Source organism: Oncorhynchus gorbuscha, linkage group LG07 (genome assembly GCF_021184085.1).
Source record: "Oncorhynchus gorbuscha isolate QuinsamMale2020 ecotype Even-year linkage group LG07, OgorEven_v1.0, whole genome shotgun sequence".
NCBI classification, from domain to species: domain Eukaryota; kingdom Metazoa; phylum Chordata; class Actinopteri; order Salmoniformes; family Salmonidae; genus Oncorhynchus; species Oncorhynchus gorbuscha.
Genome location: NC_060179.1, coordinates 55868902 through 56004945, shown reverse-complemented (window position 1 = coordinate 56004945; position 136044 = coordinate 55868902). Strand labels below are relative to the sequence as shown.

Sequence of the window (136044 nt, the reverse complement as noted above, 5' to 3'; positions counted from 1 at the left end):
TATTTATACACTATTAAAATGCTCAGAATTAAAGAAATGTTATATTTTCTCTCATCTCAAACTATCAGGAGCCTGAAAGAACAGGCTGAGTGGGCGAGGAGCTTATATTCATGAGTTCACCTTGACCGACAGTACTTTGAAACGCAATTGGGGTTGTTGCCATGTAACAAGGTAAACAATGAGCCAGATGTCATTCCGAGCCTAAATAGTATGCATCAACCCATTTTCTCAGCTAAATTCTCTCAGGCCGATTCCGACTTTTTACCTCTTTCTTAGGGCCCATTCCAAAAATGACCCTTTTTACGCACTCCTTTCCTACGCACTACTCAGTAGTTGATATTCATACTTACCTTATAAAGTTGCACAACTGGCTTTGCTGGTGTGGTTCCCCTGCACGCACTGAAAAAATATAATTAAACCGCTGAAAACCTCCTACTTCCTGGCTAACAGATTTTCTCCAGAGTTTTCATACGGTGTACGGTTAATTTTGTCAACAGACTAGACTACATTGAGAGAACGGTTTCAGAAAATAGGGATCAATGAAAGAATGGCATCTATGCATCTCCGTTTCAGCACCAACTGGTAGATTTTAAAAAGTTTCATCTTGTAGATTATTTAGGAAGATTTTAGGGTTAGGAAAGTATTATGAATCATTAAAAAGCATTTACGCAGTAAATATATTGAGGAATAAAAATACAATGGTTTGATTCATCCTGAACATTTTCATATTCAAGTGAAATCCATGAAATATACAGTAGTCCTATTAATCTAATAATAGTAGTAATTCTCACTAATCATGGAACTGTATGACAACGGTCCAGTCATCGTGAACCGTGCGCCAGACTCCAGGATTAACTTGCTACGAGTGGCCTGAATTCCACAAAGATACAAATAGGCTACACGTCCCAAATGATTCCACAACGTTAGCCTAATATGATGATCGCCTAATGCAAGCGACCTCAGGAACAATTTACCCGTACGTGACAGAGGAAAGAAAGGTCAAACGAATGGAATGGAATGATGCAAAATGGAAGCTACAAAATGAAGGAAGCAAACACTGAAGTGACTGTTATAAATGTATGTGGGTATTACTGATGGTGGCTCCCAATGATTGCTATTCATATTTAACATGATAGAAATTATTAAATAAAACGTTAAAAATCCCAGGCATAGGCTATAATTAAAACATCCGAAAGCGAAAATATAAACTCGGCAGGATCAACCCTACAGAAGCCTATAGCTTGGGTGTCCAAATTTCATCCACGCAAATTATGAGGGCTCACAATAATAATTCGGAATAACGGCACAGCTATTTATAGCCTTTTTCACAATGGAAAAGGGGCCTCAATACACGTCATGTTGATATGATATTCAGTTTGCTTCCATATGACTGGTTTCACATTAGTCTCAAGGGAGCATAAGAAAAAATAATCTAAAACAATTGCTATGTGTATTTACAATCCCCTTGTCCAAGCGAATTACTAAGTGTCCTAGCTCTTATCAATAGCTCTTATCCATTTATAAATGACAGTGCATGGTGAATGCTGTTTTTCTACCGGAGAAAATAAAGTAGATGCTTTTTCCACTTGGAACCCGCAGGTTTACTCAACCTTATTCATGGTTTCCTTGCGCGTAACGGTGGTGGAATTATTAGGGAATTAAATCAAGGTCAGAATACAACGTATCTGTAAACACCTCGGCCACACATTCATTTCTTAGATTTCCACTCCGAACGAATGGCGGAAGAATAGCATGCTAATTATCATGTTTTAATTCCAGGTCAGAATACGCACAGAGAGAAAAGGGCATAAACAGGGAATAACGTTCCATGTAAGTGCTTTTAACTCGTGGATTGTTGGATATGAGACAAACAGCAGCAATACACAATAGCATTTATGTTATTTTGTAACTAGTTACAGAATACAGTTCACTGGTATACAGAGTCACCTTAGACATGAAAACTGCATACAATCAGTGTTTTTTTTATGTTATCTTAATTTTACCCGGCAAGTCATTTAAGAACAAATTCTTATTTTCAATGACGGCCTAGGAACAGTGGGTTAATTGCCTGTTCAGGGGCAGAACGACAGATTTTGATTAGGCCAGCATAGCCAAAATGTTGATCAACATGAACACTCATGAGAAATAAAGGTGAGAAATAATGGTGAGATATCTTTAGACATAAAATATATATATATTACAGGCATAAGCCTAATACAGTGTGCAGGACCCCGTTGATTCCTACAATTTGGAACACTCATCTCTCTTCTGAATTCTTGAAGAAAAAAACTATACAAAGTAACAAAATGTGATATCATATCATGCAAAAGTGAATTACTTAGGCTTTAGGAAATGCAACCAACTACAGTGATTGATGGGGGGGGGGAGTGGGAGAGGGGGGGGGGACCCATGTACCCTCCTTCAATCAAGCATTCCTTCAATCAAGCAGGCTTCAGTCACCCACTTGGCTTCAGTCACCCCCAAGATTGAAGTGGGAGACAAATCCAGCTATGGCCTCCTCCTTGTAAGGCCTCTCACACTGGGACAAAGGGGGTTCCGGGCTGGACAGCTCGCACATCTTTCCCACATACAGCGTTGGATCAAGGGCGACCTCATTGAAGAGGATATGCAGGAGCCTGTAATGTTTTGGAAAGTTAAAAGGGTACTGAATTGAATTTCCTTTTATTTGTTGTTTATTTATTGAGTTATGATGCTATCAATTTGTTGATGTTGTGATCTACTCATTCTACAATGTGTTTTCTGGTGTTTTTGAAGTACTCCGTTTGAAATATGCAATATTTTGCCGTGCACGTTTTTGTGAAAATTTTCAATGTTTGTATTTGTAATTTTGATAAGTTGATTTTGTATCACAGAATTCCTTCTGTGGTCGTCGCCTGGGAAGCTGTGCAGACAGAGTAGATGTTGAATTTTCAAAAACATCTGTCATTATAGCTTGGGAAAACAAAAAGAGATGGAAAGTAGTACAACTTAAGTAGTGTTCTTGGGTATCTGTATTTTATTTTGACAACATTTACTTTTACTCCACCACATTCCAATAGAAAATATGTACTTTTTACTCCATTGTATATTCCCTGACACCCAATAGTACTTGTTACATTTCGAATGCTCAGGCAATATGGTCCAATTCTCACACCTATCAATATAACGCGTTGTCATCCCTACTGCCTCTGATACTGTGTTTTCTAAATTATGTCTGAGTGTGGGAGTGTGTCCTTGGCTGCCCGTAAAATCAAATAAATATAAAATATATTAAAATTGTGCTGTCTGGTTTGCTTAATATAATGAATTTGATGCATAGCATTTACTTTAACTTTTTTATTTTACTCAAGTATGAAAATTGAATAATTTTTGCACCACTGTACATTTAAATCCAGATACACAACCTGACCAAAAGTATGTGGACAGCTGCTCGTCGAACATCTCATACCAAAATCATGGGCATTAATATGGAGTTGGTCCCCCCTTTGCTGCTATAATTGCCTACACTCTTCTGAGAAGGCTTTGCACTAGATGTTTTAACATTGCTGCGGGGACTTGCTTCCTTTCAGCCACAAGAGCATTAGTGAAGGCGGGCACGGATATTGGGCGACTGCAGTCGGCATTCCAATTCATCCCAAAGAAGGTTGAAGTCAGGATTGAAGTCAGGGCTCTGTGCAGTCAAGTTCTTCCACACCAATGTAGGGGGCTTAGGGATGGAGGAAAACAAATTATACAGAAAATATATGATTCACAAGTCAAAGCAGCCACAGCCACAGCCACAGTTGCAGTATCTAACGTTAGCCCCCCGATTCCCCCAAAATATTGTCTACCAGATTCATCAAACTCTGATACTTACATTATGGTCAGCACTTGCAAGATCCACTGATCCACTGTCAATGATGGTACAGCATCCGTTTTCAGGATTAGCTTCCTGGCAAAACCAGTCGAATGTTCTCCCCAATTGATAAAGCAACTTCGCTCTAAATGTGCACTGCACACGCATTACATAATAATAATTTTCAGTGCAGCCTGTCCACCAGAAAAGATTAAAAGCGGCCACTGCTGTCTGATTCTTCATTCTTCAGAAAGTAGAGTGATGTTAAATGTACACTATGGCATCCAGTCACAACACAATGTGCTTTTGCCGGCTTAGCTTGTTTGCTAACAGTCATGCCACAGTTGAAAGATTGTCTTTGGTTGTACATTCTGCTTATGGTTTGTGAACAAAGCCAAAGCAGTTGTGTAAAGTACTTAAAACCTCTTGAAACTAGGGGGCACTATTTTCATTTTTGGAAAAATAACGTTCCCAAAATAAACGGCCTATTTCTCAGGACCAGATGCTAGAATATGCATATAATTGACGGCTTAGGATAGAAACCACTCTAAAGTTTCCAAAACTATAAAAATATTGTCTGTGAGTATAACAGAACTGATATTGTAGGCAAAAATCCAATCAGGAAGTGACTCTTATTTTGAAACCCCTGTGTTCCTATGCATCCCTATTGTCCATTGAAAGGGATATCAACCAGATTCCTTTTTCTATGGCTTCCTTAATGTGTCTACGGCCACTAGACATAGTTTCAGGCTTTTATTTTGAACAATGAGCGTGAACGACAACATTGCGTCAGTGGTCAGGTGGTGGCTCTCAGAAGTGATTTGTGCGTAATAGACAAAGGCGGCCATTGTTCCTCTCGCTCCTACTGAAAAGCTAATTGTCCCGGTTGATATATTATCGTATAGATATTTGAAAAACACCTTGAGGATTGATTATAAAAAAACGTTTGCCATGTTTCTGTCGATATTATAGATCTAATTTGGTGTTTTTTTCGGCGTTGTCGTGACCGCAATTTCCGGTGGATTTCTCAACAAAACGTGGACAAGAAACGGAGGTATTTCGGCTATAAAAATCATCTTTATGGAACAAAAGGAACATTTGCTGTCTACCTGGGAGTCTCGTGAGTGAAAACATCTGAAGCTCATCAAAGGTAAACGATTTAATTTGATTGCTTTTCTGATTTTCGTGACCAAGCTTCCTGCTGCTAGCTGGACATAATGCTATGCTAGGCTATCGATAAACTTACACAAACGCTTGTCTTGCTTTGGCTGTAAAGCATAATTTCAAAATCTGAGAAGACAGGGTGATTAACAAAAGGCTAAGCTGTGTTTCACTATATTTCACTTGAGATTTCATGAATATGAATATTTTCTAGTAAATTTTTTGACAGTTGCGCTATGCTAATTAGTGTAGTTGATGACAATTCTCCCGGATACGGGATGGGTAGTTCTAAGAGGATACAAATATTTAAAGTACTACTTATGTCATTTCTGGGGGTAACTGTTCTTTACTATTTATATTTTGACAATTTTTATTTTTTCACTACATTCCTTAAGAAAATAATTTACTTTTAACTTCATATATTTTCTGTGACACCCAAAAGTACTCCTTACATTTTCAATGCTTAGCAGGATAGGAAAATAGTTCAATTCCCACGACTATCAAGAGAACCTCCCCGGTCATCCCTACTGCCTCTGATCTGGCAAACTCACTAAACCCATATGCTTCATTTGTACATTTTGTGTGTTGAAGTGTGCCCCTGGCTATCCGTAAATGAAATAAAAACAAGAAAATGGTGCCATTTGGTTTGCTTAATATAAGGAATTTGAAATGGTTTATACTTTTACTTTTGATTATTAAGTATATTTAAAAACAAATACTTTTAGACTTTTTCTCATATAGGAATTTTCTGGGTGACTTTCATTCGAGTCATTTTCTATTGAGGTATCTTTACTTTTACTCAAGTGCACTCTTAGAAATAAAAGGTGCTATCTACAACCTAAAAGGGTTCTTCGGCTGTCCCAATAGGATAACCATTTGAAAACCCCTTTTTGGTTCCAGGTAGAACCTCTATTTAGAGCCCTTTCTACAAAGGGTTCTGCCTGGAAACAAAAAGGGTTCTCCCAGGGGGACAACCCAATAACTATTTTGGAACCTTTTTTTCTAAGAGTGTATTGGGTTCTTTTTCCACCACGGAGCCAAAGAAAGCGGCAGGGTAGCCTCGTGGTTAGAGTGTTGGACTAGGAATCAGAAGGTTGCAAATTCAAATCCCTGAATCCCTTCAAATCTGTCGTTCTGCCCCTGAACAGGCAGTAAACCTAGGCCGTCATTGAAAATAAAAATGTGTTCTTAACTGACTTGCCTAGTTAAATAAAGGTCAAATAAAAAAAAGGAATAGGCACACATGTGGTAACGGTTTATTAAATGTCTGGCTTTATGTAACGTTGAATAAAGCCGGAAGTAAATCCTTGGTTTGCCTGCCTCCTGTTTGACCTGGGGGGAGGGGACCGTGAGATCTTCGAATAGAAAAAGGGGTCAACTATCCAGAGGAGGAAGAGAGTAAGATTACCTGAAAGGAACTGTTCCTGTTGATTTTTTATTTAACTAGGCAAGTCAGTTAAGAACTAATTCTTATTTATAATCAGAGCCTAGGAACAGCTGGTTAATTGCCTTTTTCAGTGGCAGAATGACAGATCGTTACCTTGCCAGCTTGGGGATTCGATCTAACAACCTGTCGGTTACTGGCCCAATGCTCTAACCACTAGGATACCTGCCACCCCATGTCAAGGTCATAGTCTCGGTTACTATGATGAAATAACAGGCACGTACTCCAGTGGTTTCTAGCTCTCGCCTCTTCTCCCTGTTTCATCTTGTAAATCAATGATTATATGTCCCTGTCGCCCCTAGAGACTGGGATTAGGATCTTGACACACACACCTGCACACACACACATACATATACAGGGCATTCGGAAAGTATTCAGACACCTTTACTTTTTCCACATTTTCTTACGTTACAGCCTTATTCTAAAATGTATTCATATTAATTCTCATCAATCTACACACAATACCCCATAATGACTAAGTGAAAAACAGTTTTTTCAAAATGTTTGCAAATCTATTAAAAATAAAAACAAAAATAGCTTATTTACTTAAGTATTCAGACCCTTTGCTATGAAATTTCAATTGATCATCCTTGAGATGTTTCTATAACTTAGAGCCCACCTGTGGTAAATTCAATTGATTGGACATGATTTGAGAAGGCACACGCTTGTCTTAATAAGGCTCCACAGTTCACAGTGCATGTCAGAGCAAAAATCAAGCCATGAGGTCGAAGGAATTGTCCGTAGAGCTCCAAGACAGGATTGTGTCGAGGCACAGATCTTGGGAAGGTACTAAAAAATGTTTGCAGCATTGAAGGTCCCCAAGAATACAATGGCCATTCTTAAATGGAAGAAGTTTGGAACCACCAAGACTCTTCCTAGAGCTCTAGTGTCACATCTGGAGGAAGCCTGGCTCCATCCCTAAAGCGAAGCATGATGCTGTGGGGATGTTTTTCAGCGGCAGAGAATGGGAGACGGGAAAGATGAATGGAGCAAAGTATTGAGAGATCCTTGATGAAAATCTGGACCTCAGACTGGGTAAAGGTTCACCTTCCAACAGGACAACGACCCTAAGCACAAAGCCAAGACAATACAGCAGTGTCTTCGGGAAAAGTCTCTGAATGTCCTTGAGTGGCCCAGCCAGAACCCGGACTTGAACCTGATCAAACATCTCTGTAGAGACCTGAAAATAGCTGTGCAGCGACGCTCCCCATCCGAACCTGGCAGAGCTTGAGAGGATCTGCAGATAAGAATGGAAGAAAATCAAATCAAATGTATTTATAAAGCCCTTCTTACATCAGCTGATATCTCAAAGTGCTGTACAGAAACCCAGCCTAAAACCCAAACAGCAAGCAATGCAGGTGTAGAAGCACAGTGGCTAGGAAAAACTCCCTAGAAAGGCCAGGAACTCCCCAAATACAGATGTGCCAAGCTTGTAGCGTCGTACTCAAGAAGACTCGAGGCTGTAATCGAAAGTACTGAGTAAAGTGTCTGAATAATTATGTAAATATGATATTCAGTTTTGAAAACATTTGCAAAAAATCTAAAAACCTGTTTCTGCTTTGCATTATGTGGTATTTGTGTATAGATTGATGGAAAAAATATATTTATAAACCGTAAACCATAAACCCTTTTTTCACAGCAGACAAGAAAACAAAAGACTTTGCATCAAATACTCCTCCACGATAATGTCATGTATTATAATATACACTATGCATCATCTGACGAGATGCAAACAGCCTAAACAAGTCATGTTGACTAAATTAATGACTGGATGATTGGTGGATGTAGCTCCCGTTGTGGAGTAGCTTGTGTGTGTATAAAGTCTTTGAGTGTGCGTGAGTGTGGATCCCTCTTTTTATCTGTGGGTGTTTGAATACAGGTTCTCCTGTGGAGTAGCGCGTGTTACAGGGGAAGGTGTGAGACTGGTTCCTCTCAAGGTGTCCAACTCCGTGTTTAGTTTTTCTGCTGCGCTGCCTGACTGCACTGTCCACTTTGCTATTTGCTTGGTTGTTCACCTTCAACATTATTCTCATAAAGTCACCAGTGGGGGTTTAGACATGGGCTGCCACTTGTGTGAAATACATTAGTGAAAATATGTCCACAAAAAAACATAGCCATTCAATGGGACCTGTAGTATTAGCTTGTCTTCAGCCATGAAAGGTGCGGAGAACTCCACCCAGTGGTGGTTGAGCATAATCACTGCCCAGAAGACAGATACAGTATAATGCCATACATTAACCAGGTTTCCATTTCATGCGGATTAATTACCTGAACCATGAAAAAGTCTAGACCGCACTGATGAAAACAGGAAATGGCATTACAATTTTATTAATGTCCACAGACAATGTGTTTGTTAGATGTGGTGGGATTTTTTTTGTTTTGTCTGTAAAATAAATGATGTGAGAAATGAAGTTGTAAATGCCTTTATGCGCAAATATTGATACAATAACAAATCATATCGAAGTAAACTTGGCAGTCACCGACGATATGTTGTGTGGTCCTCCCACTACGAGTTGTGAAAGCATGCAGTTTATTAGGCTGCAGTTTAAATAAATTAAAGTGAACTTCACAGGTTGGTGAAAGTGCACGGTTATGAGATTGATGCTCCTTCCCAATAAATATTGAGGGTCTTATTCTGGTGACATGATGATCGATGCTTGGCTGCCATTTGACAAATAAAAATTCTCGCTCTTATCCATAATAATCCCATTATGTAGTAAATTTACCAGCACAGTATAGATTTAGACTCTTAATTTGAGCCAGTTTGCTACAGCAGTAAAATAAAATCATGCAGCAACAGGAAATGTGAATTAATATATGTATTATAATTCATGCACATTTTTTGTAGGGGTTGATACATTTTTTGTTAGGGCAAATCAAGTTTGTTACTACATGATTTCATATGTGTTATTTCATAGTTTTGATGTCTTTACTATTATTCTACAATGTAGAAAATAGCAACAAAAAAATAAAAACCCTTGAATGAGTAGGTGTTGGTCGGATTCGCGTTTATCGTCGAAGGAATGAGCATTACACCGAGGCCTGTACTCTGCAGCTGGATCAATTTGGAGGTGGGGGGTCCGTCATGGTCTGGGGCAGTGTGTCACAGCATCATCGGACTGAGCTTGTTGTCATTGCAGGCAATCTCAATGCTGTGCATTACAGGGAAGACATCCTCCTCCCTCAAGTGGTACCTTCCTGCAGGCTCATCCTGACATGATCCTTCAGCATGACAATGCCACCAGCCATGCTGCTCATTCTGTGTGTGATTTCCTGCAAGACAGGAATGTCAATGTTCTGCCATGGCCATCGAAGAGCCCGGATCTCAATCCCATTGAGCAGGTCTGGGACCTGTTGGATTGGAGGGTGAGGACTAAGGCCATTCCCCACAGAAATGTCCGTGAACTTGCAGGTGCCTTGGTGGAAGAGTGGGGTAACATCTCACAGCAAGAACGGGAAAATCTGGTGCAGTCCATAAGGAAGAGATGCACTGCAGTACTTAACGCAGCTGGTGGCAACACCAGATACTGACTGTTACTTTTGATTTTGACCCCCCGTTTATTCAGGGACACATTATTCCAATTATGTTAGTCACATGTCTATGGAACTTGTTCAGTTTATGTTTCAGTTGTTGAATCGTATGTTCATACAAATATTTACACATGTTAAGTTTGCTGAAAATAAACACAGTTGACAGTGAGAGGACGCTTCTTTTTTTGCTAAGTTTATATATAATATTCTATTGGTTGCAAGAATTTTGTATAGTAATTTAAATGTAAAAACTTAAACCATGTGCCATGAAATCGGTACATCGAAAATCTCTTCCCAACTATTTTGCAATCAATATATCACAGCTGTCAATTCTTTGGTCCTTAAATTAAACTGATATACTTTTTTATTTATCACAATTTTCTTTAACTGATTTTGGTGCTTAATGCAGGTCCAACAGACAAGTTCCTGACTTTCTACCCAACACAATTGTCTCTTCCATTTTTGCGGTAATGCTGCAATTAGATGCTTGTAATTTTGGGTAGCATATATTTCCATCTATTTTTGTTAGCTGAATGTGTGACATAACTCCACCAGTCCTATTTACATTTACATTTACATTTAAGTCATTTAGCAGACGCTCTTATCCAGAGCGACTTACAAATTGGTGCATTCACCTTATGACATCCAGTGGAACAACCACTTTACAATAGTGCATCTAAATATTTTAAGGGGGGGGGGGGTGAGAAGGATTACTTTATCCTATCCTAGGTATTCCTTAAAGAGGTGGGGTTTCAGGTGTCTCCGGAAGGTGGTGATTGACTCCGCTGTCCTGGCGTCGTGAGGGAGTTTGTTCCACCATTGGGGAGCCAGAGCAGCGAACAGTTTTGACTGGGCTGAGCGGGAACTGTACTTCCTCAGTGGTAGGGAGGCGAGCAGGCCAGAGGTGGATGAACGCAGTGCCCTTATTTGGGTGTAGGGCCTGATCAGAGCCTGGAGGTACTGAGGTGCCGTTCCCCTCACAGCTCCGTAGGCAAGCACCATGGTCTTGTAGCAGATGCGAGCTTCAACTGGAAGCCAGTGGAGAGAGCGGAGGAGCGGGGTGACGTGAGAGAACTTGGGAAGGTTGAACACTAGACGGGCTGCGGCGTTCTGGATGAGTTGTAGGGGTTTAATGGCACAGGCAGGGAGCCCAGCCAACAGCGAGTTGCAGTAATCCAGACGGGAGATGACAAGTGCCTGGATTAGGACCTGCGCCGCTTCCTGTGTGAGGCAGGGTCGTACTCTGCGGATGTTGTAGAGCATGAACCTACAGGAACGGACCACCGCCTTGATGTTAGTTGAGAACGACAGGGTGTTGTCCAGGATCATGCCAAGGTTCTTAGCGCTCTGGGAGGAGGACACAATGGAGTTGTCAACCGTGATGGCGAGATCATGGAACGGGCAGTCCTTCCCCGGGAGGAAGAGCAGCTCCGTCTTGCCGAAGTTCAGCTTGAGGTGGTGATCCGTCATCCACACTGATATGTCTGCCAGACATGCAGAGATGCGATTCGCCACCTGGTCATCAGAAGGGGGAAAGGAGAAGATTAATTGTGTGTCGTCTGCATAGCAATGATAGGAGAGACCATGTGAGGTTATGACAGAGCCAAGTGACTTGGTGTATAGCGAGAATAGGAGAGGGCCTAGAACAGAGCCCTGGGGGACACCAGTGGTGAGAGCGTGAGGTGAGGAGACAGATTCTCGCCACGCCACCTGGTAGGAGCGACCTGTCAGGAAGGACGCAATCCAAGCGTGGGCCACGCCGGAGATGCCCAACTCGGAGAGGGTGGAGAGGAGGATCTTATGGTTCACAGTATCGAAGGCAGCCGATAGGTCTAGAAGGATGAGAGCAGAGGAGAGAGAGTTAGCTTTAGCGGTGCGGAGCGCCTCCGTGATACAGAGAAGAGCAGTCTCAGTTGAATGACTAGTCTTGAAACCTGACTGATTTGGATCAAGAAGATCATTCTGAGAGAGATAGCGGGAGAGCTGACCAAGGACAGCACGTTCAAGAGTTTTGGAGAGAAAATAAAGAAGGGATACTGGTCTGTAGTTGTTGACATCGGAGGGATCGAGTGTAGGTTTTTTCAGAAGGGGTGCAACTCTCGCTCTCTTGAAGACGGAAGGGACGTAGCCAGCGGTCAGGGATAAGTTGATGAGCGAGGTGAGGTAAGGGAGAAGGTCTCCGGAAATGGTCTGGAGAAGAGAGGAGGGGATAGGGTCGAGCGGGTAGGTTGTTGGGCGGCCGGCCGTCACAAGACGCGAGATTTCATCTGGAGAGAGAGGGGAGAAAGAGGTCAGAGCACAGGGTAGGGCAGTGTGAGCAGAACCAGCGGTGTCGTTAGCCTTAGCAAACGAGGATCGGATGTCGTCGACCTTCTTTTCAAAATGGTTGACGAAGTCATCTGCAGAGAGGGAGGAGTGGGGGGGAGGGGGAGGAGGATTCAGGAGGGAGGAGAAGGTGGCAAAGAGCTTCCTAAGGTTAGAGGCAGATGCTTGGAATTTAGAGTGGTAGAAAGTGGCTTTAGCAGCAGAGACAGAGGAGGAAAATGTAGAGAGGAGGGAGTGAAAGGATGCCAGGTCCGCAGGGAGGCGAGTTTTCCTCCATTTCCGCTCGGCTGCCCGGAGCCCTGTTCTGTGAGCTCGCAATGAGTCGTCAAGCCACGGAGCGGGAGGGGAGGACCGAGCCGGCCTGGAAGATAGGGGACATAGAGAGTCAAAGGATGCAGAAAGGGAGGAGAGGAGGGTTGAGGAGGCAGAATCAAGAGATAGGTTGGAAAAGGTTTGAGCAGAGGGAAGAGATGATAGGATGGAAGAGGAGAGAGTAGCGGGGGAGAGAGAGCGAAGGTTGGGACGGCGCGATACCATCCGAGTAGGGGCAGTGTGGGAAGTGTTGGATGAGAGCGAGAGGGAAAAGGATACAAGGTAGTGGTCGGAGACTTGGAGGGGAGTTGCAATGAGGTTAGTGGAAGAACAGTATCTAGTAAAGATGAGGTTGAGCGTATTGCCTGCCTTGTGAGTAGGGGGGGAAGGTGAGAGGGTGAGGTCAAAAGAGGAGAGGAGTGGAAAGGAGGCAGAGAGGAATGAGTCAAAGGTAGACGTGGGGAGGTTAAAGTCGCCCAGAACTGTGAGAGATGAGCCGTCCTCAGGAAAGGAGCTTATCAAGGCATCAAGCTCATTGATGAACTCTCCGAGGGGACCTGGAGGGCGATAAATGATAAGGATGTTAAGCTTGAAAGGGCTGGTAACTGTGACAGCATGAAATTCAAAGGAGGCGATAGACAGATGGGTAAGGGGAGAAAGAGAGAATGACCACTTGGGAGAGATAAGGATCCCGATGCCACCACCCCGCTGACCAGAACCTCTCGGGGTGTGCGAGAACACGTGGGCGGACGAAGAGAGAGCAGTAGGAGTAGCAGTGTTATCTGTGGTGATCCATGTTTCTGTCAGTGCCAAGAAGTCGAGGGACTGGAGGGAGGGAGGCATAGGCTGAGATGAACTCTGCCTTGTTGGCTGCAGATCGGCAGTTCCAGAGGCTACCGGAGACCTGGAACTCCACGTGGGTCGTGCGCGCTGGGACCACCAGATTAGGGTGGCAGCGGCCACGCGGTGTGGAGCGTTTGTATGGTCTGTGCAGAGAGGAGAGAACAGGGATAGACAGACACATAGTTGACAGGCTACAGAAGAGGCTACGCTAATGCAAGGAGATTGGAATGACAAGTGGACTACACGTCTCGAATGTTCAGAAAGTTAAGCTTACGTAGCAAGAATCTTATTGACTAAAATGATTAAAATGATACAGTACTGCTGAAGTAGGCTAGCTGGTAGTGGCTGCGTTGTTGACTTTGTAGGCTAGCTGGCAGTGGCTGCGTTGTTGACACTACACTAATCAAGTCGTTCCGTTGAGTGTAATAGTTTCTACAGTGCTGCTATTATTTATGATATAAATTACAAAGCTTATACTTTTTTTGCCACAAATAGTGTTTTTTTATCAATTTGTATAATTGAGTTGAACCATAATATGTTGTAATATTTGTTCTGCCTTTTCTGGTGGATTAAACTGAAATTGCAACCATCTTTCTATGGCTTGTTTTAAAAATAGAGACCTTTTGGTAATTATTTAATTTTCAAATAACCGAAAGTGAGAGTATGTAATCTGAATAAAGTGAAAAAGGCCATTCTTTAACATATGGTGAGACAGATTTACTAATCTGCTGTTTTCAAATAACCGAAAGTGAGAGGTTGTAATCTGAGTAAAGTGAAAAAGGCCATTCTTGAACATGGGGTGAGACATATTTACTAATGTGCTGGAGAACCAGTTTGGATTTAAGTATAAGTTTTGTATGATTGAAGCATTTAGTTAGAGGTTTAATGCTTTAATATTTAATCATTTCTGCCTTCTGAATTCATATTTATTATATAAATAGGCCCGATTAATTTTGTCTGGCTTACCGTTACAAATAAAATGTCATATTTTTTTCTAAAAAACAACAACAAAACAAGTCGCTAGGTGTAGGCAAGGCCATAAGCAAATAGGTAAACTGGGATATGACTAAAGAGTTAATCAGGTAGATTTATCCACAAATAGACGTCTTATCTATTTTTGATAACTCTCTATGAACATTTATTGCAGTGAGATCATTTCTTTCTTTAGGGATATTAATACAGAGTATGTATATATCACCATCAGACCATTTGATTGGTAAACTACACGGTAATGTAAAAGTTATTTTTTATTGATCCAATACGTAACATTTATCAGTGCGCTACTTTTGTGAGAGGGTTGTGGCAGCACCCTCAGCACCCCTACTTCCTGTGGCTATGCCTATTGGTGGGTAAAAATACAATTAAAAGCAGATACTGAATATTCCTTTGAGCATGGTGAAGTTATTAATTGCACTTTGGATGGTGTATCAATACACCCAGTCAGCATAAAGATACAGGCGTCCTAACTAACTCAGTTGCCGGAGAGGAAGGAATCTGTATGGCTATAACAGGAAAAAACTAAGGATGGATCACCAACATTGTAGTTACTCCACAATATTAATCTAATTAACAGAATTAACAGAGTGAACAGAAGGAACCCTGTAGAGAAAAAAAAATTCTTCCAAAACATGAATCCTGTTTGCAACAAGGCACTAAAGTAATACTGCAAAAAATGTGGCAAACCAACTAACTTTTTGTCCTGAATACAAAGTCTTATGTTTGGGGCAAATCCAACACAACACATTACTGAGTACCACTCTCTATATTTTCAAGCATAGTGGTGGCTGCATCATGCTTGGGTATGCTTGTAATCATTAAGGACTGGAGAGTTTTGCTTTCCTGGGAGATTAATTCACCTTTCAGCAGGACAATAACCTAAAACACAAGGCCTAATCCAGTAAATCTATCTATCTATCTACCTATCTCTCTGATTTGGTCCTGCCGTACATACCTACACGTACGCTACGGTCACAAGACGCAGGCCTCCTAATTGTCCCTAGAATTTCTAAGCAAACAGCTGGAGGCAGGGCTTTCTCCTATAGAGCTCCATTTTTATGGAACGGTCTGCCTACCCATGTCAGAGACGCAAACTCTGTCTCAACCTGCGTCTTGTGACCGTAGCGTACGTGTAGGTATGTACGGCAGGACCAAATCAGAGAGATAGGTAGGAGCAAGCCCATGTAATGCTTTGTAGGTTAGCAGTAAAACCTTGAAATCAGCCCTTGCTTTGACAGGAAGCCAGTGTAGAGAGGCTAGCACTGGAGTAAAATGATCAAATTTTTTGGTTCTAGTCAGGATTCTAGCAGCCGTATTTAGCACTAACTGAAGTTTATTTAGTGCTTTATCCGGGTAGCCGGAAAATAGAGCATTGCAGTAGTCTAACCTAGAAGTGACAAAAGCATGGATTAATTCTTCTGCATCATTTTTGGACCGAAAGTTTCTGATTTTTGCAATGTTACGTAGATGGAAAAAAGCTGTCCTCGAAATGGTCTTGATATGTTCTTCAAAAGAGAGATCAGGGTCCAGAGTAACGCCGAGGTCCTTCACAGTTTTATTTGAGACGACTGTACAACCATTAAGATTAATTGTCAGATTCAACAGAAGATCTCTTTGTTTCTTGGGACCTAGAACAAGCATCTCTGTTTTGTCCGAGTTTAATAGTATAAATTTTGCAGCCATCCACTTCCTTATGTCTGAAACACATGCTTCTAGTGAGGGCAATTTTGGGGCTTCACCATGTTTCATTGAAATGTACAGAAATGTGTCATCCGCATAGCAGTGAAAGTTTACATTATGTTTTCGAATAACATCCCCAAGAGGTAAAATATATAGTGAAAACAATAGTGGTCCTAAAACAGAACCTGATCAATGATGTTGCTCTTACTGCTGGTGATTCTCTGATTCACCTCTATGCAGACGACACCATTCTGTATACTTCTGGCCCTTCTTTGGACACTGTGTTAACTAACCTCCAGACGAGCTTCAATGCCATTACAACTCTCCTTCCGTGGCCTCCAACTGCTCTTAAATGCAAATAAAACTAAATGCATGCTATTCAACTGATTATTGCCCGCACCTGCCCGCCCATCCAGCAACACTACTCTGGACGGCTCTGACTTAGAATACGTGGATAACTACAAATACCTAGGTGTCTGGCTAGACTGTCTACTCTCCTTCCAGACTCACAGTAAGCATCTCCAATCAAAAATTAAATCTAGAATCGGCTTCCTATTTGGCAACAAAGCTTCCTTCACTCATGCTGCCAAACATACCCTCGTAAAACTGACCATCCTACCGATCCTTGACTTCGGCGATGTCATCTATAAAATAGCCTCCAACACTCTACTCAGCAAACTGGATGTAGTCTATCACAGTGCCATCCGTTTTGCCACCAAAGCCCCATATACTACTCACCACTGCGACCTATACGCTCTAGTTGGTTGGCCCTCGCTTCATACTCGTCGCCAAACCCACTGGCTACAGGTCATCTACAAGTCTCTGCTAGGTAAAGCACCACCCTATTTCAGCTCCCTGGTCACCATATCAGCACCCACTCGTAGCACGCGCTCCAGCAGGTATATCTCACTGGTCACCCCCAAAGCCAATTCTTCCTTTGGTCGCCTTTCCTTCCAGTTCTCTGCTGCCACTGACTGGAATGAACAGCAAAAATCACAGAAGCTGGAGATTCCCATCTCCCTAACTAGCTTTAAGAACCATCTGTCAGAGCAGCTCACAGATCACTGCACCTGTTCATAGCCCATCTGTATACAGCCCATCTATCTACCTCATCCCCATACTGTATTATATTATATTATTATTTATTTTTCTCCTTTTGCACCACAGTATCTCTACTTGCACATCCATATTTTGCACATCTACCATTCCAGTGTTTAATTGCGATATTGTAATTACTTCCCACCATGGCCTATTTATTGCCTTAACTCCCTTATTTGACCTAATTTGCACTCACTGTATATAGACTTTTTTTCCTTTTTTTTCCTACTGTATTATTGACTGTATGTTTTGTTAATTCCAGGTGTAACTCTGTGTTTTTGTATGTGTCGAACTGCTATGCTTTATCTTGGCCAGGTTGCAGTTGCAAATGAGAACTTGTTCTCAACTGGCTTACCTGGTTAAATAAAGGTGAAATAAAAAATAAAATAAAAAAACTGCCCTCCGAATTCATTTTTATTATATCAATAGGCCCGTGAGAGTTGTAGGGTCATGTCTATCAGAGCAGAGAAGGAGAGAGATCATAGAAAGTGAATCTCATTCTAGTTATGTGAGCGATAGCTACTGGCTCTTCTCACATAGCCACGGCCACGTGTTGACCAGCCCAACCCAAATCTCTCAAATCTCTCAACTCTTAGAATATTAGGCCCAGGCTGAAAAACAACTTTTTCACATAGTTGTTTTGTGTAGGCAGGAGAATGAACGAATAGGCAACTTGAATGAACTTTGATCGCTTTTGTAAAAATTTGTACATTGCAAAAAGTAAAAATAATTTTTCATGCCACCAGAGGTACCGGATCCGTTCTTTTGCCGAAAATCTCCCCCCGGCCAGAATCCCCCCCCTCTTCACGTTCTTCATTGCCGCGCCCGTCCGCACCCGGTGAGATGTCGCCCGTACCTAAATCCGCTACTGAATTTTGTATTAGTCTATAAATAAATCTCTTTTCCAAAATTTGTCTTCCCTCGCATGTCTTATTCGACTAGTAATTTTGAAAGTGTAAGGATAATAATTCAGCCATAGTTGTTCTGAAATGTTTATTGCTTGCCAACATTTTACTCCCTCCTCTATGTTTAATATAACACACATACATGAATTATTCATTTCAGTTGCCTATCCTGATGTGAAGTTTGTTCTATAGAAAGTATTTGACTGATGTGTACCTCAGAAAGTATTTGACTCTAGCCACAAAATTAAGGAAATTAATTCGGCACAAAACCGGCCAAATAGGTTCTAGAATAAATGTCCAAAATGGCAAGGTGCAGGATCATGTTCCGGATTGATCTGTCTCAAATGAAGCACTGCTTATCTACATTGGATTTGCTTACCAAGAATACAGTGAATGTTCCTGAGCGGCTGAGTTCGTTTTTTTCCTACTTGAAAATCTGTGGCAAGACCTGAAAATTATTGTCTGTCAATGATCAACAACTAATTTGACAGAGCTTGAAGATCTTTAAAATGGGCAAGTGTTGCACAATTCAGGTGTGGAAAGCACTTAGAAACGTTCTCAGAAAGACGCACAGCTGTAATCGCTGCCAAAGGTGCTTCTACAAAGTATTGACTCAGAGGTGTGGAATACTTATGTAAATTTGATATTTCTGTATTTCACTTTAAATACATTTGCAGATCTGCAGATGACTTCGTCAACCATTTTGAAAAGAAGGTCGACGACATCCGATCCTCGTTTGCTAAGTCAAACGACACCGCTGGTTCTGCTCACACTGCCCTACCCTGTGCTCTGACCTCTTTCTCCCCTCTCTCTCCAGATGAAATCTCGCGTCTTGTGACGGCCGGCCGCCCAACAACCTGCCCGCTTGACCCTATCCCCTCCTCTCTTCTCCAGACCATTTCCGGAGACCTTCTCCCTTACCTCACCTCGCTCATCAACTCATCCCTGACCGTTGGCTACGTCCCTTCCGTCTTCAAGAGAGCGAGAGTTGCACCCCTTCTGAAAAAACCTACACTCGATCCCTCCGATGTCAACAATTACAGACCAGTATCCCTTCTTTCTTTTCTCTCCAAAACTCTTGAACGTGCCGTCCTTGGCCAGCTCTCCCGCTATCTCTCTCTGAATGACCTTCTTGATCCAAATCAGTCAGGTTTCAAGACTAGTCATTCAACTGAGACTGCTCTCCTCTGTATCACGGAGGCGCTCCGCACTGCTAAAGCTAACTCTCTCTCCTCTGCTCTCATCCTTCTAGATCTATCGGCTGCCTTCGATACTGTGAACCATCAGATCCTCCTCTCCACCCTCTCCGAGTTGGGCATCTCCGGCGCGGCCCACGCTTGGATTGCGTCCTACCTGACAGGTCGCTCCTACCAGGTGGCGTGGCGAGAATCTGTCTCCTCACCACGCGCTCTCACCACTGGTGTCCCCCAGGGCTCTGTTCTTGGCCCTCTCCTATTCTCGCTATACACCAAGTCACTTGGCTCTGTCATAACCTCACATGGTCTCTCTTATCATTGCTATGCAGACAACACACAATTAATCTTCTCCTTTCCCCCTTCTGATGACCAGGTGGCGAATCGCATCTCTGCATGTCTGGCAGACATATCAGTGTGGATGACGGATCACCACCTCAAGCTGAACCTCGGCAAGACGGAGCTGCTCTTCCTCCCGGGGAAGGACTGCCCGTTCCATGATCTCGCCATCACGGTTGACAACTCCATTGTGTCCTCCTCCCAGAGTGCCAAGAACCTTGGCGTGATCCTGGACAACACCCTGTCGTTCTCAACTAACATCAAGGCGGTGGCCCGTTCCTGTAGGTTCATGCTCTACAACATCCGCAGAGTACGACCCTGCCTCACACAGGAAGCGGCGCAGGTCCTAATCCAGGCACTTGTCATCTCCCGTCTGGATTACTGCAACTCGCTGTTGGCTGGGCTCCCTGCCTGTGCCATTAAACCCCTTCAACTCATCCAGAACGCCGCAGCCCGTCTGGTGTTCAACCTTCCCAAGTTCTCTCACGTCACCCCGCTCCTCCGTTCTCTCCACTGGCTTCCAGTTGAAGCTCGCATCCGCTACAAGACCATGGTGCTTGCCTACGGAGCTGTGAGGGGAACGGCACCTCAGTACCTCCAGGCTCTGATCAGGCCCTACACCCAAACAAGGGCACTGCGTTCATCCACCTCTGGCCTGCTCGCCTCCCTACCACTGAGGAAGTACAGCTCCCGCTCAGCCCAGTCAAAACTGTTCGCTGCCCTGGCCCCCCAATGGTGGAACAAACTCCCTCACGACGCCAGGACAGCGGAGTCAATCACCACCTTCCGGAGACACCTGAAACCCCACCTCTTTAAGGAATACCTAGGATAGGTTAAGTAATCCCTCTCACCCCACCCCCCTAAGTTTTAGATGCACTATTGTTAAGTGACTGTCCCACTGGATGTCATAAGGTGAATGCACCAATTTGTAAGTCGCTCTGGATAAGAGCGTCTGCTAAATGACTTAAATGTAAATGTATGTAAATGCATTTCTAAAAACATGTTTTCACTTGTCATTATAGGTTGTGTGTAGATGGATGAGGAAAAAAAACATATTTAATCCATATTGAATTCAGGCTGTGACACAACCAAATGTGGAATAAGTCAAGGGGTCTGAATACTTTCTGAAGGGACTGTATGAATGTTCAGAGCTGAGCCACTCTTGATGTATGAATTGAATGACTCATCGCAGAGGTGCGAGAGAGTATCCGTTTGGTTAAAGTAAGGATTAATGGTAAGGATTCAGGTGTGTCCGTGGATTTATGTATGTATGTATGTATGTATGTATGTATGTATGTATGTATGTATGTATGTATGTATGTATGTATGTATGTATGTATGTATGTATGTATGTATGTATGCATGTATGTATTGTTACAAACCAGGGGGTTTGGTCAAGATGTTTACATAGATCAGACACGGACAGAGTATGATTAGCTCAGTTTCAAGGGTGTTTATTAAATAATAAATAAAGAAAAGAACAGATCTCCCTCATGAGACCCTCTGCGGGATACCTTCTCCTGGGCTCCAAGTCATCCTGTCGGGCACACAAACTCAACTTCCTCAGGTAACCCGTATCCAACCACATGGAAGTCACCTCGCTTCCCCTCGTCCTCTCCATGTGTGCTGCCCTTCTGGCAGCTTTATGGGCCTCGCACAGCTGGTGAGCAATCCGCCCTTGATTACTCACCAGCTCCCAATCAGCCCCAATTAGTCCTGTCCGGAGAGCCCGTCGAGACCTGGCACGTCCAGCAGATGGAGCCCCCGCCTCGTGATGTATACTCCATCTGTTACCAGGCCTCGACGAGTCTCCCCTGGTGGCTGACCTGCTGTACGCCACAGTATGTATGTATGTATGTATGTATGTATGTATGTATGTATGTATGTATGTATGTATGTATGTATGTATGTATGTATGTATGTATGTATGTATGTATGTATGTATGTGTGTGTGAGAGAGAGAGAGAGTGTGTGTGTCTGTATCTGTGTACATTAACAGGGTTGGGGAGTAACCTGTTTACAAAAAAAATAACTTTAATCAGTTATGTTTCCAGCTAAAATATTGTAATCAGATTACAGATACTTTTGAAAAACTAGATGATTACTTGTTGGATTACTTTTTAAATGAAAAGACATTCTGACACCTTTCTGTTTTCTCAGTGATATTCTATTCAGCATTGAACAACTTTTCTACTTTCAGATTGTTCCACCTGAGCGAGTCCGACAAGTCAGAGACCACTATGAAGACACACGTCTTCTAACGCTTCTGAAGTGGAAAGTATTCCCAAAATAACTACGTAATCAGATTACATTACTGAGTTTGAGTAATCCAAATCCTACGTTACTGATTTTGGACAGGTAACTAGTAACTGTAACGGATTATACTTTGGAAATGTCGGCATTAATGTAAGTGTGTGTGTGCGCATGCACGTTAATGTGTGTGTGTTTGCGCATGCACGCTAATGTGTGTGTGTGTGTGCGCGCATGCACGTTAATGTGTGTGTGTGTGTGTGAGCATGCACGTTAATGTGTGTGTGTGCGCATGCACGTTAATGTGTGTGTGTGTGCGCATGCACGTTAATGTGTGTGTGTGTGTGTGTGTGTGTGTGTGTGTGTGTGTGTGTGTGTGTGTGTGTGTGTGTGTGTGTGTGTGTGTGTGTGTGTGTGTGTGTGTGTGTGTGTGTGTGTGTGTGCGCATGCACATTAATGTGTGTGTGTGCGCATGCACGTTAATGTGTGTGTGTGTGTGTGCGCATGCACGTTAATGTGTGTGTGTGTGCGTTATCCGGCCCCATCATAAGGTGTTAGACTTTCCCAGGGACAGATGATCTCCTTCACCTGTCCTCCCCCACTCAATGCCCCCTTCTCTCCACCTCATCCTCGGAGTCAACGGGGGTAGATACTACACTCTGGAGGGATGTCCACCTTGATCTGGAAAAAACTGAAGGAAAGTGGAGAGGAAAGAGGGATGAGGGACTGTAGGGATGAGGATCTATAAAGGTGTGTGGGAGCCTACTCTTCTGTGACTCACTTGGCAATGCGCCTGGGCGGGGCTTGGCTGGGCTGCTCCATGTTGATAGGCTGAACGCGGCTGCTTGTCCCGGCGGGGGCAGGACATTTTGGCATTATGCTGGGGAATACTGTGGAGGGAGTACAGACCCCTCTCAACAGACGGCCCAATGAGAGAGCCATACGTGAACGAGAAGAGACAGCAGTCCCCCGGCTCTCAATGTCGGCCTCTCCCCCCTCCACCCCACCTCCACCCTTCCCTCCCACCTACGTTCTGAGGCGGGGGTGCTATCTATGGTTACGCTGATGGGTGAAGAGCAGGTGGGGGTGTTGGGGAGGCAGAGAGGGAAAGGGGGTGAGGTGGAGGAAGAAGGGGGGCCAGAGTAGACCGCCAGGTGGGGTATGGGTGCCGTGAAGTGACACAGATGTAGGGGTTAAAGGTCAGAGTTCAGACATAAGGTCAAGGGGGAAAGATCACTGATAGGTCATACTAATACACCACACACTGAACACTGGTATAAATGAAGGCAGCATGGACTGGTCTGGCCCTCGGACAGAAAATACTGTGAGTTATCTGTGAGTTCTGTTATGGCATTATGGACTAATTGACAGAGATAGGCACAGTGACTGGATGACACAGTGAAGATGAGATGACAGACTGATGTCCCGGGCATAGACTCTTTATTGGATGGATGGTGCAGAAATGTAAGTTACAATAATGACATACAACATACAGTATGTGTCATTCCACAAATAGGGCACCTTTAGGGTAGTGTAATTGTTTCCCCATCTTAAGAGGTCAAATTAAGAAAAATGACTAGAAAAGTGAAAATTGACAAGGTTGACCGTGACAGGTTTGTCGATTTCATCTTAAATCATCCATAGCTCCCCTTGTGACAGTGTGTAACTGAAAGTAATCAGAAGTTTGTTGTGGTGAGGATCAATTAAATACAAGCTTAAAGGTCCTATGCAGCCATTTTTAACTCATTATCAAATCACTCTTATTATGGTGGTGATTTGACAAAATTACAATCATGGTCTTGAATTGGACTCGCCGCCCATCCAGTCTTGGTCTTGAATCGTTCTCGCTTTAAGTGGTCTCGAACACAACACTGCTATATTTACAAAAGTATGGACAGCTCTTCAAATTTGTGGATTCGGCTATTTCAGCCACAGCCGTTGGTGAAAAGTGTACAAAACCGAGCACACAGCCATGCAATCTCCATAGACAAACTTTGGCAGTAGAATGGCCTTACTGAAGAGCTCAGTGACTTTCAAAGTGGCACCATCATAGGATGCCACCTTTCCGAAAGTCAATTCGTCAAATTTCTGGCCTGCTTGAGCTGCCCAGGTCAACTGTAAGTGCTGTTATTGTGACGTGGAAACATCTAGGAGCAACAACGGCTAAGCCGCAAAGTGGTAGGTCACACAAGCTAGAACGGGACTGCCCCTGTGCTGAGGTACGTGGCGCGTAAATAAAATCACTCACTATCGAGTTCCAAACTGCCTCTGGAAGCAACGTCAGCAACTGTTTGTCTGGAAATGGGTTTATGGCCGAGCAGCCGCACACAAGCCTAAGATCACCATGCGCAATGCCAAGTGTCGGCTGGAGTGGAGTAAAGCTCCCCGCCATTGGACTCTGGAGCAGTGGAAACAGGTTCTCTGGAGTGATGAATCACACTTCACCATCTGGTAGTCCGACAAACTAATTTGGGTTTGGCGGATGCCAGGAGAACACTATCTGCGCCAATGCATAGTGCAAACTGTACAGTTTGGTGGATGAGGAATAATGGTCTGGGGCTGTTTTTCATGGTTCAGGCTAGGCCCCATAGTTGCAGTGAAGATAAATCGTAATGCTACAGAATACAATGACATTCTAGATAATTCTGTGCTTCCAACTTTGTGGCAACAGTTTGGGGAAGGCCCTTTCCTGTTTCAGCATGACAATGCCCTGGTGCACAAAGTGAGGTCCAAACAGAAATGGTTTGTTGAGATCGGTGTGGAAGAACTTGACTGGCCTGCACAGAGCCCTGACCTCAACCCCACCGAACACCTTTGGGATGAATTGGAACGCAGACTGCGATTCAGGCCACTTTAGGTCATGTCGTGTAAGTCAGAACGTAGATGTATGTGATCCAACTGTTAAATGGAATGTTTTATCACAATGTACACACATAATGTATGAGGGATATAAAAGGCACTCTATTGGTGGAACGACACAGATGTGTCCCTATAGGTAGAACATGCTGATGACAGGTGAGAGAAAATGAGATACAGGTGAGACAGGTGATACTGCTCAGTGAGTGAGGCATACCATCAGGACTAAAACACTTAATAACTTGAAACATTCAATGGTTTTAAACCTTTGTGTCTGTGGTAGTATTGCATTCTAATGACAGTCAGACTGATAGACATAACTGCTCTTCCAGCTGTTTTGTCTGAAGCATGTATGGTACACTGGCCATGGCAGCATACAGCATACAAATTCAAAATAGTACATTTTATTTCAAATGCTCACTATTTGTCAACTTTGCTGTACTCCAAACTATATGTAAAAGGTAGCAACTACATTGCTTAGCTTTCAGCTGGTGTGTGTGTGTGTGTGTGTGTGTGTGTGTGTGTGTGTGTGTGTGTGTGTGTGTGTGTGTGTGTGTGTGTGTGTGTGTGTGTGTGTGTGTGTGTGTGTGTGTGTGTGTGTGTGTGTGTGTGCTTATAGAAGTGTGTGTATTCATGTCTATGCATGTGAGTGTGTCTATGGTCTATTTCTTGGACGGGGGCACCTCCTTGCCCTTGTTGCTGAGTTTGCTCATGACCTGTGTGATGTCCACAGGGCCACTGGTGGCCATCCTGGCTCTCTCCTCCTGCTCCAGCTGGCGGACGATGATGGGACTGATGCTGGGTCGACGCTTCCTCGCATTGGCCTCCAACTGGGGCACACTGGAAAAGGGATGGGGGAGGGAGAGAGTTGAGGAGGGGGAGAGAGAGTTGTACATGTCCTTACAATTACACACAAATTATCTCTTAGAGATAGAGGGGAAAGAGGTGTTGAGGGAGATACCGTAAAACTTTAGTTAATAGCCTGTGAGTTTATTTGTAACACGTGCCTCGAGGCAGGCTTCAATTTGAGCCAGGCATCTATTTCCTTAATGCACACAGTTTTTGCTCATTTGCATATTTAATTGTTTAATTTCAGCATTTCAATCAATTTCTTCATTTCCTGCACTAATGTATTATCGTTTACACACCGTGTCACATTTCTTTTGTCTTAGTATGCCTCAAATAAAAAATAATAACTTTTCCTTGACAGAATAATTATTCTCATTTTTGACTGCGCATTTTCGACAGTTATTACTTTTCACCACTAGAGGGTGATCGGCCAATATCTGGGGTAAGGAATCCAGAAGTTGTTGACTGTTTTTGTGCTTTCCAGTTAGCAAGCAGATCTCAGCTGTTAGCAGCCAATGGCTAGTATTTTCTTACTGGCAATAAAAACAGTTTACATAATTGTCATTACTGAATTATTTAATGTAACAAATGAAACATTAAGCCTCGTAAACAATTCATGGTAATTAATGGAAACGTTAAACAATTCATTTAGACCCAGCGTTTATTTGAAACTGCGTTTGATTGAAGTTTTACAGTACTCACACCAGTGCAGACAATATGTTCCACTGTACTGATCACACTCTCTCACACACACATAGCACTGACCTGAACATGTGTTGGTCAGGACAGATGGCCCTCTTCTGAGTGTCCTTAAACACTGGAGACTTCAGGTACCGCCCAAAAGAGTCCTATAACACACACACACACACACACACACACACTTAGATACCTCCTGTACAAGTATTGAAAGTTTTACTCCAAAATAAGTCACATCATGGCAGCCATTTTGTGTATGATTTTCCAGTTACAGCAGACAGAGGGCCTGTAGAATTAGTGTGGTGAAACTGACCTTCTTCATCAGCATGAAGATGTGTGTCTGAGCTGCATCCAGTACGTATCTGTGAGGGTGTTTCAACCCTTTAACTGTCACCTCCATGGTCTTCCCATCAATGTTGATCCACCGGGGGGCGCCACGCGTCAGGAAAGTCCTAACCAGAGACATGGTTAATGTGTGTGTGTTGGTATTACGGTTGCTGTCCTTTCAGACACTGAAGGCACTGAAGGCCTATAGGTTCAACACTGTACTAACATGTCACACACTGAAGACCTATAGGTTCACCACTGTACTAACCTGTCACACTGAAGGCCTATAGGTTCACCACTGTACTAACCTGTCACACACTGAAGGTCTATAGGTTCACCACTGTACTAACCTGTCACACGCTGAAGACCTATAGGTTCACACACTGAAGACCTATAGGTTCACCACTGTACTAACCTGTCACACTGAAGACCTATAGGTTCACCACTATACTAACCTGTCACACGCTGAAGACCTATACGTTCACCACTGTACTAACCTGTCACACACTGAAGACCTATAGGTTCACCACTGTACTAACCTGTCACACACTGAAGACCTATAGGTTCACCACTGTACTAACCTGTCACACGCTGAAGGTCCTATACGTTCACCACTGTACTAACCTGTCACACGCTGAAGACCTATAGGTTCACCACTGTACTAACCTGTCACACACTGAAGACCTATAGGTTCACCACTGTACTAACCTGTCACACTGAAGACCTATAGGTTCACCACTGTACTAACCTGTCACACACTGAAGACCTATACGTTCACCACTGTACTAACCTGTCACACGCTGAAGACCTATAGGTTCACCACTGTACTAACCTGTCACACACTGAAGACCTATAGGTTCACCACTATACTAACCTGTCACACACTGAAGACCTATAGGTTCACCACTATACTAACCTGTCACACACTGAAGACCTATAGGTTCATCACTGTACTAACCTGTCACACTGAAGACCTATAGGTTTACCACTGTACTAACCTGTCACACGCTGAAGACCTATAGGTTCACCACTGTACTAACCTGTCACACGCTGAAGACCTATAGGTTCACCACTGTACTAACCTGTCACACACTGAAGACCTATAGGTTCACCACTGTACTAACCTGTCACACGCTGAAGACCTATAGGTTCACCACTGTACTAACCTGTCACACACTGAAGACCTATAGGTTCACCACTGTACTAACCTGTCACACGCTGAAGACCTATAGGTTCACCACTGTACTAACCTGTCACACACTGAAGACCTATAGGTTCACCACTGTACTAACCTGTCACACGCTGAAGACCTATAGGTTCACCACTATACTAACCTGTCACACGCTGAAGACCTATAGGTTCACCACTATACTAACCTGTCACACGCTGAAGACCTATAGGTTCACCACTGTACTAACCTGTCACACGCTGAAGACCTATAGGTTCACCACTGTACTAACCTGTCACACGCTGAAGACCTATAGGTTCACCACTATACTAACCTGTCACACACTGAAGACATATAGGTTCACTGTACTAACCTGTCACACGCTGAAGACCTATAGGTTCACTGTACTAACCTGTCACACGCTGAAGACCTATAGGTTCACCACTATACTAACCTGTCACACACTGAAGACATATAGGTTCACTGTACTAACCTGTCACACACTGAAGACCTATAGGTTCACTGTACTAACCTGTCACACGCTGAAGACCTATAGGTTCATCACTGTACTAACCTGTCACACACTGAAGACCTATAGGTTCACCACTATACTAACCTGTCACATACTGAAGACCTATAGGTTCACCACTATACTAACCTGTCACACACTGAAGACATATAGGTTCACTGTACTAACCTGTCACACGCTGAAGACCTATAGGTTCACCACTATACTAACCTGTCACACGCTGAAGACCTATAGGTTCACCACTATACTAACCTGTCACATACTGAAGATCTATAGGTTCACCACTATACTAACCTGTCACACACTGAAGACCTATAGGTTCACCACTATACTAACCTGTCACACACTGAAGACCTATAGGTCCACCACTATACTAACCTGTCACACACTGAAGACATATAGGTTCACTGTACTAACCTGTCACACGCTGAAGACCTATAGGTCCACCACTGTACTAACCTGTCACACACTGAAGACATATAGGTTCACTGTACTAACCTGTCACACGCTGAAGACCTATAGGTCCACCACTATACTAACCTGTCACACACTGAAGACCTATAGGTTCACCACTGTACTAACCTGTCACACACTGAAGACCTATAGGTTCACCACTGTACTAACCTGTCACACACTGAAGACCTATAGGTTCACCACTGTACTAACCTGTCACACACTGAAGGCCTATAGGTTCACCACTGTACTAACCTGTCACACACTGAAGACCTATAGGTTCACCACTGTACTAACCTGTCACACACTGAAGGCCTATAGGTTCACCACTGTACTAACCTGTCACACACTGAAGACCTATAGGTTCACCACTGTACTAACCTGTCACACACTGAAGGCCTATAGGTTCACCACTGTACTAACCTGTCACACACTGAAGGTCCTATAGGTTCACCACTGTACTAACCTGTCACACACTGAAGACCTATAGGTTCACCACTGTACTAACCTGTCACACACTGAAGGCCTATAGGTTCACCACTGTACTAACCTGTCACACACTGAAGGTCCTATAGGTTCACCACTGTACTAACCTGTCACACACTGAAGGCCTATAGGTTCACCACTGTACTAACCTGTCACACACTGAAGACCTATAGGTTCACCACTGTACTAACCTGTCACACACTGAAGGCCTATAGGTTCACCACTGTACTAACCTGTCACACACTGAAGGTCCTATAGGTTCACCACTGTACTAACCTGTCACACACTGAAGGCCTATAGGTTCACCACTGTACTAACCTGTCACACACTGAAGGTCCTATAGGTTCACCACTGTACTAACCTGTCACACACTGAAGGTCCTATAGGTTCACCACTGTACTAACCTGTCACACACTGAAGACCTATAGGTTCACCACTGTACTAACCTGTCACACACTGAAGGCCTATAGGTTCACCACTGTACTAACCTGTCACACACTGAAGACCTATAGGTTCACCACTGTACTAACCTGTCACACACTGAAGACCTATAGGTTCACCACTGTACTAACCTGTCACACACTGAAGGCCTATAGGTTCACCACTGTACTAACCTGTCACACACTGAAGACCTATAGGTTCACCACTGTACTAACCTGTCACACACTGAAGGCCTATAGGTTCACCACTGTACTAACCTGTCACACACTGAAGACCTATAGGTTCACCACTGTACTAACCTGTCACACACTGAAGGCCTATAGGTTCACCACTGTACTAACCTGTCACACACTGAAGGTCCTATAGGTTCACCACTGTACTAACCTGTCACACACTGAAGGCCTATAGGTTCACCACTGTACTAACCTGTCACACACTGAAGGCCTATAGGTTCACCACTGTACTAACCTGTCACACACTGAAGACCTATAGGTTCACCACTGTACTAACCTGTCACACACTGAAGGCCTATAGGTTCACCACTGTACTAACCTGTCACACACTGAAGGTCCTATAGGTTCACCACTGTACTAACCTGTCACACACTGAAGGCCTATAGGTTCACCACTGTACTAACCTGTCACACACTGAAGGTCCTATAGGTTCACCACTGTACTAACCTGTCACACACTGAAGGTCCTATAGGTTCACCACTGTACTAACCTGTCACACACTGAAGGCCTATAGGTTCACCACTGTACTAACCTGTCACACACTGAAGGTCCTATAGGTTCACCACTGTACTAACCTGTCACACACTGAAGGTCCTATAGGGTCACCACTGAGCAAACTTGTCTATAATAGATTTAAAGACGGTTCGGATAATGTATTAATGTCTCAAATAAGGAGTATATTCTGTATATTTGGCCTGGCGAAGTGGTTTTATGCGCTGACTGAATGGAAGCTGATAAGTTTTAATCCGCTGGTCTCAGCTGGTCTCGGGAAGAAATGACGAGTCCTCACTGTCCGAGACCGAGTCAAGACCGAGCCCAAATGTATCCGACACGGAGACAAGACCGAGACACTCAATATGTGGTCTCGAGACCTGACTCAAGACCAGTCACGAGTACTACAACACTGCTGTGTTGTATGTTCATCCTGTCTGCAAACTGAACCTATGGGGGCGATAAAACTTGTACTTGAACTTGCGTTGCACATAGACAGATATATTATCAGAAACACTATTCCTGTACTGTGACTGCTGACAAGTGAATATATCTCCAGGTGAGATGATGTGTTTCTCTGCAGGGAGGAGCTCTGGCCTTTCACTCCGACTGGACAGACAGGCTACTAAACGAAGCATCATGGGTAGAGAGTGATGCATCCTGGGTAGTCTCATGGGGGGCAGTGGGGTTGGGGGACTAGCTTATTCCTGTCTTATACCAATCACAAACCAAAACAACATGACCTCAAATCATATCAAATCATACCGTGCACATGACTTAATGTTTTGTCTGTCCGTAGCCAGGGACCGTCAGTGCAATGGATTACATATGGTAGACCCAAACACAGATGTGGTAACAGCTCGGTCCCAAGTGTGTGGGGTTATGGTTCTCTTTACTTGTAGACCTGCTGGGCCTTGTCATTCATGGTAGCGGCTGTTCCCCACTTCAGATCCTCACACGCCTCCCAGAACGCCAGGTTCTCACCTGTCAATGAATCAATCCATTAACTAATCAATCAACCAGCCAGTCAAATGTTTGTTGTATAATGTCAAATCCTCTAAAAGAACAAGCAGAGGCACCTTGAAAAGACCCAGACTGTTGGGTGTAAAATGGGACAGGTACATGCCTGCCTAAAATCATGTCAAACATTTTTTATTGTTTTTTATTTATTTAACCATGTTAGTCTCGTTGAGTCAGGAATCAATTTCTCCAGAAATGGACGAAGACATAATATCATACCACCATTGTTGCAATGTTTCCCCAATGTTGCCGTAACGCTGTAGCAACGTACCGCTGAACTCCTTCTTGAGGAAGAGTCTGAAGTCATCTCTGCCTCGAGGGTCAGAGAGCAGCTCCCCAAAACTGAAGGTCCACCTCTCCACACGCATCTTAGTAGGAATTCCCACACTGACACACACACATATGAACGTCCATGTTTTGATATCAGTTCAAATAATACATTCTACAACGACAGGTAGGACAGGGATAGTAAGCTGAACAGTTAGGGATCAGACTCACTTCGCCATGTTGAGAAACCAGTAGGTGACATCATCAGTTACCCAGGGGTTGCTAGGGAGACAGGGGGCTAGGAAAGGGTCGTGCTTATTATAGGTGACAGAGTACTTCACAAGACTGGAGAAAAGAGAAAACAAACACAAAAAAAACAACTGCTATGTTGGAGAGAATGGAGAATTATGCTTTTTAGCACCTAGTTGATCACCATTAATCGCATGGTGATCGTATAGGATTTCAGCTTTTAACCCTGGGTGTGATGGATTGTCAAACGTGGTGACATCTAAACTATAGTGACATACGCTCCGATAGACACTGATGACTTGACCCTCGGCCTCATGATGGACTGCTGCGTAAAAATCATCTACAGGAAACAGGGGAAAGGGAATATTCATCAACATAGCCAAAAGGAAGGAGGAATTGTTCATATGTACATTTAGGGTAAATGTTATATGCTAATTATTTTAGGATGTTAAAAGTTGTTTCTCACAATTCTTCTGAAGAAGTCTGAAGTTTGTTTCTGGGAAATAAAGCAATGATTTGGTAATATATAACAGCAGAATGGACAGCTGCAGTAAACTTTGCATTTATTGTGCGCGTCTGTCTGTGTGTATAGAAGTATTCTTCAAAGTTACGACTGTAAGAGAGGCATTGAAGAAAACCTACAGACAGAAAAAGAGAGGGGGAAAAATAATATTGATGAATTCAAACAGAAATAAAACTAAATCTGTGATGTGATTGGCTAACAGAGGGAACAGGTGTGATGTGATTGGTTAACAGAGACTACAGTAATGGGAAAGGGGGGGGTCAGGAAGAGGGGTATGTACCTGTATTTAGTGTCAGATTACCAAGGTAGAAATCCTCTTATCAAATATAAGCAGATTGAATACCACCTTGTCCTTGCTAGGTCACACAGACAATGATACTGTGGCTACAATATACCCCCACATCAGCAGGCTAATCCATACACACAAACAGCGGGACTAACCTGTTACCTCCTCTGTGTTGGGGTCTACCATGCGTTCAAGTCCGTAGTCCATTGCACTGACGGTCCCTGGCTACAGACAGACAGACAAAACATTAAGTAATGTGCACGGTATGATTCGATATTCTCATGTTTTGGTTTGTGATTGATATCAGACAGAAGAATAAGCTAGGCCCCCAACACCCCCCCCCCCCCCATGAGACTACCCAGGATGCATCACTCTCTACCCATGATGCTTCGTTAGTAGCCTGTCTGTCCAGTCGTGAAAGGCCAGAGCTCCTCCCTGCAGAGAAACACATCATCTCACCTGGAGATATATTCACCTGTCAGCAGGCACAGTACAGGAATAGTGTTTCTGATAATATATCTGTCTACATGGAAGGCAGGTTCAATTTATCGCCCCATAGTGACCTTGCGTGTAATTAAACACATGCAGCTTTTCTTCTGTCATTACTTGTTGCCCTAGAAGACTAAATATTCCCTTGCTCATCAGAAAATGGCCTACATCGATAAGAGTTAATACTTCAAATCGATCTTTAAAGTTCTCTCTTTCATCTCTGCTTCTCTTGCATAGCAAAGACGTTAAGGGACCCAGAAGAAAATGCAAGAACTCAACCATTTTTTGGGGACCAAACAACATCAGTTTTACTGGTTTTAAGGGAATTAAAACAACTTCGGCTTGGATGCATATTTTATGCGTTTGTAATACTATTTGCCTTTATGACGCTGATAAAGATAGCGCCTTTACAGACGGTCCCTATCGCGCACTTACATTCTCTCAAGATGCTGAAAGAAAGAAATCCTATTTCTCAACTCCTGTTCCCGAGTCAAAATGTACATTTGGTGTATCATTTTACTGCGAGAAATGCTTCATTCTGCAGGAGTTAATATTACATTAGAGGTTATAGAACTACAGTCAGCGTCCAGATTTCAGTTACTATTCCATTTAACCCATCTGAACACCACATTTACCTTGACGTGCCCCATCTTGTGACTGTCAAATTTGTACAGCACCTCACAATCGTCACACATAACATATTGAAGGGCCCTCCCTTCTCTTTATTTTCCGCTCTCCATTTCAAAGCATTTTTCTTATTGAATTAAACTCTGGCGTGTATTTGTTGCACTACAGATAAGACCTAAAGCTTAGGCTTATACACTAATGTCAGATAAATTTTAAAAATTAAAGAAAAACCTCAATGTAGCCTATAGATATTAATTGCAAAATAATGATATATTTATTACATTTTAAAGCAGCGTTTTCTCTTTATTCAACCTGCCCGCCACCCTCCCGCACTTAATCCACACAATATTTCATGACCCTAAACCTGCAGATATAAACGCGGAGGCATTGGGTTATGAGTCAACACACACATCACTAGTGTGTGTGTCTCACCGGAGGTCTGTGTACCACCCAGTAGGCTCTCTCCTGGCAGTCAAACACCATGCGATCCGGCTTTTTCCTCTCCTTCCCCGCCCTGCACACATACACACACAAAACAGTCAAATCCAAGTACACAGTCCGTCTGTGGATGAATGTTCCTAGGCCGTCATTGAAAATAAGAATTTGTTCTTAACTGACTTGCCTAGTTAAATAAAGGTTAAGTAAAAAAATAAAAAATACATGACAGTGTAGTCTATTTCAGCCAGACTAACCTGTACTGTTCTTTAGCCTGCATCACAATGAAGTCCCACTTATGATTCATCCACTTGTGAAGACTGTTATACTGCACCTGAAGACAACAGAGTAGTGTGTTACCACTTCCACATTAGATAGATGTGTGTGCCTGCGTGCACGTGTGAATGTCTCTCACCTGTTCATACAGCGCCAGTATTCCTTTCTTGCGGATGTTTCTCTTAGCCAGGTATATTGCTGTGAAATAAACATGATTTTCATTTTATTTTGTAATTTAGATGTTAGGTCATCAATGTAGATGACCTAACAATAAAGAAAACTTTAACTCTGTTTTGTCTTGTTCTGTGTGCATTTCACCATAGTCTGTGTCCTCTACAGGCCACTGCTGGGCTGGCCAGAAGTATGGTGTCTGAGAAAAGACAAAAAGCACAGAGGTTTGGCATAGAGTTAGGCGTAAGGGGGTTGGTTAAGCTTAAGATTCATGAGGTGTTGTCATTGTTACCTGAAAGCGGTAGAGAGACGCGTCTGGTTTGATGACTAGTCGCTTATGATCCTGGAGGGGGTAGATGTACCCAAATGCCACCAACATGGTGCCCAGAGCCCCCGCCTCTACACAGACAGAGAGAGGGGGAAGAAGAAGAGAAAGGGAGAGAAATAGAGAAAAGGGTTGGTGTTCAGGAACCATAATACTAGACAGCTCTCTCTCTCTCTGTGTGTGTGTGTGTGTGTGTGTGTGTGTGTGTGTGTGTGTGTGTGTGTGTGTGTGTGTGTGTGTGTGTGTGTGTGTGTGTGTGTGTGTGTGTGTGTGTGTGTGTGTGTGTGTGTGTGTGTGTGTGTGTGTGTGTGTGTGTGTGTGTGTGTGTGTGTGTGTGTGTGTGTGTGTTTTTGAGATGAAAGCTCTTTTACCTTCTGACTCTATACTGTAGCAGTTGGTCAGCCATGCCACAATGTCCTCACCTGGAGAAGGTGACAACAAACAGCTATTGTAGAGATATAACATCACATGTATGACATCAAGACTCATTGGTTTAACTGTCACGTGTGCTCCCTCTCCGGCCTCTAGGTCACCAGTCTGCTTCCCCAGTTGTCATTGTGTCTATTTGTTTCGGGTCAGTGCGCTGTCGGTGTTACGTGTTTGTTTCATTTATTAAATGTATTCCCTCCCTGAACTTGCTTCCGGACTCTCAGCGCACATCGTTACAGTAACTCTGAAATCAAAAGGGGCTGTGGAGAGGAGAGAGGGGTGATATATAAATGCCAGACGCCTGCCTCAGAGAAACAACTGCTGTGACAGTCAATATGAGAGGAGAGGAGAGGAGGAGACGGCTATTATTTTATTAAATGTTATTACATTTCTCTATAGGGATACTGGAAATTATTCAAGTAAGCTATTTAATTAAAGTGAGAATGCCCTCGAAGCCACTTTTTGGAGGATATATTGGCATGCGTGTTAGGCCCAAGACGAAGTCGAGCACCGGCAAACTGTGCCAATATATCCTTCAAACACCGGCTCTGTGGCCATTATCATTTTTATACAACAGGTTACCAACATATTCAAATAATGATTGACATACAGCATTTTCATGAAAAACATTATTTTCATTCTTCCAAGAGATAGTCCCGGCCCACCCGTTGTATAATCTATGCTACGCTATTCTATGTTTTACCAATCCCAGACGACATGCTGTTACAGTGTCTGTAATCAAGGATGATTTTATCAGAAACGGACAAAGCTGAAGTTGTACCATTAAAACTCAGTAGGTATACAGTAGGTTCTTTAGCCATCTTTCTCTCCTTACTGCTCTTCCTCCTACTCTCACTACCTCCCTGTCTCCCTATGCCCCCCCCCCCCCTCTCTCCTTCTCGACCAGAGGTTGTCAAGGCGATATAATCCTGAGCTCAAGACTTGGGGGAAAAAAGGTCCCGGGGTCTGTAGGAGTTACCTAACCTATGGCAGCCACTATCTGAGAGTCTTTTTCTGTTTGCTTCTTTGTGTGTGTTTACCTGTGATAGCGTGAGGTATAGTAGTGATAACCAGTCTCTGGGGTTGTAGCTTGACTCCAGTCTTTGGATCCTGCATCTCCAGCATCACAGACTCCACCTTGCAGACAGCAGGAAAACAGGTCATAAAGACAACAGACATTCACCACTACAGAGGCGGGTCACTGAGACAATGGGTTGTCAAGAAAACAGGTTACCATGACAATAGGACAGGAAGTCAACAGGATACTACGATAATGAGACAGGTCAGATCCATATGCATAGAATTACATCTATAGAATCCTATTACTTTTAAATATAACTATTACTATTAAAGGGACATTTCACCCTGGGGGAATCCAGTCTCGTTTTCATCATGTCTGGGGCATTTCTAGGACAGTGAGATGTGTTTCACACATAATTGCCCAAAAGGAAGGCAGGTCAGGGCTTCACGCACTGGATGATACACCTTATGACGGCTTCCGGTATATTGATGGAGGGAGCACATGTCAGCGGAATCAGATTCTGTACCACTTACATCAAAATACAGAACAATACACAGTTTAACCACCTCACTAATTATATTAATCAGGGGGTTTGTTTGTAGTGATTGAGTAGGGAAACAGTTGTGGGAAAGGTTCTGACAGATGGGCATGTCTCTTAAAAGGAACTACACTGGACCTTGTGCAAACTGGAAACCGCATATCCTGGCTACAAGGCCCTCCCTTTGGCAAATCAGATCATGACTCCATTCTGCTCCTCCCTTCCCATAGGCAGAAACTCAACCAGGATGTACCCATGCTAAGGTCTAATCAACGCTGGTCTGACCAATTGGAATCCATGCGTCAAGATTGTTTTGATCCCGCGGACAGGGATATGTTCCGGGTTGCCTCTGAGAATAACATTGACTTATACACTGACACGGTGACTGAGTTCATCAGGAAGTGTATAGGGGATGTTGTTCCCACTGTGACGATTACAACCTTTCCAAAACAAAAACTGTGGATATATGGCAGGATTCACGCAAAACTGAAAGAGTGAACCACTGCATTTTACCATGGCATGGTGACTTGGAATATGGTCGAATACAAACAATCCAGTTATTCACTCCATAAGGCAGGCAAAATGTCAGTACAGAGACAAAGTGGAGTTTACATACCGCCACAATAGATCCACAGATCGCCATTGCATTGTACACTGCCCTATCCCATCTGGACAAGAGGAAAACCTATGTAAGAATGCTGTTCATTGACTACAGCTCAGCCTTCCACGCCATAGTACCCTCCAAAATCATCATTAAGCTTGGGGCCCTGGGTCTGAACCGCGCCCTGTGTAACTGGGTCCTGGACTTCCTGACGGGTCACCCCAGGTGGTCAAGGTAGGCAACAACACCTCCACTATGGTAATCCTCAACACAGGGACCCCACAAGGGTGTGTGCTCAGCCCCCTCATGTACTCCCTGTTCGCCCATGACCATGTGGCCACACACACCTCCAAGTCAATCATCAGGTTTGCAGACGATACAACAATGGTAGGCCGGATTACCAACAACGACAAGACAGAGGTGAGGGCCCTGGTGGAGTGGTGCCAGGAAAATAACCTCTACCTCAAAGTCAACAAAACAAAGGAGCTGATCATGGACCTCAGTTGACAGCAGAGGGAGCACGCTCCCATCAGTGCCTCTTCAACCTCAGGAGGGTGAAGAAATAAAGACCCTTACAAACTTTTACAGATGCACCATTTGGAGCATCCTGTCGGGCTGTATCACCGACCTGGTACGGCAACTGCACCGCAGGGCTCTCCATAGGGTTTTACGGTCTGCCCAACACATCACCTTTGGGCACACTTCCTGCCCTCCAGGACATCTACAGCACCCGGTGTCACAGGAAGGCCAAGAAGATCATTAAGGACCTCAGCCACCCGAGCCACGGCCTGTTCACCCCGCTATCATCTAGAAGGCGAGGTCAGTACAGGTGCATCAAAGCTGGGACCAAGACAGAAAAACAGCTTCTCTCACAAGGCCATCAGACTATTAAATAGCCATCACTAGCCAGCCTACCCCCAGTACCCTGCCCTGAACTTAGTCACTGTCACTAGCCGGCTACCACCCAGCTATTCAACCCTTCACCTTAGAGGCTGTACATAGATATGGAACACTGGTCACTTCAATATAGTTTACATATTGTTTTACCCAGTTCATATGTATACTGTATTCTAGTCAAGGCCATCCTATTCAACTATTGCTGCACATATACTATTATATCCTAAGTATTCTTCAGATATACAATATATTCTATCCACATACTGTCCATAATGGCTGTATATCCCATCACATATATGCATACATACATACACACACACACACACACACACACACACACACACACACACACACACACACACACACACACACACACACACACACACACACACACACACACACACACACACACACACACACACACATACATACATATATTCAGTATCAGTCAAAAGTTTGGACACACCTACTCATTCAAGGGTTTTTCTTTATATTACTATTTTCTAAATTGTAAAAAAGTAGTGAAGACATCAAAACTATGAAATAACACATATAGAATCAGGTAGTAACCAAAATAGTTATGCCGGCCTTCAACTTCGTCTCGGGTCAAACACCCGTGCCAATATATCCTCCAAACACCGGATTCTCGGGAATTATCACTTAATTGTACTCCGGACTCCGACACTGCTCAACCTAATATACAGTTGAAGTCGGAGGTTAACATACACCTTAGCCAAATACATTTAAACACAGTTTTTCACAATTCCTGACATTTAATTCTAGTAAAAATTCCCAGTCTTAGGTCGGTTAGGATCATCACTTTATTTTAAGAATGTGAAATGTCAGAATAATAGTCCCATTGTGTTTAATAGTCCCTAATAGCCCCGTGGTGTTTATACTTGAATACTATTGTTTGTACAGATGAATGTGGTACCTTCAGGAGTTTGGAAATTGCTCCCAAGGATGAACCAGAGTTTTAATGACTCCAACCTAAGTGTACGTAAACTAGTTTTAATGACTCCAACCTAAGTGTATGTAAACTAGTTTTAATGACTCCAACCTAAGTGTATGTAAACTAGTTTTAATGACTCCAACCTAAGTGTACGTAAACTAGTTTTAATGACTCCAACCTAAGTGTACGTAAACTAGTTTTAATGACTCCAACCTAAGTGTACGTAAACTAGTTTTAATGACTCCAACCTAAGTGTATGTAAACTAGTTTTAATGACTCCAACCTAAGTGTATGTAAACTAGTTTTAATGACTCCAACCTAAGTGTATGTAAACTAGTTTTAATGACTCCAACCTAAGTGTATGTAAACTAGTTTTAATGACTCCAACCTAAGTGTATGTAAACTAGTTTTAATGACTCCAACCTAAGTGTATGTAAACTAGTTAATGACTCCAACCTAAGTGTATGTAAACTAGTTAATGACTCCAACCTAAGTGTATGTAAACTAGTTAATGACTCCAACCTAAGTGTATGTAAACTAGTTAATGACTCCAACCTAAGTGTATGTAAACTAGTTAATGACTCCAACCTAAGTGTATGTAAACTAGTTAATGACTCCAACCTAAGTGTATGTAAACTTCTGACTTCAACTGTATCTATATTTCTTAATTCCATTCTTTTACTTTTAGATTTCTATGCATTGTTGTCTACTGTTAGATATTACTCCACTGCTAGGAACACAAGCATTTCGCTAAACCCGCAATAAAACATCTACTAAATATGTGTATGTGTCTAATACAATGTTATTGTATTTGCTGGTTGCAAGGACACACCCAAGAAACACTCACATCATACCACATCCCCAAGTCAACTCATGTTTGGTTTATGTCATGGCCGCCAGCATTTCTTGAGGAGCAAGCCAGAAAACAAGGCCAAATCAGCGGATGCAGGTCCCCTTTAAGTTACACAGAGAACCCAGTTTTAATAGCCTGTTGGTAACAGAAGCTGGCACAACAAGCATGGTCCCTGCTGGGAATGCAACAAGAGTTTGTCCTGTCCAGTACGGTTAGTACAAATGGATTGGATTATCTGCTGGCTGCTGGAGGTGCTAATACTAATCACACAATACTCAGTGACCTCATCACTGAGTAGCAATACAATGGTAGAGAGAACACAGTGTCAATCAAAGCCAAAAGCTACAGTACAAGTTTGTGAAATGCTGTTCACGGAAGTAATGTACTTACACTTTGCACATTGAGGATAGGTGGTCTCATTTTACGGCATAGGCTAGCTCTCTCACACTCTTATTGACACCTGTGAAACAACTAAACATGACTCGCTGGTTAACTGTAAATATAGACAGGCTTTCCTGGGAATGATGTTTTGTGATATGTGGCAACAAATCCATAACAGCTGAGTTTTAAAAAATGGCTGTAGGAGAATATGGCATGTTATGATTTTTTTGTTGTTGAAATCATTATGTATTCTTATCATATAGGTGCACTGGGTCGACAACCCGGATAATAATACAAAACATCAGACTCCACTGCCCAGCGTGTGATGAACGAATAGTCGATATATATTTTGATGACTAAATATAGCAACACACTGTAGCCTAGATGTCTGCATATGCCGTGTAGCATACCGATCTCTGATTGGGCTAACCTACCTACCTTTTTGAGACATGCCATCCTCGGTCGGAACCTCTGTCCATGATCCCGTACGTTTCTGATGGTCATGTTGTCTGCCTCCCTCCCCTATTATTCACTATGATAACGGCTACACTCTGAATGAATGTAGCCTAATATTTCTCCAGCCAAAGGGAAGACGCTCGATGCGAAGGAATACGCAAGTAGGTTATCAATACAATGACCAGCATGCATCGATAGAGAGGGAGATCGTATTAGCCAATCCGGGCACGGTTCTATATTCCCACCAGTGAACCACCTGTCTGTCTGCCATAGGATGCTATATGAAGTAAGGTAACCGATATGCTCTGCATTTATGTAACTGTGTGGTGTGACCACCAGGTGGGGACATTGGATCATACACCTCAGAGCCTAAATGATTCATGATCAAGTCATGATTGTAATTTGACTGTGTTGAATTGTTCTGTTAAATGTTAAATTAGGGCTTTGGTGTGATGTGAATAATGAGGTATTTCAATGTTATAATTTTAGGAACAGCTATTTTGTTTAATTTGGTCAACTTTGGTTAAAAAAAGTGGTCTAAATGAGGATGTAAAAGTTTTTTTTCAGGGCAAAATGAAAAGAATAATCACATGGTTAAGTGATGAAATTAATGTATGAATTTTGCTTTGCAAGAAAGGCATATGCTAGATTTGTAGACTGTACTGTCATCCAAAGCACACTTTTCGGTTATATAAAAGATAGGGGCTTGCCCAAAGGCTTGGTCCTGTGTGTGCGTGTGTGTGTGTGAACATTAACACAGGCAGCCCAATACAGCGGTGTAATCATTCATCCAAACATTTTCAATCATTTTAAGTAGGTCCCTCCCCATTTCGTTCCGTTTGCTTCCATTACTAAACGTTTTGCAACAGAATCTACGTAATAAATAAACCCCTGATATTTTTCCACGTATTGGTATTTTGTTCAATCAGATCAGCTCTTTCTACAACAAGTGGGTAAAAGATCAGAATTGAGCTGCCTGTGTAAACGCAGCCAGTGTGTACTTTACATAGAAATCATGATATTTCTATGGTGTAGAGTAGACAGTAGCGTTTCCGCGCTCCTCACATGAACGCGCAAACTCTCTCCCGTGTATCGATGAAGCTGGTTGAACATGGCGGACTTCCTGCCGACCCGATCCGTACTAAATCACTACTTTCCCGCTTGCCTGCTTACCAGCACCGAGGTGGAACAGCTGAGGAAATCTAAGGCGATTGACAAAAGTATTTCCCGGGACAAAACCTACGTGAAACGACTAGTGAAGATACTTTTACTGGGCGCGGGCGAGAGCGGCAAGTCCACTTTCCTCAAACAGATGAGGATTATCCACGGGCAGGACTTCGACCAGCAAGATCGAGAAGAGTTCCGGGCAATAATTTACAGCAATGTTATCAAAGGTAACTAGGGAGAGTCTACGGGACTATATCTAAAAAAAAAAAAAAGCTACATTAACATTCTTAACGTTCCACCTGAGTGGTGAAAACTTTTTGGCAAAGTTTCCATTATGTTTATGAGTGGAGCTGCTATCCGAAGTTAGCAGCAGATTAGCTAGCTAACTGTTACTGTATGGGGTTTAGCTTCAGAAATACAAATTCCCCGTTTAGTGGAGGAACGCCAGTGTTGGAGAGTATCGACTAGTGTGTGAGTATCGACGTTTCTAGTGTAAAAATGGCCATTTTTCTTATAACTGGCTAACTAAATCAGATATACTTGAGAAAATATGACTTCCTGCTGCCAGCTCTAAAATTCAACTCCTCTAACGTTATTCTTTGAGGGGTTTTTTTCAGTTTCGTTCGAACAGTGGTGTAACGTGCCTCCAGAGTGACCAAACTATCTAACTGTGGTTTTATATCCTCGAACATAAAGACTTATTTTAAATCAGCCTTGTTGCCTTCTGATACTTGTCAGATAGGGTTGTGGGCCACAGACCCCTGTGTGCGTTTAACTCTAAACCCTATCTATCCCCTTCAGGTGTGCGTGTGTTGGTGGATGCACGGGAGAAGCTTCAGATCCCCTGGGGTTCCTCTGACAACCAGGTGCACGGAGACAATGTGATGTCATTTGACACACGATCTTCGATGATGGTGCACGGCCAGGTGGAGACGAGCGTGTTCCTCAAGTACCTGCCCTCCATCCAGGCCCTGTGGGCTGACGTTGCCATACAACACGCCTACGACAGACGCAGGGAGTTCCAGCTGGTCAGTACACACACACACACACACACACGCATGCACAGATGCACACAGACTCATCAGGCCTCTGCAGACTGGCTGAAGTGAAAGTGAAACTGAGTAGAGACCAGAGACTTGCGGCTGCTTCCTCCCTTGTCTCTCAATGGCTCTCTCTGCATGTGTGTGAGGTTGGTGTGTGTGTCGGATGCTCAAGCTGCACGTGCGTCAGTCTGTTAGCTGTGCCGACCTCAGCTCTCCTCTATTGACACCTGGTCTTTCCTAACACACACACTAGGGCTGGGAATTGCTAGGGACCTCACGATACAATATTATCAAGATACATAGCTACAGCTGCGATATGTATTGAGGTTTTATCATGATTCTGTGTATTGCGAATCGGTACTGTAATTTTTTATTGTGTTCGATGTAATGCTCACTCTGTCTGCTGCAGAGGAACAAGGAAGAGCCATGAGAATTTTTGGGGTCATGGAAATAAATGCTGATAACATTAAGTCAAAGTTTGCGTACACAGATTTGCAGACGTTATCGCAGGTGCTGTGAAATGCTTGTGTTTCTAGCTCCAACAGTGCAGTAATACCTAGCAATACAAGCAATGCACACAATCCAAAAAGTAAAAATAGAAATTAAGAAATGTCGGAACGAATCGAATTCGCATCCCAAATAGCACAGGTTTGCTCACCACATAACATGGAGAACAAGCTATAGATAGAAAAATACTTGAGTATTGGTGAGCTGTTTGTTGGTGAGATCGAGTATGATTTGTGCTGGAATGCTGATCTGCTTAAAGGTAGAACACACACTCACTCAAAGCCCTGTACCGGCTGCATTCAACACTAACACTGACATAAAAGTGACATAGCAGCAATACAGCAGTGACAGCCCGATTTACAGGATGCCAATGAGCTATATAAGTCAGTGTCAGGCCTGAAACTTAATTTTGTTGAAAAACAAATCATAGTCCCACTAAGGGCATACCAGGTGGGATGGCATATTGCTGCAGAATGCTGTGGTAGCCTTGCTGAATTCTAAATAAATCACTGACAGTGTTACCACCTCCTCCATGCTTCATGGTGGGAACCACACATGCGGAGATCATCCTTTCACCTAATCTGTGTCTCACAAAGACACTGCGGTTGGAACCAAAAAATCTCATATTTGGACTCATTAATGTCCATTGCTCGTGTTTCTTGGGCCAAGCAAGTTTCTTATTATTATTGGTGTCTTTAGTAGTGGTTTCTTTGCAGCAATTTGACCAGGAAGTCTCTTCTGAACAGTTCTGTTCAGTCTGTTTCTTGAACTCTGATGCTTTTATTTGGGCAGCTTCTGAGGTGCAGTTAACTCTAAATAACTAATCTTCTGCAGCAGAGGTAACTTTTTTTAACCTTTGTTTAACTAGGCAAGTCAGTTAAGAACCAATTCTTATGTACAATGATGATCTACCGGGGAACAGTGGGTTAACTGCCTTGTTCAGGGGCAGAACGACTGATGTTTACCTTGTCAGCTCGGGGATTCAATCTAGCAATCTTTTGGTTACTGGCCCAATGCTCTAACCACTAAGCTACCTGCCGCCATAAGTCTGGGTCTTCCTTTCCTGTGGCGGTCCTCATGAGTCAGTTTATCATAGCGTTTATCATAGCGCTTGATGGTTTTTGCGACTGCACTTGAAGAAACTTTCAAAGTTCTTGAAATTGTCCTCATTGACTGGCCTTCATGTCTTAAAGTAATGATGGACTGTAATTTCTCTTTGCTTATTTGAGCTCTTCTTGCCATAATATGGACTTGGTCTTTTACCAAATAGGGCTATTTTCTGTAAACCACCCATACCTTATCACGGCACAACGGATTGGTTCAAACGCGTTAAGAAGGAAAGAAATTCCACATTTAACAAGGCAGACCGGTTAATTGAAATGCATTCCAGGTGACTACCTCCATGAAGCTGATTGATAGAATGCCAAGTGTGCCAAGCTGTCATCAATGCAAAGGGTGGCTACTTTGAAGAATCTCAAATATAAAATATATTTTGGTTACTATATGATTCCATGTGTAATTTCATATTTTTGATGTCTTCACTATTATTCTACATTGTAGAATAATAGTAAAAATAAAGAAAAGCTCTTGAATCTGTAGGTGTGTCAACTTTTGACTGGTTATATATTGTTTTCCCCTAACCCTACCAAATCCAATTTTATTGGTCACATTCACATTTACCAGATGTTATTGCGGGTGTAGCGAAATGCTTGTAAGGTTGCTTAGGAGCTTTCCTATCTGTCGGCGCCATCTTGCTAAGGGCCACCCCTCCCCCAATTGGAGTAAACAACACTTAGGCTTCTACTTCCATCTTATTCATACTATATCAATTTTACAATAGTTATTTTTGATTTGTTTTTAGTCCCATCCAGCTACTTTCAACCCCTCCCATCTATTTCTGAACATCATCCAGTTTTGATTTGTTTGCCATATATATTTCAACTGTGCTGTGATGTTTCACAAAAGTTCTGAACCTTTCTATTCTCATAGTTTCTAAAGATTGTAAATTAAAGAAACATTTTTGCAAAGAGTTATTATATTATTGATCAATTGGACTAACTTTTTAAATCGCCTAGCAGTGCTATTTGCAGAATTGGCTTAAATGTTGCAATTCTTCAGCCATTCCTGAACCAGTGACCAAAAACAAGCTACATTCGTTGCAAGAATTTTGTATAATAATTTTAAAGTTAAAAACTCAAGTTTTGAATACAGTGTCGTTTTGTGTATCAGTTCATAAACCGTATGCCATGGAATCGGTACATCGAAAATCTCTTCCCAACTCTATTGCTATATGGCACAGCTGACAATACTTTTTTTATTTAACCTTTTTATTTAAATAGGCAAGTCGGTTAAGAACAAATTCTTATTTACAATGACGGCCTACCAAAAGGACAAAACACACATCACGACAAGAGATAGACTTTATGACAATGAGGCATGTCTTACTGTGTTCCGACCATAGTGTAAGGGGATTCTTTTATAAAAACTTTCTCATTTGTCAGACACAATGACAGTCACAGACACAATCCTAGTCATATTAAAAACCCATGCTAGTTGTTGCATTTTTAGACCTTTTCCAAATTTCTAAAGGATATTTTCATCTCGCAATTGCGGTGCGCTTTGGAGATTTGAAGAGTAGTGTTTACCCGCTAATAGCATTTTGGAACATTCACGCTTATGGCCTACTGCCGTTTTGCACATTCCTGCGCTCATAATGTGAAGAAATAGCCTAATATGTAAACATTTTAAGATAAATGTTCTGATGGATTTAAAAAATTCTGGGGCATTACGATCACACAAGGGGGCATCGACAGCCGGGAAGTCAGTCTGAGATGTAACAATTTGTGTTTATAACTCTCTGTGTGTGTCAGGGTTAACGTCAGCCGGTAATAGCAGGCTTTTGGCCAAAAAAAAAGGAAAATCTGATCAATAAAACTGCCACCAGTCAATTGTCCGGGAAATGAAAAAAAATCCCTTTGCTAAATAATGTTTTTTAACCTATTCATTGATTTGAAATACCAGTCGATGGAAATGCATTTGACTGGTCATATGCTTATCGGTCTATAGGTAAATTTTTGTAGTGCACTGCATATAGAGGTTATGAGTGGAAATATGTCAGGACAGCGTGAGAGCTCCTGCTGCTGTTGCTCCAGCTTCTCAAACAGCTCATTCGTTGGCTGCTGGAGTGAAACGTGATTTTTATAAGCCCAATCATTGTGTAACAATTCTAAATGCAATTGTGTGTTAAGTTTTGATAGCCATGATTTTAAAAGCGCTAAAAACATTAACATTTCAACTGGTAATTAAAGCCTGCTTCCCATTCGTCATATTATGAGGCATGTCTTACCTTGCTTCAAAGTCAAACCCGACCATAGAAATATGGAGGCAATTATTTTATAAAGACTTCCAAATGCCTTTGAAACCATTAGCCTATTTCTCTCATTTGTTTTCAAATAAACCTTATTTCGTTGTCCAGTAGCCAAAGCCGCAATCCATGCTTATTTCTGCATCTTTAGATCTCACCTCTATCTTAATTTCTAACTGATTTTCATCACTGTTCTTGGAAACAGCTGACATGTAATAATGCGCTTTTGACAAGTGTTTTCCTGCTAATTGCATTATGGAACCAACATTCGCACGTTGCGTATTGCCTAGGGTGCCTTGCCTAGGGTGCCTTGCCTAGGGTGCCTTGCCTAGGGTGCCTTGCCTAGGGTGCCTTGCCTAGGGTGCCTTGCCTAGGGTGCCTTGCCTTGTGCACATTGCTGCGCTTTATGTGGAGAAATAATAGTTTATCAACATTTTAAGCAAAATAATTCATGCAACCTATCGTCCCACAACTGTCCCAGAGTCTGTTTGGAATTGGCTATTTATTTCTCGCACAGTACGACAAGCTGACCAATAGAATAGGTCAACTTTTCTGCTATGGGCAATAGATTGACATAGTGACTAGTGATTTTGCTGTTTGTTACTTGTCTTGGCACAGGAAAAGTAAATAACTTCTAACATCTTCAAAGTGCGCATCGGAATTCGGTAAGGACACACACCATTGCATCCTCGAGTTGCATGTTCTGTTAATATGATTTACCATAATCTAAATGTGATTTCTGTCACCCTAAGCACTGTGGGTGGGTGCCCTAATCAGGTTACGCACCCAATGCATATGGGTCCGGTAAATTTCTCAAATGTCCATTAAATTAAAATGCTGCCGATCAAATGTTCGGCACCACATTTTCCTAACGGGAATTCTTGTGTGTGTGTGTGTGTGTGTGTGTGTGTGTGTGTGTGTGTGTGTGTGTGTGTGTGTGTGTGTGTGTGTGTGTGTGTGTGTGTGTGTGTGTGTGTGTGTTTTTACAGTAAGAAGGGAGGCAGGATATGTTACAGAAAAAAATAAGTTGTGTGCCTAGGTTTCACTTTTGGGTTGTAGCTGAGGCCATCTGTCTAATGATATACTGGTTCCAGTAGCACAGGGCCTGTGTGTATGTTTGTTTATCAGTGTGTGTGTGTATAGTGTAGGCCGTCATTGTAAATAAGAATTTGTTCTCAACTGACTTGCCTAGTTTAATTTTAAAAAATAAAGTATTCTGCCTGTATGGACAGACACTTGAGCTCTGGTTTGATCAACTCTACATACTCTGTAATCTTAGCCTACCGCACACAGACAGAATCAGACAGGTTTTTCAGGCCAGGTGAGTTGTAAAGATAAAAGGCCTTTAGTGTTATTATCGAATGTGTACAGTAAAACACACACACACACACACACACACACACACACACACACACACACACACACACACACACACACACACACACACACACACACACACACAGAGTTGTGATCTAATCATCACAAAGACACAAGAATAGATTTTTAAATGTACATTTCTGTAGCTTTCAGGGGTAGAGTGAGTACATGCTCTAACACACACACACAGACTGGAATGTGAGCCAGTCTTGGCTGTGCAGACTCGTGTTTGGGCACGCCCCACTTACTGAGAAACAACACCAGACCAGGAGGACAGGGTGGAAAACACACCCACACTCCGTTACACATCACACACACATACAGGCACACGAATGCTCACTTCACATGGATGCACTACAGGGGTTGGCAACTTGAGGCCATTCCACTACAAGGGGTTGGTATCATGTGGCCAACCTGGTTTTTGGGGGGTTGGGGGGTTTGGTCAAAAAAACACTAAAATTACCAGGAATTCAGCTACGGATTTGTTTAATTGAGGAAATCTATTCCCAAGGTTTCCCACAAAGAAAAATAGACCTAATGTGAGCATATTTGATTCTGAGTTTGTACATGCAGTGTATTCAGACCCCTTGACATTTTCCACATTTTTTAGCCTTGTTCTAAAATAAATAAATAAAACATTTAAAAAATCTCATCAATCTACACACACTACCCCATAATGACAAAGCGAAAACAGGTTTTTAGAAGTTTGTGCAAATGTATAAAACATAAAACCCAATACCTTATTTACATAAGTATTCAGATCCTTTGCTATGAGACTTGAAATTGAGCTAAGTTGTGTCCTGTTTGCATCATTCTTGATGTTTCTAGAACTTGATTGGAGTCCACCTGGGGAAATTCAATTGATTGGACATGATTTAGAAAGGCACAGAACTGTCTATATAGGGTCCCACAGTTGACAGTGCATGTCAGAGCAAAAACCAAGCCATGAGGTTGAAGGAATTGTCCGTAGAGCTCCAAGACAGGATTGTGTCGAGGAACAGATCTGGGAAAGGGCACCAAAAAATGTCTGCAGCATAGAAGGTCCTCAAGAAGACAGTGGCCAACATCATTCTTAAATGAAAGAAGTTTGGAACCACCAAGACTCTTCCTAGAGCTGGTCGTCTGGCCAAACTGCGCAATCAGGGGGTGACCAAGAACCCGATGGTCACTCTGACAAAGCTCTAGAGTTCCTCTGTGGAGATGGGAGAACCTTCCAGAAGCCAACCTTCTCTGCAGCACTCCACCACTCAGGCCTTTATGATAGAGTGGCCAGACGGAAGCCACTCTTCAGTAAATGGCACATGACAGCCTGCTTGGAGTTTGCCAAAAGGCACCTAAGGAGTCAGACCATGAGAAACAAGATTGAAGTCTTTGGCCTGAATGCCAAGCGTTACATCTGGAGGAAACCTTGCACCATCCCTACGATAAAGCATGGTGGTGGCAGCATCATGCTATGGGGATGTTTTCCGTGTCGGGATCAGAGGAAAGATGAATGGATCAAAATACAGAGAGATCACTGATTACAACCTGCTCCAGAGCGTTCAGGACCTCAGACTGGGGTAAAGGTTCACCTTCCAACAGGACAATGACCCTAAGCACACAGCCAAGACAATGCAGGAGTGGTTTTGGGACAAGTCCTTGAGTGGTCCAGAGCCTGGACTTGAACCTGATCTAACATTTCTGGAGAGATCTGAACATTTATGTGCAGCGACGCTCCCCATCCAACCTGACACAGCTTGAGAAAATCTGCAGAGAAGAATGGGAGAAACTCCCCAAATACAGGTGTGCCACGCTTGTAGCGTCTTACCCAAGAAGACTCTAGGCTGTAATCGCTGCCAAAGGTGCTTCAACAAAGTACTGCGTAAAGGGTCTGAATAAATGTGTAAATGTGAGATTTCAGTTTTAATGTTTATAAATTTGCTAAAATTTCTTGACCTGTTTTTGCTTTGTAGTTATGGGGTATAGTGTGTACATTGATGGGGGAGGGGGGATTTAATCCATTTTAGAATACGGCTGTAACGTGAAAAAAGTGAAAGGGTCTGAATACTTTCCCAATGCGCTGTATAAAGTTTGCATGTGAAAACTACTTCTAAGACCCATACATTCAGTTGTTCCGAACACACTTGAGCTGAAGAGGGAGGCTCACTCTGCTGGTGCTAGCGCACGCGCAGATCAAATATACTTCTGGAACGCCGTTTTAGGGTGTTTACATGCCCTAATAATTTGAAAGATTGCTCAGAAAACCATGTTTTAATTGGCGTAGGTTTACTTCAATTTTTTTAAACCTTTTGCCAATTCAAGATTAAGCAGAGTAAGGTGTTTTATGTGACTATTGCATAATCTGCCTACTTCCATAATCAGCTTAATATCGAATTATTAGTATGCATGTAAACGTGCTCAATGAAATCAAAGTAAGACATTATTGTTATTTTCAAACATAATCAATATTTAGACTTTGTTGTGGTCAATATGGTTTTTCCAATTATTATTATAATTGAGTTCCGACCATTCGCTCCGACACAAATCGGCCTGCGGCTGAATCTAGTTGCCCTACACTCTCTCACTCACATGCAGCAGTTTTAGGCTGATCTGTGTACATAATCTGAGTATTAGAAGATTGACAATGACGCTAAAACACATTTCTCTTCTCTCTCCTCTTCTTTCCTCTCTCAGGGTGAGTCGGTTAAGTATTTCTTGGACAATGTGGAGAAGCTCGGGGAGCCGGTAAGTTTCTCTCCCTGCCGTCTTTCCCTCCATAAATCACTCTGCCTCCTTAACATCCCCATCCTCTTCTCCTGTCTTCTACTCATCCCTCTCTCTCTCCTCCAGAGCTACATCCCTTCCCAGCATGACGTCCTGCTAGCCCGTAAGCCCACTAAGGGCATTCATGAGTATGACTTTGAGATCAAGAGTATTCCCTTCAAGATGGTGGACGTGGGAGGACAGCGCTCGGAAAGACGTCGGTGGTTTGAGTGTTTTGACTCTGTCACCTCCATACTGTTCCTAGTGTCTTCTTCGGAGTATGACCAGGTACACACACAGTGGACATGCACGCCTACTGAACACGCTCACCACACACTCCCTCTGTTTCTCTCTCACTGACACACTACCTAATTTATTTATTTCATTTTTCTATCCCCTGTGTGTTCTAGGTCTTGATGGAGGACAGGCAGACCAACCGGCTGAGAGAGTCGTTGAACATCTTTGAGACGATTGTCAACAACCGAGTCTTCCTCTCAGTCTCCATCATCCTCTTCCTCAACAAGACTGACCTGCTGGAGGAGAAGGTCTGTACAGTCACATTCCCCGTAATCACAAACTCGTTTACCTAAGATAGTGATGCCTTGAGTAGATTGGACCCTGCTCGCATGAGTCCTCACTGAAGAGAATGAGTTCTTAGCTTTTCAGAGAGAAATATATTGATGTCAAGTATTGTGATTGAGTCCAAACCAACCTTCTGATTGTACTGACGTTCCATGTTATGTTCGGCTGATCCTTGTTCTCGGCAGGTCTTGAATGTTTCGCTAAGTAAATACTTCCCAGAGTACACGGGGCCGGACCACAGCCTGCCGGACGTCCAGAAGTTCCTAGTGGACTGTTTCCGGGAGAAGAGAAGAGACTTGACACAGAAGCCCCTCTACCACCACTTCACCACGGCCATCAACACAGAGAACATCCGCCTGGTGTTCCGAGATGTCAAGGATACTATCCTTCATGACAACCTCAAACAGCTGATGCTCCAGTGAACTATGACCTCCAGAGAGAACCTGAGCAAAACCAGCCTCCGAGAGGACCCCAGAAAGGACTTATTCTCCTGCCTAAAAGAGGACCTGATTGAGGACCTCTCACCTTTTAAAAGAGGACCTGCAATAAACCAGACTTTAAGAGGACTTGGTTGAGGACACCCATGCCTTGGGGAGGACCTTGACGTTCCACTTCTGTTTAGATGTTTTTATTTGGTTTTTACTGCCCTGTGGTGAGTGGATGGTCTATAGACTGCTCTGAAGTCAGTTTGGCTAGGGACATGATTGAATGCTGGATACTAAGCTCTGTCCCTGGGTCAGTTTGATGTCTACCCTGATGCCTACCGTGCTGTCATAGCCCCTCTCCTGTCCACTGATCTGTGTGACTAACTGATGGAGAAACCATAACACCTTCATACAACATCTTAATAACCCTTAATCACTGTGTGTGTGCGTGCATGTGTTAATCTTTACTGAGCTATTTGTGTATACCTGTCTAGCCTTAGGTATTTGCGTAATTGCGTAAACTATCATTTAATCAATCATGTCCTTGATCACCTACATTCCAATGTGTGTGTATACAGTTAAATGTCTGCCTTCCTATTCCCTGATGGTTAACTTGTAATTCTGCTGTAAGGACACACACACTTGCAGCAGGCAGGCGTAACGGGTAGCTAATATTGTTATCTCAGGGTTGTATGGAGATCATTGTATAAATGTCATTATTGTGTCTGTAGTCTATTGTCGAGACCCCTCAAATTCAAATCTGGCCCTTCATTGCTTTTTTCAATTTTCCCCCTTCTAATCAGGGACTGGTTTAGACCTGGGACATCAGGTGGGTGCAATTAATTATCAGGTTGAACAGAACCAGAAGTACTCCATACCTCGTAGGGTAATATTTGAATAACCCATGTCTATATTGGATACTCCAGGTTAAAGCTTTAGATTCTTAGTTAAATGTCTTCTGTGCGAACCTGTTCTTGGACGTAATTCTTTAGGCACGAATTGGAAGAAACGGGCTGCAACGGGGAGGTACTATCTGAACTTGTCCAATAAGAAACGGCTGTTTTCTTTTTTTCATGGCACAATGTTTTGAAATGTTTTGCCACAGTGTGCCCTAATGAATACAACCCAGAAGAGGAGAGGGCTGTGTCTCAGACCCTGGGCTGCATTCATTTGGGGAGCAAATGTTATATAACCTTCAGGTAGAGCCATACATGCGTGTTAATTCCTATATGAACGTTCTATAACGCCTCCCTCCCCTCCCATTGGTGCCCTTGTAAACGGATGTGTGTTGCGTTAGACAGCCTCTCTGGCCATCTGTTTGATGTTTATAGTTGTACAGACTGACTCCAATTTATATTCTAGTTGAAATGTTTTTGATTCATTCCTGTCTATACTGTAACCTGTGTTGTTGATGACCATAGTGTGTGTGTGTGTATACTGTCCTAATGTGTATAGGTATGCTGACACTGTAAAATCTGCCACCTTTATAGTGCTGAATGACAGCTTGAGGCTAACTCCAGATCAGCATTGTAACGTTTCTCTCCTGCTAAATCACACTGTGCCTTCACCGTATGTGTACAAGGATCAACTGTCAAAGTTTTCCTCTAGCTACGGAGATGACGTGTCTGTCTTTCCACTGTCCCTCTCTGGCTCTGGCCTTGTACATACTGACATCTGATGCCTTAGTTGTAATATAAAACACTTGGTTTACTTTCATGTGTAAATGGTTGTTTAAAAAATGGGCAGATGATTATTCGCTGCTTGCTGTTTCACACTTTGCCTTGTCATTGAACAGACTATGGACATGTTTCCTTTTTCTAACAATCAGCGTTCTTCCTTGTTTAATGCCACTTAAACCGTTAAAATAAAACCATATTTCTTTAACGAAGTGTGACTTGTCATTCATTCACACCATGGACTACAAAGTAGGGGTTCTCTTGTTCTGGACCAGAAGCCTCCGCCGTGTGCATGCTTCAACTCTCCAAGGCCTGATTAGACTAAGGTTTCTCAAGTTCAGTTCAACTGAAGAGTTCCATCCTCTGACCAGGCTGCCTTAAAATTCAATCTAAAAAGGCATTACGTTTGATTGTTTTCCTACTGCTCTACACAAGCTGCTCCACATTTCCAATCTGAATGAAGTATAGAAGTGTTTCTAAATGAATATGTGATGATGAGATCTTCATTTTTGTCTTCACACCCCAGAGTTAATGCTTGGTGGAAGCACCTTTGATAGGAATTACAGCTGTAAATAATTTAAAATAAGATTCTACCTACTCTGCACAACTCTTAGAGTAACATATCCATTGTTTTTGTCAAAATTGCTAAATCTCAGTAAATTTGGTTGGAAGTCACTAAAGGACAGCAATATTCAATGTTTAAGTAGATTTGTCAGGACAGACTAGAACCCTCAGGAACACTCAACACCTCTTAGAAAGCCATTCTGGTGTGTCTTCGGCATTACGATTTGTGTAACTGTCCAGCGGAAAAATACAACTATCCCAGGTTTAGTTATTCAGAAGACTGAGGCATGTTTTCCTCTAACTTTTTACCTTGGCTTAGTTCCTTTCATATTTCTTTTGATCCTGACAAACTTGAGACAAGCATACCCATGACATGATGCTGCCCCCACTATACTTGAAAATACAGAGGCATTGGCGTGTATTCATGGATGCCATGGGAAGCCAGGCTTCCCCAAAAAGGAAAATTTTTGTTTTTCTGTCTTTCATAAATTTCCTTCACAAGAGGTTGAATGTACTGTGCCTTCGGCAAGTATTCAGATCCCTTTACTTTTTCCACCTTGTGTTACATTACAGCCTTATTCAAAAATAGATAAAATAAATACAAATCCTCAGCAATCTACACACAATACCCCATAATGACAAAGCAATTTTTGAATAAAAAAACAAAAATAAATATAAGTATTCAGGCCATTTGCTATGAGACACGAAATTGAGGTCAGGTGCATCCTGTTTCCATTGATCATCCTTGAGATGTTTCTACAACTTGGGAGTCCACCAGTGGTAAATTCAAATGATTGGACATGATTTGGAAAGGCACACACCTGTCTATATCCATTTGTTGACAGTGTATGTCAGAGCAAAAACCAAGCTATGAGGTCGAATGGAATTGTCCGTAGAGCTCCAAGACAGGATTGTGTCGATGCACAGATCTGGGCAAGGTTACCCAAATACATTCTGCAGCATTGATGGTCCCCAAACACACAGTGGCCTCCATCATTCTTAAATGGAAGAACTTTGGAACCACCAAGACAAACTAGAGCTGGCTGCTCGGCCAAACTTAGCAATCGGGGGAGAAGGGCCTTGGTCAGGGAGGTGACCAAAAACCTGATGGTCACTGACGGAGCTTTAGAGTTCCTCTGTGGAGATGGGAGAAACTTCCAGAAGGACAACCATCTCTGCAGCACTCCACCAAACAGGCCTTTATGGTAGAGTGGACAGATGGAAGCTACTCCTCAGTACAAGGCACCTAAAGACTCGCACACCATGAGAAACAAGATTGCTGAAAAACATGTCCACCGCATGATGCTGCCACCACCGTGCTTCACCGTAGGGAAGGTGCCAGGTTTCCTCCAGACGTAACGCTTGGCATTCAGGCCAAAGAGTTCAATCTTTTATTTATTTATTTTTATTTCACCTTTATTTAACCAGGTAGGCAAGTTGAGAACAAGTTCTCATTTACAATTGCGATATAAAGCAATTGCCGATATAAAGCAAAGCAGTTCGACACAACAAAGAGTTACATGTGGAGTAAAACAAACAAACAGTCAATAATACAGTAGAAAAGTAAGTCTATATACAATGTGAGCAAATGAGGTGAGATAAGGGAGGTAAAGGAGAAAAAAAGGCCATGGTGTCGAAATAAATACAATATAGCAAGTAAAACCCTCGAATGGTAGATTTGCAGCGGAAGAATGTGCAAAGTAGAGATCGAAATAATGGGGTGCAAAGGAGATAAATACAGTAGGGGGGAGGTAGTTGTTTGGGCTAAATTATAGATGGGCAAAGTACAGGTGCAGTAATCTGCGAGCTGCTCTGACAGCTTGTGCTTAAAGCTAGTGAGGGAGATAAGTGTTTCCAGTTTCAGAGATTTTTGTAGTTCTTTCCAGTCATTGGCAGCAGAGAACTGGAAGGAGAGGCGGCCAAAGGAAGAATTGGTTTTGGGGGTAGCCAGAGAGATATACCTGCTGTAGCGCATGCTACAGGTGGGTGCTGCTATGGTGAAAAGCGAGCTGAGATAAGGGGGGAATTTACCTAGCAAGGTCTTGTAGATGACCTGGAGCCAGTGGATTTGGCGACGAGTACGAAGCAAGGGCCAGCCAACGCGAGCGTACAGGTCGCAGTTGTGGGTAGTATATGGGGCCTTGGTGACAAAACGGATGGCACTGTGATAGACTGCATCAAATTTATTGAGTAGGGTATTGAAGGCTATATTGTAAATGACATCGCCGAAGTCGAGGATCGGTAGGATGGTCAGTTTTACAAGGGTATGTTTGGCAGCATGCGTGAAGGATGCTTTGTTGTGAAATAGGAAGCCAATTCTAGATTTAACTTTGGATTGGAGATGTTTGACGTGAGTCTGGAAGGAGAGTTTACAGTCTAACCACACACCTAGGTATTTGTAGTTGTCCACATATTCTAAGTCAGAACCATCCAGAGTAGTGATGTTGGACGGGCGGGTAGGTGCAGGCAGCGATTGGTTGAAGAGCATGCATTTAGTTTACTTGTATTTAAGAGCAATTGGAGGCCACGGAAAGAGAGCTGTATGGCATTGAAGCTTGTCTGGAGGGTTAACACAATGTCCAAAGAAGGGCCAGAAGTATACAGAATGGTGTTGTCTGCGTAGAGGTGGATCAGAGACTCACCAGCAGCAAGAGCGACATCATTGATGTATACAGAGAAGAGAGTCTGTCCAAGAATTGAACCATGAGACACCCCCATAGAGACTGCCAGAGGCCCGGACAACAGGCCCTCCGATTTGACACACTGAACTCTATCAGAGAAGTAGTTGGTGAACCAGGCGAGGCAATCATTTGAGAAACTAAGGCTATCGAGTCTGCCGATGAGGATGTGGTGATTGACAGAGACGAAAGCCTTGGCCAGGTCAATGAATATGGCTGCACAGTATTGTTTCTTATCGATGGGGGTTAAGATATCGTTTAGGACCTTGAGCGTGGCTGAGGTGCATCCATCAGCAGCTCTGAAACCAGATTGCATAGCGGAGAAGGTATGGTGGTATTCAAAATGGTCGGTAATCTGTTTGTTGACTTGGCTTTCGAAGACCTTAGAAAGGCAGGTTAGGATAGATATAGGTCTGTAGCAGTTTGGGTCAAGAGTGTCCCCCCCTTTGAAGAGGAGGATGACCACAGCTTCTTTCCAATCTTTGGGAATCTCAGACGACACGAAAGAGAGGTTGAACAGGCTAGTAATAGGGGTTGCAACAATTTCGGCAGATCATTTTAGAAAGAAAGGGTCCAGATTGTCTTGCCCCGCTGATTTGTAGGGGTCCAGATTTTGCCGCAATTTCAGAACATCAGCTGACTGGATTTGGGAGAAGGAGAAATGGGGAAGGCTTGGGCGAGTTGCTGTGGGGGGTGCAGTGCTGTTGACCAGGGTAGGCCAGATGGAAAGCATGACCAGCCGTAGAAAAATGCTATTGAAATTCTCAATTATAGTGGATTTATCGGTGGTGACAGTGTTTCCTATCCTCAGTGCAGTGAGCAGCTGGGAGGAGGTGGTCTTATTCTCCATGCACTTTACAGTGTCCCAGAACATTTTTGAGTTTGTGTTGCAGGAAGCAAATTTCTGTTTGAAAAAGCTAGCCTTGGCTTTTCTAACTGCCTGTGTATATTGGTTTCTAGCTTCCCTGAAAAGTTGCATATCACGGGGGCTGTTCGATGCTAATGCAGAACGCCATAGGATGTTTTTGTGTTGGTTAAGGACAGTCAGGTCTGGAGAGAACCAGGGGCTAGATCTGTTCCTGGTTTTAAATTTCTTGAATGGGGCATGCTTATTTAAGATGGTGAGGAAGGATTTTTTTTAAATAACCAGGCATCCTCTACTGACGGGATGAGGTCAATATCCTTCCAGGATACCCCGGCCAGGTCGATTAGAAAGGCCTGCTTGCTGAAGTGTTTCAGGGAGCGTTTGATAGTGATGAGTGGAGGTTGTTTGACCGCTGACCCGTTACGGATGCAGGCAATGAGGCAGTGATCGCTGAGATCTTGGTTGAAAACAGCAGAGGCATATTTAGAGGGCAAGTTGGTTAGGATGATATCTAGGGGGGTGCCCGTGTTTACAGCTTTGGGGTGGTACCTGGTAGGTTCATTGATAATTTGTGTGAGATTGAGGGCATCAAGCTTAGATTGTAGGATGGCTGGGGTGTTAAGTATGTTCCAGTTTAGGTCGCCTAGCAGCACGAGCTCTGATGATAGATGGGGGGCAATCAGTTCACATATGGTGTCCAGAGCACAGCTGGGGCAGAGGGTGGTCTATAGCAGGCGGCAACGGTGAGAGACTTGTTTTTAGAGAGGTGGATTTTTAAAGTAGAAGTTCAAATTGTTTGGGTACAGACCTGGATAGTTGGACAGAACTCTGCAGGCTATCTCTGCAGTAGATTGCAACACCGCCCCCTTTGGCCGTTCTAATTTGTCTGAAAATGTTGTAGTTAGGGATGGAGATTTCAGAATTTTTGGTGGTCTTCCTAGGCCAGGATTCAGACACGGCTAGAACATCCGGGTTGGCAGAGTGTGCTAAAGCAGTGAATAAAAAAAACTTAGGGAGGAGGCTTCTAATGTTAACATGCATGAAACCAAGGCTATTACAGTTACAGAAGTCATCAAAAGAGTGCCTGGGGAATAGGAGTGGAGCTCGGCACTGCAGGGCCTGGATTCACTTCTACATCACCAGAGGAACAGAGGAGGAGTAGGATAAGGGTACGGCTAAAAGCTATGAGAATTGGACGTCTAGAACGTCTGGAACAGAAAGTAAAGGGAGGTTTCTGGGGGCGATAAAATAGCTTCAAGGTATAATGTACAGACAAAGGTATGGTAGGATGTGAATACAGTGGAGGTAAACCTAGGTATTGAGTGATGATGAGAGAGATATTGTCTCTAGAAACATCATTGAAACCAGGTGATGTCATCGCATGTGTCGGTGGTGGAACATAAAGGTTGGATAAGGTATAATGAGCAGGGCTAGAGGCTCTACAGTGAAATAAACCAATAAACACTAACCAGAACAGCAATGGACAAGGCATATTGACATTAAGGAGAGGCATGCTTAGCCGAGTGATCATAAGGGTCCAGTGAGTTGTGAGGTTGGTTAGGGTCACGGTGATTCAGACAGCTAGCCGGGCCATCGGTAGCAAACTAGCATAGGATGGAGGTCTGTTTTTAGCCACCTCGTGCGTTTCCGTCGGTAGATTAGTGGGGTTCCGTGTGTTAGAGGGGATCATAGGTGATTGTATCCCAGGCGTGGCTGATGTAACTCTCAGGAGTGGCTGATGGAATAATTGATATTTGATCCGGGAACGACGTAAGCCAATAGTCACACGGATAGCAGCTAGCTAACTAGCTGTGAGATCCAGGTGTAAATGTCCAGAGCTTGCGGTTGGTTTCTTGGTTTCATCAGACCAGAGAATCTTGTTTCTCGTGGTCTGAGAGTCTTTAGGTGCCTTTTGGCAAACTCCACGCAGGCTGTCATGTGCCTTTTACTGAGGAGTGACTTTGGTCTGGCCACTCTACCATAAAGGCCCGATTGGTGGAGTGCAGCAGAGATGGTTGTCCTTCTGGAAGGTTCTCCCATCTCCACAGAGGAACTCTAAAGCTCTGTCAGTGACCATCAGGTGCTTGGTCACTTCCCTGACCAAGGCCCTTCTCCCCCGATTGCTCAGTTTGGCCAGGTGGCCAGCTCTAGCAAGGGTCATGGTGATTTATTTGGGTAACCTTACCCAGATCTGTGCCTCGAAACAAGCCTGTCTTGGAGCTCTACGCACAATTCCATTCGACCTCATGGCTTGGTTTTTGCTCTGACATGCACTGTCAACAGTGGGACCTTGTACTTTCCAAATCATGTCCAATCAATCGAATTTACCACAGGTGGACTCCAATCAATTTGTAGCAACATCTCAAGGATGATCAATGGAAGCCGGATGCATCTGGGCTCAATTCCGTCTCATAGCAAAGGGTCTGAATATTTATGTAAATACCGTGTTTCTGTTTTTTTTATTTTATACATTTACAAAAATTTCGTAAACTTGTCATGCAGGTGAAAGAGGACCCAAAAGCGACTTAACAGAAACAGAGTTTATTTAAGTCCAAACAGGGAATAACAGAAATCCTCTAGTCTGTAGAGGGGAATAACTGGAGAAGCGGCCACAGACTGCAGGTCGCTTCGGGTAGGCGCAGGCCGTAGTTGACAGAGACACCTGCTCACACGCAGCATCTGATGAAGGCAAAAAACACGACAGGACAGGGCGATACACAATCACAGCAAAAACACGACAGGACAGGGCGAAACGCAATCACAGCATGGTGAATACTAAACAAGGAACCGACGGGACAGGAACGGAACACAAAGGAATAAATAGGGACTCTAATCAGGGGAAAGGATCGGGAACAGGTGTGGGAAGACTAAATGATGATTAGGGGAATAGGAACAGCTGGGAGCAGGAACGGAACGATAGAGAGAAGAGAGAGCGAGAGAGTGAGAGAGTGAGAGAGTGAGAGAGTGAGGGGGAGAGAGAGGGATAGAAGGAGGGAAAGAACCAAATAAGACCAGCAGAGGGAAACGAATAGAATGGGGAGCACAGGGACAAGACATGATAATAAATGACAAACATGACAGTACCCCCCCACTCACCGAGCGCCTCCTGGCGCACTCGAGGAGGAATCCTGGCGGCAACGGAGGAAATCATCGATGAGTGAACGGTCCAGCACGTCCCGAGACGGAACCCAACTCCTCTCCTCAGGACCGTAACCCTCCCAATCCACTAAGTATTGGTGACCCCGTCCCCGAGAACGCATGTCCATGATCTTATGTACCTTGTAAATAGGTGCGCTCTCGACAAGGACGGGAGGGGGGAGGGAAGACGAACGGGGTGCGAAGAAAGGGCTTAACACAGGAGACATGGAAGACAGGATGGACGCGACGAAGATGTCGCGGAAGAAGCAGTCGCACAGCGACAGGATTGACGACCTGGGAGACACGGAACGGACCAATGAACCGCGGAGTCAACTTACGAGAAGCTGTCGTAAGAGGAAGGTTGCGAGTGGAAAGCCACACTCTCTGGCCGCAACAATACCTTGGACTCTTAATCCTGCGTTTATTGGCGGCTCTCACCGTCTGTGCCCTGTAACGGCAAAGTGCAGACCTCACCCTCCTCCAGGTGCGCTCACAACGTTGGACAAACGCTTGAGCGGAGGGAACGCTGGACTCGGCAAGCTGGGATGAGAACAGAGGAGGCTGGTAACCCAGACTACTCTGAAACGGAGATAACCCGGTAGCAGACGAAGGAAGCGAATTGTGAGCGTATTCTGCCCAGGGGAGCTGTTCTGCCCAAGACGCAGGGTTTCTGAAAGAAAGGCTGCGTAGTATGCGACCAATCGTCTGATTGGCCCTCTCTGCTTGACCGTTAGACTGGGGATGAAACCCGGAAGAGAGACTGACGGACGCACCAATCAAACGACAGAACTCCCTCCAAAACTGTGACGTGAATTGCGGGCCTCTGTCTGAAACGGCGTCTAACGGGAGGCCATGAATTCTGAATACATTCTCAATAATGATTTGTGCCGTCTCCTTAGCGGAAGGAAGTTTAGCGAGGGGAATGAAATGTGCCGCCTTAGAGAACCTATCGACAACCGTCAGAATCACAGTCTTCCCCGCAGACAAAGGCAGACCGGTAATGAAGTCTAAGGCAATGTGAGACCATGGTCGAGAAGGAATGGGGAGCGGTCTGAGACGACCGGCAGGAGGAGAGTTACCCGACTTAGTCTGCGCGCAGTCCGAACAAGCAGCCACGAAACGGCGCGTGTCACGCTCCTGAGTCGGCCACCAAAAGCGCTGGCGAATAGACGCAAGAGTGCCTCGAACACCGGGATGACCAGCTAACTTGGCAGAGTGAGCCCACTGAAGAACAGCCAGACGAGTGGAAACAGGAACGAAAAGGAGGTTACTAGGACAAGCGCGCGGCGACGCAGTGTGCGTGAGTGCTTGCTTAACCTGTCTTTCAATTCCCCAGACTGTTAACCCGACAACACGCCCATAAGGAAGAATCCCCTCGGGATCAGTAGAAGCCACAGAAGAACTAAACAGACGGGATAAGGCATCAGGCTTGGTGTTCTTGCTACCCGGACGGTAAGAAATCACAAACTCGAAACGAGCGAAAAACAACGCCCAACGAGCTTGACGGGCATTAAGTCGTTTGGCAGAACGGATGTACTCAAGGTTCTTATGGTCTGTCCAAACGACAAAAGGAACGGTCGCCCCCTCCAACCACTGTCGCCATTCGCCTAGGGCTAAGCGGATGGCGAGCAGTTCACGGTTACCCACATCATAGTTGCGCTCAGATGGCGACAGGCGATGAGAAAAATAAGCGCAAGGATGAACCTTATCGTCAGACTGGAAGCGCTGGGATAGAATGGCTCCCACGCCTACCTCTGAAGCGTCAACCTCGACAATGAATTGTCTAGTGACGTCAGGAGTAACGAGGATAGGAGCGGACGTAAAACGTTCTTTTAGAAGATCAAAAGCTCCCTGGGCGGAACCGGACCACTTAAAACACGTCTTGACAGAAGTAAGAGCTGTGAGAGGGGCAGCAACTTGACCGAAATTACGAATGAAACGCCGATAGAAATTAGCGAAACCTAAAAAGCGCTGCAACTCGACACGTGACCTTGGAACGGGCCAATCACTGACAGCTTGGACCTTAGCGGAATCCATCTGAATGCCTTCAGCGGAAATAACGGAACCGAGAAAAGTAACGGAGGAGACATGAAAAGAGCACTTCTCAGCCTTTACGTAGAGACAATTCTCTAAAAGGCGCTGTAGAACACGTCGAACGTGCTGAACATGAATCTCGAGTGACGGAGAAAAAATCAGGATATCGTCAAGATAGACAAAAATAAAAATGTTCAGCATGTCTCTCAGAACATCATTAACTAATGCCTGAAAAACAGCTGGCGCATTGGCGAGACCGAACGGCAGAACCCGGTACTCAAAATGCCCTAACGGAGTGTTAAACGCCGTTTTCCACTCGTCCCCCTCTCTGATGCGCACGAGATGGTAAGCGTTACGAAGGTCCAACTTAGTAAAGCACCTGGCTCCCTGCAGAATCTCGAAGGCTGATGACATAAGGGGAAGCGGATAACGATTCTTAACCGTTATGTCATTCAGCCCTCGATAATCCACGCAGGGGCGCAGAGTACCGTCCTTCTTCTTAACAAAAAGAACCCCGCCCCGGCCGGAGAAGAAGAAGGCACTATGGTACCGGCGTCAAGAGACACAGACAAATAATCCTCGAGAGCCTTACGTTCGGGAGCCGACAGAGAGTATAGTCTACCTCGAGGAGGAGTGGTCCCCGGAAGGAGATCAATACTACAATCATACGACCGGTGAGGAGGAAGGGAGTTGGCTCGGGACCGACTGAAGACCGTGCGCAGATCATGATATTCCTCCGGCACTCCTGTCAAATCGCCAGGTTCCTCCTGAGAAGTAGGGACAGAAGAAACGGGAGGGATGGCAGACATTAAACACTTCACATGACAAGAAACGTTCCAGGATAGGATAGAATTACTAGACCAATTAATAGAAGGATTATGACATACTAGCCAGGGATGACCCAAAACAACAGGTGTAAACGGTGAACGGAAAATCAAAAAAGAAATAGTCTCACTGTGGTTACCAGATACTGTGAGGGTTAAAGGTAGTGTCTCAAATCTGATACTGGGAAGATGACTACCATCTAAGGCGAACATGGGCGTAGGCTTCTCTAACTCTCTGAAAGGAATGTCATGTTTCCGAACCCATGCTTCGTCCATGAAACAACCCTCAGCCCCAGAGTCTATCAAGGCACTACATGTAGCACCCGAACCGGTCCAGCGTAGGTGGACCGACAAAGTAGTACAGGACTTTGATGGAGAGACTTGAGTAGTTGCGCTCACCTGTAGCCCTCCGCTTACAGATGAGCTCTGGCTTTTACTGGACATGAATTAACAAAATGTCCAGCAACTCCGCAATAGAGGCACAGGCGGTTGGTGATCCTCCGTTCCCTCTCCTTATTCGAGATGCGAATCCCTCCCAGCTGCATGGGCTCAGTCTCAAAGCCAGAGGAGGGAGATGGTTGCGATGCGGAGCAGGGAAACACCGTTGATGCGAGCTCTCTTCCACGAGCCCGGTGACGAAGATCTACCCGTCGTTCTATGCGGATGGCGAGAGCAATCAAAGAGTCCACATCTGAAGGAACCTCCCGGGAGAGAATCTCATCCTTAACCACTGCGTGGAGTCCCTCCAGAAAACGAGCGAGCAGCGCCGGCTCGTTCCACTCACTAGAGGCAGCAAGAGTGCGAAACTCAATAGAATAATCCGTTATGGACCGTTCACCTTGGCATAAGGAAGCCAGGGCCCTAGAAGCCTCCCCACCAAAAACTGAACGGTCAAAAACCCGAATCATCTCCTCTTTAAAGTTCTGGAATTTGTTAGAGCAATCAGCCCTTGCCTCCCAGATAGCTGTGCCCCATTCTCGAGCCCGGCCAGTAAGGAGTGAAATGACGTAAGCAACCCGAGCTCTCTCTCTAGAGTATGTGTTGGGTTGGAGAGAGAACACAATCTCACACTGCGTGAGAAAGGAGCGGCACTCAGTGGGCTGCCCGGAGTAGCAAGGTGGGTTATTAACCCTAGGTTCTGGAGGCTCGGCAGGCCAGGAAGTAACAGGTGGCACGAGACGTAGACTCTGGAACTGTCCAGAGAGGTCGGAAACCTGAGCGGCCAGGTTCTCCACGGCATGGCGAGCAGCAGACAATTCCTGCTCGTGTCTGCCGAGCATGGCTCCTTGGATCTCGACGGCAGTGTAACGAGCGTCTGAAGTCGCTGGGTCCATTCCTTGGTCGGTTCCTTCTGTCATGCAGGTGAAAGAGGACCCAAAAGCGACTTAACAGAAACAGAGTTTATTTAAGTCCAAACAGGGAATAACAGAAATCCTCTAGTCTGTAGAGGGGAATAACTGGAGAAGCGGCCACAGACTGCAGGTCGCCGGGTAGGCGCAGGCCGTAGTTGACAGAGACACCTGCTCACACGCAGCATCTGATGAAGGCAAAAAACACGACAGGACAGGGCGATACACAATCACAGCAAAAACACGACAGGACAGGGCGAAACGCAATCACAGCATGGTGAATACTAAACAAGGAACCGACGGGACAGGAACGGAACACAAAGGAATAAATAGGGACTCTAATCAGGGGAAAGGATCGGGAACAGGTGTGGGAAGACTAAATGATGATTAGGGGAATAGGAACAGCTGGGAGCAGGAACGGAACGATAGAGAGAAGAGAGAGCGAGAGAGTGAGAGAGTGAGAGAGTGAGAGAGTGAGGGGGAGAGAGAGGGATAGAAGGAGGGAAAGAACCAAATAAGACCAGCAGAGGGAAACGAATAGAATGGGGAGCACAGGGACAAGACATGATAATAAATGACAAACATGACAAAACTCTGTTTTCGCTTTGTTATTATGGGGTATTGTGTGTAGATTGATGGGGATTTTTTTATTAAATCCATTTTAGAATACGGATGTAACGTAACATAATGTGGAAAAAGTCAAAGGGTCTGAATACTTTCCGAATGCATTGTGTACCAGAGTCAATGCTAGTGAGGGGAGGACTGCTCATAATAATGTCTGGAACAGTACTCATGGAATGGCATCAACCCATGGAAACCATTCCACTAACTCCTTTCCAGCCGTTACCACGAGCCCGTGCTCCCCATTTAAGGTGCCACTAACAGGTTATAGAGCAAACAACGCAATTATCACAACACATGGGTTGTAAAATGCATTATTTTCCCTGGCTTGCCTTCCCCAGTGATTTTACCCACGCACCGCTAAATGTGATAACTGGCCAAAGGGTGTGTCGGATCACTAGGCACTGTAGTGGATATGTAGGTTCCACTAGGGGGCAGCAAAGGTCTATTTCAGTAAAATAACTGCTTACTACTAGATACATTATATCTGATGTTTTTATCTTTATAACTGTAACCAATTGCTGTATTGGTAACGAGTGAAATAAAAGTTTAGCAAAAGTAAGGTCAAACATTTGGTAACCAGTTATTAATACCAATAAGGCTCCTCTGGGGTTTGTGATATATGGCCAATTTGCCACGCATAATGGCTGTGTCCAGGCACTCTGCCTTGTGTTGTGCTAAAAACATGCCTTAGCCGCGGTATATTGGCCATATATCACAAACCCCCGAGGAGCCTTATTGCTTAACTATAATGTATAGATCATGTAAAGTGTTTTATTCTGACAATAAAGTTAGTAATTAGAGGTAAAAAATAAAACATCTAAAAATAAAACATAATTAATATAATCTATACTGAACAGAAATATAAACGCAACATGTAGTGTTGGTCCCATATTTCATGAGCTGAAATAAAAGATCCCTGATTTTTTAAATATGCACAAAAAAAGAATTTCTCTCATTTTGTGTACACATTTGTTACATCCCTGTTAGTGAGCATGTTTTCTTTGCCAAGATAATCCATCCACCTGATAGGTGTATCATATCAAGAAGCTGATTAAACAGTATGATCATTACATAGGTGGACCTTATGCTGGGGGAAATAAAAGGCCACTCTAAAATGTGCAGTTTTGTCACTCAAAACAATGCCACAGATGTCTCAAATTTTGAGGGAGCGTGCAGTTGACATGCTGACTGTAAGAATGTCCACCAGAGCTGCTGCCAGATATTTTTATGTTCATTTCTCTACCACAACGTCCTTTTAGAGAATTTGGCAGTACGTCTGACTGGCCTCACAACCGCATACCACGTGTAACCAAGCCAGCCCAGGTCCTCCACATCCAGCTTCTACACCCGCGGGATTATCTGACACCAACAACCTGGACAGCAGATGAAACTGAGTATTTCTGTCTGTAATAATGCCCTTTTGTGGAGAAAACCTCCTTCTGATTCTGCTTTCTGACTCCTCCTTCTGATTCTGGCCCTCCCAGGTCCACCCATGACTGCGCCCCTGCCCAGTCATGTGAAATCCATAGATTAGGGCCGAATTTATTAATGTATTGACTGATTTCCTAATATGAACTATAACTCAGTAGAATCGCTGAAATTCTTGCATGTTGCGTTTATATTTTTGTTCAGTATATTTTCATAATTTATACTGTTCTCCTCTCTGTGTTCCTGCAGTCATGTCTTCCTCAGTAGAGGCGTGTCCATTTTGTGGGAAAACTTTTCTCGAGACTTAACAGCCACCTTCCCAAATGCAAGATGGCTCCAGTCACCATGACAACACAACCCCCCCCCCTTGCCTACATAACCTAATCACATGTAAGAAGCGCAAAAAGACATCATCATCATCACCTTCAAGAATTTCTACTAAGAGTAAGACATTATCTTCATCATTTTCACCACCTTCATCAGCACCATCGGCAAAGACAACTAAGATTAAGAAAACAACATAATCTTCCTCATCATTGCAAACTACTAAGAAGAGTAAGTAGACACTGTCATCACCATCTTCATCTTCCACACCATCAACAACATCAACTAAGAGTATGAAAAAGCAGAAGCTCCTTGAGACTTTGATAGTCTCCAAGGAGAGTTGGGTTAAATATCCAGCCCAGACCCCCACGAATCTTAAAGCTTCAACAGCCACAACCAAGCTCAACGCAGACCCAGCCCAGACCCTGCTACAGTCACAGCCAAGACTAAACCCAAAGCTACTGTTCAGAATTTTATGAATAATGACTAAACAATATCTACATTTTCAATAGAACTATAACTAATTCAACTCTACTCTGTTTTATTATATCTGATTAATAAATACCATTCCAGTTAGGTTGGGGAGGAAATGGATTGTGGGTTTTAAGTAAGCAGAAAGGATCATTAACCTATGGTTGAACCGACTCAACTTAGCTCTGGGATGTTTAGATAAGGCAGCGAGTGTTTTCCTGGGTTTTCCATTATCTGGAGCTGTCTGCTGAATAGTGATCGATGAAGACTTCAGAAGTTTAATCTTGATTTAACTGTGTGTCTGGAGTGAGCGAGCGAGGGGGTGGGAATAAACTTTTGAACCTGTTGGGTCCTGGTCGAGAGGAGGAAGGACATTTTATAACCTATGACGTCATATTTTGTATATAAAGTGTTGTTCGTGGTTTCATGGCAGCGCGCTCCGAGAATAAATACTATTATCTAATTTTGATAAGACTGGTCTCTGTCTATTTTATGCAAATAAGAATCTTACAAATTCTCATAAAATAGACTAAGTGAATTCAATTAATAATCACATATTGGAATTATGAAATTACATGAACAGCTACTCCAGTCAAGCTCAAAGCAGCCCCAGCCACTGCTACAGTCACAGCCAGCACTAAAGCCAAAGCTGCTTCTAAGAAGGTGTCACTGAAAGAGCTAATTGAGCTATCCACTCAGACAGCCAGAGCTGCTGCCACACTATCCAAGGATCCTTTAGCAGGGGAAAAAAGAGAAGCAAGATGCTTCTGGCAGAAGGTGGAGTTTGGGAGCAGTAGAGAGGAGTGGTCAGCCCAGACCCCGCATCCAAGACCACACCACCAGCACAGCTGACCTCAAACTTGACCGTCAGTACAGCAAGAGAACCGTATTGGACCATAACCCAACCATAACCTCTGACCTCAATAAAAACAGTCTACGCATCAAGACAAGCAACAGGGACCACTCACGGTCAACCACGTTTCAACAGTGCTGGATCGTGTTCAGACCACGAACACTGATCATAACAAAATCCATCTATACAACAAGACCAGATGACTTTTCACGGTTGACCTGGTTCAAACCTCAACCACAAACCCTGCCCTCAGTGGTAACCATGAAACTGTTGGCATGTTAGCGCCCGATGCTAACTCAGCCCAATCACCCACCCTCAGACCTCACTAACTGGAACAACACTAACCGAGAGGATAAGAGATCTCAACAGCAACATACAACCCAGCCATCCCCCCTCCCTTGCAGCCATCACCTCTGTTCCCTCTGCCCCTTCCGTCACCTCTTCAGGATTACCCCACCTTGGCCTGAATAGGGGTTCACCCCACCCTTTTAATTTCTCTTCCTCCCTCTGTCTCTCCATTCCTGTACTCTGATCATGCCCCTCTCTCCCCTCCTCCCTCCTCACTCAATACCCCTTGGATCCCCCCCCCCCCCCCCCGTGGGGTGTAGTAGGTATGGACGCAACGCTTGAGATGCTCCTGCCCTATCAGAGGATACGACTCAAGATAACGTCATCACCCTGCTCTCTTACTGGCCCAATACTGGAAGGGCTAATGCTTCATGCATCTACTTGGTTCACTCCCTGTCTCCCATTCTCCCCTCCTCCTCTCTCTCACCCTCCTACTCTTTCTGCCCCTCCTCTTTTCTTTCTTTCACCTCTCTCCCTCTCATCGTTGCGAAGGCAGCAACAGCCAATCGGAGCGTGACGAGGGAGAGAGTGCCACTCAACACCAGGAAGTACGACACTGAGCAGAGGATAATGGGTCAATAGTGTTTGTCTAGTCCTACTTTATTTAGACTGGCTAACACCGTTAACCTTTGACACACCTACTCCCTGTAGAAGAGATGATGAATTGCAGGTGCACTGTCTCTAGGGGAGGTGAGGCTGAAGGAACTGCCTGGCTTGATCGCTAACCGAGCTCCTGTCAACCCCATACATGGAATACTGGCCCTGCACAGACGTAGGACACCCCGCACACACACAAACACACACACTCACTCACACAGTATCTTTTTCGATTATCCCAAGATATCTCTCTCTTCCAAATGTCATTTTCTATCTCTTTCTAGGATAGCAGTGGTACTACGGAAGGTACTGTATATAGACGTGAGGAAAGGTGGATTGGGAGGAGTGGCCATGCTGCTCGCTGGATACTGTATCCTCAGCTACACCTGCAGCTTTCCACACATCAGTAAGTGTGTGCATGTGCTTGTCAACTCAGAAAATCTTCCTTTAATGACTGCGTTTTCCCTCTATAGAGCATGATCGCTGGAGGAAGTACCACTGAGCCCTGGCGGTAAGGGTCAGACTAAGGGGAAACATCTGTCACTCAGGGACGGAGCCCCTAGTGGTGGAGACCAGATGTGCAGAGCTGTAGTCTGGTGTTACCTGGAAATAAAGGCTAGAAGATCTGAAGCTATGGCGAGTTCTCTACATAGAATCATCTGTGAGAGGTGGGAGAATGTGAACAGAGGCAACACTAAGGTGCTGAGAAAAAGTCTAATTTCAGTTTCATGTCTTCTAGTCTATACCAGGCCTATATATAGAAAGGTATGTGGACACCCATTCAAATTTGTGGATTTGGCTATTTCAGCCACACCCATTGCTGACAGGTCTATAAAACTGAGCACACCACCATGCAATCTCCATAGACAAACATTGGTAGTAGAATGGCCTTGCTGAAGAGCTCAGTGACTGTCAACCTGGCACCATCATAGGATGCTCCCAGTTTGTCAGTTTGTCAAATTTATGCCCTGTAAGTGCTGTTATTGTGAAGTGGAAACATCTAGGAGCAACAATGGCTCTGCCGCGAAGTGGTAGGCCACACAAGCTCACAGAACGGGACCTCCGAGTGCTGAAGTGCAGAGCGCGTAATAAACGTCTGCCGGGACGGGCTGGGATTTAAAAAAATATGTATATAGGACAAAACACACATCACGACAAGAGAGACAACACAACACTACATAAAGAGGGACCTATAAGACAACAGCATAGCAAGGCAGCAACACATGACAACACAGCATGGAAGCAACACAACATGGCAGCAGCACAAAACATGGTACAAACATAATTGGGTACAGACAACAGCACAAAGAACAATAAAGTAGAGACAACAATACATCACGCAAAACAGCCACAACTGTCAGTAAGAGTGTCCTTGACTGAGTCTTTGAATGAAGAGATTGAGATATAACTGTCCAGTTTGAGTGTTTGTTGCAGCTCGTTCCAGTCGCTCGCTGCAGCGAACTGAAAAGACAAGCGACCCAGGGATGTGTGTGCTTCAGGGACCTTTAACAGAATGTGACTGGCAGAATGGGTGTTGTATGTGGAGGATGAGGATGAGGGCTCCAGTAGATATCTCATAGGGAGGAGTGAGGCCTATGAGGGTTTTATAAATAAGCATCAACCAGTGGGTCTTGCAACAGGTATACAGAGATGACCAGTTTACAGAGGAGTACAGAGTGCAGTGATGTGTCCTATAAGGAGCATTGGTGGAGCACCCTTACCTGCCGATCTATAAATTACATCTCCGTAATCTAGCATGGGTAGGATGGTCATCTGAATCAGGGTTAGTTTGGCAGCTAGGGTGAAAGAGGAGCAATTACGATAGTGGAAACCAGGCCTAGACTTAACCTTAGCCTGCAGCTTTGATATGTACTGAGAGGACAGTGTACCGTCTAGCCATACTCCCAGGTACCGTCTACCTCAAGGTGCTACCATAGTGCGCACTGTAAAGTTTGGTGGAGGGGAAATAATGGTCTGGGCTGTTTTTCATGGTTCGGCTAGGCCTTTTAGTTCCAGTGAAGGAAAATCTTAATGCTACAGCATACAATTACATTCTAGACAATTCTGTGCTTACAACTTTGTGGCAACAGTTTGGGGAAGGCCCTTTCCTGGTTCAGCATGACAATGCCCGTGTACAAAGCGAGGTCCATACAGAAAGGGTTTTTCGAGATTGGTGTAGAAGAACTTGACTGGCCTGCACAGAGCCCTGACCGCAACCCCAACGAACACCTTTGGGATGAATTGGAACGACGACTGCGAGCCAGGCCTAATCGCTCAACATCAATTCTCAACATCAGTGCCCAACCTCACTAATGCTGTTGTGGCTGAATGTAAGCTACTTCCCGTAGCAATGTTCCAACGTCTAGTGGAATGCCTTCCCAGAAGACTGGAGACTGTTATAGCAAAGGGGGGGACTGACTTCATAATAACGCCACTGATTTTGGAATGAGATATTCGACTAGCAGGTGTCCACATTCTTTTGGTCACGTAGTGTATCAGTATATATCTGAAATATTTACAGTGGGGTAAAAAAGTATTTCGTGAGCCACCAATTCTGCAAGTTCTCCCACTTAAAAAGATGAGGCCTGTAATTTTCATCATAGGTACACTTCAACTATGACAGACAAAATGAGAAGAAAAAAAATCCAGAAAATCACATTGTAGGATTTTTAATGAATTTATTTGCAAATTATGGTGGAAAATAAATATTTGGTCAATAACAAAAGTTTATCTCAATACTTTGTTATATACCCTTTGTTAGCAATGACAGAGGTCAAACGTTTTCTGTAAGTCTTCACAAGGTTTTCACACACTGTTGCTGGTATTCTGGCCCATTCCTCCATGCAGATCTCATCTAGAGCGGTGATGTTTTTGGGGCTGTTGCTGGGCAACACAGACTTTCAACTCCCTCCAAAGATTTTCTATGGGGATGAGATCTGGAGACTTGCTAGGCCACTCCAGGACCTTGAAATGCTTCTTACGAAGCCACTCCTTCGTTGCCCGGGCGGTGTGTTTGGGATCATTGTCATGCTGAAAGATGCCCTCGTTGCCCTTGCTGATGGTTGGCTTTGTTACTTTGGTCCCAGCTCTCTGCAGGTCATTCACTAGGTCCCCCCGTGTGGTTCTGGGATTTTTGCTCAACGTTCTTGTGATCATTTTGACCCCACAGGGTGAGATCTTGCGTAGATCCCCAGATCGAAGGAGATTATCAGTGATCTTGTATGTCTTCCATTTCCTAATAATTGCTCCCACAGTTGATTTCTTCAAACCAAGCTGCTTACCTATTGCAGATTCAGTCTTCCCAGCCTGGTGCAGGTCTACAATTTTGTTTCTGGTGTCCTTTGACAGCTCTTTGGTCTTGGCCATAGTGGAGTTTGGAGTGTGACTGTTTGAGGTTGTGGACAGGTGTCTTTTATACTGATAACAAGTTCAAACAGGTGCCATTAATACAGGTAACGAGTGGAGGACAGAAGAGCCTCTTAAAGAAGAAGTTACAGGTCTGTGAGAGCCAGAAATCTTGCTTGTTTGTAGGTGACCAAATACTTATTTTCCACCATAATTTCCAAATAAATTCATAAAAAATCCTACAATGTGATTTTCTGGATTTTTTTTTCTCATTTTGTGTCATAGTGTAAGTGTACCTATGATGAAGGCCTCTCTCATCTTTTTAAGTGGGAGAACTTGCACAATTGGTGGCTGACTGAATACTTTTTTGCCCCACCTTATGTGTGGCATTTTTTATGATTTTTTCTGTTGTGATGAAAGGGAAGGATACTTCAACAGCACTTGTATTACTAAGACTAGTTAATATTACTTGTAGTGTGAACAGCAACGAAGTGAAACCAGAACCTGTGAAGGGCTCCCAAGACTGTCCACCTGTTGTCTGTCACTCTTGGACTGTTTTTGTATATGGCTCATGATTTTGCTCTACCAGCAACATGCTATGTTGTAAGTCTGTGGAGCCTTGAATGAATTGAATGTGAAATAATGACCAGCAGTATGAGTTTCATACTGGACCCCACAACAAACTGAATATCTAACTACTACCAATAATACATGTGTTGGCGAATGTATTAAATCAATCAGGCTGAGCCAGTTTATGATTGTATTCAAAATGAATTTATTATTGACCTATTTTTGCTGTTGTAGTAAACACACAAACTAGAAATGAACAACTGACAGTATTTTGTAACAATTTCTCTTGGAACACTTCAAAGCCAACAGAATAAAAAATTACTTCATTTTCTCATGTTTTTTTCTCTGGGGTTTTCCTTACAAAAAAATTATAAATATTTTGTGTTTCACGTTTTCATTTTTTATACCAAAAAAGCCCCTATACAAATCATGTAGATAGTGAGACAGACCAAAAGAAAGTCAACAGTGAAGATGGGTCAAGAAAGTAGAAATGTATTGCTCTCCTTGGCAGAAAGGGCATAGCCTCATACCTCAACCCCTCAAGACACTCCTGTGTGAAATTACTTCCCATATAGTCCACTACTTTTGAGTCACATAGGGTGTTACATAGGCTCTGGGTAAAAATATATGGGGAATAGTGTGTCATTTGAGTGTCGACCAGCAGACACAGTGGTCTTCAGGACCAGGGCTGAGAAGGCCACACCCAGTGGTTGTGTTCCTCTGCTCAGACACTGCTGGCACATGAAGACCTTACAACACCAGGATAGGATAGACGTGCCACATATGTTCTAGCAATCTGGTGCCCGACGCCACGGCACAGTCAAGGACGTGGCACGCAACCATTGGTTGATGTATGCAACGTTTGAGCAGGAGAACACGACCATTCAAGCCCTTACTCACTCAGACAGAAGACACTTTCTATCTAAGGCCTTCAGTCTGTTCCTTCAGTCAGTTTAAAAGCAGAGTTTAGCATACACTTGTCTCTCATCTCTTAACTGTGGGGAGGGAGAGAAGGATAGAGTGGAGGAGGGGAAACTAAGTGTGCTAGGGAACGAGTAACATTCATCCGGGGTGAGTGAACACACAACAAACATACGAACACACCAGCACACGTTCAGAGAGTGGACATACATATACAATCCATGACCTTCCAGGGTCATTGTATCACATGACAGTAAGACATTGCCATGGTTGCGTTTTGACATCGCTGGGACATACATCACTAACAACACAAATAATGGTGATGTTTCATTTAAAAAAATAACTAAATCTAATCTAAATAAAAAAAGATACACATGTCGTAACATTTTTCCCTCAATCTGAGGAGTTAGCTCCCCCCAACACCAATACACGTGTGTGTGTGTGTGTGTCTTGGTTCTACTATATTTGTGGGGACAAGGATAGTAAAACAATAAAAATTCTCCTCTCGTGGGGACATTTCCCACATCCCCATGAGGACAAATGCTATTTTAAGCTTAGAGGTTAGGTTTAGGGTTATGCTTACAATTAGGGTTTGGGTAAGGGACTAGGTTCAGGGTTTGGGTAAGGGATTAGGTTCAGGGTTTGGGTAAGGGATTAGGTTCAGGGTTTGGGTAAGGGATTAGGTTCAGGGTTTGGGTAAGGGATTAGGTTCAGGGTTTGGGTAAGGGATTAGGTTCAGGGTTTGGGTAAGGGATTAGGTTCAGGGTTTGGGTAAGGGATTAGGTTCAGGGTTTGGGTAAGGGATTAGGTTCAGGGTTTGGGTTCCAGGTTAAGGTCAGGAAAAATAGGATTTTGAATGGAAATTAATTTTAGGTCCCCATGAAGATAGAACAAAATGTGTGTGTTTGATGTGTGGGTTGGTTTTTCTATCCTTGTGGGGACCTAAAACCCCCAAAAGTCCCCACAAGTAAATAAAATATATGTTTTATCCCTTGTGGGTACATGAGGACAAAGGCTATTTTAAGTTTAGGGGTTATGGTTACAATTATGGTTACAATTAGGTTTAGGAGTTAGGAGTTCAAATCAAACTTTGTCACATGCCCAGAACCCGAACTCAACAAATGTTTAGGGGTTAAAGTTAGGTAAAATAGGATTTGGAATGGAAATTAAATTTAGGTCCCCACGAGGATAGAAGAACAAAATGTGTGTGTGTGTGTGTGTGTGTGTGTGTGTGTGTGTGTGTGTGTGTGTGTGTGTGTGTGTGTGTGTGTGTGTGTGTGTGTGTGTGTGTGTGTGTGTGTGTGTGTGTGTGTGTGTGTGTGTGTGTGTGTGTGTGTGTGTGTGTGCACGCGCGGAGGGGCATCACATACCTTTAAGGTACATAAGAAAAATGTCAAAGATACATTTTAAAAAACTGACAAGAAAACCAAAAGCTGCTTTAGTAGTTAAGACACTCAGTGTGAGTGAGTCTCTCTGGCTTGACTATGAAAACTGAAGTATAGAACAGAAAAAGAACAATATATTTATTGTAGTTGTCAAATCCATCAAATGACTATGGTATTATACACTGAGTATACAATACATTAAGAACACCTGCTCTTTCCATTCCATAAGACTGACCAGGTGAATCCAGGTGAAAATTATGATCCCTTAATTATGTCACTTAAATCCACTTCAATCAGTGTAGATGAAGGGGAGGAGTATTTTTAAGCCTTGAGACATGGATTGTGTATGTTTGCCATTCAGAAGACCAAAAACGTAAGTGCCTTTGAACGAGGTATGGTTGTATTGTGCCAGGCACACCGGTCTCTGTCAAAAACTGCAACACTGCTGGATTTTTCACGCTCAACAGTTCCCCATGTGTATCAAGAATGTTCCACCACCCAAAGGTCATCCCAGTCAACTTGACACAACTGTGGGAAGCATTAGAGTCAACATGGGCCAGCATCCCTGTGGAACGCTTTCGACACCTTATAGTCATTCCCCGACGAATTGAGGCTGTTATCATGGAGGGGGGTGTTCCTAATGTTTGTTATACTCAGTGCGTGAAGGTGTGTAATGTCAGGTGCAAAAATTAAAGGACATTTCTTACAAGGCTTCTTCATGTAAACATTTGAAGGACAACATAGAATTTCTCAGGCACAGAATCATCATCGTCATCATATTCTTCCTCCTTAAACTTCAGCATAATTGCACGTGGCTAAAGTTGGGGTTCAGGGGGTTGATATCTTCTTCCGGCTCACACCCGACAGGACATGATGTAACACAGGTCATGACCCCTGGTTGTCCTACAGTAACCATAGTACTTTAACCATAGAAAAATAATCTAGATTATATTTCTATGACTGTAACTAACTCAGAGCTGGTTGAAAAGGACTGACAATGGGAGAGGAAAATAAGAAAATAAACAATAACAAACATGTAGCCCCAAGAATGAGCCGGCGGGGCAAAGGATGGAGGGGGATGAGAGAGATGGAATGGTGGCACGTCCGTCTGTCAAATCTGTCTGTCTAACATTCTAGAATGCTGTTCACAGCTGCCTCTAGAACCGAGTCTGTGTCGGGCAGGGTGGAAGGGAGGGGCAGGGGGGCCTGGGGGTGAGAGGAGGACAGGTGAGACAGGAACTGAGTCTGTACCGGCTCTGTCGACATCGCGACTGTGGCAGTAGCAGCCACATTGCCATGGTGATAGTTGCTGTGGTTGCTAGAGGCAGCTTTGTTTCCATAGTTGCTATGTTGAGTCCTCCTCTGGTCCATGATACTCTTAAAAGAGTCTATTCCTCCTCTCCCTCCTCCCCCCGGGTCTCCATAGCCTGACTGGGGGTCTGTCCTGTAAGGGGGGTCTGTGGTCACCCCCCTCCCCGTCTGTATACCGCCGTGGCTGGACGAGGGGGTGGAGAGAGGGTCCAAGGGGAGGCAGGGTAGAGAGAGGGGAGATGTCTTCACCCCACAGCAGAAATCTTCCAAGAAGCCATCTATGGAGGGAGAGAGAGAGATGATGAGAAAAAACAATGGTCCATACTTGCTCAATGGTCCACACCCCTGCCAAGTCCCACCTCCTCACCTGGGTCCACCAGTATCATACGTTTGTCTTGTGTCAGGTTCTGGCGCTCCTCTTGGTTGAAGGTCCTGTCAATCATCACCATCTCTGAGGAGGGACTGGAGCGCTGCAGGGAGGGGAAGGGACTTCCTGTTAGCACAACACTTTTCAAAGATTCAAAATAATTGTGTGTGTGCGTACTCACCTCAGCCTCCACCATCAGCAGTCGTCTGTATTTGTTGATCATGACCTGGGTCCTCTTCAACACCTGAGTCGCCGTCGACTCAAACTCATCATCCACTGTTAAGAGACAGAATACAGTGGTTACACAGACACACACACACACTAGTGGTGCATGGGTTGACACACAACCTGCAGTCCCGGCGGTTATGTCCGCAGGGCGGACGGGTTTAGGGTCATGAAATATGGCGTGGATGAAGGGTGGGTGGCGGGCGGGTTGAATAAAGAGAAAACAATGTATTAAAAATCCATAAATGTATCATTATTGCGCAGTTCATATCTATAGGCTACATTGAGGTTTTTATTTAGGGACTAACTGTAAGTTTACAAATACACACCAATTGCCAAATGTTTTGGGAACTTGGGCAGAAAAAGTTAACGTCGATCCACTGAGACAAAAAGTCTGAGTTGAATTCAATAAGAGAAAAGCTGCGAAATGGAGAGTTGAAAATAAATAGGAGGGTCAGAACAGTAGGTAGCCTAATGTATGGGGAAGATTTGGTGAAGAGGTAAAAGAGGATGATTGCAGTGGCAGCTACGTTCTGTGTAATGATTGTGAGACACTATACCAATTCATATAAAAAACCTACATTTTGACTCATGAACAGGAGTGGAGAAATATGATTTATTTCATTCAGCCTCTTGAGAGAATGTGAATGAGAGATTGCACCTTTACAGACGGTCCCTATCCTTATCAGCGTCATAAAAGCCGATCTTATTCCAACCACATAAAATATGCATCCTAGACGAACTGACATCTTATCAGAAACATGTTTGGTTGTTTTCACAGCATTTAATTTCCTTAAAACCAGTTAAACTGATGTCATTTGTTAATTATTATTTTTGTAATTGCATTTTGTCCCCGGTCCTTAAACATCTTAACTGCTTAAGAGAATGAGAGATGAAAAACTTTAACAGTGTAAACTAGATTGAAGCATTCATTCTATCATTAAAGACACCTCTGGTATTCTCGGGCAACAAAGGCATATGGCTAAGCTTTCCCTAAAGCATATTGAATTCAATTGCCATAATTAAAGCCTAAATAGTATATTACATAAATAAATTAAAACATCAAAAATAGGCTACAGCACCAGAATGCATAATTTGGCCACAAAGGATTATGAGCTTCTTTGAAAAAAACAAGCTGTGGATTGTTTTTAAAATCACATTGCCTCCAGCAGGAAGGGCCCGCAGGAAGATTTTCTCTTGTAGCCTGCAAATTGACCACAAGAAGCCAAAACCGATAAAATATTTGACTAAAACATAATCATTTAAAACCTTGCTTACATATTTGAAAACGATCACATACACTCAGTGGCCAGTTTATTAGGTAAACCCATCTAGTACCGGGTCGGAACCCCCTTTGTTTCCAGAACAGCCCAAATTCTTCAGGGAATGGAACCATTGCTCAACAAGTATCAAGGGACCTAACGTGTGCCAGGAAAACATTCCCCATACCATTACACCACCGCCACCAGCCTGTACTGTTGACACCAGGCAGGATGGGGCCATGGACTCAGCTGCTTACGCCAAATCCTGACTCCGCCAACCGCATTACGCAACATGAACCTGAATTTGTCGGACCAGGAGATAGTTTTCCACTCCTCAATTATCCAGTTTTGGTGATCACGTGCTTCTTCTTATTTTTAGTTAATAGGAGTGGAACTCAGTGTGGTCGTCTGCTGTAATAGCCCATCCGTGACAAGGAGCGACAAGTTGTGCGTTCTGAGATGCTGTTCTGAACACCACGGTTATGCTGCGTTTGTGTACTGCCTGTTAGCTTGCACAATTCTTGCCATTCTCCTTCGACCTCTCATCAACGAGCTGTTTTTGCCCACAGGACTGCCGCTGACTGGATGTGTTTTGTCGCTCCATTCTCGGGAGACCCTAGACACTATCGTACGTGAAAAGCCCAGGAGGCCGGCTGTTTCAGAAATACTGGGACCAGCATGCCTGGCACCAATGATCATACCACACTTAGGTCACTCGTTTTGCCCATTCAAACGTTCAATCGAATAATAACTGAATGCTCTATATAGCAAGCCACGCCCATGTGACTCACTCTGTAGGAGCTAATCATTTTCGTGAACAGGGTTGTGTAATTATTATTTATTTTTTTTATAAAAAAAACTGTCCACTGAGTGTCTCTCTCTCTCTCTCTCTCTCTATACTACTACGTGTGGCAATACTTTAGAACAGATTTCTGAAATTAAAATCACTTGAAGCTAATTTGCTTGTGTTTTTACAATCAATACAAATATATATAATACAGGTCAAAAGTTTAAGAACACCTACTCATTCAAGGGTTTTTCTTTATTTTTACTATTTTCTACATTGTAGAATAATAATGAAGACATCAAAACTATGAAATAACACATAATGAATAATGTAGTAACCAAAAAAAGTGTTAAACAAATCAAAATATTTTTTAGATTTGAGATTCATCAAATAGCCACCCTTTGCCTTGATGACAGCTTTGCACACCCTTGGCATTCTCGGACAACCAAAAAAACTGACTGTGAAGATGTTTTGTCACAAACTGAATTTATGCAAACTAAGCAATGTATAGTGTAAAGAATCATTGTACATCTAAATCTCTGTGAACTAACCAAATAACCAAAAATATTGTATTTTCAGATCTTTTAAGCTGGTCTACAAAACCAAAAGTCAAATGCACAAATGCTAAACTTAACTGGAAGCATAGACATAGCGCACATAGAACCAATCTACTGCTTCTTAAACTTGCTTTCAATGAAAATGACAGATCTATAACTCACATTTCTATGTCAATTTGGTCAGGTTGCCCAAAAAGTTACATATTACAGTTTTAACAGTAGTATTACCCCTTTATGGCAACTATCCTTCTAGCGACTGGAGGCTAGTAGGCTACATGAGCACACCCAATGAAACAAATTACTGTATATTGGGATCGTGTGTATGTGTCTCATGTTGAGCTGCCCTCCAAATTCACTACAACACCGCTATTTTGCACCCCACTATCCTAACTTGTAGGCTAATAGTATATTATAGTGGGAAAGTGAATGTTAATTAGACTATAGCCTATCTGCATTATATCCAACAGATGTGGGAGGAGTGAAGCAGGGATTTTACGCAAACGTGTCTGTGGGAGGAGAGGCAAAGTAGCTCATTTTAAGCGCTGTTTGAATATATTTAAATAATACATTTATCTAAATAGGCTTATTAGATCAATGATCATAAGCTATATATAAAATAAATAATCACAGTATGTGTGAGACTCCAAGGACCACATTAATTTACTACTTTACAGTGTAGACGAGGTGAATCTTCCCCGCACTGAAATGGTAGCATCCACTTGAACCAATTTTCCAGCCACGCTAATATTTCAACTTTCAGGTCAAAAGGTCAAATAGAACATTTTACATGGTAGAAAAATAAGAAATGTAAACAATTTCAACCAATTTTCTATTGTTCAATTTCAACAAATGGACCCAATAATGTATAATTTTTAACATGGAAACTAATATTCTATTATTCAATATCAACGAGTGTATTAGAACATTAGATTGATCAACATTCCCCCTCAAGCCATAAATTGTTAGCAAGCGGTTACAGTGCACAAAATCTGGAACCAACAGGACCCTGAACAGCTTCCACCCCCAAGCCATAAGACAGCTAAACAAGACCGCTAAATAGCGCATCAAATGGCTACCTGGACAACCTGCATTTACCTTTTTTTTTTTGCACTAACTCTCTTACACTGTCTCTATGCACACACACTGGACTGTACTTACACTGTCTCTATGCACACACACTGGACTGTACTTACACTGACACCACAACACATACATACGCCCGCACACACATGCATACTGATGCCACACACTCACCACATATGCTGCTGCTACTACTTGCCTAGTCATTTTACCACTACCTATATGTACATAGCTACCTCAATTACCTCGTACTCCTGTACATCGACTCAGTACTGGTATTCCCTGTATTTTTAATGACATGTTATTTTTTGTCATTAGTTATTTTTTGTCATTATTGTTATTTTTTGTCATTATTGTAATTTATTTTATCTTTAACTCTGCAATGTTGGAAAAGGACCCATAAGTTAGCATTTCACTGTTAGTCTACACCTGTTGTTTATGAAGCATGTGACAAATAAAATTGTATTTATAGGCTAGGCCAACTCTACATCACTACGTGCTCATGCATTTTTACAAACAGTGATTGAGTTATATTATTAGCCTAAATTGTGATTACCAAGTCCACACATCACATTAGGAATTAAGGTTATTATAGTTTTGCGTTTCTCTTTTCTTTTAGTTTGCCATTTTTTATTTGAAATTCAGTTTTGCAGATCCACTTTACTAGTTTTTATTTAGCTTAAGTTCTATAAAAACAGTTATATTTTTTGTAGTTTCAGTTTTTGTTTTAGTGTTAGTAAAGAAAGTCGCCTATCTACTGTATGCAGGGGAGGCTAGAAGCCACGCACGGCTGAAGTCGTAAGTTTACATAGCCAAATACATTTAAACTCAGTTTCACAATTCCTGACATTTAATCCTCGTAAAAATGATCTGTCTTAGGTCCGTTAGGATCACTACTTTATTTTAAGAATGTGAAATGTCAGAATAATATTAGTGAGAATGATTTATTTCAGCTTTTATCTCTTTCATCACATTCCCAGTGGGTCAGAAGTTTACATACACTCAATTAGTATTTGGTAGCATTGCCTTTAAATTGTTAAACTTGGGTCAAATGTTTCGTGTAGCCTTCCACAAGCTTCCAAAATAAGTTGGGTGGATTGTGGCCCATTCCTCCAGACAGAGCTGGAGTAACTGAGTCAGGATTGTAGGCCTCCTTGCTCGCACACACTTTTTCAGTTCTACCCACAAATGTTCTATAGGATTGAGGTCAGGGATTTGTGAGGGCCACTCCAATACCTTGACTTTGTTGTCCTTAAACCATTTTGCCACAACTTTGGAAGAATGCTTGGGGTCATTCTCCATTTGGAAGGTCCATTTGCAACCAAGCTTTAACTTCCTGACTGATGTCTTGAGATATCCACATAATTTTCCTTGCTTATGAAGCCATCTATTTTCTGATGTGCACCAGTCCCTGATGCAGCAAAGCACCCCCACAAATGATGCTGCCACCCCCGTGCTTCACGGTTGGGATGGTGTTCTTCGGCTTGCAAGCTTCCCCCTTTTTCCTACAAACATAACAATGGTTGTTATGGCCAAACAGTTCTATTTTTGTTTCATCAGACCAGAGAACATTTCTCCAAAAAGTACGATCTTTGTTCCCATGTGCAGTTGCAAACCGTAGACTGGCTTTTTTATGGCGGTTTTGGAGGAGTGGCTTCTTCCTTGCTGCGCGGCCTTTCAGGTTATGTCGATATTGGACTCATTTTACTGTGGATACAGATACTTTTGTACCCATTTCCTCCAGCATCTTCACAAGGTCCTCTGCTGTTGTTCTGTGATTGATTTGCACTTTTCGCAACAAAGTATGTTCATCTCTAGAGACAGAACGCGTCTCCTTCCTGGGCGATATGACGGCTGCGTGGTCCCTTGGTGTTTATACTTGCGTACTATTGTTTGTACAGATGAACGTGGTACCTTCAGGTGTTTGTAAATTGCTCCCAAGGATAAGCCAGATTTGTAGAGGTCTACAATTTGTTTTCGGAGGTCTTGACTGATTTATTTTGATTTTCCCATGATGTCAAGCAAAGAGGCACTGAGTTTGAAGGTAGGCCTTGAAATACATCCACAGGTACACCTCCAATTGACTCAAATGATGTCAGTTATCCTATCAGAAGCTTCTAAAGCCATGACATAATTTTCTGGAATGTTCCAAGTTGTTTAAAGGCACAGACAATTTAGTGTATGTTAATCTGACCCACTGGAATTGACACCTTAAACAATTGTTGGAAAAAATAATTGTGTCATGCACAAAGTATATGTCCTAACTGACTTGCCAAAACTATAGTGTTAATGAGAAATTTGTGGAGTGGTTGAAAAACAAGTTTTAATGACTCCAACCTAAGTGTATGTAAACTTCCAACTGTATGTGTTGTATAGTTGTGTTTTTTGGGAGGTCACTTCTTGCCACTGTGGGGCAGTAATACATAACGTGATAGGTCAAGTTTAAAATCAAATCAAATTTTATTTGTCACATACACATGGTTAGCAGATGTTAATGCGAGTGTAGCGAAATGCTTGTGCTTCTAGTTCCGACAATGCACTAATAACCAACAAGTAATCTAACTAACAATTCCAAAACTACTGTCTTATACACACAAGTGTAAGGGGATAAAGAAAATGTACATAAAGATATATGAATGAGTGATGGTACAGAGCGGCATAGGCAAGATACAGTAGATGGTATCGAGTACAGTATATACATATGAGATGAGTATGTAAACAAAGTGGTATAGTTAAAGTGGCTAGTGATACATGTATTACATAAAGATGCAGTAGATGATAGAGTACAGTATATACATATACATATGAGATGAATAATGTAGGATATGTAAACATTATATTCGGTAGCATTGTTTAAAGTGGCTAGTGATATATTTTACATCATTTCCCATCAATTCCCATTATTAAAGTGGCTGGAGTTGAGTCAGTGTCAGTGTGTTGGCAGCATCCACTCAATGTTAGTGGTGGCTGTTTAACAGTCTGATGGCCTTGAGATAGAAGCTGTTTTTCAGTCTCTCGGTCCCAGCTTTGATGCACCTGTACTGACCTCGCCTTCTGGATGATAGCGGGGTGAACAGGCAGTGGCTCGGGTGGTTGTTGTCCTTGATGATCTTTATGGCCTTCCTGTAACATCGGGTGGTGTAGGTGTCCTGGAGGGCAGGTAGTTTGCCCCCGGTGATGCGTTGTGCAGACCTCACTACCCTCTGGAGAGCCTTACGGTTGTAGGCGGAGCAGTTGCCGTACCAGGCAGTGATACAGCCGCCAGGATGCTCTCGATTGTGCATCTGTAGAAGTTTGTGAGTGCTTTTGGTGACAAGCCAAATTTCTTCAGCCTCCTGAGGTTGAAGAGGCGCTGCTGCGCCTTCTTCACGATGCTGTCTGTGTGGGTGGACCAATTCAGTTTGTCTGTGATGTGTATGCCGAGGAACTTAAAACTTGCTACCCTCTCCACTACTGTTCCATCGATGTGGATAGGGGGGTGTTCCCTCTGCTGTTTCCTGAAGTCCACAATCATCTCCTTAGTTTTGTTGACGTTGAGTGTGAGGTCATTTTCCTGACACCACACTCCGAGGGCCCACAGCTCCTCCCTGTAGGCCGTCTCGTCGTTGTTGGTAATCAAGCCTACCACTGTTGTGTCATCCGCAAACTTGATGATTGAGTTGGAGGCGTGCGTGGCCACGCAGTCGTGGGTGAACAGGGAGTACAGGAGAGCGCTCAGAACGCACCCTTGTGGGGCCCCAGTGTTGAGGATCAGCGGGGTAGAGATGTTGTTGCCTACCCTCACCACCTGGGGGCGGCCCGTCAGGAAGTCCAGTACCCAGTTGCACAGGGCGGGGTCGAAACCCAGGGTCTCGAGCTTGATGACGAGCTTGGAGGGTACTATGGTGTTAAATGCCGAGCTGTAGTCGATGAACAGCATTCTCACATAGGTATTCCTCTTGTCTTGATGGGTTAGGGCAGTGTGCAGTGTGGTTGAGATTGCATCGTCTGTGGACCTATTTGGGCGGTAAGCAAATTGAAGTGGGTCTAGGGTGTCAGGTAGGGTGGAGATGATATGGTCCTTTACTAGTCTCTCAAAGCACTTCATGATGACGGAAGTGAGTGCTACGGGGCGGTAGTCGTGTAGCTCAGTTTACCTTAGCTTTCTTGGGAACAGGAACAATGGTGGCCCTCTTGAAGCATGTGGGAACAGCAGACTGGGATAGGGATTGATTGAATTGAGCCTACCTTTGATTAAAGGTAGATTTAGGGAGATGACGTAGGTGCACAACTTAAACAGTAGTAGTGGGTCAATTTCCGCAACAACCTGGAGCGTTGAAGCGCAAGGCTAAACCCTCAGCTGTGTTGATCCTGTAACTACCACGTTGTAGCAGGGTGAAGCGCACCCGTGCAGAAGCGCAGATACTCTGGGTGACTGTGTGAGAGCAAAGCATTGCATCATGCCCATCTTAATGCGCGAGCAGATCACTTTTGTCAAGTCGGTGAGCATCGTTGGTCACCGCCATTCAAAGTGTTGCATTCTGGGGACAAGAATTGTCCGACTGCCACCTACGTAGCACATGAGATGTATAAAATGTACTCCTCAGCCTGAAGTGTCCCTACTTACGCCAGCAAATAGCTAGCTATTTGAGTGGGGCCGACTGGTAAGACACTTCAGGAGAGCGGTCACATGTGCTAGCAAGGCACAGGTCCAAGGTTCAAGCCTCAGTGTGAGCCAAATCAGGAGGAAGTGGTACTCGCTAAGCAAGCAGCGTCACACCAACATGTCAACGCCATGAACTTTACGAAAATCATCAAAGTTGATGACGTTGCTTTTCCCCAACTGCATGCATTGTGGGAGGCTCTATTGTCAACCAATCATTAGGGTGTTTATGTTTTACCCACACAAATACATGACTGAAACAGGAACAAATTTGCCAGAATTTATGTGTACAGCGGATACATTCAAATAAATGTGATATTTGAGTCTCTCTCTCACTAATCGATTATACAATGTGAAACAATATTATATTATGATTTCAGTTTGTGTGATATGGGGGTTAGATGATTATTTTGACATTCTAACAAAACCATTTCATAAACTGCCATGTTGATTTGAGCCTTGCTGTTGGAAAACCACATTATACCCTGACTACACCGCTCACATCGCATGCGCGAGCGTTGCAAAATAAATGTAGAAATCTATATTATTCCATTATTGCACCCACACTGCTCGCGGTCTGCGTTGCCAAGGGCTAAAATAGAAGTCAGTTCTATTTGTGATGCAGATCGCAGTGCAAGTCCTGCCTCTCCCATCTCCTCATTAGTTTATAGAAGCAGATACCCACGTACCATCTCATTGGTTATACCCACGTAGGTGATTGAAAGACTAACTGTGTTGTCGGTCGTCGTGGTAATACTATGAAAGTTTAGATGCCAATCACCATATAAGTTCAAAGAATAAAAAACCTGGAAGGAGGAGAGATGACGAGAACGATTCGGTTGACCGTTTTATTTGTGGATTAATTGTCGGAGTAGAGGACCTTGTGCATTTCAGGTAAAATAACAACTCAATGTTCATATCCCAGGACAAATTAGCTAGCAACATCAAGCCAAGTGCAAGCTAGATAGCTAAATTGCCATAAATGTTTAATGCTTTTGACCTATAGCCAAATTAATGTAATTAGTTCAGAGTTTGTTTTGATATTTTAACCTGGGTGTAGTGATTTTTTTGATGTGGGGGGACAAAATAAATGTATGCGCGCGCGCAGCCGATTTGGGCTCCGTGTTAGTGTCTGACTTTGGGCTGTCGCATATGCACCTCCGGGCGGGTGAACAAACAGCTGACCTTGGGAAAACTCTTCCCTGTTGGGCGGAGCTCCATGGAACACGTGGTAGGGGAGGAGTCTGTGCAGTGCGTCATCCAATGAGGTAAAGCGGGCGATGTCAGGTGACAGAACCCCCGAATGATCCATCCTCAACTGCTGTAGCATCCTGGGGAGACACACATAGTACACTTATTACACACACACACACACACTCCAGCAGCCCCCCAAGGGGGTGCCCAGCAAAACTGCGGTACACCACTGACACGCACATATCCAGCCCCTAGTTAAAGTCTACACACCCCTTGCACAGTCTTCACATTTTACTGCCTTAAAATTCTCTCTAAAAACGATTAAATGAAAACCAATCCAAAGTGAAAGAAAAATCACAGAAAATTCTACAAATGACTATGAAATGGAAAATGAGGATGTATTGATTGCATGTCTTCATACCCCAGAGTTAATGCTTAGTGGAAGCATCTTTGGCAGCCATTATAGCTGTGAATCATTTTGAATAAGATTCTACCAACCTTGCTCAACTCTTAAGGCAACGTACATCCATTGTTTTTTGTCAAAATTGCTCAAGCTCAGTACATTTGGTAGGGAATCATTGATGGACAGCAATATTCAAACCTTGCCTCAGGTTATTTTAAGAAGATGTAAGTCAGGGTGGAGACTGGACAATACAGGAACACTCAACACTCAAGAGAGCCATTCTTGCTATTTTGTTTCTTTTTGACCATTATAATTGAAAACAATCACAGTAAGGCACTTAATTGTTACCCAGAAATGATTTGATATCGAGATAAAAACAGATGCATTGGACCTATAAGGCAGCAAAATTTGAAAACTGTGCAAGGGGTGTGTAGACTTTCACAAGAGCACTGAATGCACACACACACACGGCATCTATACACATACAGTACTTACATTCCTCCTCTGGTGAGCTGCTGAGGGGCCGGCCTCTTCTGAGCACTGACCTACAAGAGACATATTTCAATATCATCATCATCACCACCACACAGGTCTGTAAACCCATGGTTCAAACCCATGGTTCGCAATATTTCTATAGGCCACTATTAAAAAGAAGAGGATCCCATCCGCTTTCTATAGGCTAGGCCTACTATATTTATTTCTCAACTTTCCTAATATCAAGCACATCGCTTCACTTTATAAATCGGGGGGCGTGCCTACCTGACTAGCATGAAAATGAACCATGGGAAAAGCTTCTTCCATTGGCTATTCAAGTGCATAGCCTAGTGGTTAGAGTGTTGGGCAAGTAACCAGAAAGGCTGCTGGATCGAATCCCCGAGCTGACACGGTACAAATCTGTCGTTCTGCCACTGAACGAGGCAGTTAACCCACTGATCCCCGGTAGGCCGTCATTGTATATAAGGATGTATTTTTAACTGGCTTGCCTGGTTAAATAAAGGTTTCATTTCATGACAGATTACATGTATTTTTTGACCCTGCCTCTGTTCCGTGAATGATAATGGCCCATTCTAAATCTAAACTAATTTCACACATATACTAAATAATATTTGTAAAGACAAGATTAAATTGAAAATAGTCTGATGGGTGAGAATATCACTTGTGAATGATGCCAAGCGTGTGCAGTCTAAGGCCAGAAACAGCACAACTTTTTCAAATCATCTCATGCATCATGTATCTTAGCCCATGGGCCTATATGTTCTTATAAGGTTTGTATCACAACTAAAGTGGCTAAATAACCTCAAACGTAGCCTATAGTCCCAAGACCCCTGGAACACAGTTGGAGAGCCCATAGCCTAGAGCCTAGTGAAACATGTGTTCTTATAAGCTTTGTTCAATCACGTGTGAAAACATAGTTTTGACTGAACACTATTTAAAAAGAGGATGCCAGCTTTCTCATGCTGCCATATTTATTGCTTAAAATTTAAGCACATACACTTCAAAAATAGTGTAGCCTACCTGGCACGAAACAAACAACAAACCGTAACATACACTAACTCAAAACAATATCCCATAAAACACAGGTGGACAAAATGCTACTTAAATATGATCCCCAATTAGAGACAACGATAGGCAGCTGCCTCTAATTGGGAATCATACCAAACACCAACATAGAAAAACTAAACTAGAACCCCACATAGAAAATAATAACTAGAAAACCCCCCCAGTCACGCCCTGACCTACTATACCATAGAAAAACAAAGGCTCTCTATGGTCAGGGCGTGACAAGTGCAGGCTACGGATGACATGTTTTTTTTTTCTGGGCCATTCTAAATAATATGTTACTAAGAATAATCTTATGGGTGAGAATATTATCAGTGCTTGTCAAATTGTGAATGAGAGACTGATGAAGTGTGTGCAGCCTGCGCAAGAAATCCTGCGCTTGCCTTTCATGTGACTTTTTTCAAATCATCATTAGAGTAGCATCATGCAGCCTTAGAATGTGTTAGAAATCAAAACATATAGCCCAATGTTTGTATCACAAATAAAGTTGCATAAATAACTCTAAATGAAGCATATAGGAGGACTGGTTTCTTTGTTAACCACTCAACACAGAATAGCTGCATGTGTGCACTACCTGAGAAAAATATCCTTTCAATTTTATTCAGCTATGTTCAATTGTATTCTTCTAACTATAAAATAATGCCACAAAAATGTAAAGCAAATCTTGCCTGCTAAATGATCTAGCATAGCCCACAGTCATACGGCATAACATAAGGACGACATATTTAGACCTTCCTAAAATAAATTATGGATTTATTGTGATGGTGTAGGCTATATTAAATGTATTTATTCGACTTTTTAAAATTCAGATGTTCCAAAGGTCTGCATTAGTGGATTGTAAGCAAAGCATGGAAGCTGGATATGTTAAACATTTTAAACAGTTTATGTTACTTAAAAGTTAATCAGTTATTGTGAGACAGGCATGACAATCACCAGCTGACAACATTTCATGACCTCACACACACAGTGTAACATGTATAATACCTGCGTGTTTAGCGGGGCATCTTGGCTGATGTAGGTCATTGTTTTCACAGCTAGGAAACAAATGAGAAACAGAAGTCAGGAGAGGGGTTTATATACATCTATAACAACAACACACAAAAACACAAACACAAACCTTTGTTTCCAAGGAGGTTGACGAGCTGTGTCTGAGCCTGCTTGTCCTGAGGAATTGGAGAACAAAACAAACAAAAACATATTATAGAAACGGATACAAAGAGGTAATAATTAAGTGAGGAAGAGAGTTGTAGTTAATACCTGTGAGTACTCCTGTTCCTGTGAGGCAGTACCAGTACCAGAGAGGGACAGGGGGGAGAGGGAGCTGCTGTTCTGAGTCTGAGACAGTACGAGGCGCTGCACTGGGCTGCCCGACACCTGCCCTCGAACCCCAGTCGCCGTTCCAACCAGCGTCAGACGCCCCTGGTTTGATGCCGCCTGTACTGGGGCAGGGTTCGTACCAGGAAAATTCTGCCATGTTTGGGTCATGGCTCCTCCTACTCCCACCTGGCTGCCTCCCACCTGGATCAGCTGACCTCCCGCCGTCGCCGTGAAGTTCTGCCCGGCGACGAGCTGTACTGTGTTCTGATTGGCTAGCAGGGTTGATTGGGATGGGTCTGAGGGGCCATTGTGGTGGACCAGGTACTGCCCTGGGGGCAGGTTGGCCTGGCCTTGCTGTCCCTGGTTCTGCTGCCCCAAGGGAGAGTGGACCAGGATGGAGCCGTTAGCTGTGTAGTGTCCCTGGGCCGCGGTGTTAACCATGGTGGTGGTTGTGGTCTGGAGTCCCAGGCTATAGACTGTCTGAGCCCCAGCTTGAAGGGGTTTGGGCTGGATAGGTCTGACCAGGGCCTGGGCGCCCCCAGGTCCTCTCTGGATGATGATATTCTGCAGGGGGATGTTCTTAAAGGGCAAGCCTACCTGGTTCACCTGGCCCACTGGGGAGGGAGTGGCAAACACCTGCCCCCCTGCAGCTACTCCCCCCACCGCCCCTCCTACCCCACCACCCTGCCGGAGGAGGATCTGCTGGACCCCTCCCCCGCCAAAGGACCCCAACACCTGGATGTGCCCCCCTGCCTGGCCATTAGGCAGCTGGGACACGCCCTGGAGGAACTGACCACTGGGAAAAGCTGCAGTCGATGTGGTGACCCCGCTGCCGTACCCCCCCGAGACCAGCTGGGGGGGGAATGGGGAGGGGGCCGAGGGGAGAGGAGGTGGAGGTGGTTGTGAGTCTAGCATGGCCTCCTGTTCCAGAGTCTGTTCAGTGATGTCTGCCTCCATGAGAGACTTCTGCAGGATGTCAAAGGGCTGGTCCTCTCCTCCGCCAAGATCCATTCCTCCTGGAGAAGCTTCTCCCCCCAGCTCATCCTCAATGAACGATAGGCTACTGGAAAGCTGGAGGCCCACCCCTGCTGAATCCTCAAACTCTTCATCTTTGAGGCCGGAGTTAGAGCCAGCCTGAGAGAAAGAGAACACTTTATAACTATGGAGGCTCCATCAGTTTATAAACCCATTACCAGCAGGTAAGTGCAGATTTATTTCTACTCACAGTGTTACTGGTGAAGAAGGTTCCGGCAGAGCCGTAAGCTGCGTTCGTCACGTCATCCTCCTCAATCTGAGGGAGAAAAAACACGTCACTTCACCTGTATGCAAAGCAGCGTGCTAATATTCTATGACTTGAAATGGGCATGGATGAACTAGTAGACCAGAGGGGGAGACACTCACAGACTTGTTGGTGGAGCCGTGGAGGTAGTCATTCAACGCCTGCACATCCCTGGAGGACAGAAGGAGGGAGAGAGCTTCAGTCAGAGAACATCCGAATTTGACTTTAGAAAAAAAATTGATATAATTATTATTTAACATTCGTAACCCCTGGGCACCAGATTTATCTGTTCCACTTGCCATTACTAATGCCTTAGTGTTAGATGTGTTATAGATAGTGTTTGTGATTTATGTGTTATATGGATTTACCCTATAATATCCAGAAGACGGCGATCGTCCTCATCATCCATGACACCTGGGTGAGGAGAGAGCAGTGAGAGGGATGAAGTGACAGGGGAGTGAAGTGAGTAGAAAGAGGTGTAATGGAGGAAAGGATAAGAGGAAGGGGGAGATATCCTATTTTAACTGTATACTGCAACTATGCTAAAAAGCTCATAAATGCAAAAGATCTTATTCTAAAACCTCTTGACTATTCTACATTGCTGCAACAATTCGTATGAATGCTTGTGAGCACAAAAGAGTTACGGAAAGTAATGCAGAGACATAAACAGTGAGACAACACAGAGGACGTGCTGGGTGGGTCACAGGCGGACAGTGGCACCTGGGGAGGACGGGCTCATAGTAATGATTGAAATTGAGAAATAATGTAATGGTATCAAACACATTTTTTTTTAAATATATTTCCATTCACTTCATTCCAGAAATTATTATGAGCCATCCTCTCCTCAGTCTCCTCCTGTGTGTGTGTGTCTCAGACTGTATCTGCATGCTTATCTCTGGTGTGGTAACAGTTGACGATGCAATAAAACACTCACAGCTTTCTGACAGCGAGCATGGAATCATTCATTAACCACCACCTTTTATTTGCTGTGATGGAGTAGTGGGCAGAGTGAGAGACAAGAGAGATGGGGGAGGCACAGAAAGAGAGAAGTTAAGAACAATGGTTTTAAAAGTGCAGTATTGAGAGTGAAGCTCCCGCCCCTACCCTTGTCTCTTCTCCTGCACATTGGTCTACTCTCCTGTCACCTCCCATTAAATGAAAATGGTCATCAAAGTGTAAATAACTCCACCCTGTTCCCTTTAAAAATGTTGTTTGTTTGGGAGTTGAGGGTTTACAAAGCATTTGCTTTGTTTTACAGCCAACAACATTCCACAGAACTAACTCCAATGATGCTGGCTTTGTATCGTGGTGAAAGGGGACATAAAACAGTTAATAATGTGGTGAATAGCAATGAGGAGCAAAACAGTAAATGTAGCCTTAGAATATTCTCAAGGTGAAGCTGTTGTATTTTGTTAATTCAGAGCTGCAATGCCTGGGCTAAACAAGGTGGTGTTTTGAAAATGGTATGCCACTGTAGGGGGCCTGTGATGTGTCCAACGGTAGCAACATTTTCATTTTTGACTTATTTTGTGTCTTTCATTCGACGCCATGTCGAATGACAAATGTGATACATTGTGTCAAGTCAGTGATGTAACATTGTGCTCTTGAACACATTTAACCAGTCGTTAAAACAAAATGGCGACTCGGCCACCATCTTTGGTTGAGAAAGAACCAAGCCTAATAAGGCAAAAGAAAAATGCGTCATAAAATGTCTCAGCTACAATTGAGTAGCTCAATGTAGGGAATTACACGATTAATAGTTAATAAAACTGGTTGTTTTGGAATTGTGAAACAACTAGCTGTATTTTTGCTAGCAGCCCAGATATCTAGCTAGCTGCCAGCATACGCAGTTAAGAGTGCCACTTTATATTCAGCTTTCCACCAACAAAAAATGAATAAAACAGTAAAACTATATTTTATTTCACAAGTTACACCGATACACGTGCTCTTTGAAGGATCTCTTCAAGTGTGTCCGTTTTGAGATATTTGCTGACAACTACGACACCACCAGGTTAACGTTGGCTAATCGGCTAGCTAACCTCTAATGAGGTCCCTTCTCAACATTGGGGTTATTTTGTCATAGGGGCAGGATTAGCTAGCACCACTAAATGGGGGGATGTCTACACGTGTCAAATAACTGGCAGAAATGCACTCAATAAATCCTGGAATATTTAGCTAGTTAAATTTTCCAAATTTCACAGAATTTTGAGCATGTGGAAAACAAGCAGCGGCTAGCTAAAACGTTGTTAGCTTGCCAGTTGCCCAAGCTATTGAAAATATGGTGTTTCCTCTCTCCTGCACCTAGCTTAGTCACCAAATTAGTGGTCGGAGTAGGCGTACAAGACGATATGGCTAGTCAGGGTCGGAGTAATTTATAAATCAGTTTATCCAAAGAATAATAGACACATTTAGCTCCAATTGAATTTTGAAATAGTAATGACACCCTCCCAAATTGTAGCATCAATGTGCCATCAGACAAACAGCTAGCAACGACAGTCGTGCCACGGTTTTAAGCTTTGGAAACATCGTTTAGACCACCAGCTGATGTACAGCTTGCGATTTATGTCCAAAAATAGACTGAATCGACAGACAATGATAATCGCATTCGAGCACAAAAAGCCTGTCCTCCCAGCCTCTAGCTGGTCGCTGACGTGCTCTCTTTCTTTGCTGTGCTGGGGTAGACTTCAGAGGTTACCATTTGTCTCCTATTTAGCTCATCTGCCAGCATGCAATGCAAAACGTCAGATTTCTCTCGATTGGCTGAACAGACATATTTCAATCGTGGAATTTACGAGCGCGCGGAGTCTTCGGAAACAGCTCTTTGGGCTAGCTATTTGACCGCGGACTTTTACTTGTAAACATCGGCCTGTTCAAGGTTAGCTAGCCGTTGTCGCCTATTTAGAATCGTCGGATAGAATTCGTTCACACGGCTAAACAGTGTCGATACCTAGGTGTTTTTTTCGATTAGCATAACATAAAGACGACTGAAAGAAGGCAAACCCTTACTCCTGTCTCACTCCTCTTGAAACCCAATATCTCCATTTGGCAACTTTTAATTTGCTCCCCCCTCCTTCTCCTCCTCCTCCTTCTTCTCCCTCTCCCACTCATATTTTTCTCACTGTCCCTGTTCTGTCTCAGATAGATTTCTCTCCACTCTCACTCTCTTCCCTCCCCGAAGGAAGGGAGGAAGGAGGTTGTGTGTGTTTTTTCCTAGAAATTTTATCACAAAATTATAATACACTCAAAGGGAAACTCACCGTCATGAAAAAGCAGTGCCTTGTCAACGGGGTTTCCTCGCCATCACAGCACGGGTAGTGCCGCTCCAGAAGAAGGCAGTAACATCAGAGCATTCTACAGATAGCGATGCAATATTCCATAGAAGTAACATAGAACGGACAAATAGTCACTACACTCTAAATACTGAAAAACTATGTTCTACCATTCATTAAAGTTTTTTTTTAAACTTTCATGACAGATATTTCATAATTCTTCTCCCCTATGAATAGGAAATTGTTTTACAGTAGACTTGGCCATTATGAACGGTAGGGGGCGGGCCACAAGCAGATGCCACACCTTGATGTGGCTGATAAAGTAATTGAGGAAGCTGTACATTGTGGCAACTGAGAGATCAGCAAAACGAGGGCGTTAATTCCACTCACATACCCTCCAATGGGATATAGGATGGGGGAAACAGCTTTTATAAGTCATCGCCAATGTAACACAATTAATCATATTCACAGTGATGCTATGTACACCATGTTTCAATCAGAGATGGGGGTCATCCACACACACTGTATGTAATTCAGTCTATTCTGGTGTAAATTCATATAGGCCTATTGTGTTCCTGAAACTACAGACCCATTTCTTATACTTGCATCAGAAGTCTACACTGGAAGAGTGCAGTTATTTCTTCCTGCAGAAGAATTAACAGGTACTGTATGTGAAAGTGAGGTGTATGTGACATTGAGAAATGCATAATAAACTCTTCTACACCTACTGTGAAGGTGGCTACTGATATACTACTTTACTATTCTGAAATGTGTATTATATTCTAGATCAAAGCTCAGGTTTTGCTTAATATGTGCACTGTTATCCTTCCACTTGCTTTCGCAATGGGGCACAATAAAACATGAACGTCATTATATATGGATATTTGCAGTGGTGTAAAGTACTTAAGTAAAAATACTTTAATGTACTACTTTAGTCGTTTTTGAGGGTATCTGTACTTTGCTATTTATATTTTGGACAACTTTTACTCCACTACATTCCTAAAGAAAATAATGTACTTTTTACTCCATACATTTTCCCTGACACCCAAAAGTACTTGTTACATTCTGAATGCTTAGCAGGACAGGAAACTGGTCCAATTCACACACTTATCAAAAGAAAATCCCTGGTCATCCGTACTGCATCTGATCTGGCAGACTCACTAAACACAAATGCTTCATTAGTAAATTATTACTAAGTGTAGGAGTGTGACACTAGCTCTCTGTAAATTAGAATTACATTGTTTTAAATCGTGCTGTCTGGTTTGCTTAATATAAGACATTTGAAATAATTGATACTTTTACTTTTGATACTTAAGTATATTTTAGATTTTTTTTTTTTACTTTTGATACTTACGTATATATAGACTTTTACTCAAGTAGTATTTTACTGGGTGACTTTCACTTTTAATTTAGTCATTTTCTAGTAACGTAACTTAACTTTTACTCAAGTATGAAAATGGGGTACTTTTTCCTTCCACCACTGGATATTTGTTATGGGTTTAAACAATGATGCATGAACATGGGTGGGAGTGGGAGAACGTAGCAAACAACGCTCCCTAATCCACCAATGGAATGACAGTATAGTCACAAGAGAGGAGAGATTTATCCAATAAGAAGGCCGTTTGTTACGAAGCAACAGCATCTCTTCCGCATTCAAACAACATCAGTGAAAACATGGACGTGGAGAGCAGTATTTGTCAGGGAAACGAGGATTCTAGTCCCAGTGAGTCCGGCATTAAGATCCCGGACAGGATGCTTAAACGAGAACAGGATAGGCTTGAGGACGTGGAGAGAAAGAAAGAAGCGAAAAATAGCCAGTCTGTCACGGAGGAGAAGAGTGGGTTCTTCACCGCGACGTTCAGTAGTGAAAGGGCAACAATCGAGGAGTTACTGGAGGGCTGCTCGGGGGCTACTGACCGCGCCCTGGCCACTCAAACCTTGGAGAAAGTGACTACTAAAACACAGTTCCTCCAGAAGTTTCTAAACGATAGCATGGTGTTTTTACCGCAGTACGAGCTGAGACAGGCCCAGGCGGCGCTCCAGAAACTACAGAACTCTCTGGCTGAGAAGAGAGACGAGATTCTCCCCAAGAAGAAGTTCGCCTTTAGGTCGCGCGCAGCAAATACACCCAAAGTAGACCCACCAGCTCCACCTGTAACACCTAAGGATTCTGGCCGAACTAAAGTGGACGGAGCCATAAGCCCCCCAGAGCAGTGTGGCTTCTCCCACTTTGAGGCCCAGGTAACAGTCCCTAACATAACAAGATTCAATAATTTCTTCTGAGAATGTTTCTAGTCAATTGTGGTTTAGATTCTGCTCTTTGCAGGTATATATCTTAAATGTCTGACCACTGTTTATTTTTGGCAGGTGCTGACCAAGTCCGGGGCGGAGATTAAACAACAGGATGTTCTACTGACCCACCTGACCAACTGCAAGGTCAGACTCCTGGGCTCCCCCAGCACCATCCACATCAAACACGTCCAGAACTGTGAAATCTTCTCTGGGCCAGTGTCCAGCTCTGTGTTTGTGGACCACTGCACCGGCAGCACCCTCTCCTTCCCATGCCAGCAACTACGGACGCACCACACCACCGACACACAGGTCTATCTGCATGTCACCAGCCGCGCCATCATAGAGGACTGCCAAGGGGTGCGCTTTGCCCCCTTTGCCTGGTCCTACCTGGGTCTGGACCAGGACTTCAAGGTGTCTGGTCTGGACCGGGAGAGGAACAACTGGAACCAGGTGGATGATTTTAACTGGCTGGCCTTAGGTACCCAATCTCCTAACTGGTCTGTCATTCCAGAAACTGAGAGAAGAACAGAGTGGGACTCCTAGAGACATTAGTATACAAAGAGCCTGTCAAACAAATGAAGCTCTTATTTTCATTCAGCCCTGATGTGACACAGCCTTACTTGACTTTGCTTTTCATGCTAATGAGTTCCATAGTACAGTTGTTCCATAGATGTGCTGACAGGATTACCCATTAAATATTGGGTAATATTCAGTAGTGTGCTGCCTGAACTTTTTCTTCACAGGGAGGAAAAAGTTGCTGCATTTGTTTTCTCATGACTATATAATGAGCAATAAACAGAATGTCAACCACGTACTGTAACACAGCTTATTACCGGTTCATCTTAGTCCTTAAATACCATCTTATGTTTACAAACAGCACAGCACTCTCCCATCTACAAAGCACTAAATACCTCTGTTCTTCTGACTAAGTGGTCTGGAGTAAACACTAGATGTGAATAAAGGGTTTGGCTGACATCAACCAATCTGTCTTTTGTACGCTTGTCTTTAATTGTGCATGAAATAATTGACTGAAACAGTTAGGGGTGGTGTTATGCAGACCTCTAGGAAGAGGGAACGCAACACCCTGCTACAACTCCACTCCTTGTGGCGTGAAAGAGGAATGGGACTGTAGATGTAAGGATGACAAAAGGCAGACAATTTACTGTTTACTGGGAATTTATTCCTTCACACAAATTTGTGGAAAAGGTTGAACGGAACCAAAGAAAGTAAATGACAAAGCCCCCTCTACCTTACCTGCCTACCCACTACATACCTAACTTAGCACCACCTGGTGTTTGAACCAAAATACAGGGAGTTGTCTACCCAGGTCTTACCTAGTGCGTATAGACAGTAAATACTACAGTTTATGTACGCCCGCAGGCCTCTTGCCTAAGTACTCCCTAGGTGCCTTCCCCTTCTCCCTGGGAACAACAAACAATACATGTAAACAATTTCAATAATCAAAAACACTGCGTCCGATGGGGACACACATACCTTTAGAAGCAGCGGCTATAAAGTACTTAACAAAAACCGGTCTCTCAGCAAAAACAGGACATACTAATCATCTCTCTGTCTGAGCAACAAACACAGAACATAACCATCAGCTCTCTCTGAGAAACAACCAACACAGGATATATCAATCTGCTCTCTTAACAACCAACACGGAACACACTAATCATCTCTCTCCTGAGCAACAAAACACTGGCTTATAGCTGGAGAAGGAGTCTGTAATGGGATACAGCTGTATCCTCTGACGTGAGGGCGGGGTCGGCGCCAATTAGCTGCTTGGGGGAATTTCAGGAATCCATCCTGAAACACACATACAAACAAAACCCACAACACAGAAACTGGGGAACGTAACAGGTGGTTTCCCGTACACAGATTAAGCCCAGTCCTCAAATTCCTAGGAATCTCAATTGAAAATGCTGTTTAGTCCAGGACTTGTCTTAATCTGTACATGCCCCTAATGGTTTCTTGCCCTTTCCACATCCTGTCCCCACTCTTCCCATGAGATAGCTAACTCATTCGAGATCAATATCATTCTGCGGTAGTGACAGTACGAATCTCCGCCCTCGGGTACACTAACACCAGTATGCTCTTCTGGTTTCTCTGATCTCTGGCTCTGTCACAAGTTCTGCCAACTACTGAAGCTGTCATCAGGTCTGCTGGCCTGTTGTGCATCCCAGTGTAGCTCACATGTACACTAGTCTATCATGTCGTTAATTGAATGCACTGACAACCACACATGTCCCTGCTCTCATATACTGTACACATCACAATCCTAACTTTGCTGTGCAGTGAAGAAGCTCCCATTAGAAGTTAGTTATTGGTCTACCAAACTGCCATCAGCATACACTGATAGTTCAGTTAGTGTAGACACAAACACCTATAGCTAAATCTGCCTGCTTCCTTACTACAGGCGAGAGACTGGCAGGTTGTTGATATTGACTGCTGAGTGTAGGTGGAGCTAAGTGGGTCATGGAGAGTCTTACATGGTTTTTGGATGGTTTACCGAAACATCTTAGGTGACTACACTGTAAACATTCTTCCTCGCCTGAACCCAATGACCCCTTCCAAAAGTGCAGCATGGCGTTGTTCCACACCTCCACTCTCCGTCAACCGTTAACTGTCCTTATTAATGGCCCCCGGTGCATTCGATCAGGGTGACAATGACCATGTGAGCATTCAAACCAATTATGTCTCCTGGCAACAGCTTACAGCCAGGCTCATCTTCTGGAGAGGGATTTTTGTAAATGGGTTCAGGCTGCTTACAGGGGATTATCATGACGCACCTCCCCTCCGCCTGGAATCTGGAGGATCTTCCTCAATCCTCTTCCAACCAGCGAAAGGAACATCACGATTAGCCTCACCTGTTGATTTCAACGTTTTTGTAGGGAAAGTTTAGAACTAAGGCAAGGGGGCAAGTGTGACCCTGTGTTCTGTCATCCGTCTGGGTGAGTTTTCTTTGTAGGGTCTGGCCACTATGGGAGAGGAGAGGGTCCTGAAGGAATAACCACACTCCTCTTTCTTTACCTCTGCTCCTTCTCTCTGGGATGGATTACAGATCATTGCCTGAGCTGACAGTCCTGCACTGCTGGATGAGCTGCAGGAGAGACTGAGAGACGAAGAGAACGGCTGAAGCCACCTTACAGGGAATCAACGGTTCAAACCGCTTAACGAGAACAGCTGAAACTCTGCTGGCTGGGGCATCCAGAAGAAGGACCCGACCGTAGAGCTATATCTCATCTCAGTAGTTTATTTTCCTTGTGTATAGGTAAGGAATATCCCTAGGTTGCCACCATGGCACTAATGGTGGTCAAGTTTGACCTGAAGAAGCGGGTGAAGCTAGCCCAGTTCCTATGGCTGATGTACTGGTTCTCAGTGATGGCAGGCGTGCTCGTCTTCAGCATGGGACTGTTCTTTAAGATCGAGCTGCGTAAGCGCTCGGAGATGATGGACAACAACGAGAGCCACTTCGTTCCTAACTTACTAATTGCCGTGGGGCTGCTGGCCTGTGGGATCAACGCCATGGGAGGCAAGATCTGCTACGACTCCTTGGACCCTGTCAAGTTCTCCAGGTGGAAGTCTATGCTCAAACCCTTCCTCGTCTCCTGTGTGGCTTTCAATTGTCTCCTGGTGCTGACGGCTCTGCTCTGCTTCCTGATGAGGATCCCTCTCCAGTTCACGCTGGCCGAGGGCCTGAAGAACGCCCTGAGGTTCTACAAGGACACAGACACGCCGGGACGCTGCTACATGAAGAGGACTTTGGACCAGATGCAGATTGAGTTCCGTTGCTGCGGCAACAACAACTTCAGGGACTGGTTCGAGATCCAGTGGGTCAGCAACCGCTACCTGGACTTCAGCGCCAAGGAAGTTAAAGAGTGAGTCGTGATATTAGCAACAGCTCTAGGATCAGTTCTAAAGCTATCCCAACCATATCCCTAACTATTAGGTGGTTATAATGTAGTGATGTACGTTTTTTAAAGTAAGAGGCCTATATATTAGGCCCACACCAACAAATGGCATGAATGGAGATTGTAGGGTTAGGTTATGGTGAGTTCACTGTTCTTAATGGGTGTTCAGTATAAATGGATTGCAGGTGCAAGGAGGGGGGCCGTAAGCAATATAAAAGGGTCACTTTCGATTATAAGGTAAAGGAGGGATTACAGGGTCAGTGGATTTGAGGTTTTAGTGTTAGAGGTGGTGATGGGGCTGTGCGTATGTGTGGGTTGGTTTTCGATTTACGGGAGGTGAGGGGGATTCAGTCATTAGTGTGGAGTAATAATAATGAAAGTGGTGGTGGGGAGGGAGGTAAGCTTTCTGTGAGAGTTGAAGGGGAATGATGCAAGGGTTTGTTTTACAGTTTACGGGTGTAAGGTGTGCTTGGGTGCAGGTGTTTCAAGTGTTGGTTTTCAGTGTAAGTGATATCAAGTGTGTGGTTGTATAAAGGGACAGTTTTCATTGTATGTGTTCTCAGGTGTGCATTCACCGTGTGTGTGAATGTGTGTGTGAGCCTGTGAGTTCTTAGTGGCCAATCTTCTTGGACCACATTTCCTCCACCTTCAGGCTTATGTGCTAACGAATCAGCATGCGGCTGGTGATGGTCTGGGAATAGACCTGTCTAGAGAGAGAGACCGAGTTAGCCAACAAGGCCTTGCGTAGAGACAGTGATTGGCCAACCATTCACTTACGACAATTATTGACCAATAAGAGCTTAGCTAGACACAGTGATTAACCAATAGGACCTCAAGGAGATATTAGCCGCATGCTCTTTTGATTCAGGGTTGATGATGACGACGATGGGCTATGGGCTGTTAAAGGACCACATCTTAGTCCTGCTTAAATTGCTTATCTTTCAGGAAACAAATTATCTAAAGCAGGGCCTGCAAACCCTCTTCCTGGAGATCTATGCAAATTTTGTCTCTAGCCCTACTGTAATACACCTGATTCGGCAAATCAAGGTCCTGTTAAGTGTTTCCCACCCCTGGTCTGTGTCAGCGTTAACCTACAGTGTCAGTACTCCCAACAGAGTGTAATTCCATGTCCATATTGTTGGGAATGACTGGGAATGATCTGTATCCCTGTCACATTTTTTATTGAACCTTTATTTAACTCCGACAAGTCAGTTAAGAACAAATTCTTATTTACAATGACGGTCTAGGAACAGTGGGTTAACTGCGTTGTTCAGGGATAGAACAACATATTTTTTTTTTTACCTTGTCAGCTCAGGGATTCGATCTAGCAACCTTTCAGTTACTGGCCCAACATTCTAACCACTAGGATTGCAGGTGCAAGGAGTGGCTATCAAACCACTCTTTCCACAATGCTAATTTAGAACTGCCCTACACCTGTCAATCACAATTGAAACTCCACCCCTAGACCACCCAAAGGCCAAATGCACACTTCCTCCTACAGAATCAGAGATGACTGCTGTCACAGTCAATCCATACAGTCTCACTTTGTTAGGATAATCCTCATCTACTCAGACGATCTACAAACTGCTTGATTGATTACCCGTCAACTACAACTCTGTTGACAAGCCACAGCGATGTTTACTACTACTGTATATCCAGCCATCTATTAGCTAGTATGCAGACTAATTCCATTTAGGCAATTCATCCTCATTGAAAGTAATGGATCAATCATCAATTTATGAATACAATTTCAATACATACTCTGAAATGCCCTCTCAGTGTAGGGGAGGAAAGTAACTCTGGAAGAGATAATTCGTATGTGGTGTGCAGTATGATTTTTCATATCCTTTTGCTGTAATTTCGGAGTATTTGGCAGATATACTATATGTGCATCTTTCCAAGAAAGATGTGTCCTCCAAGAGTTGCTGAATGTTTTTCTCATCTTCAGTGTGCATGTCTGTTTATGTTGGAAAGCGAGGTATAGTGGAAGTATCATTGTTCCTTCCCAACGTGAGCAGAGTTCTTGGCTCATGCACCTTCGTTGGAAAGCAAGTGACAGTATTAGTTTTCCTTTGCACTGTTTCTTCCCAAAGCCAGTGTGAAGAGACCGTGTTCACAGTAGGGAGGAGCTAATGGGGTTAATCCCATTCAAACAGCATGTGAGAGACTGATAGACCTTAATGTTCCTCTCTTTACCAGGTACACTGTGAACTGATTTCAGCTGTGCCAGGAACAATGCAAGTATTGTAAACCCTCTATCATGGATACTGAATGAAAAATCAGTGTTAGGTTGTGTCAAGGTATGAGTGACTTTGTTGCAGATGTTCTTTCAGCCTAATCCTACCTTTCTGCCCTTTGCCCTCTGACCCCCATTCGCTTCAGCAGTAATGTGGATGCGAAGTACCCGATGGATGGCTACCGTTTCACTCCGCTAACCCCATAAGGACCTTGGACCTAACACACAATGCACTGACCCTAACTCACAATACCCTAACCCCTGTCCTTTGCCCTTTCACCCCCCCAGTCGTATCGGCAGCAACGTGGATGGGAAGTACCTGATGGATGCTGTTCCATTCAGCTGCTGTAACCCCGGCTCCCCTCGGCCCTGCATCCAGTACCAGGTGACCAACAACACGGCCCACTACTCCTACGACCACCACACTGAGGACCTGAACATCTGGAAACGGGGCTGCCGCGATGCACTGATATCCTACTACGGAGGCATGATGAACAGCATAGGAGCCCTGGTGCTACTGGTCGCTATTCTGGAGGTAAGGAAAATGCTCCCTCTTGCTCGCTTTTCAAAGGCGTGGGGTGATTATTTTGTGATGGCGTTCATCACTGACCGATGACAAAGTTGCATGGTGTCCTCCTTTACTCTCAATGTACATTTCCACACCTCCTCCACCCCTCCATCCCTCCTGCCATTGTCATGTTTCCAGGTCATGTGCGGGCTGCTGATACACCTGCTGCTCTCTTCTGCAGAGGCTGCATCACCTGCTAGGCTTACAGCGGTACACACACACACACACACACACACACACACACACACACACACACACACACACACACACACACACACACACACACACACACACACACACACACACACACACACACACACACACACACACACACACACACACACACCTGCCAGGTTTACAACGATACACACAGACACATACGTAGAGGCAGCTTCACCTGTAAGGATTACAACAGTAGTACACAGGGCTGGTAACTAGACTGCTGTACTGGTAATCCTGTGGGTCCGTGTGGATGCAGGCTTTCACAACAACCAAAGCAGACTAATTAAATCCATATTGAAGAAGATTCTTGGTTGGTTAGTTGAATCAGGTGTGTTACTGATTTTGGCTGGCGCAAAAGTCTGCAGCCCCACTGGCCTACGAAAACAAAAAAACAAAATGGCTGCCCTTGAACATGCACTGTTTGTCTCCTTGTCTTCTTTTCAGAATAAATTATCTGAAGAAGTATGAGAGAAGTGTTACTATACATTTTTAGCTGTTTTGGTATTTGTAAAACATATATTACTAAGGACAGCAAATCTCTGTTCTAGAAATCTTACAGTACTTAACGTGTACTAAAAAACTGGACTCAATCTGCTGAAGCTTATCAGGGACAAAAACAGCCATGGCTATCTCCTACCTGGAATAGCCATGGTTACGCAACTGTCTCCATGGTATTACCTTACCGATAGCCTTGTGAGAGGTGGAGTGATTTGGGGGAGGGACCAGTTATGGAAATCAGACTCCTGATCAAATACTGGGGGTTATAAAATGACCAATCAGAAACACAGATAGTGTAGAGGTAAAAAATATATATATATTTGCTTGTGTATGCTATGCTACATAGCAAACTTATGATTGCTTTTGTTTGTTGCTATCTCTGTTAGTGTGATTCTCTGTTTTTAACTCCTTGCTTCAGACTGGTTTGATGTGTTTATGTGGAACATATTCAGTTGTTAAATGATGATTGGTGTGATCCATTACCTACAGCTGTTAGTGCAGGCTGATGTGTCTAGCACTCTCTGGGTCTACCCCTGTAGGTTGGTTAATGTGAGGTTAGATTTAGTTATGGTGGGTTTTCACTTTCAGTACATGAGCATGTTCTTGAAGCTAGCTCTTACTTCAGCCCAGGTGTAGCTCTTCACACACACACTAGCTGTAGTCTTAGTCCAGGCTAGCTGTACGTAATATGTCTCTCTTTATCCTCTGTAGGTTATTGTGATGATCGGCCTCCAGTACGTGAACACATCCCAGTGCAACCTGGCCAACCCAGAAGACCCAGAGAGTGAAAGTGAAGGCTGGATCCTGGAGAAGACGGTGAAGGAGACGTTTACTGACATCATGGACAAGATGAAAGCCATGAGCAAGGGTAACGCAGTGGAGGAGGGCGGAGTGGATGGTGTTGCCACGGTGAGCTGATCACAATATGCCCACACAAACTGAGACCACTCCCACCAAAGGGAAGAGAGGAAGATTGACCACCTCCTTTGCATTTATGACACAACATACAGACATACACAAATATGCGCACAACACACGTTTCTGGCCATCTGAAGGGAAAACTAAAATGGACAGATCCTGAGTACATGCCAGCACATAGGATATTTTGAATATACGAATGCATGAATGTATGTGTAAGTTAAATTATAACCAATTGATAAATTGACTTTCCAATATGCCCCCCCCCCCACACACACACACACACACACTCACACACACACTCACAATACACTTTTTCTAAACCTATTCAACGCACACGCTCCCTCCAACCCCAGCTTTGTTAGTCTTCCAAGCAGTTCCCATTTGATGGGATACTCTCTGTGTGTTTTCTAACATTCTGTATAATTCTGTTCTATTTCATGTTCATATTTTACAACTTTATTTGTAACCCTTTTTTTACAAAATGAGAGGAAAAACATCAAAACACTATCCACTGTCATGAAAATGCATAATGTCAGATATTTGCATTGTATTGAGAATAATATATATATATTAACAGGTTAAGAGTAAGGTCAGGAGAGCAGGTATATTGCGTTTTAAGGATGGTGTGGGGCTGGTGGTTGCTACGCGACCCTCCAGCCCAGAAAGGAGGTTAAAGTGGAAAGGTTCATTCATCGCCCAAGGAGCAGAGAGTTTTATCTTAAAATATTTGGACCCACCTGTAGAGCACTTTTTATATTAGCAAATTCCAAAGAAATGGACTGAAACACCTCAGACATCACCTCTTTAAAGTCCTTCCTCTCCTACCATTACCTTGAGGGATGGAGGTGGGCTGGAAACTCCTGGGGTAGGGGAGGTGGAAACATTTCAACTTAACCTGGTGGTGTTGAAGTTTGGGGTGCGCTGCTGGAGGATTGGAGGGGCTATAGGAGACGAGGCGCGGGGGAAAGTGGCAGAGGTGAACCAGGGGTGACCCCAAAACTTGAGGAGGACATTTGAGATTGGCAGCTAAACCCCTGATCTCCAACCCCTGAACTCTGACCCCAGCCCCTGCTCTGTGACATCACTCAGCAGGTCCAATCAGCATTTCTCTTATTGGACCGTCGAGAGTTACTGTATATATCACACTCACTAAGTTCCTGTACATACCTCACTCATAGGCCAACGCCCGTGCTACTGTTATCTTTGTAAATAGTCTAGTATTGATACATAACTTTTTTAAACAATGTAATTAATATAAATTATTTTATTTACTTTAAAGAAAATGTGTTTTGCCATGGGAAATCAATCTGGTTTTCTTTCTGTATGTTGTGTAGAAAGATGATAAGACCATTGTGTAAATTTGAATAAAGGAAGTTAGCCCCGTGAAGTAAAGTGTTGTTTCTACTTAAGACTGATCAGAAATCAAACAGCAATGCCTTCTGGGAACTCAGCGGGGCACCTGATTTAGCCAATTGGATCAGGGTAATTATCAGATTATAGCGATCACATGGACACAGGACAACTCTGCACATGGAGGTTGAAGGACGAAGGTGTGTATTTGTGTACGTGTGTGTGTGTTCTGTGACTGTGTGTTCTGTGACGGTATGTTCTGTGGTTTTAGATTTGATCTATTACTTTCTATGTGTTTCTATTAGTTAGGCAAACAACGGATCCACCATTAACTACATGACAAATTCCAATGTCATTATTTAAGCCACTTTATAAGACTTGATCTGACTTATTGTCTAATTTTCAAATTGTCTGTCTATGACATTATGTGATTGTCTGTGTCCAGCTGTAAAGAGTAAGTCTCATAGTTTATAGATTTAACTTGACAACACCAGAGCCCAGTCATTCATCTAAGCATTCAATGACGAACAGAGATACAACAACTTTATTCACCTATGGGCGATCATCACATATTTTGTCAAGTAAGTTGCCAACCAGCGCCATGAGGCCAAATTCTGTTTACTTTGCTGTATATTTATAAATCGGCATATACCAGTGCCTTCAGAAAGTATTCACATCCCATGTCTTTTTCCTAATTGTATTGTGTTTCAAAGTGAGAACCTTGATTTGTACCACCAATCAAGGTTCTGATTCCATGTTAAGTTAGAGGGTAGACCTGTAGAGGGCTATATAGAGGGCAGGACAACAGTACTTGTTATTTTGGTATTGTGCTGGACCAGGTATAATGGGGTAGTTAGGTAGTGAGTGGGGTCCTGAGGGGCAGTTAGTGGGTGTGTTGGGTAGTTAGCTAGTGAGTGGGGTCCTGAGGGGCAGTTAGTGGGTGTGTGGGGTAGCTAGCTAGTGAGTGGGGTCCTGAGGGGCAGTTAGTGGGCGTGTGGGGTAGTTAGCGGGGTCCTGAGGGGCAGTTAGTGGGTGTGTGGGGTAGTTGCAAGCACTGGGAAAGAGGCCAACAGTAGGTGGTGTTGTGGTTAATCAGCTGCTTTGAGCAGATAAGAGGCCTAAAGAAGCCTTAGGTTAACATTATTAGACATCAGCCTGGAGAACAGCTGACCAGCCCTGGACATACATCACTAAGGGAGGGAGGGTGATGGAGGAGGTGTGGAGGGAGATGGAGATGGGGTGAGGCTGGAGAGTGTGAGGTAGAGAGAGAGAGGTTCTCTATGTTCAGAGTCAGAGTACACTGTTCACACCACTGCACCACGGCAGTTCACAATTGTCTAGCAAGCAGGGAGTGTACTTGATGATACTAAATGGAAACAGCACTTTTTTGAATCCTTTATCTTTATGCTTTCCCAAAAACCATAGCCCCAACCTTAACCGCTCTGAATTAACACCTAAACTTAACCCTTTGAGTTGTTTCTGTTTTAAGCCTGTACCCACACATAATTAATGGATTAAAAAATACATGTTCATCCAATTACGTCAAATTCCGAAGTAAAACTTTGAGATCAAGTTGCAGCTATAAAGGTGTTTCAGGGTTAGGGTGGGTAAAGCGTCTTAGGGGGGGTAAAGTGGGTTAGGGTGGGAAAGAGGGTTAATGCTAGGTGGATCAGGTGGGTTTATGGTTAGTGAAAGGGTAGGTGAAATGTGTGTAGTAGGCAGGGGTAAAAGTAAACCAAAACTGTCCGGTACTGGCAAAATAAATATTGGGGGTACACCATACCTGTAAAACATGAGCCTTTTCACAATAATTAAAACAGATTCCAATTAAACTGTAGGCTGCTACACTATTTATCATTACAGCATGTCAGTCGCATGAAAAATTAGCAAATAGACTTAAAAACTTGTTGAATACTCTCCAAAATGCTATGTGTATTGACATTTTTGCCAATGCATACTGAGATGAGTGTCCGAGAACGAGATGAACGCAGGCAGTGTATTGTTTACAATTCAGTTTACAAGACTTGACTAGGCCTAATGACTGACAATAACCGAATAACCAAATTTATCAACAGGCACTGTATGGATGCCGGAATTATTTTAGAGTGGAGTAGCCTAACATTCTGAACAAAACATAAAAGCAACATGCAACAATTTCAAAGATTTTACTGAATTACAGTTCAAAGAAGGAAATCAGTCAATTTAAATAAATTCATTAGGCACTAATCTATGTTTTGTTTGGTCAGGGTGTGATCTGAGTGGGCATTCTATGTTACATGTCTAGTTTGTCTATTTCTATGTTTGGCCTGATATGGTTCTCAATCAGAGGCAGGTGTTAGTCATTGTCTCTGATTGGGAACCATATTTAGGTAGCCTGTTTGGTGTTGGGGTTTGTGGGTGATTGTTCCTGTCTCTGTGTTTGCACCAGATAGGGCTGTTTGGGTTTTTCACATTTCTTGTTTTGTTAGTCTATTCATGTGTAGTTGCTTTATTAAAGAACCATGAATAATAACCATGCTGCATTTTGGTCCGCCTCTCCTTCAACTCAAGAAAACCGTTACACATATACTACTCTCTCGTTGGCTGGCCCTCACTACATATTCGTCGCCAAACCCACTGGCTCCAGGTCATCTATAAGTCTATGCTAGGTAATGCCCCGCCTTATTTCAGCTCACTGGTCACCATAGCAACACCCACCCATAGCAAACACTCCAGCAGGTATATTTCACTGGTCATCCCCAAAGCTAACACTTCTTTTGGCCTCATTTCCTTCCAGTTCTCTGCTGCCAATGACTGGAACGAATTGCAAAAATCACTGGAGCTGGAGTCTTATATCTCCCTCTCTAACTTTAAGCATCAGCTGGCAGAGCAGATTACCGATCACTGTACCTGCACATGGCCAATCTGTAAATAGCACACCCAACTACCTGAACCTCTTTTGCACCCCAGTATCTCTACTTGCATCATCTGCACATCCATCACACCAGTGTTAATGCTAAATTGTAATTATTTCGCCTCTATGGCCTATGTATTGCCTACCTCACTATTCTTCTACATTTGCACACACTGTACATAGATTTTTTTCTATTGTGTTATTGACTGTACGTTTGTCTGTAACTCTGTTTCATTTTGTTGCACTGCTTTGCTTTATCTTGGCACGGTTGCAGTTGTAAATTGTATTGATTTATTTCACCTTTATTTAACCAGGTAGGCAAGTTGAGAACAAGTTCTCATTCACAACCTCGACCTGGCCGAGATGAAGCAAAGCAGTTCGACACATACAACAACACAGAGTTACACATGGAGTAAAACAAACACAGTGAATAACACAGTAGAAAATAAGTTTATATACAATGTGTAAATAAATTAGTTAGTTAAATTAGTTAAATAAATTAGTTAGGTTTCCTTCCTCTCCAGCAACTGAGTTAGAAAGGAGGCCTGTATCTTTGTAGTGACTGGGTGTAATGATACACCATCCAAAGTGTAATTATTCATGACTTCACCATGCTCAAAGGGATAGTCAATGTCTGCTTGTTATTTTTACCCCTCTACCAATAGGTGCCCTCCTTTGCTAGGCATTGAAAACCTCTGTGGTCTTTGTGGTTGAATCTGTGTTTGAAATTCACTGCTCGACTGAGGGACCTTACAGATCATTGTATGTATGGGTTACAGAGATGAGGCAGTCATTCAAAAATCATGTTAAACACTTATTACACACAGAGTGAGTCCATGCAACTTGTTAACCCCAATGGCTCCAGGGGCGCAGGACAATGGTGACCCTGGCCGTGACCCCACTCCCTGAGAGTGCCATAGTTGGGATATGCAAGAAACACATTTTATTTGATTTTTTATTTTACCTTTATTTTACTAGGCAAGTCAGTTAAGAACAAATTCTTATTTTCAATGACGGCCTAGGAACATTTCCATTACACTTGTACAAGTGTGTAACAGGTGAACACTTGTACAAGTCTGTAACAGGATAAATATAAGCACCCCCAAAATATTGTTTACAGTTACTGTCAAAGTCACTAGGACAAATCCTAACTTCCGTTGCATGCATTAATGTCACTGGGAGACTTAAGGGAAAATGTGATATAAGAAAAAGTTAGGGTTTGGCCCTGCCATCTAGGACCTATATAATAGGCGGTGTCAGAGAAATGCCCATAAAATTGACAGAGACTCCAGTCACCCAAGTCATAGACTGTTTTCTCTGCTACCGCACGGCAAGCGGTGCCGGAGCGCCAAGTCTAGGACCAAAAGGCTCCTCAACAGCTTCTACCCCCAAGCCATAAGACAGCTGAACAATTAATAAAATGGCCACCGGACTATTACATTGACCCCTACCCCCGCACACTGACTCTGTATATAGCCTCGTTATTGTGTTACATTTCATTATTTTTATTTGGTAAACATTTTCTTAACTCTTCTTGAACTGCACTGTTGGTTAAGGGCTTTGTAAGTAAGCATTTCACTTGTTGTATTCGGCGCATCTGACAAATAAAGTTTGATTTGAATAGGAATGGTGGTGGTGTAGCATTGTACATTCAGAATCATATACCTTTTAAGAGAAGGGATGACCTTCATGTATGTCAAATAGAGGCACTATGGGCTCAGGTACATCTGCCTCACCAGGCATCTATATTGGTAGGATGTGTGTATAGACCTCCTAGCTCTAAGGTGTCCGATCTGGATGACGTATGCACTGGGTTTGACCAGGCCACAGAGAGTAACAGAGATGTATTTATCTTGGGTGATTTTAATAAATTGGAAAGATCAGAATAATTCAAATATAACTAAATTAATGAGATCTATCGAGGGCTGTGGTTTGAAACAAATGGTTAATGACACCACTAGGTCATCAACTAAGTTGGGTCATCGTTCAGACACATGCATTGATCTGATCTTCTGTAATATACTATTGCAATGCTTAAAGGCCAGATCAATGCCAGTGGTCTGGACAGACCATAATATTGTGAACATAAACCATGTAAAAAGGATTGTGGTCAAGATAACAATAATAAAACATGTAATCATGAGCAATTTCAAAGTTATTTGGCTGCTGTACCCTGGGAGCTGATTTATGTAGAGCATGATTTAAATCACACTACAGAATGTTTTATTGATTTGCTCACTGAGGTAATGGACCATCATGCCCCAGTAAGAACGGGTACAGTTGGGGCGCATCCATCTCCATGGATTCATGATGAACTGGGTGATGCTTTTTCTCAAGGAAATATGGCAAAAGTCTTAGCAGCCAATTCTAAACTAGAAATTGATGAACAGACTTTTAGAATACTATGCGGTTAAATTAAATTGTAAGAAAAAAAAGTTATTTGACAAAAAAAAAAATGCTTCTATTGATTCTCAAAATGATTGTAAAAAGGTATGGAATATAGTGAAGAGCTTACTTGGTACATCCATCTCATCATGCCCATCTAGTGTGGAGGTGGACGGGAGAACAATAACAAAACCAGCTGATATTGACAATCATTTTGCAGATCTTTTTACAAAGAAAACTTATTTACTGAGAGATAATCTAAACACCCATTCTTCCAACAAGCTATTGTCCAATGGATCGATGATCATATTATGAGCAAGAAAACCTATAGAGGAGGTGTTAAACCTATTCAAGTCATTACCCAATGGTAAATCTATAGGTTATGATCTTATGGACAATTTTGTTTTTATTCTATGCTGCTCACCAGATTGCAGCTTCACTGAAATACATATTTAATTAGTCACTGGAAAAGGGGCAATTTCCAAATGTATGGACGCATGCTAAGCTGTGCCCAATCCATAAAAACAGGAAAGAACCCATTACTCCTACCAATAGTTGACCAATCAGTCTACTCCCTTCACTCACTAAGATATTGGAGGCTATTGTGAGTAGACAGATATGACAGCACATGGACAAGAATGATCTGACCACAGCCAATCAGCATGCTTATCGCAAAAAACATTCCTCTACCACTGCATTGGTTGACATGACTGATGAGTGGCTCAATACTATGGATTATGGCAGGTTTGTGGGTGTACTAGTTTTAGATTTCAGTGCAGCATTTGATTTAGTAGATTATTAAATAATTTGACAATGGTATTGCATTATGGGTTTAAGGAGGCAGTATGGAATTGGGTACAGTCATATCTAACTGACAGGAAACAGTGCGCTTATATCAATGGGTCGTTTTCTTCCCCTCATGCTTTAAACTGTGGAATACCACAGGGCAGCTACCTTGGGCCACTTCTTTACTTAATATATACTAATGACCTTCCTTATCCAAAACTCAAGCTACTATATTTGCAGATTATACTACAATTTATAAAGCAAGACAAATTGGTTAAACAGGTATAGCAAGCTCTACAAGTAGATCTGGGAAATATCAGGGAGTGGGTTTGCCAGAAAAAAACTTGTTTTGAACGCCATGAAAACCAAGATTATGTTGGTCTATTCCACAAGGAAAAGGCCAGCACAACATGGGAAGTGATTAAACAAAGTACAAATTGAGGAAGTGGCAGAAACCAAACTACTCGGAGTGCAGCTACACAACTGCTTATCATGGTCGCCTCAAATAACTAATCTATGTAAAATATAAACAAATTAAACTGCATGCATGATCAGAAGGATAGCTAAATATGTACCGGGAAAGAATCTTAAGCAAACAACCTAAGCATTAATTGAGAGTCAGGTGAACTATTGTTCTGTGGTCTGGGGAAATGCATTAGCATGTGAGATTAGACAGAACAAAGCAGCAAGGATTATTTTAAGGTGGAGATATGATTATTTTGTTGTAGTCATGCAGAATGCTCTTGGGTGGTCATCAATCAACAAGTTCATTGTGAAATAAAATGTACACCATTTAAAACGGCCAAACCCCATTCACAACAGTATTCAGTTGGTAAGAGACAGACATTTAATCAATACAAGGAATACATTGTCCAACATTTACTGTATTTGTTATCTTGGCAGAAAAGAGAAATAGGCAAAATAACATTTTGATTCAGAGCAATAAAGAAATTGAACAATTTATCTGAGAAAACCAGAAACCATTCAATATATATATTCAAACAATACCTTAGAACCATTTAAATATAATACATTGGAAGGTTTTGCAGGACTATGGTAGATGAAGGAACCAACATATATTTTCAGACTGTTAGAATATTTATCCGGTCAACATGTCAGTGTATTATGTCTGTTGTTTGTAACAGTGTGTTATATGTGAAAATGTGATTGTATTATAAATGAAAAGAGATTCCAATGAAATAAAATACAATTTAAAGAAGCTGCATTTTGCTGCCGCCTGCTGGTGTTTGTAGGTACTGTTCTTGTAGCACATGGGGATGTGAGAAACATACTCATCAGCCTTGAAGTGTTCCCACTTCCACCAGCTTTCTTTTCCTGTGGTGCCGACTAGTAAGACACTTCAGGAGGGTGGGCATGTGTGCTGGCAAGGCAGAGGTCGCTCCACATATGGGCTAAATCTGGAGTAAGTGGTACTCACTAAGCAAGTAGCTTGATGTCTTTTACAGTGGTGCCGTGACACGGATCTACAGTTGTGCTTAGCTTAACGCTGGGGTCGCAATTGAGTACGTTTGAGGGGTGAATGGAGCACATGGGGATGTGTGAAACTTACTCCTCTGCCTAAAGTGTCCACACTTGCGCCAGCGAATAGCCAGCTTTTCGTGTGACTCTTCAGAAGAGCGGTAATGTGTGCTAGTAAGACAGAGGTCCCGAGTTTGCACCAATATGGCCTTGCTAAGCAAGCAGCTTGAAGCCGTTTACTCTGCTCCCCTCTCTCATCCTGCCATTTTACAGCAGTTACATTTGGAAACAGTAGATGGCACTCTCCTCTGGTATTTCCTTGGATTTTTGTCCTTTGTTCATTGATGTCATAGTTTGACCTCTAACCCAAATCTCTGGGTTCAAATGCCTAACGTTCACTTCATCAAAGACACAGATACTACTGTATCTGTATAAAAAAATTCTGAACTCTCTCTCTCTCTCTCTCTCTCTGCTGTGAGTATGTTTCAGTAGCTAGTCAGTGTCTTGTGTCCTAGTGAGAGGTGGTATTGTTTGGGCCATGAGAGGACAATGTCCTACCTCCGCTCTGAATACCCACCATACCATACCAGGCTGGACCAACGCCATCATCCAATAACACACACACACACACACACACACACACACACACACACACACACACACACACACACACACACACACACACACACACACACACACACACACACACACACACACACACACACACACACACACACACACACACACACACACACACACACACACACACACACTCCCCTACCCCGTCAGACGTATAAGACAGTCGTTGTCTTGAAGGTTAACTACACACGTCTGATTGTTAGCAGGAATGACATGCGGTGCCTGGTGGGTTGAGATGGGGGAGGAGAAGGGAAAGAAAGGGGGAAGAGAAATGGTGGGGTGAGATGGGAGCTCAATCTGAGATTACTATTCTTTCTCTGTGTGTGGTGTGTATGTGTGTGAGTTTGTGTCTTTTGATTAATATTCTGTCTGTTGCATATCTGTGTTGGAGTGTACAGAGGAATGACAGTGTGAGACAGCTGTGGCGGATAAAGACTAGAGTCAGAACAGCTAGTCTACAGAGTCAGAACACACACACACACACACGGTCGTGCCAATTACAAGGCATTATTATCCAAAGTGTACATTAATTTAGCATTTTATTAAAAGAAAGTGTGTGTGTGTGTGTGTGTGTGTGTGTGTGTGTGTGTGTGTGTGTGTGTGTGTGTGTGTGTGTGTGTGTGTGTGTGTGTGTGTGTGTGTGTGTGTGTGTGTGTGTGTGTGTGTGTGACAGAGAGATAAAGAAAGAAAAAAGACAGAGACCACCTGCATGCCACACACTTTCAGAGATCCCCAAGTGACAGACAGCAACTGAAGGTAGAACAGGTGTGCATAACTCTGGGTGCAACTGGACAAATAGCATTGTTGACATTGTCATCTAGAACAGTTCATCCTCTAAGTGTGTATGTGTGTGTGTGAGGAGAGAAAGAGAGGGGAGACATCATGCCCTCTCACCTGAATCGAATCTTCGGGGACACACAGCGCGCTCTGGGTCCACCCACTACCCCATTTCGGTCTCTCTCTCCCACTCCCAGTGTGATGTTTGGTCATATGACAGGGTCTGAATACCGACACACACCGGACATGAGCGAGTAGGAGTGCAGGGGAGAAAACAAGTGAACCGATCCTGAGAGAGCGTGAAAAGGCACTAGGGCACTTCTATCTGACTGTGAAACGGTGAAGAAGGGAACTCGCTTAAAGAAACAGCGGACAAGAGTTTCACCAACTAACTTTTGCGAGTATAGGCCTAATCAACTGAGCGGAGTTTTAAAAAACTATTTCCAAGCCTCTCTCGTTATTTCTTTCCCATCTTTCAGCGCATGACCCCGGGACTGTAGAATACTCAGAGCGGTAAGTGACAAACTCATCACAAAATTGGAAGCTGGGGCTCGAGGCAGCATTTTGGACATCACTTTTATTGCAGAGCGTCGCGCCTTGATTTTATAGACTTGAGTTGTGAGAGTGACCATGGTCGGGGAGATGAGTGAGCAGGTCCGGGAAAGACCAAGGCCCAGCCCGGACTACCTGATGCAGTTGATGACGGACCGGAAGGTGATGAGCTCTCTGCCCAACTTCACTGGTATCTTCACACACCTGGAGCGGCTCCTAGAAGAAGGTAAGTGTGTAGGCTCAATAAATATTTTTAGATTTACAAAAGACATGGTAGCTTAGGTATAAAGTTAGTTGGTGGATATCTCAGTTATATTGCATGGTATAGGCTACACTGTAAAAAAAACTATTATTGTTATGTAACTAGTTCTACAGCCTTTTTTGTTTTCTCAACTTTTCGATCCATATGCAAAAAATTATGTCAATTTAAAATGATGTGTTTGCTCAGCTCGTCTCATATGTTCATTCAACTACAAGTTATTATTTGGGCATCAAAACTAAAAAAAGGCTATGCAAGATTTTAAGGTTGGGGGGTTCGCCGACCACCCCAGACAAGCTCACTCTCCCTGCCTGTTTCATTACATATTTACATATTTTATAATTCTATAAAATATGCAACAAATATTCCACTAACAGGTTTCTGTGCCAATGCACCACATGACCAACCACACAACCAAACCAAAGCATACCAACTTTGGGCACTTCAATATCATGGTTTGTGTTAACACCACAATAAATAGACTGTGTCAAGCTCAACAAACGTTAGATAGTTTGTGTGTATGTATTGATATGTAGGCTACGTGTGTCATTTTTAAATGGATGTACATGTAGTTCTGTCCTTGAGCTGTTCTTGTCTATTAATGTTCTGTATTATGTCATGTTTTGTGTGGACATCTGGAAGAATAGCTGCTGCTTTTGCAACAGCTAATGGAAATCCTAATAAAATACCAAAATTACATCCCTCCCTAACTTGTAGGCTTACCCAGTATAGAAGGCTTGGTTTGACAACCTCTGAATATCATTAAACTTTTTGGTGTTTTGGAACAGATCTCTTTCCATTCATCAATTGGCCCGCTGCACAGTTTTGATTGATTTACTTTATTTGTCAGTAAAAAAAGTGTGTGTATATATATATATATATATATATATATATATACAGTGCCTTGCGAAAGTATTCGGCCCCCTTGAACTTTGCGACCTTTTGCCACATTTCAGGCTTCAAACATAAAGATATAAAACGGTATTTTTTTGTGAAGAATCAACAACAAGTGGGACACAATCATGAAGTGGAACGACATTTATTGGATATTTCAAACTTTTTTAACAAATCAAAAACTGAAAAATTGGGCGTGCAAAATTATTCAGCCCCCTTAAGTTAATACTTTGTAGCGCCAACTTTTGCTGCGATTACAGCTGTAAGTCGCTTGGAGTATGTCTCTATCAGTTTTGCACATCGAGAGACTGAAATTTTTTCCCATTCCTCCTTGCAAAACAGCTCGAGCTCAGTGAGGTTGGATGGAGAGCATTTGTGAACAGCAGTTTTCAGTTCTTTCCACAGATTTTCGATTGGATTCAGGTCTGGACTTTGACTTGGCCATTCTAACACCTGGATATGTTTATTTTTGAACCATTCCATTGTAGATTTTGCTTTATGTTTTGGATCATTGTCTTGTTGGAAGACAAATCTCCGTCCCAGTCTCAGGTCTTTTGCAGACTCCATCAGGTTTTCTTCCAGAATGGTCCTGTATTTGGCTCCATCCATCTTCCCATCAATTTTAACCATCTTCCCTGTCCCTGCTGAAGAAAAGCAGGCCCAAACCATGATGCTGCCACCACCATGTTTGACAGTGGGGATGGTGTGTTCAGGGTGATGAGCTGTGTTGCTTTTATGCCAAACATAACGTTTTGCATTGTTGCCAAAAAGTTCAATTTTGGTTTCATCTGACCAGAGCACCTTCTTCCACATGTTTGGTGTGTCTCCCAGGTGGCTTGTGGCTAACTTTAAATGACACTTTTTATGGATATCTTTAAGAAATGTCTTTCTTCTTGCCACTTTTCCATAAAGGCCAGATTTGTGCAATATACGACTGATTGTTGTCCTATGGACAGAGTCTCCCACCTTAGCTGTAGATCTCTGCAGTTCATCCAGAGTGAACATGGGCCTCTTGGCTGCATCTCTGATCAGTCTTCTCCTTGTATGAGCTGAAAGTTTAGAGGGACGGCCAGGTCTTGGTAGATTTGCAGTGGTCTGATACTCCTTCCATTTCAATATTATCGCTTGCACAGTGCTCCTTGGGATGTTTAAAGCTTGGAAAATCTTTTTGTATCCAAATCCGGCTTTAAACTTCTTCACAACAATATCTCGGACCTGCCTGGTGTGTTCCTTGTTCTTCATGATGCTCTCTGCGCTTTTAACGGACCTCTGAGTCTATCACAGTGCAGGTGCATTTATACGGAGACTTGATTACACACAGGTGGATTGTATTTATCATCATTAGTCATTTAGGTCAACATTGGATCATTCAGAGATCCTCACTGAATTTCTGGAGAGAGTTTGCTGCACTGAAAGTAAAGGGGCTGAATAATTTTGCATGCCCAATTTTAGAGTTTTTGATTTGTTAAAAAAGTTTGAAATATCCAATAAATGTCGTTCCACTTCATGATTGTGTCCCACTTGTTGTTGATTCTTCACAAAAAAATACAATTTTATATCTTTATGTTTGAAGCCTGAAATGTGGCAAAAGGTTGCAAAGTTCAAGGGGCCCGAATACTTTCGCAAGGCACTATATATATATATATATATATATTTTTTTTTTTTTAAACGTGACCGGGATTGTACAATAAGGTCCACAATAAAGGGACTTATTTCCATTGCGGTCCCTTTTAAAAAAAGAAACATAAATACACATACGATTGCATAGATACAGTCACATTACAGAGATGGAAATTAAAAAATGCTCAACTTCCAGATGAGTTTGAGAGTGTGTTTAATTAAGTACAATTCTTACAAGCCTGTTTGGCTGGTAGCTTATTCTTGAGATGTTTGTGGCTACTGGTGAACAATGATGTGCAGACAAAGTCAAAGTGACACTGGACTAGCGCACCAGCTAGGCTTCCATCCAATTGCCGACAGATTTTAATGTGAATATTCTACAATCTTCATAAAAACAATATGCCATTTCAGAGTTTCATTTAGGAAAATGTGTCACTGGACAACTTGACAGGGAAGATTTAAGATTTAAACAAACATTTTTTTTTTTTACAGGGTATGGTGAGATACACACACACACATGCTTGCGCACACACACACAATAATACACACACCAGGCAGTGAGTGCTGTGAACAAATGGACAGTTGTTAGGCCGGTGACCTAATGTGCGAGGGGTGTGAAAGTGGCACCCCATCCCGGGCCAGGCACGAGGTTCAGTACACGGCCAATGGGATAATATAATAAATAAAATATATAATAAAATATTTGACTGGGGAGGGTGTGCAGAGACTGTATGTATTTCAACACAAAGCCACACGGACTTAGTCAAGTTGAACACCATGAAGAGCGTGTAAACTGATAATGTGTATTTAAAAAATGTATTTAAACAGAAAATCCCATTGAGACTAAGGCCTCTTTTTCAAGGGAGCCTTGCACACAATCATACAAATTCACAATATTTACAATTTCAACACACACACCTGTTTGTGTGGTCGATTGATTCATTTATTGATTGTAGTATTTCAAGAGGAACACCACCGCAACAACCAAACACACCCCAAACAAGACAAACAACATGGAAACAAGCAATAAGATGTTATGTGGAATTATTGATCAGGGTAACAATGGTCATGGTGTTGTTTTTGACAAAGGGAAAGCGGAGGGGGATTAAAAAATAGAAAAAAAGGTAGTAAGAGAGAAGAGAGGAAGACAAGAGAGGGGGAGTTATTTGAGCTAGGATTTATCTCAACACTTCAACCTGCCATTACACTATCTAGAGCTGTCTGTATTTATAGACTGGACCATGGTCAAACATGCACATACTTTCACACTCATGCACGCACTGTCTATCTTTCTGTCCTACAGCCACATTATTCATATTGTGTCAGGTTTACTACTGTGGCTGTCTCATCCAAGACACATCATCCACGGTGTGTGTGTGTTGTGTGTGTGTGGTGTACGTGTAGTGTCAGGTGTCTGTGTAATAATCAGGTTTACATGTGAGGTCAGGTGTGTTATTAGAGGCTTAAAGCTGTTGTGATTATAGGTTTACATAATTAACTGTACCATTTATTATTACTATGGTCACACTTAGTTATCACTCTGCTTCCATCAGGTCATGGTTATTTCACAGGTTAGTCACTGTGTGTGTGTGTGTGTGTGTGTGTGTGTGTGTGTGTGTGTGTGTGTGTGTGTGTGTGTGTGTGTGTGTGTGTGTGTGTGTGTGTGTGTGTGTGTGTGTGTGTGTGTGTGTGTGTGTGTGTGTGTGTGTGTGTGTGTGTGTGTGTGTGTGTGTGTGAGTGGTTGGCTATTATATGTTGTTAGTAATGCATCATGCAATATTATTGGAAGTCTGAGCCAGACAGCTTTAAACAAACACACACTATCTTTATTTTGTTATTGGGCCTAGTGTTCTAAAGGATCTGTTTCTCTCTCTCTTTCTCCCTCCCTCAGAGATAGGTAGAGTGCGCAAGGACATGTATAACGACTCGATGAATGGAGGTGTGGCCGCCGAGGGGCGGAACTCTGAGGAGCTGCCTAATGGGATTGGTCCAGTGGCTCAGCTGCAGGAGAAGCTCTACGTGCCCGTCAAAGAGTACCCCGACGTGAGTGGACAAACCCTTTTTCACCCTTTGTAGACTTTATTGTAGTGTCTATCCAGAGTGACAGAAAATGAATACCGAAATCAAACCCTTTCCATAACAACAGAATCTTCCAGCCCGTTGGAGGGTAAGGTAGAGCCATTGCCATGTTGATACTCCTGTCTGGTCCTTTCAGATTTGTTAACACAGATGGGGTAGCAATATAGGGGGAAGGGCTGCTTTCTAAGCTCCCAGCCCTTATAAAAGGGGGTTAGAATGTATGGCAGAGGACATCAGATAGAGGTGATGACAGAAGCTTCTCTTCATTCACATGACAAAATGGCAGTGTAACCCTGGATAATGCGCGTGCGCCCGTGCACACACATACAGACAAACACACAGGCACATGCAGAAGCATACACATAAACTCACACAAGACGATGGAACAGATGAGATCAGGGCTAAAAATACAGAATAGCTCCTCTCTCTAGTGTGTGTGTGTGTGTGTGTGTGCGTGTGCGTGCGGGTGTGCGTGCATGTGGGTGTGTTAAAGTTCTTTAGGAATGAAGAGAATGCGTTGACACCCATATAGAAGTGGGGGGTCAGAGAAACAAAAACAGACAAGACACAAGGGTGTGAAAGGTAGAGAGACAGAGGGAAAGACAAATGGAGAGAGAGATGGGAAAGAGGGTGAGAGCTAGAGAGGGGGGCAGCTGTCTTATTCATCTCTCAGCTCCAGTGACAGATAAGGTTAAAGTGTCCAGCCTCACCACCAGCCAACACACACAATGACCTATTCCTGACTCACTCTCTCTCGCACACACACACACACACACACACACACACACACACACACACACACACACACACACACACACACACACACACACACACACACACACACACACACACACACACACACACACACACACACACACACACACACACACACACACACACACACACACACACAATAAGAACAGAAATGAAATATTAACATGAAGATTGCATAATGCAAAAGGATAAGAAATCCCTCTGCCTGTGCCATCCTGGGTTCAAAAGACTGTTATTGCAGCAGCGCTCACTAAATCAGTTGTGGCCAGCTTTCCTCCTGGAGAGTGAATGGACGTGCAGGATTTTTCTCCAGACCTCCTATAAATACATGTCACTGTACCAAATTCTTTCGACAACTACATACTTTGGAGTGAGTCCGTTGTTTGTGATTTCATGGACAATAGACACTCCAAACTGACCAACAACACACACACACACACACACACACACACACACACACACACACACACACACACACACACACACACACACACACACACACACACACACACACACACACACACACACACACACACACACACACACACACACACACACACACACACACACACACACACACACACACACACACACACACACACACACACACACGCACGCATGCTTGCGTACAGGCTTCAGTTGATTTTTTCGGTGCTGGGAGAGTATTCCTTTTAATATTAAATGTCTTATTACTTAGCTAGTATGAACAAGTTACCAACCACGGCCAGGAGTATTACTTAGCTAGTTGACTACAAGTTACCAACCACGGCCAGGAGTATTACTTAGCTAGTAGACTACAAGTTACCAACCACGGCCAGGAGTATTACTTAGCTAGTAGACTACAAGTTACCAACCACGGCCAGGAGAATTACTTAGCTAGTAGACTACAAGTTACCAACCACGGCCAGGAGTATTACTTAGCTAGTAGACTACAAGTTACCAACCACGGCCAGGAGTATTACTTAGCTAGTAGACTACAAGTTACCAACCACGGCCAGGAGTATTACTTAGCTAGTTGACCACAAGTTACCAACCACGGCCAGGAGTATTACTTAGCTAGTTGACCACAAGTTACCAACCACTGCCAGGAGTATTACTTAGCTAGTAGACTACAAGTTACCAACCACGGCCAGGAGTATTACTTAGCTAGTTGACCACAAGTTACCAACCTCTGCCAGGAGTATTACTTAGCTAGTTGACCACAAGTTACCAACCACTGCCAGGAGTATTACTTAGCTAGTAGACTACAAGTTACCAACCACGGCCAGGAGTATTACTTAGCTAGTTGACCACAAGTTACCAACCACTGCCAGGAGTATTACTTAGCTAGTAGACTACAAGTTACCAACCACGGCCAGGAGTATTACTTAGCTAGTTGACCACAAGTTACCAACCACTGCCAGGAGTATTTCATGGCTAGCCGCCAACTCCTGGCCCTACCTATTCTTAAAATGTGTGTGTGTGTGTGTGTGTGTGTGTGTGCAGTTTAACTTTGTAGGTAGGATCCTGGGTCCGAGGGGTCTGACAGCCAAACAGCTGGAGGCAGAGACAGGCTGTAAGATCATGGTACGAGGGAAAGGATCCATGAGAGACAAGAAGAAGGTACGTGCCCACAATCACACGCTCACACCAATGACGTGAGGTCTGTGGCTGGGTAGGCACTGGCTATTATCAAAGCCAGATTTACTCACAAATAAAACACAGCTTCACCACACAGTACAACAGATAGCTTAAACAACCAGATTGACATAGGCTACTAACTGAAATTGACCGACAATTTTCAACAAATGTAAATACCAATGTAGCCAAGATACACAAGCGATAGCCTCCGATGGCGGCATATTTCATATCATCCAGGAAAATGACACGCTGCTCAACTCCGCTCAGCCATACACTGATGTAGCATCCACAGTTACAACTGATAGGTGGCACTTTTAAAGACTAGCTTATGGTCACATTTCATCTGAATAGCTTGGAACGGAAACTCCAGCTTTTCACAATGGATTTACGCGCGCAAACACACAGACACATAATAATATTATTATGTGAAATATTATTACACACACATTTTATCCGAATAGTTTGCATTGCAATGAATTTACTTTTCCAATGGATTTATACACACACACACACACACACACACACACACACACACACACACACACACACACACACACACACACACACACACACACACACACACACACACACACACACACACACACACACACACACACACACACACACACACACACACACACACACACACACATAATAATAATATTATTATGTGGAATATTATTACACACACACATGCACCGAGTATACAAAACACCTGCTCTTTCCATGACAGACTGACCAGGTGAATCCAGGTGAAAGATGTGATGTCACTTGTTAAATCCACTTCAGTCAGTGTAGGAAACAGCTTAAAGAAGGATTTTTAGTCCTTGAGACGATTGAGACTTGGATTGTGCACATGTGTGCCATTTAGAGGGTGAATGGGCAAGACAACTGATTGAAGTGCCTTTGAACGGGATATGGTAGTAGGTGCCAGGCTCACCGGTTTGTGTCAAGAACTGCAATGCTGCTGGGTTTTTCACGCTCAAAAGGTTCCCATGTGTTTCAAGAATGGTCCGCCACCCAAAGGACATCCAGCCAACTTGACACAACTGTGGGAAGCATTGAAGTCAACATGGGCCAGCATCCCTGTGGAACGCTTTCAACACCTTGTAGAGTCAATGCCCCGATAAATTGAGACTGTTCTGCGATCAAAATGGGGGTGCAACTCAATATTAGGAAGGTGTTCGGTAAACTCAGTGTATAATAAATAAGGTCCTAATGAAATGTCCATATCTGAAATTAAATGACTGAAAAATGCAGTTCCAAACGTCAAAAAAGTGTCCCATCAAAACGAAATTCTAAGCTTGATAAATCAAATTGATGTTGTCTATTCTCATGTCCATTCAACAGTAGCCTAACCCGCAAATTGCAAAGGAACAATGCATATTTTAAATGAAGTCCATTCGTCTGTCCTTCAGGATGAGCTTCTTGGTGGTCTAACACTTGTCTCTGAGCATCCACAACTTTCATTGAGGCCCTGATATGTGCACAGCAGAACCCCAATGGCCATTATTTTATTCTGCAGATCACAAAAGAATGCATCAGTTTAGCTGAAAATCTCCACTTAGACCATCAGCAGAAAGCCGGTTGAAGCCTTTTGACAAGCAGGTATCATATCCAGAGGCCATCAGCAGCGTGTCGTTGTCCTGATCTGATGATTTTCCGTCTCTTCCTTTGATGAAAGTCAAATAGCACAGGTGCTGGTCTCCCTCTCTGAATTGTACAAAGTTTTCCTTGGAAATCCGACAATTGTTTGAGGTGCAGTATAGTGTCCATTTGGCATGTTGTTTTTGCTGGCTGGCTGTCTTTGTTCAGTTCAATGGATGCGAGCACAACGAATGTAGACACCCAAATGTGCAGGGCTTACCCCGGGCATACCCACACAACAAGGGTAATCAACAGCGGACTAGAGTCAGTAACGCGTTTGAATGGTTGGAAATGAAGGCATGCATACCCTACCCTGGTGCCTTTCCTGAGGTTTTGATACAGTTTTATCAAATTTTTAGATTCTCAGAATAAAAACCACCAGAATCATTGAGAAAAAGCATTAGATAACAAAAACAAATGAATGACAATTTTCTTTTATATGATTTATTTGGCTTTCCATAACTGCTTTTTTTTAAATGACATAATCATAGACCTACCCTGCCTACTGCACATCATTGGCTCACACACCACACATTTTAACAGACATTCTTATCCAAAGCGACTTACAGGAGCAATTAGGGTTAAGTGCATTGCTCAATTGCACATTGACCGATTTTGCACCAAGTCGGCTCAGGGATTTGAACCAGCAACCTATCCGTTACTAGTCCAACACTCTTAACCGCTGGGTTGCCTGCCAGGCATGCACATGCATGCACGCATGCACCTATGCACACACACACACACATAGTATGGTGTATTTATTTTGGCACTAGATTCTAAGTGGAGTGGAGTAGAGTTGAAAAGAGCTGGGTCCGTCTGTTTCTCTGTCTGTTTCTCCACTGGTTTTGGTTCTTTGGTTCTGGCCAGGGCGTCAGACTTCCAGTGGAGTAGCTAACGGCAGGCGGAGCATATCATCAAACATTCCATCTACCTCTCATGAGAATACACCCATCCCACACCTCAGACAGACAGACAGACAGACAGAAAGAAAGAAAGAAAGAAAGAGAGAAAGAAAGAAAGAAAGAAAGAAAGAAAAAGAAAGAAAGAAAGAAAGAGGGGGGGAATGAGTCAAAAGAGGTATAAAGAGTGGGTAGACATTCTGACCTTCTCCACGAGTGGGGATTATTCACTTGCAGTAAAATGGCTGCCGTGTTGTTACAGAACTGAAGTCAATGTGGACGGTCTTCAGGGAATATTATTGTTTTGAATGTGTATCAGGAGGAGCTGAACAGAGGGAAGCCTAACTGGGAACACCTGAGTGAGGAACTCCATGTACTCATCACAGTGGAAGACACACACAACAGAGCTCAGATCAAACTACAAAGAGCCACCGTAGAGGTCAAGAAACTACTCGTACCAGCCGTGAGTACCGTGAGATTCATGCTATAATTATGTGTGTGAGTGTGTGTTTGTGTGTGTGTGTATGTATATACAGTTGAAGTCGGAAGTTTACATACACTTAGGTTGGAGTCATTTTTCAACCACTCCACAATTTTCTTGTTAACAAACTGTAGTTTTGGCAAGTCGGTTAGGACATCTACTTTGTGCAGAACACAAGTCATTTTTCCAACAATTGTTTACAGGCAGATTATTTTGCTTAGAATTCACTGTATCACATACACTAAATTGACTGTGCCTTTAAACAGCTTGGAAAATTCCATAATATTATGTCATTGCTTTAGAAGCTTCTGATAGGCTAATTTACATAATTTGAGTCAATTGGAGGTGTACCTGTGGGTGTATTTCAAAGCCTACCTTCAAACTCAGTGGCTTTGCTCGACATCATGGGAAAATCTAAATAAATCAGCCAAGACCTCAGAAAACAAATTGTAGACCTCCACAAGTCTGGTTCATCCTTAGGACCACGCAGCCGTCATACCACTCAGGAAGGAGACTCAGGCAGAACATACTTTGATGCGAAAAGTGAAAATCAATCCAAGAACAATAGCAAAGGACCCTGTGACGATGCTGGAGGAAACAGGTACAAAAGTATCTACAAAAGTATCTACATCCACAGTAAAATGAGTCCTATATAGACATAACCTGAAAGGCTGCTCAGCAAGGAAGAAGCCACTCCACATGGGAACAAAGATGTACTTTTTGGAGAAATGTCTTCTGGTCTGATGAAACAAAAAAAAGAACTGTTTGGCCATGATGACCATTGTTATGTTTGGAGGAAAAAGGTGAAGAACACCATCCCGACCATGAGGCACGGGGGTGGCAGCATCATGTTGTGGGGGTGCTTTGCTGCAGGAGGAGCTGGTGCACTTCACAAAATAAATGGCATCATGAAGCAGGAAAATAATGTGGATATATTGGAGCAACATCTCAGTCAGGAAGTCAGGAAGTTAAAGCTTGGTGGCAAATGGGTCTTCCAAATGGACAACGACCCCAAACAAAGTCAAGGTATTGGAGTGGCCATCACAAAGCCCTAACCTCAATCCTATAGAATATTTGTGGGCAGAACTTAAAAAGCGTGTGCGAGCAACGAGGCCTACAAACCTGACTCAGTTACGCCAGCTCTGTCAGGAGGAATGAGCCAAAATTCCCCCAACATATTGTGGGAAGCTTGCGGAAGGCTATCCGAAACGTTTGACCCAAGTTAAACCATTTTAAAGGCAACGCTACCAAATACTAATTGAGTGTATGTAAACTTATGACCCACTGGGAATATGTTGAAAGAAATAAAAGTTGAAATATATCATTCCCTCTACTATTATTCTGACATTTCACATTCTTAAAATAAAGTGGTGATCCTAACTGACCTAAGACAGGGAATTTTTACTAGGATTAAATGTCAGGAATTGTGAAACGGAGTTTAAATGTATTTGGCTAAGGTGTATGTAAACTTCCGTCTTCCACTGTATATTGTACACAGTATGTCCCACTGGGCAAAAACTGGTTGAATCAACGTTGTGTCCACTTCATTTCAACCCCATAAATCTATGAGGTGACGTGGAATCAGCGTGGAAAATGAATTGTATTTGTAATAAGTCATCAACATAAGGTCATTCCGTATTTTTTTTCACCCCACTTTAACCTAAATCCCATGACATGGTGAAATGTTTTGTTAATTTCACGTTTAATTCCCAATAGTTGACAACTCAACCAAATGTAAATTAAAACTAGACGTTGAACTGATGTCTGTGCCCAGTGGGATGTGTGTGTGTGTGTGCGTGTCTGTGTTTGTGTGTGTGTAATTCGCCAGGCAGCATCTATAAAGGCGTCTCCATGGTAATGCGTGTTGTGAAAGGAGGAGGGGATGAATGGAGAGACTGTTCACTCTTTCTCTTCACTCTATCACTCCTTTCACTCCTCTCTCACACTCAATTCATTCCCTCCTCCTCGTTCTCTTTCTCTTTTCTCACAGCACCTCTTTCCATGCGTCCCTCAACAATTCTCACATTCTCTTAGCCACCTACCCAATGCCCCCACACCACAGACAGAATATTGCTAAGAATGTTGCTCTCACTCCCGAATTCAACATTGAATAAAGTAGTTGTGAACTTTCACCCAAACTCTCAAATCGCACTGCATTGACTTTCAACAGGGAAATTCAAACTGGGGTCGGCAAAAATATCTAAATTTTTTGGGAGTTACCTTTCTAGCTAATAGGCTATGTTAAAGTTAACTGTGGGTAGGGCAAAAATCATTTACAACTATCTACCAAATATATTCATTTTAAAATGTTGATTACTTCCCCTGGCAATTCGCATTCACCTGATTATAAGACAAGACATCTAGAATATATATATTTTTTGACAATGTATACTAGTAACAGTACATAGAGTTCAAATCAAATCAAATCAAATCAAATCAAATTTTATTTGTCACATACACATGGTTAGCAGATGTTAATGCGAGTGTAGCGAAATGCTTGTGCTTCTAGTTCCGACAATGCAGTGAAAAACAAAAAACTGCATAGTTTCCTAGGAACGCGAAGCGAGGCGGCCATCTCAGTCGGCGCCGGAAGTCCTACCGCAATGAGTTAACCCAGAAGACCTGAGAGTGGGGGTGTGGATTAATGATACCTGTTAGTTTAACCTTGCTGGTCTAGCTGTACAGCTTCAGGCCTACACCACTCACAATCTGTTCACCAGAGTGTAACGTAATCCAACCTTCAGCCAACTAGACGGATATTAAGTGTGTGTGTGTGTGTGTGTGTGTGTGTGTGTGTGTGTGTGTGTGTGTGTGTGTGTGTGTGTGTGTGTGTGTGTGTGTGTGTGTGTGTGTGTGTGTGTGTGTGTGTGTGTGTGTGTGTGTGTGTGTGTGTGTGTAGGCTGAAGGAGAGGACAGTCTAAAGAAGATGCAGTTGATGGAGCTGGCCATTCTCAATGGAACCTACAGAGACGCCAACATCAAGCAACGTAAGGATGACACCGTTACACTCTTAGAAAAAAGGGTTTCAAAAGGGTTCTTCGGCTGTCCCCATAGGAGAACCCTTTTTGGTTCCAGGTAGAACCCCCTGTGGAAAGGGTTCTACATGGAACCCAAAAGGGTTCTATATGGAACCAAAAATGGTTCTACATGGAACCCAAAAGGGTTCTTTATAGAACCCAAAATGGTTCTACATGGAACCCAAAATGGTTCTACCTGGAACCAAAAGGGGTTTTACCTGGAACCAAAAATGGTTCTCTTATGGTGACAGCCAAAGAATCCTTTTAGGTTCTAGATAGCATTTTCTCCCCTAATAGTGTAGAAAGTGCCTGTCCTGAAACTGTTGGTGGGTCTTTTTGATGTTCTTGTTTCCAACTAGTAATGATTTCTATTTGTTTCTCTCTCTATCTCTGCGTGTGCGTGTTTACATGTGTATGTGTGCGTGTGTGTGTGGGTGCGAGCAGCCACTATGGCTTTCTCCCTAGCCTCCTCTCAGCAGCCTCGGCTCATCTCCAGTCCCTCCCCTGTTATGCAGCAGGCTATGAGAAACCCCGCCCCTGTTCAGCAGCCCAATCTCATGCCTCACCTGATTCGTCAGATCCAGAGTCAGCAGGCCCTCATGCAAGGAGCCAATCAGCATGCAGGACTGATGCAGCAATCACCTGAATCAGGAGGGTTCTTCTACGCTCCCTACGAATATTCCCCCTACACCCTAACCCCATCTATACTAGAATACCCCATGGACACTAGTGGAGTATTAGGTAAACACACACACACACAGATCAAGTTCATTTGGGAATGAGGGTTGTGTTGTTGTGTTGTAACCCGGTTGTATTTCTCTCTCTGTTTCCAGGTATGGCTTTCCAAACCAAAGGCTGAGAGATAAACTCCCTCCTACATATGGACCTCAGACACACACACACACACACACACACACACACACACACACACACACACACACACACACACACACACACACACACACACACACACACACACACACACACACACACACACACACACACACACACACACACACACACACACCTATCTGGGATGGGCCTTTTGACTGTCTTCTTAATGTAACTGTTTGATGATGTCACTGTTAACCCCCTGTGTTTTGGTGTTTTGGTAATGTGGTTGCGTGGTGAGCAGGAGCGATGACGGCTAAGGTGCAACGCCACAATATGAGGGTCCATCCTTACCAAAGAGTAGTGAACACCGACAGAGGTCAGTTAGATCACTAGACAGTGTGAGTGGGGATACGCATTTGTGAGTGATTTTGTGTGCGTGCGTGTGCGCCAGTGTGTGTGTGTTCATGTGTGTGTCTGTTAGTTGACCTGTGTGCCGCCTGCTAAGAGGGGTATGAGACCAGAATGTGAGGGGAAGGTCAAACAGTGAGCTGTGTGTTAAAGTCAAACAACAGTCTGTCACAGAGCAGAGAGAGGGTAGTGTTAGGAATGGACGAGTCCGTTCCAGGGGTGAATATTCCAGGGCGCTCATAGCCCCTCTGTCAGATAGAGGAAGGCATGTGAGGTTGTCCCCTGCTTTTAGATTGGACCGTGCCTCCATGTGACTGTGACCTTGTGACTCTCTTGATTTAGAGTTCTCTTGAAATAATATTTATCTCTCGCCCCCCCCTTTGCCGGTTGTTTCACAACTGTTCAACTTAAGAGACAAGTAGGGTCATCTCTTTTATACCGTCTTAAATTACACCATTCCTTTGATTTGATTTTGTAAAAGTCCACACTACTTTTTTGATCTACTCTTTTATTTATTGATATGGTTTTTTAATGATTGTTTTGTATATTATGGATCAGAGACACACAGTACTTGAAGCTGAAGCAGCCTTCTTATAACCCGTATCCATACGACCTTATACAGTACATGACCCTATACTACTGAAATCTGCATTCGGAGATATGGAGTGTAAAGTAAGGATTACTGGACCTTTTGTGGGTTAGGGATGGGTTGACATTAGATATCATTTTGAAAAGACATTCCATTGTCATATCATTATGTTTGCCCTATTCTTTGGAGATTATTGTAGTTGTTGCTTATGTGCTTGGAAAATAGAATTTGCTTGTGTGATTGTAAAAACAATTCTGAATATAATTTTAAGCTATGAGCAGGACGTGTTGTTGCATTCTTGGGGATGTGTTCTTTAGAGTTTACACTACAGGCGCGAAGCTCTCGCTTGTATTTATTTTGCAAACGTACAGAACCAATGTTTGATATAAAAAAAAACAGACAAAAGAAGAAAAAAAATTCTAAAAGTTATTACTATTGGAAAATATCTGTAAAAAAAGAAATATATGTTCTTAATTAATTCCTTCTAAAACCACATCTCTTAACATCTCATGGCTCTCGGTAACTGCAGGCCTCTCTGCTTCTCTAGCGGATTACATCTCTAATGCTTAACAGCAGTCTGGAAACCATACCAGATCATTTTTAATCAATTAATTGGTTCTCATTGCATTTGGTCTTCTCTGTCAAGACACCATAACATACACCCTGACTGCTGCTAACCATTAAACTGTGTTTAAACCACCCCTCAGGACCCACCAGCCGTTTCACATACCTGATCTATTCTGTCGAGGTATTGATTATTAGTTGACTAGATGATGTGAAACTACTGGTGGCCCCCAAAGACTGGGTTGAGAAACACTGCGTTAGTCAGAACAGCTTTAGATGTCAGTGACATTCTCACACCCTGCCACGAAACCATAACTTGTCTCCATGGTTTCTCTGTCTGTAGTGCAGCTAGCCTCACTGTAGCAGTGCTCATACGTTCTACAAAGGGCACCTTTATAATGCCTTCATTAACAATACATAAGCATTCATAACTGCCTATGTCAGCAGTCGCTGGTTGGCATCTGTGTCACTTACTGCATATGCCAGACCTTACGTCAACTTGCAGCCTCGATTTATAAATGCCTATGTAGTGTTTATGAAGGTGTTATGTATGTTCACACTGTGTGTGTGTGTGACTGCAGTAAATCTGACACCACTAGCTGACACTAATCTCTTTCTATCTTTTTCTATGTGTCTTTTTGTTTCCTTAATTTCTTTGTGTCTGTCCGTCTGTCTCCTAACCCCCCCCCTCCCCAGCTGCCACAGCGACTAACCCTTGACCTCTGTACCCACTGATGACCCGCCCATCTCCGCCTGTGGCTTGCTCGTTGCCATGCTCTGGACAACAGCCACGCCCCCCCCAACCCCCCCAGGAGTCACCTCTGCCAAACCAACCAGAGACCAGCGCCATGGTAGTGACCCTTCAGGACCCAATCAGGACCCAGTCACCAGCCATGCCCACCCAAACACCACACTTTCAAGCCATGTGCTCCTTCTATAGGAACCACTACATCAAAACCACCCAATCACAACCCCCCCAACCAAAGCCCAGCCATGCTCTCTGCACGGGTCAGATAACCAATCTCTATACCTTGCCCTGCATTGAGTCGATTGGAAGCTATAGTATTATAATAATAAAATAATAATAACAGTTATATGTATGATCATAACATATTCATGCCCGATAAGCTAGTCTGACTGTCCCTGTTCTCAAACCCTCAGCGGGGTTCTTGAGAAACCGGAAGCATCTCGTTTTTCGGGTTGGGGGGAGGAGCAAAGAGGCAAAGCCTACAAAAATGGATGCTTACGGTTCCTGCCGACCCACTAAGTGTTTGTTTTTTCACGCCTGCAACATGAGGTTACTGTCACACAAAATGTTACTCCGATCTGGTTTAATATGTCACACCAGTTTCACACGATGTCCTCTCTAAGACTAGGCTTTTCCACCGTGCCTGCCTTTCTACAGTGACCTGAGTCTATCTAACGGGTACCGATCACACTTCTCCAGGTGCTACAGAGTGAAGAGTCTCAACCATAGCGTTTGCTTTACCAATACAGTATTATGTACATCTGGAGAACAACGTGCCTTTATTTATTCCAATAGAGAGAGATGTCACAGACCAGAGCAGCCTTTTTTATGATGGGTTTATATTCTCCATGAAACATGTCTCAACAAAAGTGAAAGAGATGTGGTGTATTATAAAGGAACCAACTCAATGTTGTGGTTTCCCATAAGCCCTACATATGTCTTTTGGATTTAGAATGAAGTGCCAAAACGGGTCACTATCTTCCGTTAGTATAGTAGGACCTCCTCAGAACAGTGTTAGTTTTGTGTGTTTTCTTTTCTTTTGGGGGGGAAATGACGTGTATACTTGTGTGTCTGCCTGGAGAACACACCCTATTGTATAGTGTTGTGTTATTAGATATGTGCGTTACATACCTGAGCTCCTAACTCTCCTCTTGGCCAAGCAGTTGTTTTTACTCCACACAAACCATCTCATTCAAGACAAAACATCTGTTTATAATGTATTTTTATATGACATTTTTTGTATGTGAGAAATAACATTAAATTATGTTTTCTGGAAAGAACAGTATGCCTTACTATGGAGATTTATCTGATTCAGTTTAAGAGCAAACTGCCTCCAACCAATGTGCCATTCACCAAGTGTCCGGAGAGTTTTTCAAGTTCTGATATACTGGAAACCTTGAGGTATTCTGGAAAATTGTTGTCTATCAAGTTAATCTCAGTGTTGCTTACCTTCTGGGCCTTCTCTATGTCGAGAGTCGTTATTAACTGTAGTACTGTATATTAATCTACTCTTTGTATTAACTGACCAGTCCTGTACCGTTAACCTCTCTACTCATATCTGCCTCTGCCTTGGTTTCTTTAAAACATAAACTGTGTGAATCTGAGAATTAAAAAAGTGTGTTGTTGATGTTTAACTTTTTAAAAACTGGTAAAAAAAACCAACAACAATAACTCTTTGTACTGAAAAACAAAAACATGATTAAACTGGTAGTTGTAAAAAAAACTAACAAACTTTGTCGCTGTTTCTCTGAAGCTTCTAAAGTTTCCAGTGAGCTTCCTTTCTGCATACTAATCTTAAACACTGCAGATACCTTTTGGAATGCACTGAAATTCTTTAGAAATACAATACACTAGACATACACTTGGTCCCCCTCCGCTCTGTCTCTCTCCAACTCCAACAGTCTGAAGCAAATCAATTGTGCATCCTACCCGTACACACTCACTCATACCTATCCACACACAAAAACATGCACACACATCTGCTGAGCGAATTATACTGGAGCACTGTGGCTCTCCCGAACCTACATTATCTCTCTCATTCAACGGTTAACTACAGGAATGTGTCATGTTTTAACTTCTGTACACTCTCTCTGTCTTACTCTCTCTTGCTATATACAATATATATATATATATATATGACTGCATATATGACAGAGCTACACCCAAGCACAAATACCATATATAGACTTAAAAAATACTGCTTTGACTGAGGGCTGTCAGTGAGTTGTTCACTATCTGCCCTCTCCTCACCCTTCCTGCTCCCCCTCAGGGGGTAGAGAGCTAATTGAGCCCCAGGCTTGGCTCTGGACCTGGAGCCTTTGCTCTGGATACTGACCCTGCAGCTGTAGGAAGAGAAATAGAGTGATCTGGCAACTCACTGAACTAGTGGGAGCCTGATCTGGCAACT

The 136044-nt window shown here is 43.3% G+C and overlaps 6 protein-coding genes, 1 long non-coding RNA gene and 1 pseudogene across 15 annotated transcripts; 5 read left to right on the top strand and 3 right to left on the bottom strand.

Moving 5' to 3' along the window:
* Positions 1-22409: 22409 nt before the first annotated feature.
* On the bottom strand, positions 22410-23102 carry LOC124039015 (annotated as a pseudogene).
* Positions 23103-24374: 1272 nt separating this feature from the next.
* Positions 24375-42573, bottom strand: LOC124040077 (regulator of G-protein signaling 9-like). 3 transcript variants are annotated; one of them, XM_046356867.1, is made up of 17 exons: positions 42245-42573; positions 36580-36676; positions 35482-35532; positions 35078-35184; positions 34933-34984; positions 34754-34812; positions 34596-34672; positions 34336-34417; positions 32950-33012; positions 32445-32474; positions 32257-32318; positions 31961-32074; positions 31734-31849; positions 31339-31426; positions 26627-26765; positions 26383-26465; positions 24375-25608 (listed from the first exon to the last, which is right to left on the bottom strand). In XM_046356867.1, the coding sequence occupies exons 2-17, from the start codon at positions 36662-36664 to the stop codon at positions 25431-25433; spliced, it is 1386 nt and encodes a 461-aa protein (XP_046212823.1). In that variant the 5' UTR covers positions 36665-36676; positions 42245-42573; the 3' UTR covers positions 24375-25430. The 3 variants fall into 3 exon arrangements, with proteins under 3 accessions (XP_046212823.1, XP_046212820.1, XP_046212821.1); XM_046356864.1 differs by lacking the exon at positions 42245-42573 and adding an exon at positions 41221-41695; XM_046356865.1 differs by lacking the exon at positions 42245-42573 and adding an exon at positions 40396-40610.
* On the top strand, positions 42205-54329 carry LOC124040078 (guanine nucleotide-binding protein subunit alpha-13-like). 2 transcript variants are annotated; one of them, XM_046356869.1, is made up of 6 exons: positions 42205-42632; positions 43207-43433; positions 51370-51420; positions 51526-51726; positions 51849-51983; positions 52206-54329. In XM_046356869.1, the coding sequence occupies exons 1-6, from the start codon at positions 42350-42352 to the stop codon at positions 52440-52442; spliced, it is 1134 nt and encodes a 377-aa protein (XP_046212825.1). In that variant the 5' UTR covers positions 42205-42349; the 3' UTR covers positions 52443-54329. The 2 variants fall into 2 exon arrangements, with proteins under 2 accessions (XP_046212825.1, XP_046212824.1); XM_046356868.1 differs by having other exon boundaries at positions 42272-42632; positions 51370-51726.
* A 15817-nt stretch (positions 54330-70146) lies between these two features.
* On the top strand, positions 70147-71102 carry LOC124039281. The gene is made up of 3 exons (XR_006839539.1): positions 70147-70393; positions 70503-70624; positions 70692-71102. It is a non-coding gene; the product is annotated as an uncharacterized LOC124039281 (long non-coding RNA).
* A 5861-nt stretch (positions 71103-76963) lies between these two features.
* Positions 76964-95973, bottom strand: LOC124040075 (BRD4-interacting chromatin-remodeling complex-associated protein-like). Of its 4 annotated transcripts, none has more exons than XM_046356860.1 (13): positions 95681-95973; positions 93358-93409; positions 92792-92837; positions 92546-92594; positions 92370-92435; positions 91085-92278; positions 90945-90990; positions 90812-90861; positions 88763-88812; positions 87856-88001; positions 78299-78393; positions 78118-78220; positions 76964-78028 (listed from the first exon to the last, which is right to left on the bottom strand). In XM_046356860.1, the coding sequence occupies exons 2-13, from the start codon at positions 93383-93385 to the stop codon at positions 77565-77567; spliced, it is 2337 nt and encodes a 778-aa protein (XP_046212816.1). In that variant the 5' UTR covers positions 93386-93409; positions 95681-95973; the 3' UTR covers positions 76964-77564. The 4 variants fall into 4 exon arrangements, with proteins under 4 accessions (XP_046212816.1, XP_046212817.1, XP_046212818.1 ...); XM_046356861.1 differs by lacking the exon at positions 95681-95973 and adding an exon at positions 95430-95569; XM_046356862.1 differs by lacking the exon at positions 93358-93409.
* A 1351-nt stretch (positions 95974-97324) lies between these two features.
* LOC124039280 (tubulin-specific chaperone C-like) lies at positions 97325-98967 on the top strand. Its single transcript, XM_046355214.1, has 2 exons — positions 97325-97933; positions 98060-98967. Exons 1-2 carry the CDS (start codon positions 97367-97369, stop codon positions 98525-98527), a joined length of 1035 nt encoding a protein of 344 aa, XP_046211170.1. The 5' UTR covers positions 97325-97366; the 3' UTR covers positions 98528-98967.
* Positions 98968-100803: 1836 nt separating this feature from the next.
* LOC124040074 (peripherin-2-like) lies at positions 100804-107730 on the top strand. The gene is made up of 3 exons (XM_046356859.1): positions 100804-101865; positions 104423-104669; positions 106134-107730. Exons 1-3 carry the CDS (start codon positions 101285-101287, stop codon positions 106338-106340), a joined length of 1035 nt encoding a protein of 344 aa, XP_046212815.1. The 5' UTR covers positions 100804-101284; the 3' UTR covers positions 106341-107730.
* A 9048-nt stretch (positions 107731-116778) lies between these two features.
* Positions 116779-135364, top strand: LOC124040073 (protein quaking-B-like). Of its 3 annotated transcripts, XM_046356856.1 has the most exons (9): positions 116779-117165; positions 117262-117430; positions 121869-122020; positions 124316-124432; positions 127316-127459; positions 130377-130464; positions 130939-131235; positions 131630-131704; positions 133586-135364. In XM_046356856.1, the coding sequence occupies exons 2-9, from the start codon at positions 117283-117285 to the stop codon at positions 133606-133608; spliced, it is 1044 nt and encodes a 347-aa protein (XP_046212812.1). In that variant the 5' UTR covers positions 116779-117165; positions 117262-117282; the 3' UTR covers positions 133609-135364. The 3 variants fall into 3 exon arrangements, 2 of the variants coding, with proteins under 2 accessions (XP_046212812.1, XP_046212814.1); XR_006839675.1 differs by having other exon boundaries at positions 116786-117430; positions 131328-131704; XM_046356858.1 differs by lacking the exon at positions 133586-135364 and having other exon boundaries at positions 116786-117430; positions 131328-132602.
* Positions 135365-136044: the final 680 nt, after the last annotated feature.

Coding starts and splice junctions, on each gene's coding strand:
- LOC124040077 (XM_046356864.1), bottom strand. CDS start 41,286: ATGACCATCAGAAACGTACGGGATCATGGACAGAGGTTCCGACCGAGG. Junction 36,677..41,220: donor GGATGGCATGTCTCAAAAAG/GTAGGTAGGTTA, acceptor GCTGTCTGCAAG/GTGGAGTCTGTGATGCTGGA. Junction 32,475..32,949: donor TAGACCCCAACACAGAGGAG/GTAACAGGTTAG, acceptor TTTATTTCCCAG/AAACAAACTTCAGACTTCTT.
- LOC124040074 (XM_046356859.1), top strand. CDS start 101,285: ATGGCACTAATGGTGGTCAAGTTTGACCTGAAGAAGCGGGTGAAGCTA. Junction 101,866..104,422: donor AGCGCCAAGGAAGTTAAAGA/GTGAGTCGTGAT, acceptor TCACCCCCCCAG/TCGTATCGGCAGCAACGTGG. Junction 104,670..106,133: donor TACTGGTCGCTATTCTGGAG/GTAAGGAAAATG, acceptor TATCCTCTGTAG/GTTATTGTGATGATCGGCCT.
- LOC124040073 (XM_046356856.1), top strand. CDS start 117,283: ATGGTCGGGGAGATGAGTGAGCAGGTCCGGGAAAGACCAAGGCCCAGC. Junction 124,433..127,315: donor CCATGAGAGACAAGAAGAAG/GTACGTGCCCAC, acceptor AATGTGTATCAG/GAGGAGCTGAACAGAGGGAA. Junction 130,465..130,938: donor AGACGCCAACATCAAGCAAC/GTAAGGATGACA, acceptor GGGTGCGAGCAG/CCACTATGGCTTTCTCCCTA.
- LOC124040078 (XM_046356868.1), top strand. CDS start 42,350: ATGGCGGACTTCCTGCCGACCCGATCCGTACTAAATCACTACTTTCCC. Junction 42,633..43,206: donor TTACAGCAATGTTATCAAAG/GTAACTAGGGAG, acceptor TATCCCCTTCAG/GTGTGCGTGTGTTGGTGGAT. Junction 51,984..52,205: donor CTGACCTGCTGGAGGAGAAG/GTCTGTACAGTC, acceptor TGTTCTCGGCAG/GTCTTGAATGTTTCGCTAAG.
- LOC124040075 (XM_046356860.1), bottom strand. CDS start 93,385: ATGATTCCATGCTCGCTGTCAGAAAGCT. Junction 92,436..92,545: donor ACGGCTCCACCAACAAGTCT/GTGAGTGTCTCC, acceptor TTTCTCCCTCAG/ATTGAGGAGGATGACGTGAC. Junction 78,221..78,298: donor TGCTGATGGTGGAGGCTGAG/GTGAGTACGCAC, acceptor CCCTCCCTGCAG/CGCTCCAGTCCCTCCTCAGA.
- LOC124039280 (XM_046355214.1), top strand. CDS start 97,367: ATGGACGTGGAGAGCAGTATTTGTCAGGGAAACGAGGATTCTAGTCCC. Junction 97,934..98,059: donor TCTCCCACTTTGAGGCCCAG/GTAACAGTCCCT, acceptor TATTTTTGGCAG/GTGCTGACCAAGTCCGGGGC.